The sequence below is a fragment of the Hyla sarda genome, chromosome 2, assembly GCF_029499605.1.
Source record: "Hyla sarda isolate aHylSar1 chromosome 2, aHylSar1.hap1, whole genome shotgun sequence".
In the NCBI taxonomy this organism is placed as follows: domain Eukaryota; kingdom Metazoa; phylum Chordata; class Amphibia; order Anura; family Hylidae; genus Hyla; species Hyla sarda.
This window is the reverse complement of record NC_079190.1, coordinates 330,564,295-330,708,473: the sequence shown is the minus strand read 5'-3', so window position 1 is coordinate 330,708,473 and position 144,179 is coordinate 330,564,295. Positions and strand designations below refer to the sequence as shown.

At 44.5% G+C, this 144,179-nt stretch overlaps 1 protein-coding gene across 2 annotated transcripts; it reads right to left on the bottom strand.

Moving 5' to 3' along the window:
* Positions 1 to 28,125: 28,125 nt before the first annotated feature.
* Positions 28,126 to 95,072, bottom strand: LOC130356420 (keratinocyte differentiation factor 1-like). Of its 2 annotated transcripts, none has more exons than XM_056557952.1 (5): positions 94,939 to 95,072; positions 57,468 to 57,559; positions 49,841 to 50,797; positions 48,862 to 48,936; positions 28,126 to 30,354 (listed from the first exon to the last, which is right to left on the bottom strand). In XM_056557952.1, the coding sequence occupies exons 3-5, from the start codon at positions 50,778 to 50,780 to the stop codon at positions 30,272 to 30,274; spliced, it is 1,098 nt and encodes a 365-aa protein (XP_056413927.1). In that variant the 5' UTR covers positions 50,781 to 50,797; positions 57,468 to 57,559; positions 94,939 to 95,072; the 3' UTR covers positions 28,126 to 30,271. The 2 variants fall into 2 exon arrangements, with proteins under 2 accessions (XP_056413927.1, XP_056413928.1); XM_056557953.1 differs by having other exon boundaries at positions 94,988 to 95,046.
* Between the last annotated feature and the right edge of the window lie 49,107 nt (positions 95,073 to 144,179).

Here is a 144,179-nt window from a genome sequence, read left to right as displayed (position 1 = left end):
GGAAAATACTGACTAAGGAGGTGTTTTCAAAACAGTGTCTCTCCAGGTGGTCCAAAACTACAACTCCCAGCATTCCCGGACAGTCTAGTGAATAGTGAGTACAGCTCTGGAGTATAATACAGGATATAAATCAGTACATAAGTAATGTAAAGTGACCCTACATTCACCGCAATAGTAACATCTTGTCCAACGGGTGGCACCCATTGTGCAAAATCTAACTATTGGAATAAATGAAGGCTCACTTTACATTACTTATGGTGGAAGCAGCAGGTCACTCACCTAGTCTCCTAAGGAAACTGAGATTCGACTGTTGTGATGCTCCTCAGGTTCTGTTATATGAATGGCGGCTCTGGAGTATAATACAGGATATAAATTAGGATCAGTACAGGATAAGTAATGTAATGTATGTACACAGTGATCTCACCAGCAGAATAGTGAGTACAGCTCTGGATATAATACAGGATATAACTCAGGATTAGTACAAGATAAGTAATGTAATGTATGTACACAGTGACCTCACCAGCAGAATAGTGAGTACAGCTCTGGAGTTTAATACAGGATATAATTCAGGATCAGTACAGGATAAGTAATGTAATGTATGTACACAGTGACCTCACCAGCAGAATAGTGAGTACAGCTCTGGAGTATAATACAGGATATAACTCAGGATCAGTACAGGATAGGTAATGTAATGTATGTACACAGTGACCCCACCAGCAGAATAGCGAGTACAGCTCTGGAGTATAATACTGGATATAACTCAGGATCAGTACAGGATAAGTAATGTAATGTATGTACACAGTGACCTCACTAGGAGAATAGTGAGTACAGCTCTGGAGTATAATACAGGATATAACTCGGGATCAGTACAGGATACGTAATGTAATGTATGTACACAGTGACCTCACCAGCAGAATCGTGAGTACAGCTCTGGAATATAATACAGGATATAAACTATTATAATTACTAGGTTCACACTGAAAAATCTCCAGACGGCAATGCATGTCTGAGCGGATCTGCAAAAAGATCTGCACCCGTCCTAGCGCTGCCCAAAGGGATCGCTTCTGGAGATTCATCAATGTGAACCAAGCCTTATACATGTGAGAAGGGGATTATAAATGTGAGCATGGAAATATTATAATCCTCCACTCACATATATGTAACATCTCCCCATCACATGTATAATCTAATAATCTCCTCCTCACATTTATAATCGCAAAATCAGATTATACATGTGAGGAGGGGATTATACATGTGAGGAGTGGATTATACATGTGAGGAGGGGATTATACATGTGAGGAGGGATTATACGTGTGAGGAGGGGATTATACATGTGAGGAGGGGATTATACATGTGAGGATGGGATTACACATGTGAGGAGGAGATTATACATGTGAGGAGGGGAATTACACATGTGAGGAGGGGATTACACATGTGAGGAGGGGATTACACGTGAGGAGGGGATTACACATGTGAGGAGGGGATTACACATGTGAGGAGGGGATTACACATGTGAGGAGGGGTTTATACACAGAGGATTATTATAATCCTCCCCTCACATATATTTATCATATCTCCCTCACATGTATAATCTGATAATCCCCTCCTCACATTGATAATCCCCTCACATATATAATATCATAATCAGATTATATGTGAGGGGATTATACATGTGAGGAGGGGATTATTATAATCCTCCCCTCACATATATGTATTATCTCCCCCTTACATGTATAGTCTGATAATCCCCTCCTCACATTTACAGTCCCCTCACAAGTATAATCTCCTAATAAGATCAGACTATACATGTGAGGGGGAGATTATACATGCATGTGAGGGGAGGATTATAATAATCATTATTATCCTCCACTCTCATGCACAATTTCTCCCCCCCCCCCCACACAATCGCAACCCTGCACCACCCTCCTCCAATCCTCACCCCCCCCCCTGCCAAACAACCCCCTACCCCTCAACTCACATGTAATCCAGATGATATACCGGTCCATCTGGCGGTGAGTGACGCTGCAGCCTGGAGGTCGTGTGGGGGCTGTAAATCACTGATAGAGAGGAGCGGAGGACTCCTCTCTGCTCCGCTCCTCTCATCTCTATGATGCTCGCGGCCCGCCGTGACGTCACACATCACGTCAGTGGGCGTGACTATTTCCCAGGCAGCCACAGCAGTCCTGAGATAGTGGCTGCCTGTGGAAGATTGACGGTGGAGGCGGCGGCAATGAGTTAAAAAAAAAATTTGAAAAAGGCTCGCTCCCTCCCAAAAAAGGTAGCGGGCGGCGGCGGTGGTGTGCCCCCTCCCTCCCTCCGTCTAAATTTTGACGCCTTGGCCGCCTGTTTTCCAGCCTGCCTGTCATGATCAGGGCCCCGCATGGGGCAAAGGGGGCTAGCTGCTTTTGGGCCCCCAGGAATGAGAGGGCCCGGGGCAACTGCCCCTTTTGCCCCACGTTAAAGACGGGCCTGGCCCCAGCGGTCAGTGAGTGACTGTCACTCACTGACTCGCTAACAGTTTCAGTTCCGGCTGGGCCCCCCTGGGTCCCTGTGCAGCTGAACAGGCTGCACATATGGTATGTCCGCCCCTGAATCCAGTCCCCAGTACTTAAGGGGCTTGGAAATGCCTGTACAAGAAGATAAATAAAAAATTCTATATTATTGAAGCACAGACAGATATAGGATTAGGTGCCATGTGTCTCCTTGCCCTAACAACTATCTAACAGTGTCAGGAGATACATTTCCCTTAAAGGGTTTTTCCTATCTGATAAAGTGATGGCATATCATGATATCCCACTCATTTACATTTTATATTGTCTTAGTCCTACCATTATTTGTATTTTACACAAAGTAACAGATATTGAAGTACTGTATTTATCATTGTGCAGTTTGAATAGCATATCTGCACCTCTGTGTCACCAAAGCAGTAAGTAGATTACATGGGGAGGAGGTTTGTTACACTGTGTCACCAAAGCAGTAAGGATATTATATGATAAAAGGGTTTGGTACAGTGTGTCACCCCAGTATTAATGATATTACACGAGGAGGGGTTTGTTACAGTGTGTCACCCCAGTAGTAAGATTACATCAGGAGGTTTGCTACAGTGTGTCACTCCAGTAGTAAGGAGGAGGTTTGTTACAGTGTGTCACCCATGTAGTAAGGAGATTACATGTGGAGGGGGTTTGTTACAGTATGTCACCCCAGTAGTAAGGAGATTACATGTGGAGGAGGTTTGTTACACTGTGTCACCCCAGTAGTAATTATAGTACATGAGGAGGAGGTTTGTTACACTATGTCACCAAAGCAGTAAGGAGAATACATAAGGAGGAAGTTTGTTACAGTGTCACCCAAGTAGTAAAGAGATTACATGAGTAAGTGGTTTGTTACAGTGTGTTACCCCAGTAGCAAGGAGATTACATGAGGAGGGGGTTTGTTACAGTGTGTCACCCTGGTAGTAAGGTGGGTGTGCCAAAGGGTGGAGTCCAGGGGGCAGCAAATTTTGCTTTTGCCTAGGATGTACACCCTCCCTCTCACTGCTTTGTGTCTGGCCACAAAAGATGTAAGGGCTGATGAACAGCATCACCTCTTAACACCTGACTTGGTAGAAGGCCTACATTGTATTATACTGGAAATCCCTTTTAAAGCAGGGATTCCTGTCAGGGCTCCTGTATAGTGAACAGCGGTGCACTGTACACCGCTGTTTACTGTACAGGCTGTGGAGTTAATAGCATCACCATTTAACTCCTTACACTCCATATTCTGAGCACTCTGCAACAAACCCATGAAGCGCAGAACCCGCACATTTAGCGGGAATTTAGTAGCATATTTGCTTAAAATTAAAGTCTATGGGGGAGATTTATCAAAACCTGTGTAGCGGAAAATTGGAGCAGTTGCCCATAGCAACCAATCAGATCGCTTCTTTCACCTTCAGAGGCTTATTTAAAAATGAAAGAAACAATCTGATTGGTTGCTATGGGCAGCTGCACCACTCTTCCTCTACACAGGTTTTGATAAAACTCCCCATATATATTGTACACTACAATGGGAAGCAGAGAAAACAGACATGGTCGCACATCTACATTTTGTATTTTGATCTAATTGCTTATCAGCATAAATTCAAAAACTAACAGGTTGTTCGTATACATTTTGATCAAAAGGTACAAGCCCACTCGCCACATCAAGGCCACCTATTTAGAGTGGGTCCCTAAAATAAGTAGTCCCTAGCATAAAATGGCATAGCACTGGGCAGCGAACACCACCGCCGCAACCCCAGTGCCCACAGGGGGAATGCCCACTGGCAGAGCGGCCCCAATGCCACTCAAACCAGTCCCTGGGCCGCACCTCCCCACAGACATGGTGCCATGGCAGCAAATGACGCCGCACAGCACCACTCCAGTGCGAACTAGGTGTAAAAGCTCACTTACCATGAGCTCCCAGTCAGACTGGGAGGCTGCCAGAAATGAAAGGCCCTGTGTAGCTACCTGCTAATCATATAGGGTAGGGTTGGGCTGAGGGGGTGGGGCAGAGTGCAGACCAAGTGAAAACAACATGTCTGTTTTCTCTACTTGAATTCACATTGTGTTTTCTATCCCCTTCTTTTTTTGTTGCTTTCACAGCCAAAAATACCATCACCTCCCTCCAAAAGGCCGCAATAACCGGACACTCCCATACTGCATGCAAAAAGGTACCAACTTCCAAGAAGCATCTAAAGCACAGGTCAGATGGAGACAGTCCAAAACGCTTAAGCTTAGCGGGGGTATAATACAACCTCAATACATATCTAGATTGGATCAGCATATCCTTGCTGCTAACCACAGTTGCATAATAGGTGCCTTCCACTGACACTCTGACAGGGATATCAGCCACCCATTTAGGAAAAGCTAGGGAGAAAGGACAAGGCCCCAGTGACTGGAGAAGGGCATAGGACTGAGAAAGAGGCTTAGAGAGATCCGTGGTGCCCAGGAGAAGCTCCACCTCAGAAAGCACCGGGGTAAACGTCAGGGAGCCAAACTGTGCCTGAACCGCATGCCGGAGCTGTCAATAGAAGGATCCCAGAGCACCACACAATGCATTAAAATACTTCCTGGTGGGGAATGACTGGGGACTAGTGAAAAAGATATAGAAAGTTAGGGAGGTAAATCATTTTAAATATATTGATCCGCCAGCTAGGGACAAAGGGAGTGCGGACCACACGAGCAGTCGCTCCACAGTGGAGTGCAGTACTGGCTCCAAGTTAAGAGGCATATAGTCTAACAGGGACGAAGTAACCTCAACTCACAAATATCGAAATCGAGGAACCACCTGCGCCCCAGCCGGAAGAGAGGGCGGGAGAGGGACCCCAGATGAAAGCGCCATCAGGGAGGATTTAGCCCAGTTAACCTGCAAGCCCGAAATTGCACCAAATCGATCAAGAAAGTTCATAAGGGACAATAGAGAACCCTCCGCATCCACCATATATACCAGAGTATCATCAGCATAAAGGGAAACCTACTCCACAATAGACCCCCTGGGAATACCGCAGATCTCCGGGTCCCTCTGAATGGCAGCCGCTAAAGGCTCAATCACCAGCGCAAATAGGAGGGGAGAGAGCGAACATCCCTGGCTCGTCCCCTTACCCAGGCAAAATGGAGCAGAAACATCTAAGTTAGCGCGGATGCGGGCCCTAGGATTATCATAGAGCAGGCGAACCCATGCACAGAATCGGGGACCAAACCTAAACATCCCCAGAACCTCCCAAAGATAAGGCCACAGAACAGAATCAAAAGGTTTATAAATATCTAGGCTAACTACCACACCTGTAGGAAAGCCCTCCTCTACCGCTGCTATATTGAGCTGCAGACGCTTCCCATTCACATCGGTAGTTCTACCTGGTATAAACCCCATGTAGTCAGGATGAATGATAGCACTGACAACCCCATACAAACGAGTAGCCAGGACTCTCGCCAGAATCATAATATCAACATTCAGAAAGGAGATAGGTCTATAAGAGCCAGGAAGCACTAGGTCCTTCCTTGCTTTAGGAAGCACAACAATGGCATCAGCAATAGCTATGGAGTGAAACAATTTACAAAGAATAGGGGCCAGTCACTCCTCATTCATCCTGTACCAATCACCTACCATCCCGTCTAAACCCGGAGTCTTCCAACTAGGAAGATCCTTTATAGCCTGAGCCACCTCCTCAACTGTAAAGGGCACATCCAATGCCTCCGCCTGAGCCTGACCAAGCGAGGGGAGAGACAAATCTTGCAAGAAGGAGCGAATCTCCCCTTGACAGGGCATATAGGGGGCAGCATATAGGGAGGAGTAGAATTCCTTGAAAACAGCATTTATCCCCAGAGGATCCATCACTACCACCCCCTCACTACCTATAATGCAAGGAATAGAGGTCAGCGGCCGAGTAGCCCTCGCTAAATATGCGAATAGTTTACCATTCTTATCTCCGAATTCAAACAGGACAGCCTCCCTATCCGCCAACTTCAATTGAACTCTATCTTTCTGGACAACTAACAAAGATCTCTGAGCCTGAGCCCATGCCATCTCATTCTCGGGGGACGGATTCCTAACATACTCAGCCTCTAAAACCCCCCACCTTCTGTAGCAGTGTAGTTTCCATGGCTGACCTAAGCCTCCGCAGACCGCTACTCCTGCTATGAAAGCACCTCTAATCGTAGCTTTATATTCATCCCACTGCACTAACTGGTCAGGATAATCAGTATTATATGAATTCGAGTAGAATACAGACATGGCGCACATCTACAATCTTGTTTAATGATCTAATTGCTTCTAAGCACACTATATCAAAAACTAACAGGTTGTTAGTATACATTTTTGATCAAAAAGTACAAGCCCACTCGCCACGTCAAGGCCACCTATTCAGAGTGGGTCCCTAACGTCCCTAGGATAAAATGGCGTAGCACTGGGCGGCGACCACCACCGCCGCGACACCAGTGCCCACGGGGGGGGGGGGGGAGCGACCCACTGGCAGAGCGGCCTCAATGCCACTCAAACCAGTCTATGGGCCGCACTTGCCCGCAGACACAGCGCCACGGCAGCAATGGACGCCGCCCCGCACCCCACCAGTGTGAACAAGTTGTAATGGCTCACTTACCTTGCTCTCCCAGTCAGACTGGGAGGCTGCTAGGAGTGAAATGGCCCTAGTGTGGCTGATTACCACCTATATAGGTTTGGGCTGAGGGGGTGGGGAAGAGTGCAGCACATGTTCAAACAAAAACAAAAAAGGAAGGATAGAAATCACAATATGAATTCGAGTAGAATACAGACATGGCGCACATCTACGATCTTGTATAATGATCTGATTGCTTCTCAGCACAATATCAAAAACTAACAGGTTGTTAGTATACATTTTTGATCAAAAAGTACAAGCCCACTCGCCACGTCAAGGCCACCTATTCAGAGTGGGTCCCTAACGTCCCTAGCATAAAATACATAATCAGTATTATGTTCCCAATAATCAGTGTGAGATACCTCTAGAGCCTCCACAACTGCCTCAGCTTGTAGCCAGCCAGGATGCATGCGCCATATGCAGGAAGGAGGGGGGAGTGGTAGGTCCAAGGTGCAGAACTACCACTACAGCAGAGTGGTCTGAGATCCCCCTAGAGGTGTAGGAAACGTCTCTTACCGCCGGAAGGAGATACTCAGATGCCAGAGCCAGGTCTATGTGAGAAAACGACCTATGGGCCGCAGAATAAAAGGAGAAGGAGGACTCAGTAGGGCGTTTCCCCCTCCAGAGGTCAGTCAGGCAAAATGCCAGGTGTTAACCGAAGAGGAGCCAGGATCAGCAGCCGTGGTGCGGTCGAGGACTGGATCAGGAACCACGTTGAAATCTCCTATGAAGAGGACAGGGTCAGAAGGAAAAGTAAGCAAGTCATTAGTAGTGAGCTCCAACACTGAGACTTGAAAAAGGTGGGGGCACATACACAGCAACAAGAACAAAAGGAGATAGACCCCAGAGAGCAGTGTAAAATAACAAACCTCCCAAATTGATCACAGGCAACCTGAGATGCAAGCAATGGCAGGGTTTTGGTAATCAGCACAGAGACCCCCCCTAGCATATGTGGAGTATGCATGGTAACCTCACGCAATCCTGACCCGTAACATGAGTCTCTTGTAAGAAGATAGTGTGAGGAGCAGGGATCGACCGATATAGATTTTTTTGGGCCGATACCGATAATCTGTGAACTTTCAGGCCCATAGCGGATAACTCCTAGCCGATATTCCGGCATAAACTAAACAACCTTCCAAATGCCCTGTCTAACACTAAACGGGACATACTAATCAGTTAATACCTAGACCCAAAACTTAAACTACTACGGGCGCCCAAGGACGCCTAGGAAGACTAGACCAATAAAACCCCCATCCCTCCCACCACCCCAGCAAGAATGTGGCCGGTAACTAAAAACTATCCCAAGAGGACCTAGGGGCACCAAAACCTATGGAGGCCCTACACAATAACCTGACTCCCTAACCACTATCTAAAAACTTTCACGAAGAACAGTAGTCAGCAGGCCAGCACAGAACAGTTCAGTCCGGCGGTCTGGCAGGGGGGGGGGGGGCAGCATCAACCCAGTGGAGAGCTTCAGTCGGAGATATTAAGAACTTAGTGGAGGTCCCATCCACCACTCATAGGCGTGCAGGATACAACATCGAATAGCGATAGCCCTCGGCCCGGACCTCGTGAACTGCACCTGCTGCTTGCAAAGTTGGACACTCTGCATCCATCACAAATAACTTTGCCTTTGATGCGCACAGCCCTGAGGATGGCATCTCTATCCTTGAAATGGAGAAGCTTGGCCAGGAATGGACGAGGAGGGCCGCAAGGGGGAGGAGGCCCAGCCAGGACTTGGTGGGCCTGTTCAACAGAGAAGTAAGAAGAAAAAGTGTCCGCTGGAAGAATCTCTTTCAGTCATGTTTCGAGAAACAGCACAGGATCCCGCCCCACCACTTTTTCAGGAAGGCCCACAAGGCAGATATTATTGCACCTCAGGCGGTTTTCCATGTCGTCCAGACAGCTCAGCACCCCGGTGACCTGTTGCTGCAGCGAGTCAACCCACTCCAGGAGCGGGTGCAGGGTAATTATCAGGAGACTGCATAAGGGTTTCCTCCTACCATTCTCCCTGCCCTCTGGCAGTGAGCACATGGTAGGTTTCACACTGGTGTGGTTCTCTGTTAAGGCCATTGTTTCTGTGATGCTTTGTCTGTGGGGTAGGGTGGCCCAGAGCCAGGGGCTTGGTCAGGCAGCAGTGGGGCTGCCTAGCCACTGGGTCACTCCCCCTGTGGGCATGGTGTCTCTGAGGCAGTGGTCGCCGCCCGGCGCTACACCAGTGTCAGGTTAGGGACCCACTCTGACTAGGTGGCCTTGACGTGACGAGTGGGCTTGTACTATTTGATCAAAATGTATACTGACAACCTGTTAGTCTTTGAAATTATGCTGAGAAGCAAGTAGATAAAAATACAAATGGTGGATGTGGAGCTGTGTTTCTCTATTTGTGTTGTAATAAATAAACATGTGTTTGCATTTTGTATCGCAGAGCACAACAAAATTGTATAAACTATTAAATACTAATGATTCTGCACGATAAACAAAGTAAATTTACAAAAAAATCTAATACTAGAATAACAGATTTTTGGTTAAAGTCCCATCTAAACAAAAATAGTACAAATAAAAAACTACAGATCATGGCACAAAAAGGGCACTCATATGGTCCTGTATACAGAAAAATTCTAGACGATAGACATACCGTATTTTTTGCTCCATAAGACGCACTTTTTGTCCCCCAAAAGTGGGAAGGAAATTTCTGTGCGTCTTATGGAGCGAATATATGTGCGAATGAGTGTGCGTGTGCGAATGAAGTGCAGGGGAGGCTGTTAAGCTTATCTGCTCCTGGGTCTGTACGGCGAAGTGCTCCGCTGCCCCTGATACACGCCGCTGCCGTGTTTTTCCATCCCCTTTACTGAAGCTGTCCCGTTCTCCTGTCCACATATTGGAGTCTTATGGAGGAGCATGTGACACACACGTCACTCCCCTGCGCCCAGCGTAACGCTACGGAGGAAGCAGAGTGACGTGTGTGTCACATGCTCCTCCATAGACTCCATTATGCGGACAGCAGAATAGGGAAGCGGTAGTGATATACCGGTAAGCAACTACAAGGGGGGTCCTGCTGGCCACAAGGGGAGTTCTGCTGGCTACAAGGGGGGTCCTGTTGGCCACAAGGGGGGTCCTGCTGGCCACAAGGGGGGTTTGTTCTCCTCCTCTAAAACCTAGGTGCGTCTTATGGTCAGGCGCATCTTATGGAGCGAAAAATACGGTATATAAATTGGGTATTGTAATTGTGTTGACATACAGAATAAAAATAACATCTCATTTGCACTGTAAAATTTACTGCATTATATGACAGTAAATAAATAAACAGTCCATCATAACCATAAGAGACATACCATAAAAAGTGTATCTGGAAGCAAAATTTCAGAAAACAACATACTGTAAGTGAATGCTACTAATGTAAAAAGCTTGATCGCTAGTAATAACTTTAAAGTGTACCTGTCAGATCCCCCCCCCCCAAAAAAAATGTTATGTTACTCAGTACTTTATCCTGATCATGTACATATATTTTTATGTCTGTATCACCAATATTTCACAAAAAAATTGTATATTATAACTGCTCAATGTCTTTTAAAGGGGTATTCCAGGATTTTTTTTATTATTTGACTATGCTACAGGGGCTGTAAAGTTAGTGTAGTTCATAATATAGTGTCTGTACCTGTGTGTGAAGGTAGTCTCACAGTTCTTCTGTGATTTTCGCCCCAATATTTATTTTTACAGCATACAAAATGACTCCAGTCTCTGGATTTCCCTGGTTGCAGTGCTTCGACACCTGACATCACTAGTCAGGTGATCAGAGGGAGTCTGTCCTTCAATGGGTGCAGCGACTGCTGGGTGGGAGAGAACATTTTGCAGCTGAAGACACCCTGGTTAGAAAACACTGGTTTATTGCATTGAAGGGATAACAGGTGTGTTTCAATGGGTAGGGTGGCTGATGTTGTGGGAGGGAGGAAAGTGACCTCTTATTTACAAACTATGGAACTATGGGATGTGTACTTTAGAGAACGAAATTCAACAGGAAATACCCAGTTCTGGCAGGTATGTACTACTAAAATCTCCTTATGGTGATAACCCCTTTAAATTGTGTCAAAGGGAGGGGGCTTGTCCTCTCTTGTTTGCACTATGATTACTTCTACCCCTCCTTCCCTCCCTCTGCTGACTTCCTGCTCCTGGGAGCCTGGCAGCCCTGCTCTGTAACCCTTCCTTTCTGGTTGTATGTTGTACAAACACACACTGATTATTGAAGATTTCCTATACTCTACCAAAGACAATTTGGGGAGTGTAACTTACATCTTCTATGTCATTCATGTGTGTCATCTTTAGGCAGTTCTGTAATGCTGGGACGGCAGTGATGCCTTCAGCTGTGTGCCTACAGCTTTTGCAAAACTACAACTCCCAGCATGCCCAGACATCCTTTGACTGTTGACAGTTGTAGTTTTGCAGCTGGAGGACATGTAAAACTCTGTGTTTCAGCAGTGTTGCTGCATGCTGTGTTCCCCCTGAAGCCTTGTCAATCAGCCTTATTGTGTCCATGACCCTTGGACACCCTCATGTTGCTGTGGGACTCAGTGTCCCAGGAGGTATGGGGACCCCTAATGGTGGGATTTTAGAGGCAGTTACTTTAATGAAATGTAACATTTTTAAAGAAGTATATTAGAAAAACTATTGTGTTTTATATCTTACAGCGCCCATTTAATGGTGACCAGTGTTATACATGTTATAACTAGAAATATAACATTTAAGATGATATCCTTCTTTGGCCTCAGCAGTGACTGAAATTTGTACTACACAAGTTATGTAATAGTGTTGTGTCCATTTACAGAACCATATATTACCATATATTATTTATACTGTACTATTCTCCTCCATATTTTTACAGGTGCTGCCTTTTCTCTTGTCTTCTAGGTCAATATATTGTCATCCACAATAAGCTATGAACAACCCTTAGAATTTTGTTTTTACAGGAGGCATAATTACATTTCTTTAATTTCAATGCTACTGGCTGAATTATTGGAGCAGCTTGTCAAATTGTCAAAATCTTAAAATTCTGAGGATTAAAGGGGTTTATCAATGGGGTGGGGGTGGGGGGGATAATTTAAAAGAATACCCATTCTACATTGTATTTAAAAAATGCTTTACTTACCTACAGAGTTATCTTCGTTGTCCTGCTCCAGTCCCTGACTGTGATCTTCTTCCTGTGTAAAAGAATGACACTTGGGCCTGGACCGATGTCGGACCCAGAGTGTGACACTGGTGTTCAGCCAATCACTGGCCGAGGCGGGAGATTGCTGAGCCAAGGGATTGGCTGACTGTCAGTATGATACTCTGGGGCCCTGCCGCCACTCATGAAGATGTTATCTATCCTATCTATGTCCCTGTGACGTGTCAAAAGTGTTGTATAATGACAGGAACACTTGAAGAATTGTATGGTAAGGAAATATATAATATTACAAGCATGGATAGAAAATGAAGGTCCAATAAACTGATGTGCAAATAAAAAAAATCCAAGAGTTGTTCCATGTAAATGTACTGGATACAGAAGTTGTGGAATAAATTACGCATTTCAGGTGAACATGGCACCCTTACTTATTTTAAATAGACATAAGCACCATTGTGCATAAATTGGAGCCATGTGAGCCACTAGTCAACGGTCAGGTGGTTTATGTTAACTCTTTACAATGTATGGTCACAGAAAATAAGGTATTGTAAGGCAGAAAAGCATTACACATCAGACATCAGTGAATTACAAGTCAGCAACACAAATAAGCAGGACAGTGACAAAATATCTGCCTATCCATGCTTCCAAACAATACCATGCAGAACACAACTCTATAATAAAAAAGGGAGAATTAATCAATGTTTGTGTAGCTGAAGTGATTTTCTACACAGTTTGCTGTTTATGTTGTTTTTATCTGCACCTTTCTAGCACCTACATGCAAAAAGGTGCTATTAAATTAATTCATGACCACTGCAAAAAAGAACCATAAAGTGCTCTACTATAGGTGAGATTTAGAAAACATCTACACCAAAAGGCACATTAATAAGGTGCAACTACTGAACTGCGCCAAAATATGTGCTCAATATATACAACAAAACCAGTGTACCCCACTATCTTTTATTCCAACTCTACAGAATTGACATGGTCACTCAGGATCTAAAAGTTTTTTTTCTGTTCGTTTTAATGATCACATGTCAACTATAATTAGTAGCGCAAAATTACATCTTGTTATATTGAGACCAGATGGCAAGTTTGATTATCTAAAACACTTCTCAGCTCAGAAGGTTTTACTGGTGATCTCCTCCCCTAAATGATCATCACCTCCACTAAACCTTTTAATACCACAAAGTAGAAAAACCTCCTGAATTATGTTCCACACAATGCCTGGGGACAGCCGATACATGTCTAGAAATAAAAATATAACATGTTGGAGTCTAGTCTTCACAGCACTTCTAGTGTGTCTGACATTTTGGCCAGATATTGTTGTGTGAATGTAGACTTCTACTTATCACCGTCCGTGTCTGCGTTTAGTCGGCCCAGGTGAGCTGGATATTTTACACTAGTGTTACAAGCCTGGATAGAACTACAGTAAAGAATAAAAAGAGTATTTAGGGCTTTTGATCTAACTTTATTTAAAGGGGTTATCCAGGAAAAAAACTTTTTTTTATATATCAACTGGCTCCAGAAAGTTAAACAGATTTGTAAATTACTTCTATTAAAAAAATCTTAATCCTTTCAGTACTTATGAGCTTCTGAAGTTAAGGTTGTTCTTTTCTGTCTAAGTGCTCTCTGATGACACGTGTCTCAGTTTAGAAGAGGTTTGCTATGGGGATTTGCTTCTAAACTGGGCGGTTCCCGAGACACGTGTCATCAGAGAGCACTTAGACAGAAAAGAACAACCTTAACTTCAGAAGCTCATAAGTACTTAAAGGATTAAAGGGGTATTCCGGGATTTTTTTTTATTTGACTATGCTACAGTAGCTGTAAAGTTAGTGTAGTTCATAATATAGTGTTTTTATCTGTGTGTGACTGTTTTCTCACAATTCTTATGTGATTTTCATCCCAATATTTATTTTTACCAGCATACAAAATGACTGTTGTCTCGGATTTTTCCCAGCTTGCAATGTGGTCGAGACCTGACTCACTAGTCAGCTGATGACAGGAAGCCTGTCTGCTTCAATGGGTGGAGCGATCAATCTGCAACTAATGCAACAGCTGTAGGCACCCTGATTGAAAACCACAGGTCTGCAGCTCATTTATGCTTCAATGGGTGGGGTAGCTGATGTGTGGGAAGGAGGAAACGGTATCATGGGATTTGTAGGCAAACAAGAAAACTGAAAACAGGAAATACAAGTTCACAGAAAGCTAGCCACAGTGTTATGGTAATCTCACAGGATAGCCATTTAGCCCAAGACAAGCACAGATCCTTCCTAAGCATGTCCATGTCTGCCAGGTACGTACTAAAGTCACCTTATGGTGGATAACCCTTTAAGATTTTTTAATAGAAGTAATTTACAAATCTGTTTAACTTTCTGGAGCCAGTTGATATATATAAAAAAGTTTTTTCCTGGATAACCCCTTTAAATACATAATAATGAAAAATGCTTCTGTTTCTCCATTCAAAGAAAAAAAAATTACATTCACTTTGAAAATGGCCAAAAATAATAACATTTTGGGATAAAGGTAAAGAGACTTATTTAAAATCTTGGGCTATTTAGTGGATATTATTATTATTATTTTTTTATCATGATGATGTGGAGAGGAATGGTATGGAAGATGGCTGAGAAATAATACTGAATATATATATTGTGCTGCAGTTAAAAAAGCAATAACAAAACTAAGAATCTTATCTGATAACCCCTAAAATTAACAACGTAGGGGAAATCCTGAAAAAGGTTATTAATAGAATCATCAGATTTTACAAATCTGTAATTAGAAATATTTCCTGCAAAAGATGCGTTTTTTCTTATGTGTTGTTATAACATGGATCCAAACATTGAGGAGGAAAGGGAATGGAAATAGAAGAGAGAAATTTAAGTGCGAATGTATATATGCAATAATACGTAATGTAATGTGTTTAACTTAAAAATATGATTTAAATATTCTTTGTGAAAATTTGATGTGAATGATGACAGAAAATAGCCTTTTAATATTTTATTGATATTCTTATCTTGAACCTTTATGATGTACTAACAAGACTGTGAAACATGCACCTGTAAAACATAGATAAGGTAGCTGCCATTCAGGGAAAAGGTCCAAAGGATAGGGGATAAGATGCCTGATCGCGGAGGTCCCACCGCTGGGGACCCCCGTGATCTTGCACGCAGCTTGCAGGCTTGCATTGAGGAGGCAAAGCGCGACGTCACACGGGGGCGGGCCGTTACGCCACAATGCTCTGGCCCCGTGATCGCAAGTAATCAGATCCGGAGCGAACATGCTCCGGAGACTGATTATAACTGGGTGCTGCGTGCAAGATCACGGGGTTCCCCAGCGGCAGCACCCACGCGATCAGGCATCTTATCCCATATCCTTTGGATAGGGGATAAGATGTCTTAGCAACGGAGTACCCCTTTAACTAGAGGGGCCCATGGGGCACCCTTGCTACACATTGGTTCTTAAGTCCAGTCCCTGTATTCAATTGTATCTGTGTCCTTAATACGCTGGTACAACTAAAAAGTTCATTGCTGGCAGGAACAAGAAAGTGCTCAGCGCTCGTTGTGTGATGCAGGCATGGTTGGCACTGCCTACTCCCACAGTAGTCAGACTTTATCAGAGGAGGCCAGAGCAGCACGGTAGCTGGGACAGGCGAATATTCCCAGGGGGACAGTTCATATATGCTCAATGTTAATCTGTGCCTTGCCGATGATGCTAAACTATAAATTAATCATATCCTGCAGTCAGGAAATGATAGGAGTTGTAGCCACCAGGAGGACAGTTCATTTGGGCTCAGTGTTTCCCAATCTGTGGCTCTCCAGATGATGCAAAACTACAACTCCTATCATGTCAGGATCCACATTTTGGGAAATAATGATTTGGGGTTAGGTGGTAGAGTGGCACAGATCATTAGGGACATGGTGGAACATATCAATAGGGGCATGCTGGAACAGATAATTAGAGTATGATGGCACAGTTCTTTAGAGTATGGTAACAGCGTTCAATGGGGGACAATGACATAATGACATAATTTAATGAATTAAAGGGGCACAGTAGCACAATTAAATACTTAAAAACGCTATACTTATCCATTTTCTCCTTGACATATCCAGTGCTGCCTCTCAGATCCTCCACTCAATGGGGGCATATGGGGAAGCTTTATGAAAAGCTGTACAGTTTAAAAGTAGTGACGTTACCCATAGCATCCATATCAGACTGCTCCTTTTTTCAAAGAACCTTTAAAAAATTAAAAAGGCAATGTAATAGCTATGGGCAACTGCACCATTTTTCCTCTGCACAGGCTTTGATCAATCTCCCCAATGTGCCTATAGAGCAAACAACTAATCACTGCCTTTAGGGATTTATTGCCATATTTGGAGTCGGGAAAAATGTTTTTATTGTCTCTCTGGATCAACTCAGTAGGTAAAATAATGTATTTTTTTTCAACTTTATGAACTGTCACTATATAACCTTGTACTGTGACATCACTGTTTATTTGTAGAAAGGGGGGGGGGGGGGGAAGAGAGAGACCAGAAGGCGGCACCTCGTGCGTTGCCCTGGTTAGAGGGAGGGGGGATTTTCCTTTGCGGGAAGGGGTTGCAGGCTCTATAAATTAGCCACTCACCTTGAGCATACAGGAAATCACCCCGTATGGGGTTATTAAAGATGGTGTGGATCTGTGCAACCCAAAGGTCCCAGGTGCAGCCAGATGGTGTTCTGTAGATAAACTGGATACAAATAAGGAAAAAAAAACGACCTTGGCAGCAGGCGCTCAGGATCCCAACGGAAGTGGTCACACTCAGGTCACAAAGTGGCAAAGTGCAGCAACTTTATTTGATGTACAGCAATAAAACAATGACGCATTTCGGGGTGAAACTGTAGTACTACAGTCAATCTGATGAATGGGTAGTTTCACCCCGAAAAGCATCATTGTTTTATTGCTGTACATCAAATAAAGTTGCTGCACTTTGCCACTTTATGACCTGAGTGTGACCACTTCCATTGGGATCCTGAGTGCCTGCTGCCAAGGTAGTTTTTTTTCTTATTTGTATCACTGTTTATTATCCTTGTACTGTGACATCACTGTGCATATTAACCCTGTACTGTGACATCACTATATATTATCTCTGTGCTGTGAAATCACTGTATATTATCCCTGTACTGCGATATCACTGTGTATTATCACTGCACTGTGACATCCCTGTGCATATTATCCCTGTACTGTACAGGAATAATATGCACAGTGACAATACAGTACAGGGTTAATACACACAGTGACATCACAGTACAGGGATAATACACACAGTGACATCACAGTACAGGGATAATACGCACAGTACAGGCATAATACGCACAGTGATGTCACAGCTTACAGGGATAATATGCATAGGGACATCACAGTACGGTATAGGGATTATACACATAGGGATGTCACAGAACAGGGATAATATCCACAGCGATGTCACAATACAAGGATAATACGCAATAATGCCACAGTACAGGGATAATACACAGTGATGTCACAGTACAGGGATAATACACAGTAATGCAATAGTACGGGGATAACACACACAGTGATGTCACAGTGAAGGAATAATACACCCAGTGATGTCACAGTACAGAAATAATACACCCAGTGATGTCACAGTACAGGGAAAATACAGTGACTTCACAGTACGGGGATGATATACACAGTTATGTCACTGTACAGGGATAATACACACAGTGAAGTGCCCTTTTTTACTTGATGTCCTGCTCTCCAAACTGTCTGTACAAGCCCCTGTAGTGCTCCAATCATCTAATAAATTCCCACCATAAAAAGGTGTGTGCTGGCCAACCGCTTACATGCAATGTTTACATATTCCAGCTCTCTGAATACAGCTAGCCATTGGAAGAATGGAAACAGACATCACTATGACTACCAAAATTAAAAACGGCTATTGTATATGTTGCTGGTGGTGATAAAGTTAAAATATAAAACATAAAATGGCTATTTATAAAAAAGAATTGTTAATGTCAATTTCAATCCATCTGTAACATGTAGCTTGATATCTTGATTCCATTCCAGTCGTTAAACAAAAATGCTCCATTATATCATTGCATTCCAGTCCACGCCTTTAAATGGCTTTTACACTATAAATTACCTATGAATTACTTATCACTGGGTGCGGATTCAGTTTGTTAAATTCCCATCTTCTACATCAAGTGCTGTGTAAATCTGCCTTACAATGAAGTAGGTGGGAGTGGTGCTAGAGGAAGTGTTACAAGTAACAGAAGTGAGTTCTGAGATGTTTCCTTATCTGCACATCCCAGAAGAATAAGCAGTTTCCTGTATATGTGAAACACTTAACTCTCCTGCAGATCAGTTCACTCAGTTCCCAGCTCCACCCAGTTGCTTTTATGAACTGAGTTCCTGGGGCTCCAATGGTGTGACTAGGAGGAAGCTTAAAATAAATACAGACTTACATACATCATGGCATTCTCAGATTTGTTTACTCCAGTTCCACAGGTTCTCTGGAAGTCATTCTTCCAGTATGCGATTGCTGACTGAGAAGTATAAGAACTATTGCTTGTAAGATCCAGGTAAAATTCACTACTGGAATTCTTTAATCTCGTAATTACGAAACTAATATCATATAGTTACTTAGTTCATGATAATAAAAAAAAAAAGATAAGAAAGTTCCATCTACTTGGATAATACTGTGTTAATCCAGAGGAAGGTAATTACCCAATACAAGGGGGAAAATACACCCGCCCCCCCCCCACCAATAATTTGACAATGCAGTTTCTACAGTTTTTTAGCAGTAGAAAATAGAATGGGATCAATCAAGACAGGGCTCCGTTTCTTCAAGGGCCTTATAACAGCTGCACTATGGTAAATGCCCTTGTTTTCACATTCAAAGCCCACCCAACAACCAGCCAGATTGGACTCTGTGGCTTGGGTGGTCCACCAGAGCGGGTGGCATGCTTTGTTTTCTATCCATTATGACTTCTAAAATGAGTTGATGCTAAAGTCAAAGTAATAAAACAATGTGAAAAAGTAGAGGAAGTAGAGGCTTAAAGGGGTACTCCACAGGCCAGCGTTCCGAAAATTTAGTACGCTGTGTGCATGCTGCGTGGGTCGGCCACGCCCTCTCAATGCAATTCTATGGGAGGGGGAGTGGTCTGACATTACTTGGGGGCATGGCCGACCCCCGCAGCGCACACACAGCATTCGGAACTAAATGGTCCGGCCAGTGGGGAACCCCTTTAATAGCTAACCAACCCACAACCCTGCATTTATGGCAATGGATACCGCTATATTTCAGTGGTGTCCAGATAAATGTAATTTTTTTTTAATCAATACAAAAATCCATTTTAGTATACCAAAAAAATTACAAAAATATATATTGATCTTACCCTCCGCAAGGCCTGAGGAGAGGAAATCGTTTTTTTTCCATATTATCAGTGTACTCTTTCCACATTGTGAAAGCGAGAGGATAGGGTGAAATCTATCCACCTATTCTGTTAAAGAATCTAACCTGTTGAACATTTGCAATAAAATTTTGGCTATGCTGCACTAAAAGAACAAACAACTACAGGGTGACTTCATATTAGGGTATGATAACATTTGTCATGTCCTATACCTTTGCTGTATACGTCGGCACACCCTAATGAACTAGTGTCTGCACCGAGCCATAGGCCTCTATGGACTTTGTTCGGTCCATATTGAGATTGTACTGTAATTTTGAAGGACTACAAAGCTCAGTCTGTTATTTAAGTCCCACAATATAATACTATAAGCTCCGAAATGGACGACTGTGGTCACTAGTAGAATATGTTTGGTCCATTAAAAATGAATGGGCACAGCTCAAGTACACTGCAGTATACATCAACACACCATTCTGCTGGTATGCCGACATAGACAGTGAAACTTTTAATATAGTGTTCCTTGTGTAATTAACAGACACTTTCCCATTCACTTGCTTTTAAAATTAAACAACATAAATATGTTTAAAATGTAATCTAAAAAAAACGGCCACTAGGTGGCGCTATACTGTTCCCTGCCACAATTAATACAGTGAGTTTGGTTTCCTCCCAGCCTGGCAGGAGACCAAACTCAGGAAGTGTTTCTGGCTGCATGGAGCTTGATTGACAGCTGCACAGAAAGTGAAAGCTCCCCACAGAAAGCCACACAGACTGAAAACTGCATGAGAGCCTCACCGATAACAACACAGACTGAAACATGCACAGAGCCTGAGGTCTTCTAGTCATCACAGCACTGCAACCATGTGAGGGCTGAAGAGATCCCCCAACAGGCTTCAGTGATGTCATTCCTGCTGGGAAATGCCCACTTTCACCTGCTGTGAGATTACACTATGTGAGCAAGAAGAAAGGTAAGATACAGGGCTTTTTAAAGCTCTGAAATTTATTTTAAGGGTGGAAGGGGTGTTAGGAGTAGTTAGGGAACAGGAGTTAGTTTAGAACAGTTTATTTGGTGACAGGTACTTTTTAAAGGGGTTCTCTGGTGGAAAACTATTTTTTTTTTCAATCAACTGGTGCCAGAAAGTTAAGACCGATTTGTAAATTACTTCTATTTAAAAATCTTAATCCTTCCAGTACTTAGCTGCTGTACACTACAGTTATTTTTAATTTTTTTTCCATTCTTTTCTGTCTGACCACAGTGCTCTCTGCTGACACCTCTGTCCAGGAACTGTCCAGAGCAGTACAGGTTTGCTTTGGAAAGTTCCTAAAACGGACAGAGGTTAGCAGAGAGCACTGGGGTCAGACAGACAAATTTAAAAACATTAAAAAAACTTCCTCTGTAGTATACAGAAGCTGATAAGTACTGGAAGGATTAAGATTTTTAAATAGAAGTAATTTACAAATCTGTTTAACTTTCTGGCACCAGTTGATTTTAAACAGACTGTTTTCCACCGGAGTACCCCTTTCACCCCTTAACGACACCGGACGTAAATGTACGTCCTGGTGAGCTGGTACTTAACGCACCAGGACGTACATTTACGTCCTATGCATAACCACGAGCATTGGAGCGATGCTCGGGTCATGCGCAGCAGGTCCCGGCTGCTCATAGCAGCCAGGGATCGCGCGGATGTCCGCCATTAACCCCTCAGAAGCCGAGATCACGGCATATGCAGCATCACGGTCACTAAAATTGATGATTAGATCGCCCGCAGCGCTGCCCCGGTGATCCGATCCTCCATAACGACAGACGGAGGTCTCCTCACCTGCCTCTGCTGCCTTCCACGGGTCTTCTGCTCTGGGTTCGAGCAAACCAGAGCAGAAGATGACCGATAACACTGATCAGTGCTATGTCCCATGCATACCACTGAACAGTATTAGAAATCGAATGATTGCTATAAATAGTCCCCTATATAAAAGTAAAAAAAAAAAAAAGGAAAAAAAATTTGAAAAACCCCTTCCCCAATAAAAACGAAATTTGTCCCATTTTCCCTATTTCACCCCCAAAAAGTGTAAAAAAATATTTTATATACACATTTGGTATTGCCGTGTGCGTAAATATCCGAACTATTAAAATAAAATGTTAACAATACAGTATGGTGAACGGCGTGAACTTAAAACAAAGTCCAAAATAACTTTTTTATAACAATTCAAATTTTTTTAAATAAAAAAATGGATTATAAGTTTTATATAAGCAAATATTGTATCAATAAAAAGTACAGATCACAACGCAAAAAATGAGCCCTCATACCGCTGCTTATACGGAAAAATTTAAAAGTTATAGGTCTTCAAAAAAGGGGGATTTTAAACGTACTAATTTGCTTAAAAAGTTTGCGATATTTTTTAAGCGCAACAGTAATAGAAAAGTATGTTATCATGGGTATAATTTTAATCGTATTGACCCAAAGAATAAAGAACACATGTCATTTTTACCGTAAATTGTATGGTGTGAAAACTAAACCTTCCAAAATTTGCTAAATTGCTGTTTTCTTTTCGATTTCCCCACACAAATAGTATTTTTTTGTTGCGCCATACATTTTATGGTAAAGTGAGTGATGGCATTACAACGGACAACTGGTCGCACAAAAAACAAGCCCTCATACTAGTCTGTGGATGAAATTATAAAAAAAGAGTTATGATTTTTTGAAGGCGAGGAGGAAAAAACTAAAAATGTAAAAATAAAATTGTCTGAGTCCTTAAGGCCCAAATGGGCTGCATCCTTAAAGGGTTAAAGTGAACCTGTCAGCAGGAAAACAGGATATTTATAAGCAAATTGCTAGATAAAGCTAGTCATCCTGATTTATACATACCATTTTTTTGATCTTCATAATCTTTTCCAGTGCCGCAATATAAGCCTTTTTGGTATAATGCAAATAAGTCTGAAGTGCTCAGGGAGTGTTCCCCAGCATAGCACAGCTCATGTCCTCTTTATCTTGGTTGGACTTTCCTGGGCTCTCTCTGTGCTGGGAAACTCCCCCTGGGCACTTGAGCCTTCTTTGCATAATAACAAAAAAGCTTGTGTCTCACTAGAAAGGACTATGGAGATTTAAAAAAATAAAAATAAAAACAATGATATGACTGGAAATCCTGATGTAACCATTGGCTTATTTACTCCCATGTCTTCCTGCTGACAGGTCAACTTTAGTCTTTCCATACCCTTAAAGGGGTTATCCACCATAAGGTAATTTTAGCACATACCTGCCAGCACTGGGTATTTCCTGTTACATTTCGTTCTCTAAACTACACATCCAGCAGTTCCTTGCTTGTAAGTATGAGGTCACTTTCTTCCTCCCACACATCATCCACCCCACCCATTAAACACAGTGTTTTCTAATCAGGGTGCCTACAGCTGTTGGAAGCCTGAAGCAGGACAGGCTCCCTCTGATCACCTGATTAATGATGTCAGGTCTTGACACACTGCAACCTGGGAAATCTCGAGACATGAGTAATTTAGTATGCTGTTAAAAATAAATATTGGGGCTATAATCACATAAGCATTATGAGACCACAGTCACACAGGTACAGACACTATATTATGAACTACATTAACTTTACAGCCCCTGTAGCATAGTCAAAAAATAATAATCCTGGAATACCCCTTTAAGTGATCAGTGGCATAGCTTGAGCGGGACCTGAGCTGCCTCATTCGTGGACAGCAGCTCTATACATCAATATTTTGCACAATGACATACTAAAATGATGTGATATTTTACACAATGTAGTCATTGCTGGTGGTAGCTGGGGATATAGATCTTGCATTGGAGACAGTAGCTTAACTCCCTAACTTCACACCTCTGGCACAATTCCGTATATACCACATATATGATTATACTTTGTTTTAATTTTTCAACTGGCAAGGCTGTAAAGAGCAGCTACTAGTGACACCATGTGGTCATGCTGCAAGTTACAGACTGCTTTGTTTATAACTTAGTTTAGAATCACAGGGGGATATTTACTAAAACCTGTGCAGAGGAAAAATGGGACAGTTGTCAATAGAAACCAAATAGATTGCTTCTATATAAGGCTTCTGAAAAATTAAATGGGCACTGTAAGGTATAAAAACTTTTTATATGTTGTACATCTTGGCAAACAATAGTTTTTGTAATATATGTCTATAAAAAAAAAAATACACTTTTTTATTAAAGAAAACTGCCTATGAAAATCCCACCATTAGGAGTCCCCATACCTCCTGGGACACTGATTCCCACAGCAACATGAGGGTGTCCAAGGGTCATGGACACAAGATGGCTGATTGGCAAGGCTGCAGGAGGAACACAGCTCACAGCAACACTGTTGAAACACAGTTTTACCAAACATGTGCTTCCAGTTGTTGCAAAACTACAACTCCAAGCATGCCTGGACAGTCAAAGGATGTCTGGGAAAGATGGGAGTTGAAGATTTGCAAAAGCTGTAGGCACACAGCTGAAGGCAACACTGCTGCAAAAGAGAGTTATCCAAACACTGTACCTCCAACTATTCCAAAACTTCAACTCCCAGCATTACAGGACTGCTTAAGGATGACTCACATGAATGACATAGGAAGATGTAACCATATTGTCTTTGGTAGAGTACAGGCAATCTCCAATAATGATTGTTTGTGTACAACATAAAACCAGAGAGGAAAGGGTTACAGAGCAGGGCTGCCATGCTCTCCCCCCCCCCCCCCCCCAAAGAGCAGTGAGTCAGCAGAGTGAGGGAGGGGAGGAGTCACACACATCCCCTCCTTTTGAGATAATTGAAAAAGACAGCCGTAATTGGCTATTTTTTAAGTGAAATATGGGTGACCAAGACATAAAAATTACATGTACATGATCATTGAGGTACTGAATAAAAATTTATTTTTTTGTTGGTGGGATCAGACAGGTACGCTTTAAAGAAGCAATCTGATCCACTTTTTCTTTGCACAGGTTTTAATAAATCTCTCCAATAAAGTGTAATGTTCCGCCCTAGAAAGTGTAAACTCATTTGGGGACATTTATCAAAACCTGCGGAGAGGAAAAGCTCACCAATTGTCCAAGCTGAAGCACAGGCACAGTAAGTGAGGGTGGACTAGCACAGGAGAGAGCACAGAGGAGTCCTATCAGACAGGAGAGAGGACAGAGGAGTCCTATCAGACAGGAGAGAGCACAGAGGAGCCCTATCAAACAGGAGAGAGCACAGAGGAGTGCTAGCCCACCCTTACTTACTGGACTATGTCCATGCCTGTGCTTCATCTTGGATAAAAGCCATGATTAGCCATGATTTCTATGAAAAGGAAATATAATGTTCTTATGTAGTATATTATGACAGTGTCCATTTAAGAAGCTCCAGGTGTAACTGGATTTTAGATTAACCTCTTCAGGACGCAGGGCGTATCCATACGCCCTGCATCCCGAGTCCTTAAGGACGCAGGGAGTATGGATACACCCGTGGGAAATCATTCAGCAGGCACCCCGGCACATCGCCAGGATCCCCCCCCCCCCCCCACATGTCTGTGATCAGAGAAAATCGCATGTCAATTCAGACATGCGATTTTCTCCAATTCCGGGCTGATCGGGTCTCTGGTGACCCGATCACCCGGAAAATAGGGCTGATCGGAGTTGTCAGCGACAGCCCCGATCAGCCTAAGGGATAGGAGTGAGGTCGCAGAGCTGCGATCTCCTCCTATCCCCTGCCATTAGTCAGAACCGAGTTCTGACCAATGGCAGCGCAGGACAGGGGGTTGCCAAGGCAACCCCCGTTCTGCCCGCCCCTGGATGTCGAGGGGATCGTGGGAAGAAGATGGAGGCCGTACCTGCAGGAGAAGATGCCTGGGGACCCGGGATCTTCACTGGAGCCTGCTGGATACTGGATCAGGTAGATAATCTACGGTGGGGGGGGGGGGGGGATTGAAAGTGAAAGTAAAACGATCTTTACTGTGGCAACCACTAGGAAGGCCAGACTGCAACTCCCAGCATGCCCATACAGCCAAAGGCTGTCTGGGCATGCAGGGAGTTGTAGTTTTGCAACATCTGGAGGGTCACAGTTTGGAGACCACTGTTACAGGGGTGCCCAAACGGTAGCCCTCCAGATGTTGCCAAACTACAACTCTCAGCATGCCTGGACTGCCCAGGCATGCTGGGAGTTGTAGTTCTGTAACATCTGTCCCTTCAGATTTAGCAATTTTCATGGATTTTTTTGAAAATTGCTGATCTACTTTGAAGCCCTCAAATTTTTTCAAAAAGCAAAAATATGTCCATTTTATGATGCCAACATAAAGTGGACATATTGTATTTGTGAAGAAAAATAAAATTTATTGTGAATATCCATTTTCCTTATAAGTAGAGAGCTTCAAAGTTAGAAAAATGCAACATTTTCAAAATTTTCTTGAAATTTTGGGACTTTTCAACAAAAAAGGATGCAAGTAACGCCGAAAATTTACCACCAAAATAAAGTAGAATAGGTCACGAAAAAATCTCAGAATCAGAATATTCGGTAAAAGCGTTTTCGCGTTATTAATTCGTAAAGTGACGGTGGTCAGAATTGCGAAAAAGGGCTCTGTCCTTAAGGTGAAAAAGGGCTGCGTACTTAAGGGGTTAAAGCAGTAGAGAAGGTGATCGAGCTTCTATATTTAACATCACAGATTGATGGATGTAATGTAGAGTGGCATTGTGATGCACTTTAAATAAAAGTGTATGCATTTCATTATTCAGTGTCTTGTTTTCTTTCTGCAGAAGTATTGGAGGAAAAAAGCTGCGTTGGCGCTCCCAAGGAAGTAACCCAAGTCGTGGGTATTGATGCAAAATAATTTATTCTTACAGCATAATAAATATAAAGCAAGACACGTTTCGGGAGTCACAGCTGCCTTTTTCAATTGCAGGTGGTTGCGGTATGGCAAGGTAACGGGTATATGTGTTTAAATACATAGGAAATGGCGCCAAAACCAGGTGAGCTGGTGACGTCGTGTGGCGTGGATGCCGGGGCCAGGTAGGGGCCGGGCATTAAAGACCTAAATAATAAAACATATTCAAAGAAGGGGCATGAAAACCACATAAAACATGTAAAAAAATCATAGGTATTTGGAAGTTCAAACTGAACCGCGAGAATTGTCTGTGGTGGCGACCAATCAGGAAGCTGCCGGCATCCGTGGGACCAATCAGGAGGCAGTAGGAGGAGGCGGTCATCGCTGTGCAGAGTTGCTGCTGTGGGGAATGAATGGAGACGAGCCCCTTGAAACTGATTGGCCGCGTTTTTTAAATGTTTTATGTGGTTTTCCTGCCCCTTCTTTGAATATGTTTTATTATTTAGGTCTTTAATGCCCGGCCCCTAGATGGCCCCGGCATCCACCCCACATGACGTCACCAGCTCACCTGGTTTTGGCGCCATTTCCTATGTATTTAAACACATATACCCGTTACCTTGCCATACAGAAACCACCTGCAATTGAAAAAGGGAGCTGTGACTCCCGAAACGAGTCTTGCTTTATATTTATTATTATTTTCTTTGATTTCTTATGCTGTAAGAATAAATTATTTTGCATCAATACCCACGACTTGGATTACTTCCTTGGGAGCGCCAACGCCGCTTTTTTCCTCCAATACTTCTGCATTACTCTACGGACTCTCCTCTGGGCTCAGTCCTCACGCTGGTGGCCTGCATACCAAGCTACCATCACCGACAAGGAACACGATACCCCCACCTGGGTACCCACCTATACCGGATAAAGACCTACACCGCACCCGGCGCTACCTCCGCTTTTTTCCTCCATTTTATTGTTTTCTTTCTGGTTTACTGTTTGTTTGTTTAGTTTGCTGTGTAAAACAGACAGCTACAACACATAAGCCTAGGCTTGAAAATCAGGACTGGCACCACAATGGAAAAATTACCAGATGTGCATCTTTTCTGTTTAAAGGGGTAATCCAGGAAAAAAAATTTTTTATATATCAACTGGCTCCAGAAAGTTAAATATATTTGTAAATTACTTCTATTAAAAAATCTTAATCCTTTCAGTACTTTTTAGCTGCTGAAGTTGAGTTTTTCTTTTGTATCCAAGTGCTCTCTGATGACACGTGTCTCGGGAACTGTCCAAAGTAGAAGCAAATCCCCATAGCAAACCTATTCTACTCTGTAGGAGAAGCAGAGATCAATAGAGAGCACTGTTGTGACAGAAAAGAACTCAACTTCAGCAGCTGATAATTATTGGAAGGATTAAGATTTGTTTTAAATAGAAGTAATTTACAAATCTGTTTAACTTTCTGCAGCCAGTCGATATATAAAAAAAAAAGTTTTTTCCTGGAATACCCCTTTAAGTTTAAGTACTGGTTTTGGTTTACAAATGCTTATGAGTACTGATAAAAAATACCCAAGTGTGATTTAGGCTATAGCTTAGAAGGAATGCTTAGAAAGGGGACATGAAAAGGATACTGACCATGTACATGGTAATGACATTTTATTGTGTGAATTTACATAATAGTAACATTAACACACAAAGTAAAAAACAAACAAAATTTCTTAATCACGTACTTTGTGGTAGCATTTTTCAATTACTAGTCTCCAAGGCACCTTAAAATAATGTCCCGAGTTACAATACCACACAGCCGGTGACAAGAGTAGTTTCTGAAAGGAAGAAGTAGTGTTGCTCCTTTAAAAGGAGTTGTCTGTGTATGGCATCAAAATGTATGCTAATGCAACTTATTAATATAAGGTTCTTAGCTATAGTACAGAGAACTTCCACATTCTTTCACAGAAACAGCAGCTCAGTCCTCTTTCCCTACTCCTGGCGTCAGCACAGACCACAGTATTGAGAAGGTGGGTGGAGGGTTTTACAGCTCCTTGGCTTTAATGGCAAATTAGATAAGGCATCCAAGAGTCACATTTTTGTCATAGCATTGTCTTGAACTGCCATGAGGACAGGAGAGGCACAGACCAGCAGCAATAAGGCAAATGAGCTGTAAAACCCTACCGCCACCCCTTTACAATACCGTGGTCTGTGCTGACACTAGTGGAAGTAAGGGGAAAGCAGAGAATGAGCTGCTGCTTTTAGTAACAGGACGTGACAGCACAGCTAATATGAAAGTTCTCTGCAGTATGGCTAAAAACATATTAGTAAGCTGCATTATTATTCTTCATTTTGACAACAGACACAGGTTGTTTCTTTCAACTGACAAGCCCTTTAAGAGTATGTTTACATGTGCATATTTTGCTGCTCATTGAAGTCAACAGGTGGCAAAGTCAGCTGCAGAAAATCTGCATCAAAATATGCACGTGTAAACGAACCCTAAAACCTCTTTCAGCGGTCAAGGGCTAAAACTGGGGACCAATGTACTCTAATTACTACAGTTAGGCCACAATATGACCTACACCCTCGTATTTTGGCAATAGTGAGAGTATGGCTTAAACAAAATACAAAAACTTTTATTGTTCTAAGAAAATTGATGTAAAAATCCTTTCGGATTATGCATCAACTAGTTCAGCTAACATTTTATTGACCAAGAAGTAGTAGGTACCTAAAAGTCCAACCTAATGCCTCTTGTTGGACAAAATCTCCTAATTACACTTATTATACAATTATATACACATGCAGATAATTCACAGCTTCACCTTCTGATGTTTACATGTAACATTTAAGAAATATAAAGCACGCAAACAAGATGGTGTCCCATTAAATTTTAAATGAAAAATTTTCAGCAGGTCCCAGTTGGAAATTTCCCAGTTTTCATTTTAGACTCCAATGCAGACATTGCATGTCCATGGTAACAATGAACAAACACTGTATACTCTGATCATGCACTCAAATTTCCTTTTATCATACCCATCTGGCTAACCTTAGTAGAAAGTATTGGTAGTGGTAGCCTCCTTTAGGTAGTAGTAGTGGAATCCCTCTTTAGGAGGTAGGATTAGTAGTGGAAGCCCCCTTCAGATGGTAGCAGTAGTCGTCACCTTTAGGTGGTAGAAGTAGCAGCACCCCCGGCTTGAAAAAAACACCTGGCTCCCACGCAGCCCGCTGCGTGGCCTTTCTCCTCTGCTCTGTGCTCTGGTGCATGATGACGTCACTCGTGTTCCGGATGGCTAGTCCGGCCCTGCTTCAGGCTAATCTTAGTAGAGACTGCAAGCTCACACTGCACAATGGCCAATGTTTATCAATCTGCCTCAAACCAGGTTTTAGTCAAATTGATAAATCTGGGCCAATGTGTCGGCAACCTGATACCATAGATATTCTTTGTCTGCATAGGAGCTGTTGAATAAAAATAAAATGGTAGATAACCCTACTCTGATTTTCATTTATTGGGACAATCTAGAAAGTGTTTGCAAAGGTGTACATAGCCTTTTACTGAATCCTACATAGACTATTAAAAACTTCACCATATACATAAGATAGTCCAAACTTGGCCAAAACCATCCTTGTGAAACAAAAAACCCCACTTTCATCTGGGAATCCATCTTGAGCCTAGACAGGGCATGACTGGCATGTAAGTGTTGTTCACTTATCTTAAGTAAATTGTTTTATAATGATGATTCTATATTGGCCAAAAACATGCCATGACACCTGATGATCAGCTTATATAGGGATCAGTCTTCTGTCAACAGTAAACCTTCAATAGTGGAGTGCCCGAAGAGTCTGTTTCTGTGTCTGGCAAGGAATCCTCTTTTTGTAACGTAGATCCTGAGAAAAGATTTGTAAATGTATTAGTGATCAAGGAATGTTAAAGAGATATTTTACTGGATAGGTGATAATTCAGGGATGTGGAAATCGCCCGACGCCCGTGACATGTAGTTCCGGGTGCTGGGCAGGTGAATTTTTCATAAATTTAGCCTGTATAGGGCTAGCAGGGCCGAACCGACTTTATTTTTATAAGGCTGGTGTGAAGTGCAGACTGACGGGAGGAGCGGGCGCAGACTTGCATGGGACGCAAGTCTGCACCTCACACAATTCTTCACTACACCGACGCTCAGGGTGTACAGAGCGGGCTGACTCGAGCCCACACCATACTCGACGGCCCCCGGCTGATTTCAGATGCCGGGGACCGCCGCTAATAGCCCGGCATGCGGCACTCGCCGCGGCCGGCCATTAACCTTTTAGATCACCGCTGTCAAAGTTGACAGCAGAGTCTAAAAGGTTTCATATAAACATCCCTGGTGGTCTAGTGGGGTGGATCCCCCAATAAGGGGGGGGGGGGGTTGGTTTTGGCTGGTTATCCACTATGGAGGTAGCCGGAGGGCTTACCTCTGCATTCATGGCTGCCCCCATAAATCTGCATTTGATTGAGCCTGCCTTGAGCAGGCCCAACCAAATGAACACAGATCAATGGAGTTCAATAGAACTGCATTGATCTGAAGTGTATTAAAAAAAAAAAAGTTTAATAAAAGTTTTAAAAAAAAACTCCCATTAACCCCTTTCATATTAAAAGTTCATATCACCCCCCTTTTCCCATATAAAAAAAAAGATGTAAACATAATAAAAATAAACCATATTTGGTATTGGCGCGTGCATAATTGTCCGAATTATAAAAAAAAAAAAAAAAAACAACATTTAGTATCCCATACGGTCAAATGGTGTTAAATTTACATATCACAGAATTTAGTTTTTTTTTTAATCATATCCTAGAAAAAATAAAGAAAAAATAAAATAAAATAAAATATTTTGTATTGGTATAATCAGGCCGACCTAAAGTATAAAAAATAATGTGTAAGTTTGACCACAAGGTGAATAGCGGAAAAAAAAGAAAACCCCCAAATTTATGTACTATTTTGATTAAAATTATTTTGTCTACCAGGACAAGTGGATTTTTATGAGGGACAAGTAGATTGCCCTCTGTTTTAATCCCTTGGACAAGTAGTTTTATTTTGTTATTTCCACACCCCTGTAATTGCTAAATTAGTTAGGGTTGGCTGGGATCCCAAAAATCTTAATTCTGCCAGTTAGAGATGAGCGAATTTACAGTAAATTCGATTCGTCACGAACTTCTCGGCTCTGCAGTTGATGACTTATCCTGCATAAATTAGTGCAGCTTTCAGGTGCTCCCGTGGGGTGGAAAAGGTGGATACAGTCCTAGGAGACTCTTTCCTAGGACTGTATCCACCTTTTCCAGCCCACCGGAGCACCTGAAAGCAGAACTAATTCATACAGGATAAGTCATCAACTGCCGAGCCGAGAAGTTTGTGACGAATCGAATTTACTGTAAATTCGCTCATCTCTACTGCCAGTACTTCTAAGCAGCTGTATACTACAGAGGGAATTATTTTCTTTTTGGATTTCTTTTCTGTCACGACCACAGTGCTCTCTGCTGATACCTCCGTCCATTTTAAGAACTGTCCAGAGCAGGAGAAAATCCACATAGCAAACATATGCTGCTCTGGACAGTTCCTAAAATGGACAGAGGGGTCAGCAGAGAGCACTGTGGTCGTGACAGAAAAGAAATCCAAAGAGAAAGGAATTCCCTCTGTAGTATACAGCTGCTAATAAGTACTGTCAGGATTAAGTTTTTTTAATAGAAGTAATTTACAAGTCTGCTTAAAGGGGTACTTCACTGGAAAATATTTTTTTTTTTTAATCAACTGGTGCCATTAAATTAAACAGATTTGTAAATAATTCTATTAAAAAAATCTTAATCCTTCCAGTATTTATCAGCTGTTGTATAATCCACAGGAAGTTCTTTTCTTTTTTAAATTCCTTTCTATCTGACCACAGTGCTCTCTGATACCTCAGTCCATATCAGGAACTATCCAGAGTAGTAGCAAATCTCCATAGAAAACCTATCCTGCTCTGGACAGTTCCTAAAATGGACAGAGGTGTCAGCAGAGAGCACTGTGGTCAGACAGAAAGGAAATTCAATAAGAAAAGAACTTCACATGGATCGTACAACAGCCGATACGTACTGGAAGGATTAAGATTTTGAAATAGAAGCATTTTAAATATCCGTTTAACTTTCTCTGGCACCAGTTGATTTAGAAAAAAATAATAAAAAAAAAAAACAAAAAAAGTTTTCCACCGGAGCATTCATTTAACCACTTAGGGACCATGGGCATACAGGTACGCCCTGGTACTTAAGTACCAAGGGCGTACCTGTACGCCCGTGGGAATTTCGGTCCCCGCCGCGCATCGGGCAGGGACCGGGATGACTTATGATTGTCAGTGAATCCACACCGGCGATTCCGGGTCATACGGGTCTCCGGTGACCCGGAAAATAAGGGGGATCGGGGTTGTCCAAGACACCCACGAGCCCTCTGAAGGGAAAGGAGTGAGGTGGCAGGGGTGCCACCCCTAATATAGCAGATTGGGGGCGGGGGGGGGGGGGGGGTGTAAGTTTGGTTTCCCCGTTCTGCCCACCCACAGTAGTCCGGGCAGAACGGGGGAAAAGATGGTGACCGGCACCGTAGATCCACTTACCATCGGCGATCGGTGGTGGGCAGCAGAGGACGGCGATGTGGCTCCCTGGTGCAGCGATTCTTCGGAAGCCGGTAAGTAGTTGCCTAAAAATATCTGGAGGGCTACTGTTTTGAGACCACTATACAGTGGTCTCTAAACTGTAGCCCTCCAAATGTTGCAAAACTACAACTCCCAGTATGCCCAGACAGCTGCTTTCTGTTTGGGCATGCTGGGATTTGCAGTTTTGCAACAGCTGGAGGCTACAGTTTGGAGATCACTGTGCAGTGGTCTATAAACTGTGGCCCTCTAGATCTTGAAAAACTACAACTCCCAGCATGCCCACACAGCAAACAGCTGTATCGGCATGCTGGCAGTTGTAGTTGCATACCTCCAGCTGTTGCATAACTACATCTGGGAGTTGTAGGTTTGCAACAGCTGGTGGCACACTGGTTGGAAAATACTGAGTTAGGTAACAGAACCTAACTGAAGGTTTTCAAACCAGTGTGCCTCCAGCTGTTTCAAAAGTACAACTCCCAGCATGCACGGTCTGTCAGTACATGCTGGGAGTAGTAGTTTTGCAACAGCTCTAGGTTTGCTCCCCCCCATGTGAATGTACAGGGTACATTCATACAGGCGGAGTTTACAGTCAGATTCCTGCTTAAAGTTTGAGCTATGGCAAATTTTCCCCCACAGCGCAAACTCCTAGCGGGAAACTCACCGTAAACCCCCGCCAGTGCAAATGTACCCTAAAAACACTACACTACCACATAATAAAGGGTAAGACACTACATATACACCCCCTTACGCTGCCCCTCCCCCCCCAATTAAAAAGGAAAACGTATCGTATGACAGTGTTTCCAAAACGAAGCCTCCAGCTGTTGCAAAACAACAACTCCCAGCATTTCCGGACAGCCACTGACTGTCCAGGCATGCTGGGAGTTTTGCAACAGCTGGAGGCACCCTGTTTGGGAATCACTGGCGTAGAATACCCCTATGTCCACCCCTATGCAATCCCTAATGTAGTCCTTAAATGCGCATGGCGCTCTCTCACTTCGGAGCCCTGTCGTATTTCAAGGAAACAGTTTAGGGCCACATATGGGGTATTTCTGTACTTGGGAGCAATTGCTCTACAAATTTTGGGGGCTTTTTCTCCTTTTACCCCTTATGAAAAGGAAAAGTTGGGGTCTACACCAGCCTGTTGGTGTAAATTTTTTTTTATTTTGTTTACACTAACATGCTGGCGTTGCCCCATACTTTGTATTTTCACAAGAGGTAAAAGGAAAAAAAGACCCCCAAAATTTGTAACACAATTACGGAAATACCCCATATGTGGGCGTAAAATGCTCTGCGGACACACAAGGCTCAGGAGTGAGAGCGCACCATGTACATTTGAGGACTAAATTGGAATTTGCACAGGGGTGGCTGATTTTACAGCGGTTCTGACATAAATGCAAAAAAATAAATACCCACGTGTGACCCCATTTTGGAAACTACACCCCTTACGGAACGTAACAAGGGGTATAGTGAGCCTTAACACCCCACAGGTGTTTGATGAATTTTCGTTAAAGTTGGATGGGAAAATAAAAAAATTTTTAAAAAAACTAACTAAAATGCTGGTGGTACCCTAAATTTTTCATTTTCACAAGGGAAAATAGGGGGGGAAAAAAAGCCTCCCAAAATTTGTAACCCCATTTCTTCTGAATAATAACATACCCCATATGTGGATAAAAAGTGCTCTGCGGGTGCACTACAATGTTCAGAAGAGAATGAGCGTCATTGGGCTTTTGAAAAGAAAATTTGTCCGGAATTGAAGGCCATGTGTGTTTACAAAGCCCCCATAGTGCCAGAACAATGGATCCCCCCCACGTGACCCCATTTTGGAAACTACACCCCTCACGTAATGTAATAAGTGGTGCAGTGAGCATTTACTCATCACAGGTGTCTGACAGATTTTTGGAACAATGGTCCGTGAAAATGAAAAGTGTAATTTTTCATTTGCTCAGCCCACTGTTCCAAAGATTTGTCAACCGCCAGTGGGGTGTAAATGCTCACTGCACCCCTTATTAAATTCTGTGAGGGGTGTAGTTTCCAAAATGGGGTCACATGTGGGGGGGTTCTGGCACCATGGGGGGTGCTTTGTATACGCACATGGCCCCTGACTTCCATTCCTAACAATTCTCTCTCCAAAAGCTCAATAGCGCTTCTCCTCTTCTGAGCATTGTAGTGCGCCAGCAGAGGACTTTACATCCACACATGGGGTATTTCCATACTCAGAAAAAATGGGGTTACAAATTTTGGGGGGCATTTTCTCCTATTTCCCCTTGTAAAAATATAAAATTTGGGGAAAACCAGCATTTTTGTGGAAAAAAAAAAGTTTTTCATTTACACACAGACTAACAAAATGTCGTCAAACACCTGTGGGGTGTTAAGGATCCCTGTACCCCTTGTTACGTTCCTTGAGGGGTGTAATTTCCAAAATAGTATGCCATGTGTTTTTTTTTTGCCATTTTGGCAACATAGGGGCTTCCTAAATGTGACATGCCCCCCAAAAACCATTTCAGAAAAACTCACTTTCCAATATCCCATTGTCGCTCCTTCCCTTCTGAGCCCTCTACTGCGCCCGCCAAACACTTCACATACACATTTGAGGTATTTCCTTACTCGAGAGAGAGAAATTTACCCCTTTTAAAAATTCAAAAACTGGGTCTACAAGAACATGCGAGTGTAAAAAAAGGAAGATTTAGAATTTTCTCCTTCACCTTGCTGGTATTCCGGTGAAACACCTAAAGGGTTAAAACACTTTCTGAATGTCATTTTGAATACTTTGGAGGGGGGTGCAGTTTTTATAATGGTGTCATTTATGGGGTATTTCTAATATGAAGACCCTCAAATCCAGTACAAAACTAAACTGGTCCCTAAAAAATTCCAATTTTGAAAATTTTGTGAAAAAATGGAAAATTTCTGCTGAACTTTGAAGCCCTCTGATGTCTACCAAAAGTAAAAACAGGTCAACTTTATGATGCAAACATAAAGTAGACATATTGTATTTGTGAATCAATATATTATTTATTTGGTATCTTCCTTACAAGCAGAGAGTTTCAAAGATAAAAAAAAGTTTTTCCATCAAATTTTGGGATTTTTCACCAAGAAAGGATGCAAGTAACGCTGAAAATTTACCACTATGTTAAAGTAGAATATGTCACGAAAAAACTCTCTCGGAATCAGAATGAAAAGTAAAAGCATCCCAGAGTTATTATTGCTTAAAATGACAGTGGTCCGATTTGCAAAAAACACCCTGGTCTTTAAGTTGAAAAGGGGCTGGGTCCTTAAAGGGGTACTCCGGCGCTTAGACATCTTATCCCCTATCCAAAAGGATAGGGGATAAGATGCCTGATCGCGGGGGTCCAGCCGCTGGGGACCCCCGTGATCTTGCACACAGCACCCCAGTTAAAATTAGTCCCCGGAGCATGTTTGAGCGTGACAGCTTGTTTGCCCAATATACTGGGTTATAGTGTGCGTGTGAACAGCATTAAAATAAAGGATTATTCACATTTATCGATGAAGTATTCCTGGAGTTATGGCGGTTTAGTTTTATTCCTATTGCACAGCTCTGCGCAATGGAGGTAGGGAACCCATTATCTAGTGAGCACTCTGTTTTTAGTGAGGGAAGATGTTTGCATATTCAGGAAGGGGGCAGGCCGGACAGTGAATATCGATAAGGCAGGGAAGCTCGGCTCCCCACCTCCATTGCGTAAAGTTGCGCAATAAGAATAAAACAACAACAATTCAGGGAATACTTAAAGGAAATATGCAGCGAAAACAAATTCATCCCCTATCCACAGGATAGGGGATAAGTGTCTGATCGTGGGGGGGGGGTCTGAACGCTGAGGCCCACCATGATCTCTTGAACGGGGCCACGGCTCTGTCGCCCGGGGGTCACATATGATTAGCTGCCGCGCTGAAGCTGATAATTCATTAATTCTAGAGAGGGGTAGGTGCCAACCGGTATTTTGGTATAGGAAAAATTCATATCATGCAGGAAAAAAATGTTGGTATTCGGTATGAAACGGTATACCACCCAGCACTAGATTCAACATTCTGAATTTGGCAAATGTGAATCCTAGGAACATGACAATGTCCATCTATTATTGTAGGCAATCTCACATTTCAAACTGGACTAGGGTGGCATAAAAACTCAAGTCATTTATCTACCCAATCTCCTCTTCCCCTGCTGTAAGTGGCAGGGAGTGGGGCAGGTAAGTATGACTGTCTTTAATGCCACCCTGAGAAAATGTAATAGCTTTTCCTCCTGGGGCTGCTAAACCCATTTAGTTTTGAAAGAGATCAGACTTCAGCCTTTTCTTCATCTTCTGATTGATCAAAGGAACATTTTGCTGCTTATCGTGAAGCCTGGCTTCTTTATTTAGTATTGATTATATGGCTCACACTAAAGCATTAACATTTTACAAGGCAAAGCAATATTTCTACCACAACGATTAACAAAACTCTTTACTAACTGTGAAAACATATAAAGTCATATAGCAGCATCACCTCACCCAGTGCCTTAGATGTGCCACCTAACCACAAACAAACACCATGTGACAGATGTGTTTACACACTAAGGTTTAGATCACCTGCCTTTTTTCCCCAGAGAGGGATCATCACAGAGAACGTACATGGGACAGATGCCCGGTCATCTCTTGTGGGGGAGTGAAAAAACAGTTAATTTAACTAACCTAATACATAACATGCAGAGTTAAGGTAGGTTAGGATAACTTTGAAAAGTGATTTTGCTGGAAAAAAATACACAGCCAATTATATTTTTGTCACTGCCAGGGAGCACTAAAGCATAAATTTACCTCTGTCAACCATAGCATTTGCAGGGGGGGGGGGGGGAACAAACTTGAAGAGATAATTAAAAACTAGTTCTTAAGTGTAAAGCTTTAAAATAGTCAATTTACTATTTATCACAGTAGCCGATATGGTTTGTCTTAAAGGGGTACTCCGCTGCTTAGCATTTGGAACAAACTGTTCCGAACGCTGGAGAAGCCTCCCATAAACTTGCATTGAGGGGACGGGGCATGATGTCATGAGGGGGCGGGGCTATGACCTCACGAGCTCCCGACGCCAACTCCAGCGTTCAGAACAGTTTGTTCCAAACGCTGAGCAGCGGAGTACCCCTTTAACTTAGGCTACAGTGTAAAGATGTACCAGCGTTTTTTGTTTTTTTTATCTGACAATATGCACAAAAATATAAGCTTTCAGAAAGCTAATGTGTTGAAAGTTATGTAAGCCAGTTATTTGGTGCACACCGTTATTTATAACCCTTATAGTTTAGGCTTTATTTTTTTTTTTTGCAACAAAACATGCATTTCAGAAACGGCATCTCTGGATTGAAATTAACTCCCCGAAAAATTAAATTTTTTTGCAGAAACCTCATTTTGCTCAACAATGTGCAACCTTTGTGTTTTAGTAGATACTTTTGCACCTACTCTTCCGAATGGGCGTAGCTTTGATACAAAAAAGGCGTGTGGTTTAAAGTCAAAGTGTCACCAAAAAAATTACCTATTGTTTAACCTGTTAAGGACGCACGGGTAATATCACACCCTTGACATCAGGGACTTAACACACCAGGGCGTAAATGTACACCCTGTAGAGTTTTTGAACTGAGCACAGGAGCTGCACTCGCTTCAGAGTAGTGAATGTTGGCTACCATAAGTAGCCAGATGCTCCCTGTTAACGACGGGCAGTGGCGATACTTCTGTTTTGTCATCTAACTCTTTAGACGCCATGATCAATGCCGATCACAGGATCTAAAGTGAAAGTAAATGTTGCTGATCGCTCAGTGGAGTCGCGGGGAGTATGATAAATGGCGGATGAGGGTCCCCTTACCTGCCTCCTGCTGCTGATCACAGACTCACTGATGCAGCCTGGCTTAACCAGACTATATCAGTGGATCGTCAAACTCACTGCGTAATGCTATGCCACAGTGAATGCAATATAATGATTGCATATAAAAGTCCCCTGTGGGGACTTAAAGTGTAAAACCAATTAAATAAATGTTTCAAATTATATAACCCCCCCCCCCAATAAAAAAAATAAAACCACCCTTATTTTCCAATTTTACAAAAAAAATGTAATTAAAAATGTTTTACATATATGGTATGGTATACATGCATAATTGTCCAAACTATTAAAATGTTTATGATCTCACACTATAAACTGCAAAAATACCAAAAATACTGACTTTTAATCACAGATAAAAAAAAAATTAAAAAAAAGATTACTAAAAAGCCAAAAAAGTCAATGGTACCGGTAAAAATTACAGACCAAGGTGTAAAAAATTAGCCCTCACACATCCCTGTATACGAAAAAATAAAGTTATAGGGATCAGAAAGGGACAATTTTATGCATATCAATTTTGTTAAAAAAACAAACAAAAAAATAACATTTGTTCAATAGAAAAACTAAAACTGGGTATCTTTTTAATCACATTGACCCACAGAATAAAAAAAGAACATGTTACTTTTACCATAAAGTGCACTGTGTAAAAAAATAACTAAATTTGCAAAATTGCTGTTTCCTATGAATTTCATCCCACAAACAATTTTTTGGTTTCACAGTAAAATTTTATGGTAAAATGAAAGGCGTAATTTCAAAAGTATAATTGGTCACGGAAAAAAAAAAACAAGCCTCTTAAAAAGGACAGGAGGCAAAAACAAAAATGCAAAAGTGAAAATTGTCTGTGTCTTTAAGGGGTTGTATAAAGTTGTGAAACATCTTTTGACGTTTTTTTCTCATTTTTCTTTTGACTATATTACTCAGTGTTTCTCAACCAGCTGTTGCAAAATTAAAACTCCCAGCATGCCCATGTGTTCAATGTGTTGCCCATTGTGTTGGATTGTCAATGCAACCCTCTTCTCCCACTCTTCACACACTGATAGCAATACCCCAGGAGAAATGCTAGCACAGGCTTCCAGTATCCGTAATTTCAGGTGCTGCAGAATGGGCAAAACAAAAATAGGAACAGGACCCTCAGTTTACGCAGAAGATTTTGTTCAGTGATGAGGCAAACTTTTATGTGAATGGTGATGTTAACAAACAAAACCACCGCTATTGGTCTGACACTAACCCACATTGGATAGATCCGTCCAAGATTGCTGGAACACAAAAATTGATAGTATGGTGCGGTATATGGGGTACAAAGATAGTGGGGCCATTCTTCATCAATGGAAACCTCAAGGCCACTGGATATGCAAAATTGCTACATGATGATGTGTTTCCCTCTTTATGCACTGAAACTGGCACGTTCCCTGAGTTTTTCCAGCAAGATGGTGCACCACCACATTATGGGTGTCAGGTCCGAGCATTCCTAGGTGAACCGTTTCCTGGAAAGTGGATTGGTCGTTGTGGGCCAGTTGAATGGCCCCCAAGGTCTCCCGATCTGACCCCCTTAGACTTTTATCTTTGGGGTCATCTGAAGGCAATTGTCTATGTTGTGAAGATACGAGATGTGCAGCACCTGAAACTACGGATACTGGAAGCCTGTGCTAGCATTTCTCCTGCGGTGTTGCTATCAGTGTGTGAAGAGTGGGAGAAGAAGGTTGCATTGACAATCCAACACAATGGGCAACACATTGAACACATTTTATAAGTGGTCAGAAACTTGTAATTAACTCATGAAAGAATAAAGTTACGTTAAAACCAAGCACATTATTGTTTTTCTTGTGAAATTCCCAATAAGTTTGATGTGTCACATGACCCTCTTCCGATTGAAAAAACAAAAGTTGGATTCAAAATGGCCGCCATGGTCACCACCCATCTTCTAAAGTTCCCCCCCCCCCCCCCCCCCGCACATATACTAATGTGCCACAAACAGGAAGTTAATATCACCAACCATTCCCATTTTATTAAGGTGTATCCATATAAATGGCCCACCCTGTAGATTAACGAATAATCCTGAAGTCTTGTATTTTACATTGTGGCCACTAGGCCTAATAATCTGAGACTTCCTGTTCTGTCTGTAAAGATAAAGAGGAGCCTGCTGGAAAGTGATCTGCACAGCATTACAGTGGAAGGCAACATTGGCAGCTCAGCCTACCTAGCCTTGTAGAAAAACCTACGCACAACCACAAAGCATGCTTGCAAGCCTGCCCCATACAAAATATATATATATGTGATCTGAAGATGTTCACTGTGTTCATGGAGATTGCAGTAAATCATATCACTAAATGCTGTTGGCACCTTAAATGTACACCCTATTTGCGGTTTGGGTGTATGAAGCACCCTCACAAGTTGAGTGAGCTGCACACCTGCTATCAGCAGCTGGGGCCCACCGCTAAGCAGCATCTAACAATACTGTACATGTGCTGGCTAGCTCAGGGGGCTGATCACAGGGCTCTCAACTGTAAACAAAAATAAACAAACCTATTTCGCATGCAGAACTAGACAATTTTAAGTATACTGATTTTCTTATGAAAAGTTATACATTTTTAAAAGTATAACCTATTACCTAAATTAGGTATCTCGGACATTTTTTTTCAATTTTGCAACAGAAATATACATTTTATTTTTTGTTTTTAACCCCTTCCCGCAGAATGTCATATATAAACGCCGGGTTGTGCAGTGCGTTCGCGCATCCCGGCGTTTATAAATGACATGCAGTTAACCCGGCGCTGCACAGCAGTGCACGGGTTAACAGGCAGAAATCCCGTGCCCAGCGGCGGGAGACAAGTTCTGCCTGACATCCCAGGACCATCTGTAATTGGTCCTGGGATTAGAGCCCTGTGATTGGTCCCTGTGGACCAATCACAGTGTATCAGCGTCTTTGTTACACTAACACCGGCTCCGAAGCTTTCAGTTCGCTCTGAACAGCGATCGGAGCCGGTGTTAGTGTTAGGACAGAAGACAGAAGAGTGTTAAAAAGCTTTTCTAAAAGCTAAAAATTTAAGTGAAAGTAAAAGAACCCCCCCTGTAGTGCCCCTTACCCTGCTGCTGCTGCCGCCGTCTGAAGTCTGCAGCCTGTCCGATCTGACAGGCTGCAGTGAAGATCCTAGTGACTGTCACTGTATATAACAGTGACAGTCTTGTATAAATCTGTGCCCCAGTAGTGCCCCTCAGTGCCCACCTGCTGCCTCCTAAGTCTGCAGCCTGTGCGATCTGACAGGCTGCAGTGAAGATCCTAGTGACTGTAACTGAATATAACAGTGACAGTCTAGTGCCCATCAGTGTCCAGTAGTGCCCAGTCTCCAGTAGTGCCCAGCAGTGCCCCTTCCAATTGCTGTCCTCCCTGTCAGAAGTCTGCAGCCTGTGTGATCTGACAGGCTGCATTGAAGATTGTAACTTGTAACTGAATATAGTTACAATCTACAGTACAGTACAGTAATAAAGTTTCAGTGCCCATCAGTGCCCCTTATCCTGCTGCTGATTCATTCATTCGTTCATCAGCTGTAATCTGTGAAGAAATTGAAGTCTGTCACTGACCATAGCAGTGACAGTGAAGAATAATATAAAATACTGTCAGTGCCCCTGAAGTGACTGTCACCCTTTCATCCCATCACCACCTCGCACACCTCCATACTACCCTGTTACGTTTTTTCCTGGTGCGTCACTGATTAGTGACAGCAGTGACAGTTCGCCGCTGTTTTTTTTTTTACTTCTAGTGGCGCTTTTTGTTTCAGTTTTTCCGTTGTTATAAAAAAAGTAAAAAAAAATATAATTATATATATTAGTATTTGTGATATAGTACTATAGCTATCTTATAGTACTAGTGGTGCTGTTACAGTTTCAGTTTTTTTTATCCATACTCTCCTAACTGCGAGTTTAGTTCTAGGGATTTAGGACAGCGGTGACATTTTTTCCACCGTTTTGTTGTTCGTAGTGCGGTTACATTTTGGTTATTTGCTTCTGTAAAAAAAGTTAAAAAAAAATATAAAAATACAAAAAAAATATTGTTCTAGTGTTGTACATCAGAGACACTTCGCCTCTAATAGTGTCATCCAATATGTCAAGGCGTCGCATGTACAGCACTGAGGAGGCATATGCCTTCTTGGCATCTTCCTCTGGTTCAGATAGTGGTGAAGAGTTGTTATATTTGCCCTCTTCTTCTTACTCTTCCCCTGATTCTGACGAGGAACCTCCCCGCCACCGCCCTAGGCCAGGTCCTAGTACCAGTCCTAGTACCAATATTCAGCCAGGTCCTAGTGCCATCTCTGAGTGGGCTCCAGCTTCAAACTTTTTACCCAATTTGCCTGAGTTTGTGGCCACTGCAGGCATTCGTGTTGACACCGTGGGGTTGAAAGAAGCTGATTTTTTTCAGCTCTTCTTTTCAGAAGAGCTGATTAATTTGATAGTGGAGGAAACCAACCGGTATGCTGAGCAATTCATTGCGGCCAATCCACAGGCATATCATGCTAGGCCTTATCAATGGACGCCAACCAATGCACTAGAGCTCTAAAATTTTTTTGCCCTTTTGTTTAACATGGGCATAGTTAAAAAGCCCACAATTCGCTCCTATTGAAGTAATGATATGCTTTACCATACTCCACTGTACCGGTCGGTCATGCCAAGGGCTCGGTTTGAAGCCCTCCTCAAATTTCTACATTACGCTAATAATGAAAATTGTCCACCTCCCAGTGATCCAAATTTTGATCGCATATATAAAATTCGGCCCCTTGTTAATTATTTAAATCAAAAATTTTCAGAAGTTTACAGCCCAGAAAAAGATTGCAGTGGACGAATCTCTTGTGCACTTCAAAGGAAGGTTGCACTTTAGGCAATACCTGCCTAACAAACGGGCCAGGTATGGGGTAAAACTTTATAAGTTGTGCGAGAGCGCAACCGGCTATACGCACAAATTCAGAGTCTATGAGGGGAAAGACTCTAAAATAGAGCCCCCAGAGTGTCCCCCAGTACTAAAAACAACGGGAAAAATAGTATGGGATCTAGTTTACCCCCTGCTAGATCAAGGGTATAACATCTACCTTGATAATTTTTACACTAGCGTCCCATTACTACAATGCCTGTTTGCCAAGGGGACTGTGGCCTGTGGTACCATCAGTCGAAATCAAAGGGATCTGCCTAAAATTTTTGTACGGCAAAAGTTGAAGGGGGAAAGCAAGGCTGTGTGCAAGGACAACATGATGCTTGTGAAGTACCAGGACAAGCGTGATGTTCTTGTACTAACCACCTTACACCCAGACAGATCCACCCCTGTCCAAGTCCGTGGTACCACAGAGAGTGCCCCTAAACCTGTGTGTATCCAGGACTATAATAAGTTCATGGGAGGGATGGATCTGTCAGATCAGGCCTTGCAGCCGTACACTGCCCTACGCAAAACTAAGACCTGGTGTAAAAAATTGGCACTGCACCTCTTACAAATTACCATGTACAATTCATTTGTGGTGTACAAACATGCAGGAAATACATGCACATACCTGCAATTCCAGGAAAATGTTATTAAGGACTTTCTGTTTGGGGATCCGGAAGGGGAGGAAAGCAGAGCCACAGGATCGGAGAACAGAATAGTTCCAGGGCAACATTTTCCTGCGGTAGTTCCCCGTAGAGAATCGGGGAGTAGGCAACAGAAGCGGTGTCGGGTGTGCTCCAAGCGTGGCATTAGAAAATGCACTATATACCACTGTGAGACATGTCCCCACAAACCCGGTCTGTGCATTGAAGACTGTTTTAAAATCTATCACACAACATGATATCTAAATTTGTCCCCTTTAATTATTTTTAGAATGACTTTGGATAACTCTACCCAATGCACCCTTGGAATGACATGTGAGCAATTCATTTATTTTCCCCTTTTTCTCCACTACACCATTTAAAAAAATCTAATTGGCAAACCCCTAATAAAACTAAAAATTCCCATTATACCCCTAGATGAATACCTTGGTAGGTATAGTTTAATATTTTCAACATTTTGCTAAACCCTTAACAAAAAAAATAAATTCCATTATACCCCTAGATGAATACCTCAGCATGTTCCCGGGGTTCTGGCTCCATAGGGGCTTCCTAAATCCGACATGCCCCCAAAAAATTCTCTCTCCAAATTTTGCTCCTTCCCTTCTGAGACCTGTAGTTCACCAGCAAAGCATTTTACGTCCTTTTATTGGTTATTTCCTTGCTCAAGGGAAATGGGGCTACAAATTTTGGGGTAATTTTTCAGCTATAACCCCTTGTAAAAATGAAAAATTTGGGGAAAAACAAGCATTTTAGTGTTTTTTTTATTTTATTTTTTACATATGCAAAAGTCGCGAAACACCTGTGGGGTATTAAGGTTCATTTTACCCCTTGCTACGTTCCCCAAGGGGACTAGTTTCCAAAATGGTATGCCATGTGTTTTTTTTTTTTTGCTGTCCTGGCACCATAGGGTCTTCCTAAATGCGGCATGCCCCCAGAGCACTTCCAAAAAGCCAAAATGTGACTCCTTCTCTTCTGAGACCTGTAGTGCGCCAGCAGAGCACTTTTCACCCCCATATGGGGTGTTTTCTGAATCAGGAGAAATTGGGCTTCAAATTTTGGGGGGTATTTTCTTCTTTAACTCTTTGTAAAAATGTAAAATTTTTGGGAAACCAAGCATTTTAGGTAAAATTATATATATATATTATTTTTACATATGCCAAAGTCGTGAAACCCCTGTGGGGTATTAAGCTTCACTTTACCCCTTGTTACATTCCCCAAGGGGTCTAGTTTCCAAAATGTGATGCCATGTGTTTTTTTTTTGCTGTCCTGGCACCATAGGGGCTTCCTAAATGCGGCATGCCCCCAGAGCAAAATTTGCTTCCAAATAGCCAAATGTGACTCCTCTTCTGAGACCTGTAGTGCACCAGCAGAGCACTTTTCACCCCCATATGGGGTGTTTTCTGAATTGGGAGAAATTGTGCTTCAAATTTTGGGGGGCATGGTAATTTCTGCTTTAACCCTTTGTAAAAATGTAAAATTTTTGAGAAACCAAGCATTTTAGGTAAAAAATATATATATTTTTTTACATATGCAAAAGTCGTGAAACCCCTGTGGGGTATTAAGGTTCAGATGCGCCAGCAGATCACTTTGCAACCCCATATGGGGTGTTTTCTGAATTGGGAGAAATTTGGCTTTAAATTTTGGGGGGTATTTTTTGCTATTACCGTTTTTAAAAATTAAAAATTTTTGGGAAACCAAGCATTTTAGGTAAAAATAAATAAATAAATTTTACATATGCAAAAGTCGTAAAACACCTGTGGGGTATTAAGGCTCACTTTATTCCTTGTTACGTTCCCCGAGGGGTCTAGTTTCCAAAATGGTATGCCATGTGTTTTTTTTTTGCTTTTCTGGCACCATAGGGGCTTCCCAAAGGTGATATGCCCCCCAAAAACCATTTCAGAAAAATGTTCTCTCCAAAATTCCCTTGTCGCTCCTTCGCTTCTGAGCCCTCTACTGCGCCTGCCGAACACTTTACATAGACATGAGGTATGTGCTTACTCGAGAGAAATTGGGCTACAAATACAAGTAAACATTTTCTCCTTTTACCCCTTGTAAAATTTCAAAAATTGGGTCTAAATGAACATGCGAGTGTAAAAAATGAAGATTTTGAATTTTCTCCTTCACTTTGCTGCTATTCCTGTGAAACACCTAAAGGGTTAAAACACTGACTGACTGTCATTTTGAATACTTTGGGGGGTGCAGTTTTTATAATGGGGTCATTTATGGGGTATTTCTAATATGAAGACCCTTCAAATCCACTTCAAAACTGAACTGGTCCCTGAAAAATAGTGAGTTTGAAAATGTTGTGAAAAATTGGAAAATTGCTGCTGAACTTTGAAGCCCTCTGGTGTCTTCCAAAAGTAAAAACTCATCAATTTTATGATGCAAACATAAAGTAGACATATTGTATATGTGAATAATATAAAAAAAAATTGGAATATCCATTTTCCTTACAAGCAGAGAGCTTCAAAGTTTGAAAAATGCAAAAATTTTAAATTTTTTTGTGAAATTTTGGGATTTTTCACCAAGAAAGGATGCAAGTTACCACAAAATTTTACCACTATGTTAAAGTAGAATATGTCACGAAAAAACAATCTCGGAATCAGAATGATAGATAAAAGCATTCCAGAGTTATTCATGTTTAAAGTGACAGTGGTCAGATGTTCAAAAAACGCTCTGGTCCTTAAGGCCAAAATGGGCTTGGTCCTGAAGGGGTTAAATTTTGTGCTAAAAAAAATCAACAATGCCAATACAAAGTACAACTGGTCCTGATAAAATAACCCCTCATATGATGAAACATTTTAAGATTTATGGCTATTAAAAAGGAAAGGAGGGAAAAAAAATAAAAAGAGAAAAAAGGAAAATCGCTCCGTCCTCAAGGGGTTGAAAATGGCTCAGGCAAGATTAACCCATTCTGGCACGAATTTGTAAAAAAATAAAAATAAATAAAAAAAAAGGGTCGTACTGTGTCTATATATTCATATGGTGAAGTTAATAATAGTACTGCATAGAATCCCAACCAGACAGCACTTCATGTGTGCTATCCCAGGTAGTAGTACACTGATTTAGAAGGTATTCATATAGGGGGCCAAGTCTGAATTTAGGTTTTCTAATGCTCTCCCTGTCATATATATTTGACAGCTCCAGATTTCAATCCTGAAATGATCGATGGGAGCAGAAGCACAGTCTTCAAAAGGAGACAAGCAGGCCCTTGTGGACCATGGTATAGGATAGGAGACAGCTGGGAGATAAGTATGGCTACACTTGTGTCTCATTTGGCCTCCGAATCTTGTTAGAGAAGAGGGGGATTGAAGTGGCTGTCAGCACTGCCTGCCAAGCTGGACAGAGAACAACTGTAATAGGGTTTGCACTGGAGGACTGTGGTAGCTGCAAAAAGGCATGCATGCTCAGGGTCAGCCACCTACCAGACATCACCACATCCCAGAAAAGCATGCTGCTGCCTCATCCCTAAACATGAACGTGATACTCCAAGGCCTCTCTGCCCATACTCCAGTTTAGCTGCTGTCGGCCTTAACAGGCGGTCTGGGTCATAGATAGAGATTAATGAATTCTAACTTTTATTCATACCAGCAGAGCCCTTAGACCAGGGGGTCTCAAACTCCCGGCCCGCGGGCCATTTGCAGCCCGCATAACAAAATTTTGGATTTGATCAGGCAGATAGCATAAGCAGCGCTAAATGCTGGAAGACTTCGCACACTGCTACTGTACCGATATCTCCTTGCTGCAGCCTATAACGAGCCCTCCTGGAGGGATGCGCACGATTGGTGACATCATTGCATCTGCAACGCAGGACGCCGAGACGCTGATGTAATGCGCGCCGCATGTGATGACGTCACCTAACGCGCGCATCCCTGCAAAGAAAGCTCGTTTTAGGCTGCAGAAGGGAGATTTAAGTATTGTAGCTGTGAAACTTAACTTGCCTAATAAGAGAGGACCTGCTATCTTCTTAGGGGGCATAATTGTTTAAATAGATATTACACCCGGCAGGTAGGGCTCCTATACACCTATTGGGAACCCCTAGCTGATCATCAGATAAGGCTCCCCAGTAGGTAGACAGACCCCCAGATAGATATTACCATATCTATCTGGGGGCCTGTGTACCTACTGGGGAGCCCTACTAGATGGGGGTAATATCTATCTGGGGGCATTATATGTGAGGGGCGCATGCGTCCCAGCTTCTACCTCCAGTGGCCCCCAGATAATTTGAGCTTAAGACCCCTGCCTTCTGGTGTGATAGGACAAAAGAAAAAATTTTAAAAAAATCTACCAGCCACAAGACAAGTTACATGGTCATTCTATTAAACATTTACATACCTGGTGCACTGTATCGCCTCATGTTTCGTGCTATGAGATCTGCAGTTGTCATTTGTGAAATCTTTACATCCAGATCTGGTGAGAGAAAAGAAAATTAGAGATAAAAAACAAAAAGAAAAAACATACTAAATCAAAGAAATGAAAAGGGGTTGTGTAGAAAACTCTGGCTGCTATAACAGCACCAGACCTGTCAGTCCAGATGTGCTGCAAAACCAAACAACTCATGAAAAGGCATGGTGCCGTTTTCAGAAGAAAGCAGCCATATGTAATCCTGAACAACCTCTACCCTTTTTGTCTCCTCCTGTATGCCGAAACTACAGTAAGAAGTAATGTGCCAGGTGGCCATCTGGCTGCTATACTGCACTGAGCTAGTTTTGTTATGAATAGTGTTATATGAACCACTTAATAGCAGAAATCTACCTATGGCTGGGAGCACACAATTCGTTCTCGTGCCAAGCCAGGAGTGGATCCAGCAGGATGAAGTCATCACTTTTTATTTTTTCTGTTCCTTATAAATATATATACTTCTGATAAAAAATACATGTGATTGCAGCTTAAAAATGATCACATTGCACACCTTTAAAAAATGTTGGAAGCTTACAATGGTGGAGTATGTGAGGGACCATCACTAAATCCTAAATAGCGGAGCATTGAAATACACCAAGTATAATGGGGTCCAGTTACTCCCCAGAATGGCACAGGATTCTGCGCTGTCAGTGTCGATCACTGTGAGCTTTATCTTTAAGTGATTGGGGCACTATGATATGGTGTATTTCAGTTCTATGCTTTAACCAAAGATTCCTTTCCATAAACAGGCACATTTTCCTTCTTACTTACTGGGAGTTTTTTTTTTTTGGGGGGGGGGGGGGGGGTAAGTATTATGCAGATGAAAATAAGCAAGTACGAATGGAACAAGATGGATCTATTCATTCTTTACACACTCAAAGACACATCCCACCCTTATCTGAATGATTCGCACCATCTTGGCTGGTCAGTCCGGATTCCTTCATGCTTTCATTGCCACTGTCTGGAGTTTTGCCACCATTCTGGCTTTGATGCTGTTGCCCACTGCTTCCTTTATCTCCACCACGGCTGAGAGGTCCACGTTTGCGTTCTTTGCGGGTGCTGATGCGTATAATACCCCGCACCAGCCGACACTCTGCATCTTGCTCTTCCAGCTGGTAGTCCTGTGTCAGGCTACTGATTAGTTCGGTAATTTTGCTGCTCTTTTCTAGAAAAACTGTCTCAGAGGTGCATCTTGCTAGTTCATCAATCTGGTGGAGGCTAAACAACTCTGTTAGCTTTTGCCAGATAAGTTCATCAATCTCCGCACTGGACATGGAGCCACTCAACCGGGGCAACTCTGGATCCGACTCCCGCAATGAGTAGTAGTCCTTGGTAGAACTGCGGGACAATGGTGGTTGCAATTGAGCAGGGGGCTCTCTAATGGGTTCTATGTCTATGGCACCGGTCGGCCTATTATACACAGGCACACCCATTAATTTAAGGTCTGGATAACTAAAACTATTTCCAAGAGCTGTTTTTTTGCCTCTGTCAGCAACACGGGGAGGATGGGGGCTACTGGCAGGATGACCATTTGAAGAGGGACCAGCTGAGCTCTCTACAGGACAGGGAAGGTATATTTCAGGATCTTTCTGTGGACGGCAACTGCAGGACACCACATAACACAGTACAGCTTTGTAAGCTGCCCAAGCCCGAGAGAGCGATGGACAACAAGGCTGGTCCTCTGGTGGGGTCTCAGCAGACCCTGAAATAAAAGTAATGTCTTCTGCAGGACTCCTACGCTGGGAATTTGAATGACTTAATGTTTCATGTGGTGAATTGCGACGTGGGAAAGGAAGCGGAGCAGGGGGGGATTCCTGGCCATGAGGAACAGCCACAGGATGGGGCCGGGGCATTGCTTCATGAACAAGTCCTGAGGAAAGACGAAAATAATCAGTTCTACAATCTCAAGCAAAAAACTTTATACACACTTTCATACAAGATACAAGTGATTGTTTAAAATACTATATGAAGTGGTATACTAATGCTCCAATGTACGTCTCTGTATGTATACTCCAGAACCCCCCCCTAGTACGTAGGCCGTATGTGCAAATAGAAGGATGAACAAATAAAAATCAAGTGGTCTTACGTGTACACTGCACTCCAGGATAGGGAGAACAAATATAGGACAAGCAGGAACTCTGTACCATGCATTGAAGATTCAGGGGGGAAATTTATCAAAACCTGTGCAGATGAAAAGTTGCCCAGTTGCCCATAGCAACAAATCAGATCGCTTCTTTCATTTTTCACAGGCCCCTTTAACCCCTTCCCACTTTGAAGATTTTTCATTTTTGCTTTTTACTCTTCACCTTCTAAAAATCATAACACTTAAAATTTTCCACTTACAGACCCACATGAGGGCTTGTTCTTTGTGGCAACAATTTTACTTTGTAATACCATTAATAATTATTTCACCACAAAATCTATGGCAAAATCATAAAAATAAATTTTGTGGGTCTAAATTGAAGGAAAAAAAAAAAACATTTTGTAATTTTTAGCAGCTTCCGTTTCTACGCAGTACAGTTTTGGTAAATCTGACACCGTAAATTTATTCTGTAGGTCCATACGGTCGCAAGGATACCCAATTTATATTGGTTTGATTTTATTTTACTACAAAAAAAAATAAAATTATAACTACATGCACAAAAATTAAATATTTTTAAAAATGTCCTATTCTGACCCCTATAAAAAAGATTTTTTTTCCGCATATGGGGATGTATGAGGGCTCATTTTTTGCGCCATGATTCAAAGTTTTTATCAATATTATTTTTGTTTTGCTCAGACTTTTTGATCACTTAATTCATTTTTAATGGTATATAAAAAGTAACCAAAATACGCTATTTTGGACTTTGGAATTTTTTTTTTCTTATGTGTATGCCATTGACCGTGTGGTTTAATTAACTATATATTTTTATAGTTCGGATATTTCCGCACGCGACGATACAAAATATGTATATATTTTTATTTACAGTTTAGTTTTTTTTTAAATGGGAAAAGGGGGTGATTCAAACTTATTACTACTTAGTTATTATTATTTATTTATTACACTTTTTATTGCATTGTTATAGCCCCCATAGGGGCTATAACATGCAATATCTTGATTGGCAGCACTGATCAATGCTATGCCATAGCATTGCATTGATCAGTTATTGGCGCTCCACTTCTCCTGTCTGGATCTCAGGCACGGAGCAGTGAATCGGCGATCGGACGGAAAGAAAGAAGGTGAGGGAGCTTCCTCCGTCCTCTCAGCTGATCGAGATGCCACGGTTTGGCTGTGGCAGTCCCGATCAGCCCACTGAGCTAGCCGGGAGTTAAATTAATCTCTTTCAGATGTCACGATCAACTGATGGCAGCCTCTAAAGGGTTAATGCCGGACTTCAGCCCGATCGGAGATATCCGGCATTAGCCGTGGGTCCTGGTTGCTTATAGCAACCCACCGGGTGTGATGCGCGTTCACCTGCTGAGCGTGCGTCATACCTTGGGAGTGCATGTACGTGAAGGACGTACATTCACGTCCATTTGCGGCAAGGGGTTAAAAATGAAAGAAGCAATCTGATTGGTTGCTATGGGCAACTTTTCCTCTGTATAGGTTTAGATAATTCTCCCCCAATGGTTCTTTTACACATGAAATAATTTACCACACAAATCCTGTGTGAGCCTGGTCAATACAGTCTTGATCATGGTTCTCTAATGCATTTTTACATTCAGTGTTTTAAATCAGTATTAAAATCTACTATAGTTTTGTGTGTTAAAAATAATCCTGATTAGCAGTAAGATTACTAAGTGTGCACCCACATAAAATAAACAGAAGGCAGCAAAGGCCACAACGTGGCTACTACTACATGTAGCTGTAGGTAAGGCAGTGTCTCACGTCAACTTCTGGAAGCGGGGAGGTGTAGCACCAGCACCGGAGTTTACTGAGCAAGTACTGGCTTATCAGCTGTGCCCTCATCCTTTTGGAGAAAGACATTGTTGGGTTGCCTAGGCAAACAGTAAACCAAACCTGTGGCTGCTGGAGTAATAAAATTGTCTTTGCACGAACAAGACAAGAAAGTACCCACTTGCTACACCTGTATGAAGGGAGTTCTTAGCTGCCAGGAGACCATAGTTCTGGGGATAAGGTGGTCACATCACTGAGGAAGCTTGCATTTTGACTAAGACCTTTCTCCCTGAATTCCTTAGCCCTTCTGTTTCTTGTCTTTAGAGCAATTAAGTGCTTTATGGACTGTGGAGAGGGTGTTCAACCATCCAAGGTCTTTCAAAGAGCCTCAGACCAAAACAAATCTGTGCCTCCTGAAGGGCTTTCCTTCTGGTAGTCATCTAGTGGCCCCAGGGCTTTCCTTCTGGTAGTCCTCTAGTGGCCCCAGCGTTTTTCTGCAAAGGCTCTCCTCTGCTGTCCCAAAGCTGTCGGCCTCAGCCCCGTGGTATCTGTAATGTACCTTTACAGCCTTCTGCTTACATGAGCAGCGATCCTTCTCCTAAACAGTCATCTTCAAAAAGAGAGGTTTGCACACCTGAGAAAGCAGTCAGTGTGAGTCCCACACATCTTTACTGTGGTCTCAGGTAACTGAAGGGTACTGGGTTTCAATGCCAAGTCCCTCCAGCATGCAGGGTCTAGCCACTAGCCTCTTCAAAAGGTGAACATTTCATTTTCCTCTCTTCTCCTAGTCCTCTTGTCTCAGATCCTTCTGTAGAAAAAGCCTAATCTGCTGGTGACCCCTTTATGAACCTAGAAGATACCTACCCAACTGTTTCTGATTTGGAAGCAATGTTTTACCTAAAATCACTACCTCCACATTTGCATCCCCCACCCCCCACAAAAGCAGTAAAAGCCAACCTGCTAATCCAGCATCTAATCATTATTTTTGTTATACAGGCATCAGTTTGCCTCCTTACAAAATATAATCACTAAAATGTTATGGATCTCACACTAGCCCCCGTAAACATTCATCACTGGGCTTCTGGAATAAGTCTCCTACTCAGTCCCCTAAAAAACTCCTCCATCGCCTGTATCTCAAAGAGCCTCTACTCAAGGTGAACCTCTTCCAGTTGCCCCAATCCCACCATGGTCAGAACTAATAAAGGCTTGGCGCAGGTTGCAATGAGAAACTTTGGCAAGACTAGTAGAGGCTGCTGGTTGGTCAGATGTGCAGCCAGCAGTTCATGGCCGAAAATTTGAATTAGTCCTTTGGAACCAGAGAAAAGGGAACATTCAATATGAGGGGCAAAGCACAGGGGGCATTATATGTGAAGAGCACATAACAGGTAGAGCCCCCTGTGCTGTGCCCCTCACATATAATGCCCCCTGAGGGGAGCGGTATGGGGGCATTACATGTGAGGGGCGCGTGATGGGGGCATTACATGTGAGGGGCGCGTAATGGGGGCATTACATGTGAGGGGCGCGTGATGGGGGCATTACATGTGAGGGGCGCGTGATGGGGGCATTACATGTGAGGGGCGCGTGATGGGGGCATTACATGTGAGGGGCGCGTGATGGGGGCATTACATGTGAGGGGCGCATTACATGTGAGGGGCGCGTGATAGGGGGCGCATTACATGTGAGGGGCGCGTGATGGGGGCATTACATGTGAGGGGCGCGTGATGGGGGCATTACATGTGAGGGGCGCGTGATGGGGGCATTACATGTGAGGGGCGCATGAGGCCCAGCCTCACCCAGCCTCTACCTCCAGTGGGTTTGAGACCGCTGACAGACACAATCGTCTGATCCAAAGCCAATTCACATGAATGTACAGAGGCAATTCTACGGAAAGGCTGATCTTTGAGCTTCAGCCATTGTCTTATTTATCTACAGGTGTCGCTTTTAACTGTAATCCTGGTAATGAAGAAGAAAGACGTGGCACTCACCATACTGGTTCCCATTTTTACTTTAACACGGCCTATAGGTGGTACAACAAACAGGCAGGGGAGAGTACGGTGGATCTGTACTTGGGTATAGTGATCTAAGGTGCATATCACTACACCAGGTCCACCATATCTGTCTATGTGAACATACCTTTAGGTAGAGTTTGAAATGTAAAGTTCTAGATCAAACTTCTTGTTATCCACTAATGGATGGTGATTAAATGATGTGACACATTGGATTACATTTCACAGGGGAGGATCAAAGGGGGGGGGGGGAGGGATAGATGTGGCACGGGAGGGGGGGGTAACAGCCACATTTGTAATGCTGATACTGGTATCACATTGTGTTTTGTCAGCCCGCAATGTGATACGTGACATTGGTGGTTCAGCGAGGAGTGTGTCACAAAACTATGCATGTCTAAAAAGGGTGTAACCAACATGAGAAGTTAAAGGGGTACTAACGTTGAAAACCTTTTTTTTATTTATTTTTTAAATCAACTGGTGCCAGAAAGTTAAACAGATTTGTAAATTACTTCTATTAAAAAATCTTAATCCTTCCAATACATTTTATGGGATGTATACTACCAGGGCTGTGGAGTCGGTAGATAAATGTTCGACTCCGACTCCGCAGTTTTTTTTGTACTTCCGACACAGACTGCCCGACTACGACTCCTCTGTATTAATATGCGAATGTATTTATAAACACTTACAGTTGAATCCAAGAAGCTGTTCCACCAAGTTCTTCTAAGCTCTTCTAGCAGAGAGAGGTAGTTGGGCAGAAGCTGCTGCCTTCTTTTTGTGTGCTGATCTGCTGCTGAAGATAGGGCAGTGGGAGGATCCAGGAAGGGGCATTTATTATAAAACATGATTTCCCTAGTAGAATACCATACTATAAAGTTTAAACTAACAATCGGAGTTTACATGTTTTTATAGGCTTAGCTGAATGGCAGCAGTTTTTCCAATGGTTTACAGCTTCAGTCTTGAACTATTGACCCTCCATTCCCTTCACAATTGTCTCTAGTCCTGCAAAAAACGTTTATTTAATCCCTTATCAGCGAGAGGCTAGGTTAATCACGGGTTCCCTGTAACAGCAGAACACAACACTATGGAAAGTATAAGTATTGCCACTCCTAATTGTGCGTTGCGTGCCATATAGTGAAGCACATGAAAAGCATGCTTCTTCACGGTAACTTAACGTGTTCGTTTTGTGGTTACGAGAGGCACTGCCTGCATTGGTCTTTATTCTTACAGTAGAGAAGTCATTAATTATAACTTTTTGTGAATTGGGACATTTAAACTTGCTTTTTTTTATTCCAATTTAAATTTAGTAGGAGTCTGTGCATTGTTTGCCGACTCCAGGTACCCAAAATTTCATTCGACTCTGACTCCTCGACTTCGACAGCACTGTATACTACAGAGGAAATGCTTTTTCTTTTTGGATTTCTCTGATGTCACAACCACAGTGCTCTCTGCTGTCCATTTTAGGAACTTTCCAGAGCAGCATATGATTGCTATGGGGATTTTCTCCTGCACTGGACAGTTCCAAAAATGGACAGCAGAGAGCACTGGGGCTGTGACATCAGAGAAATCCAAAAAGAAAAGAATTTCTTCTGTAGTATATAGCCCCTAAAAATTACTGGAAGGATTAAGATTGTTTAATAGAATAATTTACAAATCTGTTTAACTTTCTGGCACCAGTTGAGTTGATTTAAAAAAAAAAAAAATAAAAAAAAAAAAAAGTTTTTCACGGGGGTACCCCTTTATGAAAAAAAAAAACCTCTGCACTAATGCCTGCATGCATACGTTTCCTCTTTACATTGTCTTGACCTATGCATGTGTATTCTGCCTCTGAAGGAAAATCAAAACCGAATGACCATGGATTCAGGAGTTCGTCCGGCGCAGAGAGGAACCATCAGGAAGCCAAGTAAAATCAATGGATTTATTAAATGCAACGCGTTTCGCTGCGCATGCGCAGCTTCATCAGGCATAACAAGAGAAGGCTGGTAACAGATATATATACCTCCAGAAATTAACCATTAGAGTGCTTTTTGAAAGGGTTGTTGCATAAAATTACATATCCACATATGAATGTGACAATATATAAAAAAAAATATATAGTAAAATATAAATTAATATAAATACACAAACGACAATCACAAAAATAAAACAATAATGCAGAAGTACAATGAAATCACATAAACATATAATTATCGCATGTGGTGTGAATATACCCCACAAGCGACTTAGGCAATCACACCGCTTGGTCACCGGTGCGGCATTCAACAACGCAAGTTGAATACTATTTCAAAATATATAGTATAGAAAAATATGGACCTGTAAGATACCATATGTGTTAGTTCAGAAAGCACAAAATTGAATTATATATCTAAATGGGCAATGACAGTACAAATAAAGTAGAATGAACAGTGCGATATTACAAATCGCAACTGACTCGATGGTGACATGTGAACACTACTTAGAAAAGAAGGAGGGGAAATGAACTAGAATAACAAGTGCGGTATTGAATACAGCACCCGGCCAAGACGCAAGGTGTGAATACTCGTAGAAGGATAACAACATATTTATAAAGGAGGAAGGAAGGAAGGTAAACAAACTGTGTGGCAGAAAAGACAGCTAACTTACTCCACGGTACTTTTGAAAAAGTAATTGTACATTTTTACCTGTTACGATACTGGTAAAACACTGCTGGAAGGAAATAAGCAGAGCTTAGTGAAGAACAGCTTGAAGGATGGACATAATACAGACGGTAATCCTGTAAAGGAAGAGAAAAAAAAACAGAGAGAGAGTTGGCGCACGTCACTATACTCAAATGTTGTTTGGGATTTAATGTGGTAGAGTAGGCCCAAACGGAAAGCAAGATTGTTTCTGTTAGCAAACATATTGGCACATTTAAAGGCAGCCTCCAGTAGTTAAGGTTAAAGGGATATTCCGGGGAATCAGATAGTTTTATTATAATAAAACTAACACCTTAGGGTATATAACTTAATATAGGTTACAATACAAATTGTATTTGTTTCGGTATGTTTTTGCTTAAAATACCCATGACTGGAAGTTGCGCCATTTTCAATGTGGTATTGTCTTAGCAGCTCCCTGGCTCCTCCCTCTGTTCCCCAGCTCCCTTGCTCCACGCTCTGCTGTCTTAGGTGGCTTGGCTAGAACTTGTCCCTTAAAAGAGCTCAAGTCACATTCCCCGAGTGATGTCACCACCTTTGACCGGCCCCTCTCCAGCTTACATCACCATTTCCATGTCATATACATATGTACATCTTTAATAGGACATTTAGGGAAGAACAAGGAGTGTTTTACAGCATGCTGCCTTGTGCTGAACAACACCACAAGCAGAGGAGCAGACAGGGAGTAAATGTAGCAGCTTCTGCAGATTCACTTACTGCAATAATATTCTACGGTGTACCGAAATGTTCTACAACAGCTCAGGGTGGAGAACTGGCACTAGTGCTGTGTGAAAGCTGTGATGAAAAGCAAAGCATTCTAGGAATAGTAATGAGGAACCAGGAATAGGTTATTTTCAGTCTGACCACAGTGCTCTCTGCTGCCACCTCTGTCTGTGTCAGGAACTGTCCAGAGCAGGAGCAAATCCCCATATCAAACCTCTCCTGCTCCAGACTGTTCCCGCCATGGACAGAGGTGGTAGCAAAGAGAACTGTAGTCAGATTGTAAAGAACTACACAACTTCCTCTGGAGCATAAAGCAGCCTATAATTACTAGAAAGGATTTTTTTTTTTTTAAATATAATTATTTACAAATCTGTATAACTTTCTGGCACCAGTTGATCTGAATTTTTTTTTTTTATCCTATGGAGTACCCCTTTAAGCTTTTTTCACCACATATAGTGTCCAGCCTCCCAAAAGGTAGTTGTAGCACTCTGTAAGCAGTAGCAGTGCCCCCTCTGTAGGCAGTAGCCCTTCACTAAGATTTAAAATAAATAAATAAAAACACCCCATATTTACCTTCAGACTCCACACAGTCCATAGGATGGCCTCCACTTTGTGCTCTGGCACATGAGGAGGTCATTTATCTGTGCAAGAGCGCAGAGGAAGAGATGTGCGGGCAGCCATAAGAGTGATTGACAGGGCGAGTATCCGAGGCCTCTTCCGTTAACTATAAATACCGTATATACTCGAGTATAAGCCGACCCGAGTATAAGCCGAGACCCCTAATTTCAACCCAAAATCCCAGGAAAAGTTATTGACTCGAGTATAAGCCTAGGGTGGGAAATACCTCATCCCCCCCTGTCATCATCCAGACCCGTCATTAACATCCTCATCATCATCCCCTTGTCATCATCCCACACATCCCCCCCCTTCATCATCCCCTTATCATCCCACACATCCCCCCTTCATCATCCCCTTATCATCCCCTTATCATCCCGCACATCCCCCCTTCATCATCCCCTTATCATCCCGCACATCCCCCCTTCATCATCCCCTTATCATCCCGCACATCCCCCCTTCATCATCCCCTTATCATCCCGCACATCCCCCCTTCATCATCCCCTTATCATCCCACACATCCCCCCTTCATCATCCCCTTATCAGCCCACACATCCCCCCTTCATCATCCCCTTGTAATCATCCCACACTCCCCCTTCATCATCCCCTTGTCATCCCACACATCCCCCCTTCATCATCCCCTTGTCATCATCCCACACATCCCCCCTTCATCATCCCCTTGTAATCATCCCACACCCCCCCTTCATCATCCCCTTGTCATCATCCCCACACCCCCCCTTCATCATCCCCACACCCCCCCTTCATCATCCTCTTCTCATCATTCGCCCTCAGTGGTCTTCAACCTGCGGACCTCCAGAGGTTTCAAAACTACAACTCCCAGCAAGCCCGGGCAGCCATCGGCTGTACGGGCTTGCTGGGAGTTGTAGTTTTGAAACCTCCGGAGGTCCGCAGGTTGAAGACCACTGCGGCCTTCAACATCATCCAGCCCCCTCTCACCCCCTTTAGTTCTGAGTACTCACCTCCGTTCGGCGCTGGTCCGGTCCTGCAGGGCTGTCCGGTGAGGAGGTGGTCCGGTGGGATAGTGGTTCCGGGCTGCTATCTTCACCGGGGGCGCCTCTTCTCCGCGCTTCCGGCCCGGAATAGAGGCATTGCCTTGACAACGACGCAGAAGTACGTTGGCAATGAACGCACCTCTGCGTCGTTGTCAAGGCAACGTGACTATTCTGAGGCCGGGCCCGAAGCGCTTAGAAAAGGCCTCCCCGGTGAAGATAGCAGCCCGGAACCACTATCCCACCGGACCACCTCCTCTCCGGACAGTCCTGCAGCACCGGACCAGCGCCGAGCGGAGGTGAGTACTCAGAACTAAAGGGGGTGAGAGGGGGCTGGATGATTTTGAAGGCCGCAGTGGTCTTCAACCTGCGGACCACCGGAGGTTTCAAAACTACAACTCCCAGCAAGCCCGGACAGCCGATGGCTGCCCGGGCTTGCTGGGAGTTGTAGTTTTGAAACCTCTGGAAGTCCGCAGGTTGAAGACCACTGCGGGTGGGGGAGTTCACTCGAGTATAAGCCGAGGGGGGTGTTTTCAGCACGAAAAATCGTGCTGAAAAACTCTGCTTATACTCTAGTATATACGGTACATCTTTAGGGTACATTCACACGTGCAGGATTTGTAACTGCCGATTAGAAGCTGTGCTCAGTCATTCAGTTTACGTTGACATCTGCAGCAGAAAACTCTGCGCATCAAATCTGCGTACGTGTGAACATACCCCAAGACACATTTATAGTTAAATACGTCCTGGTACGGACAGCCTGGCCCACCGGGCAAATGCCTGGTGTGCCTGATGGCCCGTCCGGGTCCGCTTCCATGCTGTTGCTGCTTATAAGGGTTTGCTATAGAGAGCAGGTTTTTTCTGTTTCCTGTGTGATATGTCTATGGAAAAATTCTTATAGGTTAGTTTGCACCCAATCTGGAGATGAGCTTAGAGAAAGATGAAGCCTAGAGAAAAGTAAAAAACTGTTAAAGGGAACCAATCAGAAGATTTTAGAATATGTAACTCTTGACAACGTGTTACAGATGCTAAAATCTTTATCCTCACCATCCCCGGAGGACGTTTTTGACCCCAGGGATGTTAAAGATATGAAGTTATTAAGTAGCCCCTGGCCTCCCGGTAAGTAGTCCTCTGGGCGGGGGGCTTATACTTAATGGGCAGCTGTGCTTCCGCCTCCTCGTCTTGATTGATGGCTCGTGTCGTCACTCTGCTCCCTAAGCAGACGGAGCAAAGCGGTGACGTGAGCCGTCCATCAAGAAGAGGGGGTGGAACCACGGCCGCTGCGACGGGACCCAGCAAATATAAGCCACCTGCCCAGGGAACTACTTATGGGGAGGTCAAGAGCGAATTTATAAATTCATATGGTCATCATCCCTGCGGGCAAAAATGAGGTGCAAAACTGTGGTGGGGATAAAGATTTTAGCATCTATAACAGATTAAGTGTTGTGTATGATAAAGTATGCTGATTTGTTCCCTTTAAAGAATATGCTAGATAAAAGTTATACAGTGACTAGAATTTGTGTATTCCTATTGCACACACAAAAAAAGCTTATCCTGAAAAGTCAATTAAAGCACAGGTATAGGGGTATTGTAAGTTACAACACGATTTTGTGGATAGGGGAGACAGTTTTGAATTTAGTGGAAAAGCGTACAATTACCGCTCCATTTATCATCTACAGAGCTGCAGGAGATAGCTGAGCACTGTACTTTGTTATGTCCTTTAGCTCCATATGGGGTTAAGTTCACTCAGAATTCCCTTTTAAAATGTTTCAAACATATTGTAATCTTATGTAAAAATATCCTATATGTGACCCGAATTTACTACTAACTCAAGCACACGCATCAGCAGTGATGAATCTTGTGGCTTTAACTGCTTCTATTATAGGTCTGCAGATGGTGCCAGGTGGCAAGACATAAACACCCTGAAACACCACATTTAAAAATAGACACCCCTTAACACCTTAACCCCTTAAGGACCCAGCCCATTTTCACCTTAAAGACCCGGCCATTTTTTTGCACATCTGATCACTGTCACTTTAAGCATAAATAACTCTGGGATGCTTTTACTTTTCATTCTGATTCCAAGACAGTTTTTTCGTGACATATTCTACTTGTTAGTAGTAAAATTTCGTCAATACTTGCATAATTTCTTGATGAAAAATTAAAAAATTTGATGTAAAACTTAGCATTTTTTTAACTTTGAAACTCTCTGCTTATAAGGAAAATGGATATTCAAAATAAATTATATATTGATTCACATATACAATATGTCTACTTTTTGCATCATAAAGTTGACATGTTTTTACTTTTGGAAGACACCAGAGGGCTTCAAAGTTCAGCAGTAATTTTCCACAAAATTTTCAAAATCTGAATTTTTCAGGGACCAGTTCAGTTTTGAAGTGGATTTGAGGGGTCTTCCATATTAGAAATACCCCATAAATGACCCCATTATAAAAACTGCACCCCTCAAAGTATTCAAAATGACATTCCGAATTTTCACTAAAATGCTGGTTTTTCCCCAAATTTTACAATTTTTACAAGGGGTAATAGGAGAAAATGCCCCCCAAAATTTGTAACCATTTCTTCTGAGTATGGAAATACCCCATGTGTGGACGTCAAGTGCTCTGCTGGCGCACTACAATGCTCAGAAGGGAAGGAGCGCCATATATCTTTTGGAGAGAGAATTTGGTTGGAATAGAAGTCGGGGGCCTTGTGCGTTTACAAAGCCCTCCGTGGTGCCAGAACAGCGGACCCCCCCCCCACCGACCCCATTTTGGAAACTACATCCCTCACAGAATTTAACCCCTTAAGGACCGGAGGTTTTTTCCGTTTTTTGCTCCTTGCCTTTAAAAATCATAACTCTTTCAAATTTACACCTAAATATGATGGCTTATTTTTTGCGCCACCAATTCTACTTTGTAATGACGTCAGTCATTTTGCCCAAAAATCTATGGTGAAGCGGGAAAAAAAATCATTGTGCGACAAAATTGAAAAAAAAAAACGCTGTTTTGTAAGTTTTGGGGGCTTCCGTTTCTACGTAGTACATTTTTCGGTAAAAATGACACCTGATATGTATTCTGTAGGTCCATTCGATTAAAATGATACCCTACTTATATAGGTTTGATTTTGTCGGACTTCTGGAAAAAATCATAACTACATGCAGGAAAATTAATACGTTTAAAATTGTCATCTTCTGACCCCTATAACTTTTTTATTTTTCCGTGTATGGGGCGGTATGAGCGCTCATTTTTTGCGCCGTGATCTGAAGTTTTTAACGGTACCATTTTTGCATTGATAGGACTTATTGATCACTTTTTATTCATTTTTAAATGATATAAAAAGTGACCAAAAATGCACTATTTTGGACTTTGGAATTTTTTTGCGCGCACGCCATTGACCGAGCGGTTTAATTAATGATATATTTTTATAATTCGGACATTTCCGCACGCGGTGATACCACATATGTTTATTTTTATTTTTATTTACACTGTGTTTTTTTTTTATTGGAAAAGGGGGGTGATTCAAACTTTTAATAGGGGAGGAGTTAAATGATCTTTATTCACTTTTTTTTTTCACTTTTTTTTTTGCAGTGTTATAGGTCCCATAGGGACCTATAACACTGCACACACTGATCTTCTATGTTGATCACTGGTTTCTCATAAGAAACCAGTGATCAACTATTCTGCCACATGACTGCTCATGCCTGGATCTCAGGCACTGAGCAGTCATTCGGCGATCGGACAGCGAGGAGGCAGGAAGGGGCCCTCCCGCTGTCCTGTCAGCTGTTCGGGATGCCGCGATTAGCCGCGGCTATCCCGAACAGCCCGACTGAGCTAGCCGGGAACTTTCACTTTCACTTTTAGCCGCGCGGCTCAGCTTTGAGCGCGCGGCTAAAGGGTTAATAGCGCGCGGCGCCGCAATCGGCGCTGCGCGCTATTAGAGGCGGGTCCCGGCTTCACTATGACGCCGGGCCCGCCATGATATGACGCGGGGTTACTGTGTAACCCCGCGTTATATCAGAAGAGCAGGACCAAGGACGTACCGGTACGTCCTTGGTCCTTAAGGGGTTAATAAGGGGTGCAGTGAGCATTTACACCCCACTGGCGTTTAACAGGTCTTTGGAACAGTGGGCTGAGGAAAGGAAAAATTAAATTTTCAGGGACCACTGTTCCAAAAATCTGTTAGACACCTGTGGGGCGTAAATGCTCACTGTACCCCTTATTACATTACATGAGGATTGTAGTTTCCAAAATGGGGTCACATGTGGGGGTCCATTGTTCTGGCACTATGGGGGCTTTGTAAACATACGTGGCCTTCAAATCCGGACAAATTTTCTCGCCAAAAGCCCAATGGCGCTCCCTTCCGGGCATTGTAGTGCGCCAGCAGAGCACTTTACATCCACATATGGGCTATGCTCTTACTCAGAAGAAATGGAGTTACAAATTCTGGGAGGCTTTTTTTTCCTATTTTCCCTTGTGAAAATTAAAAATTTAGGGTAACACCAGCATTTTAGTTAAAAAAAATATTTTTTTCGTTTCCCATCCAACTTTAATGAAAATTCGTCGAACACTTGTGGAGTGTTAAGGCTCACTATACCCCTTGTCACGTTCCGTGATGGGTGTAGTTTCCAAAATGGGGGTCACACAGTGAGGTTTCCGCTTCAGCTCAAACTTGAAGCAGCCCGTGTTAATGTACCCTGTACATTCACATGGGAGAAAAACCTCCAGCTGTTGCAAAACCACAACTCCTAACATGCACTGACAGACCGTGCATGCTGGGAGTTGTACTTTCGCAACAGCTGGAGGCACACTGGTTGGGAAACCTTCAGTTAAGTTCTGTTATTTAACTCCGTATTTTTCAACCAGTTTGCCTCCAGCTGTTGCAAAACTACAACTCCCAGAATGTACTTATCGCCAAAGGGCACACTGGGAGATTTAGTTATGCAACAGCTGGAGGTACGCAACTACAACTCCCAGCATGGAGAGAAAGCAGTTTGCTGTTGTAGTTTTGCAAGATTTAGAGGGCCATGGTTTAGAAACCAACGCACAGTGATCTCCAAACTGTAGCCCTCCAGCTGTTGCAAAACTACAAATCCCAGCATGCCCAAAAAGCAATCAGCTGTCTGGAAATGCTGAGTTGTAGTTCTGCAACATCTGGAGGGTTACAGTCTCCAAACTGTAGCCCTCCAGATGTTGTTAGGCAACTCACCGGCTTCCGTAGTCTCCAGCACGCCGCACCAGGGAGCCAGCCGCATGTCATTGCCACCCGCCGACCACACCGCCACCGATGGTAAGTGGACCTCCGGCACGGTCACCGACGGTTTCCCCGTTCTGCCCGCACTACTGTGGGTGGGCAGAACGGGGGAACCAAACTTTAACCCCCCCCGATCTGCTATTGGTCGGTCGCTTCTGACGACCAATAGCAAGGAAAGGAGAGGTGGCACCCCTGCCACCTCCCTCCTATCCATTCAGGGAGATGGTGGGTGTCTTGGACAAGCCCGATCACCCTTATTTTCCGGGTCACCGGAGGCCCGTATGACCCGGAATCGCCAGAGTGAATTCACCAGCGATTTGGGGGGGCTCAGGACCCCCCTGGGCATTTGCATGGGATGCCTGGTGATAGATATCAGCAGTCAGTCATACCGGTCCAGTCCCCGCCCCGTGGGAACAGAAATTTCCACGGGCGTACAGGTACGCCATGGGTCCTTAAGTACGAGAGAGCAAAGGCGTACCTGTACGCTCTGGGTCCCTAAGTGGTTAAGTACACAGGGCGTACAGGTATGCCCCGACGTCCTGGTACTTAACCCCTTAAGGACCAGGCCATTTTACACCTCAGGACAAGAGCGTATTTTACACATCTGACCACTGTCACTTTAACCCCTTAAGGACATAGGGCGTATCCATACGCCCCCGTTTCCAATTCTTTAAGGACTGAGGGAGTATGGATACGCCCTGAGCATTTTCGGCCCCCGCCGGGGCCGGATGCCTGCTGAAATCGTTAAGCAGGCATCCCGGCATATCGCCCAGGGGGGTCATTATGTCCCCCCATGTCGGCGATTGCCGCAGATCGCTGGACAATTCAGTCCAGCGATCTGCGGCGGATTCCGGGTCAATCCGGTCTCCAGTGACCCGATGATCCGGAATTACTGGCTGATCGGCCAGTAACAGCCAGTATCTGAACAGCCAGAGCCAGCAGGGGTGAGGTGGCACTGGTGCCACCTCACGATCGCCCTGATTCGTTGGCCGGTTTCCCAGCCGACCAGTCAGGGCGCCTGCTGCGGGTGTCACTCCCGCAACCCGCTCCGCCCCTCTTCCGGAGGACGTGAGCGGGTGCGGGCAGAAGACCCCTGGTGCTGGGGACCCCGATCCCCGGCGTCCCTGTTGGGATCGGGGCCCCAGGAGCGACGACGGCGGCGAGGGACCGACCTGTGCGACGGCATCGTGGAGGAGCAGCAGGAGGTGAGTGACAGCCTCCTGCTGTTGCTCAGCAACAGCTCCCAGCATGCAAAAAGGGCATGCTGGGAGCTGTAGTTATGCAACAGCAGGAGGCAGACCACCACAACTCCCAGCATGCCCTTATGGGCATGCTGGGACTTGTAGTTTTGCAACAGCTGGAGGCACATTCTTTCTATGGAAAAGTGTACCTTCAGCTGTTTTATAACTACAACTCCTAGCTTGCACAATCAGCTAAAGTGCATGCTGGGAGTTGTAGTGGTGCATCTGGTGGTTGCATAACTACAACTCCCAGCATGCCCGTTGGCTGTCGGTGACTGCTGAGAGTTGTAGTTTTGCAACAGCTGAAGGCACACTGAGTTAAGTAGCAAACCAGTGTGTCTCCAGCTGTTGCATAACTACAATCCCCAGCATCCCCAGCCAAAGTAGTATGCCTCCGGCTGTTGCATAACTACAAGACCCAGCATGCCCTTCCGCTGTCCGTACATGCTGGGGGTTGTAGCTTTTGCAACAGCTGAAAGCACACTGGTTGCAAAACACTGAGTTTGTTACCAAACTCGGTGTTTCACAACCTGTGTGTCTCCAGCTGTTGCAAAACTACAACTCCCAGCATGCACTGATAGACCGTACATGCTGGGAGTTGTAGTTTTGCAACAGCTGGATGTTTCCCCCCCCCCCCCCAATGTGAATGTACAGGGTACACTCACATGGGCGGAGGATTACAGTAAGTATCCGTCTGCAAGTTTGAGCTGCGGCAAATTTTCTGCTGCAGCTCAAACTGCCAGCGAGAAACTACTGTGAACCCCCGCCCGTGTGACTGTACCCTAAAACACTACACTACACTAACACAAAATAAAAAGTAAAAAACACTACATATGCACATACCCCAACACAGCCCCCCTTCCCTCCCCAATAAAAATGAAAAACGTCTGGTACGTCACGGTTTCCAAAACGGAGCCTCTAGCGATTGCAAAACTACAACTCCCAGCATGCACTGATAGACCGTACATGCTGGGATTTGTAGTTTTGCAACAGCTGGATGTTTCTTTCCCCCCCCCCAATGTGAATGTACAGGGTACATTCACATGGGCGGAGGATTACAGTAAGTATCCGGCTGCAAGTTTGAGCTGCGGCAAATTTTCTGCTGCAGCTCAAGCTGCCAGCGAGAAACTACTGTGAACCCCCGCCCATGTGACTGTACCCTAAAAACACTACACTAACACAATAAAATAAAAAGTAAAAAACACTACATATACACATATCCCTACACAGCCCCCCTCCCCTCCCCAATAAAAATGAAAAACGTCTGGTACGCCACTGTTTCCAGAACGGAGCCTCCAGCTGTTGCAAAACAACTACTCCCAGTATTGCCAGATAGCCACTGACTGTCTAGGCATTCTGGGAGTTTTACAACAGCTGGAGGCACCCTGTTTGGGAATCACTGGCGTAGAATACCCCTATGCAAGTCCCTAGTTTAGGCCTCAAATGCGCATGGCGCTCTCACTTTGGAGCCCTGTCGTATTTCAAGGCAACAGTTTAGGGTCACATATGGGGTATCGCCGTACTCGAGAAATTGTGTTACAAATTTTGGGGGGTATTTTCTGCTATTACCCTTTTTAAAAATGTAAAATTTTTGGGAAACCTAGCATATTAGGTAAAAAAAAAAAAATTTTTTTTTTACATATGCAAAAGTCGTGAAACACCTGTAGGGTTTTTAAGGTTCACATTACCCCTTGTTACGTTCCCCGAGGGGTCTAGTTTCCAAAATGGTATGCCATGTGTTTTTTTTTGCTGTCCTGGCACCATAGGGGCTTCCTAAATGCGGCATGCCCCCAGAGCAAAATTTGCTTTCAAAAAGCCAAATGCGACTCCTTCTCTTCCGAGACCTGTAGTGCGCCAGCAGAGCAATTTTCACCCACATATGGGGTGTTTTCTGAATCGGGAGAAATTGGGTTTCAAATTTTGGGGGGTATTTTCTGCTATTACCCTTTTTAAAAATGTAATTTTTGGGGGGAAACCAAGCATTTTAGGTAAAAAAAAAAAAATTCTTTTTACATATGCAAAAGTCGGCAAACACCTGTAGGGTATTAAGGTTCACATTACCCCTTGTTACGTTCCCCGAGGGGTCTAGTTTCCAAAATGGTATGCCATGTGTTTTTTTTTTTTTGCTGTCCTGGCACCATAGGGGCTTCCTAAAGGTGACATGCCCCCCAAAAACCATTTGTCGCTTCTTCCCTTCTGAGCCCTCTACTGCGCCCGCTGAACAATTAACAGACATATGAGGTATGTGCTTACTCGAGAAAAATTGGGTTTCAAATACAAGTAAAAATTTTCTCGTTTTTACCCCTGCAAAAATTCAAAAATTGGGTCTACAAGAACATGCGAGTGTAAAAAATGAAGATTTTGAATTTTCTCCTTCACTTGGCTGCTATTCCTGTGAAACACCTAAAGGGTTAATACACTTACTGAATATCATTTTGAATACTTTGGGGGTGCAGTTTTTATAATGAGGTCATTTATGGGGTATTTCTAATATGAAGACCCTTCAAATTCACTTCAAAACTGAACTGGTCCCTGAAAAATAGTGAGTTTGAAAATTTTGTGAATAATTTCAAAATTGCTGCTGAACTTTGAAGCCCTCTGGTGTCTTCCAAAAGTAAAAACTCATACATTTTATGATGCAAACATAAAGTAGACATATTGTATATGTGAACCCAAAAAAAAAAATATTTTGAATATCCATTTTCCTTACAAGCAGAGAGCTTCAAAGTTAGAAAAATGCAAAATTTTCATTTTTTTCATCAAATTTGGGGATTTTTCACCAAAAAAGGATGCACGTTACCATAAAATTTTACCACTAAGTTAAAGTAGAATATGTCACGAAAAAACAAATCTCAGAATCAGAATAATAACTAAAAGCATCCCAGAGTTATTAATGTTTAAAGTGACAGTGGTCAGATGTTCAAAAAATGCTCTGGTCCTTAAGGTGAAAAAGGGCTTGGTCCTTAAAGGGGTTAAACATTAATAACTCTGGAATGCTTTTAGTTATCATTCTGATTCAGAGAGTTTTTTCGTGACATTCTACTTTAACATGGTGGTAAATTTTAGTGGTAACTTGCATCCTTTCTTGGTGAAAAATCTCAAAATTTGATGAAAAAATTGAAAATTTTAAATTTTTCTAACTTTGAAGCTCTCTGCTTGTAAGGAAAATGGATATTCCAAATAAAAAAAATTTTTATTCACATTTCCAATATGTCTACTTTATGTTTGCATCATAAAATTTACATGTTTTTACTTTTGGAAGACACCAGAGGGCTTCAAAGTTCAGCAGCAATTTTCCAATTTTTCACAACATTTTCAAACTCACTATTTTTCAGGGACCAGTTCAGGTTTGAAGTGGATTTGAAGGGTCTTCATATTAGAAATACCCCATAAAAGACCCCATTATAAAAACTGCACCCCCCAAAGTATTCAAAATGACATTCAGTAAGTGTTTTAACCCTTTAGGTGTTTCACAGGAATAGCAGCAAAATGAAGGAGAAAATTCACAATCTTCATTTTTTACACTTGCATGTTCTTGTAGACCCAATTTTTGAATTTTTACAAGGGGTAAAAGGAGAAAATTTATACTTATATTTGTAGACCAATTTCTCTTGAGTAAGCACATACCTCATATGTCTATGTAAAGTGTTCGGCGGGCGCAGTAAAGGGCTCAGAATCGACAAGGGGATTTTGGAGAGTACGTTTTTCTGAAATGGTTTTTTGGGGGGGCATGTCGCATTTAGGAAGCCCCTATGGTGCCAGAACAGCAAAAAAAACCACATGGCATACCATTTTGGAAACTAGACCCCTTGAGGAACGTAACAAGGCATAAAGTGAGCCTTAATACCCCACAGGGGTTTCACGACTTTTGCATATGTAAAAAAAAATTCTCTCATTAAAATGTGTGTTTCCCCCCAAATTTCCCATTTTTGCAAGGGTTAATAGCAGAAGATACCCCCAAAATGTGTAACCCCATCTCTTCTGAGTATGGAGGTACCCCATAAGTTGACCTGAAGTGCACTACGGGCAAACTACAATGCTCAGAAGAGAAGGAGTCATATTTGGCTTTTTGAGAGCAAGTTTTGGTCGGGGGGGGGCATGTCGCATTTAGGAAGCCCCCTATGGTGCCAGAACAGCAAAAAAAAAACAAAAAAAACACATGGCATACCATTTTGGAAACTAGACCCCTCACAGAATTTAATAAGGGGTGCAGTGAGTATTTACACCCCACTGGCATTTGACAGATCTTTGGAACAGTGGGCTGAGCAAATGAAAAATTAAATTTTTCATTTTCACGGACCACTGTTCCAAAAATCTGTCAGACACCTGTGGGGTGTAAATGCTCACTGTATCCCTTATTACATTATGTGAGGGGTGTAGTTTCCAAAATGGGGTCACATGTTGGGGGGGTCCAGTGTTCTGGCACTATGGGGGCTTTGTAAACACACATGGCCTTCAATTCCGGACACATTTTCTCTTCAAAATCCCAATGGCGCTCCCTCTCTTCTGAGCATTGTAGTTCGCCCACCGAGCACTTTACATCCACATATGCCCTATTTTCTTACTCAGAAGAAATGGGGTTGCAAATTTTGGGGGGCTTTTTTCCCATTTTTCCTTGTGAAAATGAAAAATTTAGGGTAACACCAGCATTTTAATGAAAAAATTTTTTTTTTCTCATTTTCCCATCCAACTTTAACAAAAATTTGTCAAACACCTGTGGGGTGTTAAGGCTCACTATACCCCTTGTTACATTCCGTGAGGGGTGTAGTTTCCAAAATGGAATCACGTCGGTATTTATTTTTTTGCGTTTATGTCAGAACCGCTGTAAAATTAGCCACCTCTGTGCAAATCACCAATTTAGGCTTCAAATGTACATGGTGCGCATGTACATGGTGCGCTCTCACTCCAGAGCCTTGTAATGCGCCCGCAGAGCATTTTGGGACCACATCTGGGGTATCTGCGTACTCAGGAGAAATTGCGTTACAATTTTACCTCTTGTGAAAATAAAAAGTATGGGGCGACACCAGCATGTTAGTGTAAAAAAAATTTTTTATTACACTTACAGGCTGGTGTAGACCCCAACTTTTCCTTTTCATAAGGGGTAAAAGGAGAAAAAGCCCCCCAAAATTTGTAGTGTAATTTCTCCCAAGTACGGAGATACCCCATATGTGGCCCTAAACTGTTTCCTTGAAATACGACAGGGCTCCGAAGCGAGAGAGCGCCATGCTAATTTGAGGACTAAATTAGGGATTGCATAGGGGTGGACATAGGGGTATTCTATGCCAGTGATTTCCAAACAGGGTGCCTCCAGCTGTTGCTAAACTCCCAGCATGCCTGGACAGTCAGTGGCTGTCCAGAAATGCTGGGAGTTGTTGTTTTGCAACAGCTGGAGACTGTTTTGGAAACACTGCCGTACAATAAGTTTTCAATTTTTATTGGGGGGACAGTGTAAGGGGGTGCATATGTAGTGCTTTACCCTTTATTTTTTGTACATTCACACTGGCGGAGGTTTACAGCGAGTTCCCTGCTAGGAGTTTGCGCTGCGTTGAAAAATTTGCCGCAGCTCATACTTGAAGCAGAAAACTTACTGTAAGCCTGCCCGTGTGAATGTACCCTGTACGTTCACATGGGGGGGGGGGGGGGGGGACAAACCTCCAGCTGTTGTAAAACTCCCAACATGTACTGATCACTGAAGGGCATGCTGGGAAATGTAGTTATGCAACAGCTGGAGGGATCGCAACTACAACTCCTAGCATGCTGAGGCAGCTGTTTGCAACATCTGGAGAGCTACAGTATAGAGACCACTGCAAACTGTGGCCCTCCAGATGCTGTAAAACTACAAATCCCAGCATGCCCTGACAGCAAACAGTTGTGTGGACATGCTAGGAGTTGTAGTTTTGCAACATCTGGAGTGCTACAGTATAAAGACCACTATATAGTGGTCTCGGACTGCAGCCCTCCAGATGTTGCTCGGCAACTTACCGGCTTCCGTCGGATCCATGGAGCCTGCTGCACGATTCCGATCGTCGCCCGCAGCCTCCACAGATCAGTAAGTGGACTCAGGCGCCGGTCCTCTTTCGTTTCCCCGTTCTGCCCCGCCTATTGTGGGTGGGCAGGACGGGGAAAATGAAAGTTAACCCCCCCGATCTGCTATTGGTGGTCGCGTCTAGACCACCAATAGCAGGTATAGGAGGGGTGGCACCCCTGCCACCTCACTCCTATCTCTTCAGGGGGATTGTGGGTGTCTTAGACACCCGCGATCCCCCTTATATTCCAGGTCACCATAGACCCGTAATGACCCGGAATCGCAAGTGTGAATTCACTTGCGATTTGCGCCGATCGCTGACATGGGGGGGTCTAATGACCCCCCCTGTGCATTTGCACAGGATGACTGCTGATCGATATCAGCAGTCACCCCCGGTCCGGTCTCCCCGCCGGTGCGGCAGGGACCGAAATTCTCAAGGACGTATGAGTACGTGCCTGGTCCTTAAGACCCAGGGTGAAAGAACGTACTCATACATGCTTGGTCCTTAAGAGGTTAAAGGGGTACTCTGATGGAAAACTTTTTTTACATTTTTTTTAAAATCAATTGCTGCCAGCAAGTTAACCAGATGTGTTAATCACTTCTATTCAAAAATCTTTACCCTTCCAGCACTATGAAGCAGCTGTATGCTACAGAGGAAATTCTTTTCTTTTTTATTTATTTTTTGTGTTGTTCACAGTGCTCTCTGATGACACCTGATGCCTGTATCAGGAACTGTCAAGGGCAGGAGACAATCCCCATAGCAAACCTATGCTGCTCTGGACAGGTGTCAGCAGAGAGCACTGTGGACAAAACAAAAAAATAAATTCAAAAAGAAAAATAAATTTCCTCTGTAGCATAAAGCTGCTAAAAAGTACTGGAAGGGTAAAGATTTTTTAATAGAAGTAATTTACAAATATGTTTCACTTTCGGCACATTTGATTTAAAAAACAACAAAAAAAAAGCCCATTATAACCCTAAGGACGGGAGCATTTTTTGCAATTCTGACCACTGTCACTTTAAGCATTAATAACTCTGAGATGCTTTTACTTTTCATTCTGATTCAGAGATAGTTTTTTCGTGACACATTCTACTTTATGTTAGTGGTAAATTTTCGGCGATACATCATTTCTTGGTGAAAAATTCCCAAATTTCATAAAAATTTAGAAAATGAATCATTTTTTTAACTTTGAAACTCTCTGCTTGTAAAGGAAAATAGACATTCCAAATAAATTATATCTTGATTCACATATACAGTAGGTCTACTTTATGTTTGCATAATGTTTTTACTTTTTGAAGACATTAGAGGGCTGCAATAAAGCAGCAATTTTCCAATTTTTCATGAAAAATTAAAAATATTTTTTCAGGCATGAGTTAAGTTTGAAGTGGATTTGAGGGGCCTTTCTGTAAGAACCCCCCCCCCCATTATGAAAAGTGCACCCCTCAAAGTATTCAAAATGACATTCAGAAACTTAACCCTTTAGGTGTATCACAGGAATAGCAGCAAAGTGGAAGAAAAAAAAATCAAAATCAAATTTTTTTTTACACTTACATGTTAGGGTAAAAGGAGAAAAAGACTCCTAAAATGTGTAGCCCAATTTCTCTCGAGTATGGCAATACCTCATATGTGGATGTTAAGTGCTCTGCAGACGCACAACATGGCTCAGAAGGGAAGGAGCAGCTTTGCGATTTTGGAGAGAGAATTTTGTTGGAATGTTTTTTGGGGGGGCATGTCGCATTTAGGAAGCCCCCATGGTGCCCCAACAGCAAAAAAAAAAAATACACATGGCATACTATTTTGGAAACTACACCCCTTAAGGAACATAAGGGGTATAGTGAGCCTTAACACCTCACGGGTGATTAACGACTTTGCGTTGAAGATGGACGTGAAAATGGAAAATTAGATTTTTAACACTAAAATAATGGTGTTACCCTAAATTTTTCTTTTTCACAAGGGGTAATAGGAGAAAATGGACCCCAAAATTTAAAGCTCAATTTCTCCCGATTAAGAAAACACCCCATATATGGAGGTTAAGTGCTCTACTGGCGCACCACAATGCTCAGAAGACAAGGAGCAAAATTTAGCTTTTTGGAAGAGAATTTTGCTGAAATGGTTTTTGGGGGGCATGTTGCATTTCGGAAGCCCCCATGGTGCCAGAACAGCAAAAAAAAAAAAAAAAAAAAAAAAATGGCATACTATTTTGTAAACTACACCCCTCAAGGAACGTAATAAACATTACAGTAAGAACGTATACCTCACAGGTTTATTGAACAGTGGGTTGTAAAAGTGAAAAATTAGATTTTTACCATTAAAATTTTTGTGTTAACCCAAATTTTTCATTTTAGCAAGGTGTAATTGAACAAAAATCCTCCCAAAATGTGTAGCCCAATTTCTCATGAATAAGTAAATACCTCCTATGTGGATGTAAATTTCTCGGCGAGCGCACTACAGGTCTCAGAAAAGAAGGAGCGCTGTTTGGATGTAGGAGAGAGAATTTTGCTGTAATTGAAGTTGGGGGCCATGTGCATTTGCAAAGCCCCCATGGTGCCAGAACAGCGGAAACCCCCCACATGTGACCCCATTTTGGAAACTACACCCCTCAAAGAACGTAACAAGGGGTACAGTGAGTATTTACAACTCAGGTTTTTTGAACAGTGGGCCGTAATAATTAAAAATCAGATTTTTAGCAGTGAATTGCTACTGTTACACAAAATTTTTCATTTTAGCTGGGATTATAGGAGAAAAAGACCCCCAAAGTTGTGAGCCCAATTTGTCCCGAGTCAGGAAATACCACATATGTAGATGTAACGTGCTGTGTGGGTGCACAACTGGGCTAATGAGTGAGAGAGCACCGATCACCTTTGAGGCCTAAGGTGGGGATTTGCCCTGCAATGGCAGAGGTTCTGACCTAAAATAAAAATCATGGCAAGTGACCTGAATTTTGAATGACACCCCTCAAGGAACATAACAAGGGGTACAGTGAGTATTTACACCTCATAAGTTTTTGGATCAGTGGGCTGTAAAACTGAAAAGTGTGTAATTTTTCACTAAAATGCTGTTGTTACCAAAAATGTTGCTAATTTACAAGGGTTAATCGGAGAAAAATCCCCCAAAATTTTTTTAACCCAATTTCTCCTGAGTAAAAAAATACACCATATGTGGACGTAACATGCTGTGCAGGCACATAACAGGGATCAAGACTCGCAGAGATATGTTCACATTTGAGGCCTATGGCATATCAGTAGCTGTCGGTTACATACATTCAGAGGAAAATAAAAGAAAGGAACACCCACATGTGACACCATTACAGAAAGTACAATCCCTGAGGAATGGGTATAGGGGTAAAGTGGACATTTGGAATGGGTGTTTATTAAATTTATTTTCCAGGTAAGGATGAAATGTATTTTTGGAAAAATGAAAATTGCAATTTTCCAACTGAAATGCTATCTGTGTATGGAGTATGATGACCTAGAGCAAAGGCAAAAGTAAAACGTGTGTCCGTCACAAACCCTAAGCTCTGCTTCATTTAGGGATGGCCACTCAAAAAAAAAACATTCCCATAATGATGGTTACCTGAAAATGTGCACACCGCTCAGGGGAGGAGAGAGAACTGCGCATTTGAGGCCTGGCGGTTACATACATTCAGAGGAGAATAAAAAAAAGAAAAAAACCACATGTGACCATATTTTGAATGGACAGGTGTTTCCTAGATTTATTTTCAATCTAGATAGAGGGAGGAAGGTGCCTCATGTGCGGGATCAGTAGATCTTGTTGGTGGGGGTAGGGGACGGTAATTCCCAAGCCGCTTACCAAAGTTGGTTGTGCGCCCACACACAACAAGGTAAAGTGCAGAAGAGCTATAGAAGAAGGTCCACTGCAGCCCTCCTGGGTAAGAGTAAAATCAAAACCGAATGAGCAGGGAGTCAGGAGTTTGTCTGGCGCAGAGAGGAACCATCAGGCAGCCAAGTAAAATCAATGGATTTATTAGATGCAGCGCGTTTCGCTGCGCATGCGCAGCTTCATCAGGCATGATGAAGCTGCGCATGCGCAGCGAAACACGTTGCATCTAATAAATCCATTGATTTTACTTGGCTGCCTGATGGTTCCTCTCTGCGCCAGACAAACTCCTGACTCCCTGCTCATTCGGTTTTGATTTTAGATTTATTTTCAAGGAAAGGATGAAGGGTAGTTTTAAAAAAAAAAAATGAAAATTTCAATTTTCATAATTAGCAAATTGGGTACTCAGAATGATGCCCCAGAGTATAGTCAATAGTAAAAATTATGCCCTCCCCAAACCCTATACTCTGATTCATCATTCTGGGAATGTGATGTGTGTGGCCATCCCTATTCTCTTACCCCAAATGCACACCCCGCTCAGGTGTAGAGAGCGAGCGCTGCGCATTTGAGGCAACCTGAAAACCCCCGATGCAAATGACTGACACATGACCCAATACCACCAGAGGTCTTATGTTATTGGGTTTGGTTTTAAAATTTGGAGGACAATGTACTTTGGACAGGTACATTGAGGTTAAATCGAGGGGAATTAAAATGGGGAAAGATAATGTAGTACTCCATGGAGGTGTGATACTCCCTGAAGCAGTTTTTAACCTATAAAAGGACCCATGACGTACCGGTACGTCATGAGTCCGCTCCCGTTCTATAACAATTGTTAGAGGCCGGGACCCGTGGCTAATTGCGCGCAGCACTGATCGCGGTGCCGCACGCTATTAACCCTTTAGACGCGGCGTTCAAAGTTGAACGCCGCATCTAAAGTGAAAGTAAAACAATGCCGGTTAGCTCAGGGGGCTGTTCGGGATGTTCACAGCTAAATCGCGGCATCCCGAACAGCTTACATGACAGCCGGAGGGTCCCTACCTGCCTCCATGCTGTCTGATCACCGAATGACTGCTCAGTGCCCGAGATCCAGGCATGAGCAGTCAAGCGGCAGAATCATTGATCAGTGGTTTCTTATGAGAAACCAGTGATCAATGTAAAAGATCAATGTGTGCAGTGTTATAGGGCCCTATGGGAGCTATAACACTGCAAAAGAAAAGTGAAAAAAAAAAAAAGTTAATAAAGATCATTTAACACCTCCCCTAATAAACGTTTGAATCACCCCCCTTTTCCCATTTAAAAAAAAACCCAGTGTAAATAAAAATAAACATATGTGGTTTCGCTGCATGTGGAAATGTGAGAATTATAAAAAATATATCATTAATTAAACCGCACGGTCAATGGCGTATGCGCCAAAAAAATTCCAAAGTCCAAAATAGTAAATGAAAAGTCCAATCAATACAAATATGGTACCGCTAAAAACTTCAGTTCACGGCGGAAAAATAAAAAAGTTATAGGGGTCAGAAGATGACAATTTTAAACATATACATTTTCCTGCATGTAGTTACAATTTTTTCCAGAAGTACGACAAAATCAAACCTACATAAGTAGGGTATCATTTTAACCGTATGGACCTACAGAATAAAGATAAGGTGTCATTTTAACTGAAAAATGTACTGTGTAGAAACGGAAGCCTCCAAAATATACAAAATGGCTTTTTTTTCAATTTTGTCTTACACTGATTTTTTTTTCCGTTTCGCGGTAGATTTTTGGGTAAAATGACTGACATCATTACAAAGTAGAATTGGTGGCGCAAAAAATAAGCCATCATATGGATTTGTAGGTGCAAAATTGAAAGAGCTATGATTTTTTAAAGGTAAGGAAAAAACGAAAATGCAAAAATGGAAAAACCCTGGGTCCTTAAGGGGTTAATGCAGAGGCCGGATGATCGGGGCAAGTGTCGCACTGAGTGGTGGTGTCCTTCCGAAGCCCCCTCCTGCGACACACTCTGCATTTTTTATGGGATCGCCCCTTCTTTCCAGTGTGGGGGACATCACCTGGAAAGTATTTGCCTGGGACGATCCTGGCACCTCCAGTTCCGGAAGTGTTCGGGCCACTCCCCCCTGACCGCCAAAGATCAGGGCCTTTATGAGCACCTCCTGGAATTTGAGAAATCTCTGTGTTGCCAGCGCTCCAGTATAGTACATGGAAACCTGGACCATGTAGATTGCAACCTTTTTGTAACATGCCCGAGTTTTGCGCATGGCATTATATGGCTTGAGGACTTGATCAGAAAGATCAACTCCCCCATATACTGATTGTAGTCCAGAATACAATCAGGCTTGAGGACCGATGCCGCAGTACCTCGCACAGAGACAGGTGAGCTGCCGTTCCCATGAATTGTGGTGAGCATAAGGACATGCCTTTTGTCCTTATACCTGACCAGCAACAGGTTTTCATGGGAAAAGGCACGAGACTCACCCCTGGGGATTGGTGCCTGGAGGGGATAGGTCGGGAGGCCTCTCAGATTTTTCTGGACGGTCCCACAAGCGGAAGTAGATCTGGCGGCGAGGGATACTAGAATAAAAAAAAAGTTATCCATGTAAAGGCGGTAACCATTATCTAGTAGCGAGTGCAAAAGGTCCCGCACGATTTTCCTGCTGACATCCAGAATGGGGGGACATTCTGGGGGTTCAATACGGGAATCTCGACCCTCGTATATTCTAAATTTGTAAGTGTACCCGGAGGTACTCTCACAGAGTTTATACATCTTCACGCCATATCTCGCCCGCTTGGATGGGATGTATTGGCGGAACAGGAGTCTCCCCTTAAAACTGATCAGAAACTCATCAATTGAGACCTCCCTTTTGGGAACGTAGGCCTCCAAAAGCTTGGCCCCAAAGTGATCTATGACCCGCCGTATCTTGTACAGGCGGTCATAGGCACAATCACCTTGGGGAGGACATGCTGCATTGTCATTGAAATGCAAACATTTCTTTATTGCCTCAAAACATTCCTGTGCCATGGCCATACTGTAGAGCGGGGTCTGGTAGAGGACGTCCCAGCTCCAGTACTGCCTGACACTAGGCTTTTTGACCAGGCCCATATGCAGCACGAGGCCCCCAAAAGGTCCTGTTGGGCGTACAGATTTGTCTGTGTCACCATCATGTTGACAAAGTAGTCACTGAAATATTGACTAAAAAAAAAATTCTATTTCAGTGAACCCGGCGATGTCAATTTGGATTCCTGGGTTGCCAACAAACCCAGGAATCACGGGCTCAAAGTTCTCTGGGGAAGTCCAGACAGGTTCACAGGTAGAGGGTATGGTGGACTTGACTGGTGGGCTGCCATACTAGTACTGGCGACAGGATCGCTAGTACTACAGTGATCCCTCAACTTACAATGGCCTCAACATACAATGGTCTTTTCTGGACCATTGTAAGTTGAAAACCAGACTCAACATACAATACTGTGGACAAGTCCAGATCTGTTAAACGTGTCAGTGGCTGGAAGAACTGACCAATAAGAATGACATTTCACTGGTAAAAAAACCTGTATTACTGAAGTGCATGCACTGACTGGTGTCTGGTAGCGCCCCCTACAGTACAGAGAGGTATTACATGTTCTGTACACTTTACCCGTATCAGGGCTGCCCCTTTGGACACCAGGTGAGGGCAACTCCATGTTACTTTTTTAGGGACATTGTGTGTTTTATACAGGACCCAGAAGAAGCTCCAGTCCTCTACATAGACCAGAGTTTCCCAAGCAAGGTGCCTCCAGCTGTTGCAAAACTACAACTCAGCATGCTGGAGTTGTAGTTTTGCAACAGCTAGAGGCTCCCTGCTTGGAAACACCGACATAGACCGTGATTACAGCTCCCAGCAGATCTTTCTTACTTTTATATGTAAGGATTTGCTTTATCTGTATTAGTTATCTACATATTTTTCTTTAACTCTCACTTTTTCCTATTTTTGGATGACATTTTGGTGCCAATTACCAGGTTTCCATAGAGTTCTGGTCTCAACATACAATGGTCGTCTCAGAACCAATTAATATTGTAACTTGAGGGACCACTGTAGTATGGGGCACAGGGTCAGTTGCATGGGGGGGGGGGGGTTGTGGTCTCGCACAGCGGTGGCTCTGCCGCCTTGGGGGCTCATCATCAGAACTTGATGATGAGGAGAGCGAGGAAGAGACCAGGAAAGCGGGGTCTTCCTCGCCCTCACTGACGCTTTCAAGGCATATGCCTCCTGCGCTGAAAACGCCTGAGAGAGATTGCCTAACACTTATGGGAAGGGGGGGGGGGGGGGAGTGTATATGTGTTTGAGTGTTTTACTTTGTACATATCCCCCCCCCCAAAAAAAAAAAAAAAATAATAATAATTTTACTTAAAGAAAACGAAAAAAAAATATAAAAAAAATAAAAACACCTCTTATTAACCCAAATAGAGCTGCACCCCAAAAAACGCAGTGGGGTGGGTGATTTCCTAACAGTGGCCGGACGCTCTTTATAGGGAAGAGGGTCCGGCCAAAGTTAGCGAATAAGGGGGGAATAATAAAAAAAAAAAAAAAAAAAGCTTACACCCCAGAAAATATATATTTGGGGGGGGGGGAAGCCGCAGCGCCCCTGGGGCACTACATGGGTGCAACTTGGGCACAGTATGGGGGGACGGGAGATTTCACAATTTATTTTACTTTCAACTATCTATAAGAGCTGTCCCTGCCTATAGGGGGGCTTCTAGGGCACAGTATGGGGGGGATTTTAGAAGATCACCTTACAGTCTCTTCTCACCAACTACAAGCTTTTGGTGGGCAGAGCAGGACTTTGAGGTGATTTGGGGGCATCTGGAGGGCAAGGTGCTCCCCTCCCGCCAATACATTTGATTGGACGGTCGTACCGACCATCCAATCAAAGGGCTGAGGGAGGATCATCACTCATTCCTCTCACAGCTAACCTTGAGGCCAGCTAGGTCACATGTGCTACGCCACACGTGACCCTTTACATCCGGGTCATGGAGACCCTGAATGCCTGGAAACTTTGCAAATCACCGGTCTGTATTGGCCGGCGATTTGCAGCGATCGCCGTTATCGGGGGGGGGGGGGGGCCCCAGCGATGTCACGGAATGCCTGCTGAATGATTTCAGCAGGCATCCCGTTCCGATCACCGCATGGCGAGTGGCGGTGATCGTAATCGCTGCATATCACCAGTCTGAAATGACTGGCGATTTGCAGCGATCGCCGATATGGGGTGGTCTCATGACCCCCCTGGGTGATGTCACGGGATGCCTGCTGAATGATTTCAGCAGGCATCCCATTCCGATCACCGCCCAGCGAGCTGCGGTGATCGGAAATGCGGGGGACGGGTGACACAAAAAACAAGCCCTTATATGGGTCTGTAGGTGCAAAATATGATTTTTTAGAAGATGAGGAGGAAAAAACAAACTAAAATTGTTTTGAGTCCTTAAGGGGTTAAAGAATACTTTAAAGAATGTAAACAATTGTTCCCATCTGCCATTTATGTCTGAATAGATGTGTAAATCCAGCTTTCTGTACCATACCTTTTGTTTGACACTGTATGGCTCTAGACATCAACCTCTCCCTAGTACCTATTTAACCCCTTAAGGACCGTTTTTTTTTTCCATTTTTGCATTTTCGTTTTTTGCTCCTTGCCTTTAAAAAATCATAACTCTTAAAATTTTGCACCTAAAAATCCATATGATTGTTTATTTTTTGCGCCACCAATTCTACTTTGTAATGACGTCAGTCATTTTGCCCAAAAATCTACGGTGAAACGGAAAAAAATAATTGTGCGACAAAATTGGAAAAAAAAACGCCATTTTGTAACTTTTGGGGGCTTCCGTTTCTACGTAGTACATTTTTCGGTAAAAATGACACCTTATCTTTATTCTGTAGGTCCATGCGATTAAAATGATACCCTACTTATATAGGTTTGATTTTGTCGGACTTCTGGAAAAAATCATAACTACATGCAGGAAAATTAATACGTTTAAAATTGTCATTTTCTGACCCCTATAACTTTTTTATTTTTCCGTGTATGGGGCAGTATGAGGGCTCATTTTTTGCGCCGTGATCTGAAGTTTTTAACGGTACCATTTTTGCATTGATAGGACTTTTTATTCATCGCTTTTTATTAATTTTTAAATGATATGAAAGTGACCAAAAATGCACTATTTTGGACGCTGAAATTTTTTTGCGCGTACGCCATTGACCGAGCGGTTTAATTAACGATTTTTATAATCGGACATTTCCGCACGCGGTGATACCATATATGTTTATTTTTATTTACACAGTTTTTTTTTTTTTTTTTTTTTTTTTTAATGGGAAAAGGGGGGTGATTCAAACTTTTTTCGGCGCTGCGCGCTATTAGCGGCGGGTCCCGGCATCACTATGACGCCGGGCCCGCCGTGACCCCACGTTATATCACGGGAGCAGGACCAAGGATGTACCTGTAGGTCCTTGGTCCTTAAGGGGTTAAAAGAGGTACTCCGCTGGAGAATTATAATTTTTTTTTTTTTTTTTTTTTTTTTTTTTTTTTTTTTATCAACTGGTGCCAGAAAGTTAAACAGATTTATAAATTACTTCCATTTAAAAATCTTAATCCTTCCAGTATTTATCAGCTGCTATATGCTCCACAGGAAGTTCTTTTCTAATTTCCTTTCTGTCTGACCACAGTGCTCTCTGCTGACACCTCTGTCCAATTTAGGAATTGTCCAGAGTAGGAGCAAATCCTCATAGAAAACCTCTCCTGCTCTGTACAGTTCCTAAAATGGACAGATGTTTCAGCAGAGAGCACTGTGGTCAGACAGAAAGGAAATATAAAAAGAAAATAATTTCCTGTGGAGCATACACAGCTGATAAGTACTGGAAGGATAAAGATTTTTAAATAGAAGTAATTTATAAATATGTTTCACTTTCTGGGACCAGTTGATTTAAAAAGAATAAAAATAAATGTTTTCCAGTGGAGTCCAGGACTGCTTTTATCATAGTATCCCATGTAAACTTCAACATACATGTTTATAAGTTTAAAAGGGAGTCTGTTAGCTCAATTCCACAAAAGTTGCAGAAAACATCATAGAGAATGCAAATTAAACAACATTGGCCCTCATTTACTTAGAAAATCGGGTTGTAAGTCTATCTTGCTTTCTTACCCGACTGCTTTTTTCCCCTGGTATTTATTATTATGTCTCATCCTGTTTGTCCCACGTGGGTTTTGTTGGTTTTGGTTTCAGACTCCTCTGAGTTGTCCGGAAAAAATCCACAACAATACAACAAATTCGGGTTGGAAACCTTTATAAATACGTGGGAAAGCTCAGAAATGTCGGGTTACGCCCCTTTTTCGGGTTTGGGAGAATCCACATCGGGTCCGTCGGGAAAAAATGTCGCAGACTGGCGCACGATGTCTGCGACATGTTGCAGACAAAGATGTGCCAAAAAAACACGACAAAACAAGTCGGGTTTAGAATAGTAAATGAGGGCCATTGTTTCAAATAATGGGCATCTATAACTTATAAAACCTTGTTTTCCAGTCTGAAGTGCCACAGCATTACTCCCTTCCTTAGGGCTGGTTAAAGGGATACACGTGGTGTTCAGTCTCTTTCCTGGCCCCAGCGTGCGCTAGCCCCCACCAGCCGAGTCAAGCATGAGTGCAGGGCAGCTGAGCAGATTATGGCAACCCGTCTCACACCCGTCTTACATCCTGGTACTTAAGGACGGAGGGCGTACCTGTATGCTCATGGGAATTTCGGTCCCGCCGGGCAGTGATCGGACCGGGATGACTGCTGATATCTATCAGCAGGCATCCCGTGGCAATGCCTAGGCGGTCCTGTGACACCCCCCCCCCCCCACCCCCCGTGACAAGTGCAACAGGGGGAATGCCAGCTTACTGGAGCGGCGGCATCAGAGCAGCGGTGGTGGTGGGAAAGACCATCGGGCGGCGGCGGAGACATCAGGAGGTGTGCAGTTGGAAAGTGCGGCGGTGGAGGAGGCTGCAGTGAAGATCGCTGGTAAGTGATCTTCACTGTGGCCTTCTAAAAGTTGCAAAACTACAACTCCCAGCATGCCCAGACATTCAGGGATGCTGGGCAGTGTAGTTCTGCAATATTTGGCCCTTCAGATGTTGCAGAGCTACAACTCCCAGCATGCCTGGAGTTGTAGTTTTGCAACATCTGAAGGGCTAGAGTTTGGAGACCCCTACTTAGCGGCCTCAAAACTGTTCTTCCCCAGTTGTTGCATAACTACAACTCCTAGCATGCCTTTTGGCTGTCAGTGCATGCTGGGAGTTGTAATTTTGCAACAGCTTAAGTTTTGGGGCGCCCCTACCCCCGCCATGTGAATGTACAGGGTACATTCACATGGGCGGGATTACAGTTGGTTTCAGCCATTGACTATCCTGACAAGCGCCATCCTTGTATCCGGGTCCGCCCCTATTGCAAATTCCTAATTCAGGCCTCAAATGCGCATGGCGCTCTCTCACTTTGGAGCCCTGTCGTATTTGAAGGCAACAGTTTAAGGCCACATATGGGGTATTTCCGTACTGAGGAGAAATTGTGTTACAAATTTTGGGGAGATTTTTCTCTTTTTACCCCTTATGAAAAGGAAAGTTAGGGGCTACACCATTATGTTAGTGTAAAAAAAATAAAACATTTTATACTAACATGCTGGTGTTGCCCCATACTTTTCATTTTCACAAGAGGTAAAAGGAAATTTGTAACGCAATTTCTCCTGAATACGGAAAGACCCCATATGTGGGCATAAAATGTTCTGCGGACGCACAACAAGGCTCAGGAGTGAGAGCGCACTATGTACATTTGAGTATACCAAAAGAAACCAGAAAAAATGGTTAACAGCCACAGCTGGTCCACATTACATATAACCACCAACAAATTAGAACCAGACTGTGTTAAATATATAAATTCAATTTATTAACATACCGTATATACTCGAGTATAAGCCGACCCGAGTATAAGCCGAGACCCCTAATTTCAACCCAAAATCCCAGGAAAAGTTATTGACTCGAGTATAAGCCTAGGGTGGGAAATACCTCATCCCCCCCTGTCATCATCCAGACCCGTCATTAACATCCTCATCATCATCCCCTTGTCATCATCCCACACATCCCCCCTTCATCATCCCCTTATCATCCCACACATCCCCCCTTGTCATCATCCCACACATCCCCCTTCATCATCCCCTTATCATCCCACACATCCCCCCTTCATCATCCCCTTGTCATCATCCCACACATCCCCCCTTCATCATCCCCTTATCATCCCGCACATCCCCCCTTCATCATCCCCTTATCATCCCACACATCCCCCCTTCATCATCCCCTTGTAATCATCCCACACCCCCCCTTCATCATCCCCACACCCCCCCTTCATCATCCTCTTCTCATCATTCGCCCTCAGTGGTCTTCAACCTGCGGACCTCCAGAGGTTTCAAAACTACAACTCCCAGCAAGCCCGGGCAGCCATCGGCTGTCCGGGCTTGCTGGGAGTTGTAGTTTTGAAACCTCCGGAGGTCCGCAGGTTGAAGACCACTGCGGCCTTCGACATCATCCAGCCCCCTCTCACCCCCTTTAGTTCTGAGTACTCACCTCCGCTCGGCGCTGGTCCGGTCCTGCAGGGCTGTCCGGAGAGGAGGTGGTCCGGTGAGGAGGTGGTCCGGGCTGCTATCTTCACTGGGGGCGCCTCTTCTCCGCACTTCCGGCCCGGAATAGAGGCGTTGCCTTGACAACGACGCAGAAGTACGTTGGCAATGAACGCACCTCTGCGTCGTTGTCAAGGCAACGTGACTATTCTGAGGCCGGGCCCGAAGCGCTTAGAAGAGGCCTCCCCGGTGAAGATAGCAGCCCGGAACCACTATCCCACCGGACCACCTCCTCTCCGGACAGTCCTGCAGGACCGGACCAGCGCCGAGCGGAGGTGAGTACTCAGAACTAAAGGGGGTGAGAGGGGGCTGGATGATGTTGAAGGCCGCAGTGGTCTTCAACCTGCGGACCTCCGGAGGTTTCAAAACTACAACTCCCAGCAAGCCCGGACAGCCGATGGCTGCCCGGGCTTGCTGGGAGATGTAGTTTTGAAACCTCTGGAAGTCCGCAGGTTAAAGACCACTGCGGGTGGGGGAGTTCACTCGAGTATAAGCCGAGGGGGGTGTTTTCAGCACGAAAAATCGTGCTGAAAAACTCGGCTTATACTCGAGTATATACGGTATATGCAAAAAATATATGACATACATTTAAAAATGGAAAGGATAAAATACGGCACTAGGGTCACAACCACAGAAGATTGGAGAAAACAGGATGGAGGTCAATACATGGAATACATAGAATGCCGGGAATATGAGCACAGTGTCTTAATATTCCAAAACATGTGGGACTGGTTACTAAAAGAAGTCAAAGAATAAATAATATTACATCTTCAAGAAGTGAAACCAATATACCACAACAGCAATGATATAACCTGTGCACAGAAACAGAAATGCTAACAATGTTAGACAAACCACATAAAAGGTCCTCCTGCCATGCAGACACACACCTGCCAGCTCCTACCCCAACGTACGTTTCGCCTGTGCTTCATCAGGGGACGTGTCTAATGCCACTTCCTGATGGCTATATATGAGCTCTCATCCAATGAAATGCCTGATGTGGCTAGACTGATGCCTCCATTAGCCAATCCTAGCTGTGGACCGCCCACCTATTTAGATGTTCACACACAAATTAGTCCTACCTTAAGTGAACACCACCTGTGTAGTGATAGTGACATCACAGGATGCATCACTAGGTCATCACTGTGTGCCCTAATACCACCTAGTTAGAGCTGGCTGACTCCGCCCAATCATGTGGCTAGGAATCACATGATCGCACTAGTCACATATCAAATTGTGCTATAGCAGGGAGGAGGCATATAGTGCCGCCCCCTGTGATGACTACCTTGGCCCAGTCATGTGACTGGGGCGGCGGTCATGTGATCCCGCGTCATGCTCAGGCAGTCACATGATCAGAGTTAGTTACGTGTCACTCAGTGACATCGCAAAGAGGGGGCTAAAGCTACCGCCCCCTGCAATGTCTAGGAGTGCGCACGCGTATAAGACATAATAGGGTGAGTGGTACATAGCAGGACAGGGAGGCATTAACCTCCAAGTACCTGGGATGGCGCATTCGCACACAGCGATAACCTGGAGGGCGGCTGTAAATGCCGAACCTCCCCAGGCTATCACTGAGTGCCGGCTGAACTCGCGCAGCGATGATGACATCTGCTACACGGAGTAAGGTAACACCCATGGTGGTCGGCTGACACGGACATACATGACAGACAACATAGAAGATCAAGTGCCCAAAATGTGTGCAAACCAAACGCAAAATTAATGATTATGTGTGAGTGAGTAAATAGAGAAGAAGGAAAATAGGAAAAATGTGAAAAGTGATGGAAGAATGAGAGAAATGTTGTGATGAGTGAAAAGGGTGCAAGAGAAGGGGTGCACACGCAAAGTAGTTAAGTATAAAACCAATTAATAGCAGAATACCCCATGTACCTGGAGAAAGATTGCACAACAAGAAAACGTGAAATGATCATGTTGGAAAAACTATATTGGTGTATGGGTAATCCAATAAAAAATTAACTAGGTGAATGGATAAATAACAAAAAATGAAAAAAGCGGGGAAGGGGAAAGGTGGAGGGCCACTATAAGCCAATACTAGTGGCAAAAGAACCCAAATGTAAAAATATAGATAAAAAGATATATAAATATAGATAATATTAAAAATTTATATTAATAATGAATTCATTTATTGGCAAATCACTGATCATACATTCAATAAGGATACAGGTGATAAATGTGCAAACAAATGCAGAAAAGCACCACCATAAATGATAGCAGATAAACTGTGACAATAGAAGGACAAATATCAAGGGGCAAAAAGTGCCTCTCTATGTACATTTGAGGCCTAAATTGGGGATTTGCACAGGGGTGGCTGATTTTACAGTGTTTCTGACAAAAGCAAAAAAATAAATACCCACGTTTGACCCCATTTTGGAAACTACACCCCTCACGGAATGTAACAAGGGGTATTGTGAGCCTTAACACCCCACAGGTGTTCGACGAATTTTTGTTAAATTTGGAAGGGAAAATGAAAAAAAAAAAAAAATTACTAAAATGCTGGGGTTACCCTAAATTTTTCATTTTCATGAGAAAATAGAAGAAATGGGGTTACAAATTTTAGGGGGCTTTTTTCCTGAGTAAGAAAATACCCCATATGTGGATGTAAAGTGCTCTTCGGGCGAACTACAATGCTCAGAAGAGAAGGAGCGCCATTGGGCTTTTGGAGAGATGATTTGTCCGGAATTGAATGCCACACTCTCCAAAAGCTCAATGGTGCTCCTTCTCTTCTGAGCATTGTAGTGCAAACCAGAAGAGCACTTGATGTCCACATATGGGGTATTTCCATATTCAGAAGAAATGGGGTTACAAATTTTAGGGCGCATTTTCTCCTATTACCCCATGTAAAAGTGTAAAACTTGGGGAAAGACCAGTATTTAAAATTTTCATTTACACATCCGACTTTAAGGAAAAGTTGTCAAACACCTGTGGAGTGTTAAGGCTAACTGGACCCCTTGTTACTTTCCTTGAGGGGTGTAGATTCCAAAATAGTATGCCATGTTTTTTTTTTTTGTTTTTTTTTGCGCTGTTCTGGCACCATAGGTCCTAAATGTGACATGCCCCACAAAAACCATTTCAGAAAAACTCACTCTCCAAAATTCCATTGTTGCTCCTTCCCTTCTGAGCCCTCTAGTCTAGTGCACCCACAGAGCACTTGATATACACATGAGATATTTCCTTACTCTAGAGAAATTGGGTTACAAATTTTAGGGCAATTTCTCTCCTTTTACCCCTTGTAAAAATTCAAAAACTGGGTCTACGAGAACATGAGAGTGTAAAAAATGAAGATTTTGAATTTTCTCCTTCACTTTGCTGCTATTCCTGTGAAACTCCTGAAGGGTTAACACACTTACTGAATGTCATTTTGAATATTTTGAGGGGTGCAGTTTTTATAATGGGGTATTTCTAATATGATGGCCCCTCAAATCCACTTCAAAACTGAACTGGTCCCTGAAAAATTCCGATTTTGAAAAATTTTGTGAAAAATTGGAAAATTGAAACTGAACTTTGAAGCCCTCTGATGTCTTCCAAAAGTAAAAACATGTCAACTTTATGATGCCAACATAAAGTAGACATATTGTATTTGTGAATCAAAATATAATTCATTTGGAATGTCTATTTTCCTTACAAGCAGAGAGCTTCAAAGTTAGAAAAATGCTAAATTTTAAATTTTTTCATCAAATTTTTGAATTTTTCACCAAGAAATGATGCAAGTATCGACAAAATTTTACCACTAACAAAGTAATATATGTCACGAAAAAACAATCTCAGAATGAAAAGTATAAGCATCCCAGAGTTATTAATGCTTAAAGTGACAGTGGTTCGATTTGCAAAAAAAGGCTGAGTCCTTAAAGGGGTACTCCAGCGCTTAGACAGCTTATCCCCTATGCAAAGGATAGGGGATAAAATGCCTGATCACGGGGGTTCCGCCATTGGGGACCCCTGTGATCTTGTACGCCGCACGCCGTTAAAATCAGGGTCGCTCCGGGTCTGATTACTGTTGATCACGGGGCCGGAGCATTGTGATGTCACGGCTCTGCCCCTGTGTGATATCACGGCTCCGCCCCCGTGTGATGTCACGCTCCGCCCACGTCAATGCAAGCCTATGGGAGGGGGTGTGACAGCTGCCATGCCCCCTCCCATAGACTTGCATTGAGGGGGTGGGGCATGACATCACATAGGGGCGGAGTCGTGACATCACGATCTTCCATTCCAGTGGTCGGGAGGCAGAACCTCCAGCGCTGCCGGAAGCAGATACAGGTGGGTGCTGCATGCTATATTGCGGGGGTCCCCAGCAATCAGACATCTTATCCCGTATCCTTTGGATAGGGGATAAGATGTCTAGGGGTGGAGTACCCCTTTAAGGTGAAAGAGAGATGAGTCCTTAAGGTGAAAAAGGGCTGAGTCTTTAAGGGGTTAAGCAGACAGACTACTCAATTTTGCAGCATACTGGATACCTGCCATACAGTGTGTTGGTATCTAGTATAGCAGATCACCATTGCACCACTACAGCCTACAACTGTTTCTAAACTACAACTCCCATGATGGGAGTTGTAGTTTTACAACAGCTGGGGGTACAATCTTTGTAAAACTCTGTTAGAGCTATTCTTCAATTCTGTGCCTCCGGCTCTTGCAAAACTACAGACAAAGGATGTGTGGGCATGCTGGGAGTTGTAGTTTTGCAACAGCTGAAGGCAACACAGTGCTTTACAAACACTGTAGCTCCAGCTGTTGCAATACAAAACTACAAGTCCAAGTTTGCTTTAACAGACAAAGCTTTCTTTGACTCCAGAATGACAAAAAAGCTGGTCATTCAGGAGTCTGTGAAAGTAGAATGACACACAGTGACAGCTATGTTGATTAGCATCCAGCTTTACTAGGAATAGATAGAAAATGTATGCATAAAAACTACTGTGCAGTGATTTGCAGACTGCCAGGCTGCTCCCAGACTCAGAGCAGATGAATCATCCACATTGAGGGAGAGAGATGGACACACCCCCTCAGAAGGCAGGTACACAAAGCCAATGAGCAACATATAAATATTTGTTAGGAATATATAGGTTCTAGACACAAAAATATGTAGATAATCAGGATTAGGTACTGAGTAATGTATCCCGTTATTTATTTATTATTATTTTTAAGTTTTAGTTGTCCCTGAGCTAGTGGTGGTTGTTGCTATGCGCTGCGAGGCGCAATGACGAGTGACGTCTTCAACGTGATGTCACTCGTCATTGTGCAGTGCAGCGCACAGCAACGAAGCAGGAGATGCCACAACGGAGCCAGAAGCAGCGTGGCCCCGACCCCGGCAACAGGTAGTTATAAAACCGGGGATGGGGGAGGCAATGGGGCAGCGGCGCCGGCAATGGGGCAGCGGCACTGGCAATGGGGCAGCGGCGTCGGCAACGGGGAGAGAAGCGGCGGCAGCAGGGCTCTAGACCCCAGGAAAGGCAGGGGGAGAGAAGCGGGCAGCGTCAGCCTCTCTCCCCCTGCCTTTCTTGGGGGCTTCTGCGGGGTCAGAAAAACCGGGGATGGGGGAGGCAATGGGGCAATGGCGTCGGCAGTCTCTGGACCCCAGGATAGGCAGGGGCAGAGAATCGGGCAGCGACGGCAGGTCTCTGGACCTGCAAAAGCCGCTGCAGTTCATTGATTTAAAGCGCCCGCTTTAAATCATTGAACTGCAGCGGCTTATCAGCGGCCTATCAGCGTAAAGATAGACTTTAGGCTAAAAATTTTAGCCTAAAAAATGTGTGTTATACGCCGATAAATACGGTATATAAATTGGGTATCGTTTTAATCGCATTGACCTACAGAATAAAGATAATGTATCATTCTTACCATAAAGTGCACTGTGTAAAAACCAAACCCCCCAAAAGTTGTAAACTTGCTATTTTCTTTTGGTTTCATGGTACATCTTATGGTAAAATGAAAGATGCCATTACAAAGTACAAATGGTAACGCAAAAAAAAGCCCTGATATGGGTCTGTAGGTGAAGAAATAAAAGTTGTGGATTTTAAAAGGAGAGGAGGAAAAAACCAAAACTGCAAAAAAGAAAATTGGCCTGGTCCTAAGGTCAAAATGGGCCATGTCCTTAAAGCTCCCACCATGTAAAAAAAAAAAAAAAAAAAAAAAAAAATTGCCCATCTATCCCTTACCCCATTCCTGCCTTTAAAAATATTTTTACCACCTTATAAATATCTTTTTGTCTACCTGGTAGTGTGCTCACTTACCAGGCAGACTTCCCCAGCAGGCACAACGTCACTGATGCCTGCTGGGGGGCCCAACTTCCGCCCTTAGCTCATCTATGCTGCGCTCCGGTCGGAAGCGAGCATAGATGAGCGGCCAATAGCACGGCAGGCTGCTCCAGGGTCTCCTCCTCCCTGTTTAGCAGTGTAGTGTTATCCACAAAGGAGGAGTATAGGAGCATCGCCCCCCCTGCCGTGCTATTCTACACCGCTGAGACATGGGACCGAAACGAAGTACAGCCAAGTGAATTAAAACCTCACTTACCCGTGAGAATCAGTGCCGCGCTGCCTCCAGACTGTAAATGCAGGGGTGGGAACAGCCAGCGCGTGAGGCCTGGCAGCCAATGCGCGCAGCCCAGGTGTTCACAGCGCTCGCTCACGCCTGTCTGACAGGCAGGGTGCCAAGCGCAGGCTGACTGAATTCGGACCGACCCTAGTGGCCGGATTTCAAGTGAAAAATAAAATTTAATGCACAAAATAAATAATAGAAGTATATTAGAGATATGTTGTAGTACATAAGCATGACAGTGCCCATTTAAGCTGTTTAGGACGATGTCTAGTGGTCAGACCCCCCGCTATCTCCCATACTAGGGGCTCTGCCCCGACTCTATGCTGCTACCCAACACATCAGCTGGTCGAAACACACCCCTCTTTATTCATTTCAATTGGAGATGCAGAGACACAGGAATCCTGTGTCTCCGCCACTCCCATAGAGATGAATAGAGAGGGCGTGTTTAGCAGCTGACCTGCGTTCAAAACGTCACACACGGCATCTCGGCCGGGGCCCCAGCGGTCGGACCCCCCTATGAGACATTTATCCCCTATCCTGCAGACAGGGTATAATATATCTTTTTTTTAACACACGCGTGTGATAAATGCCATACCGTAGCATCTCTCAAACATGCTTCCATGTGCAATATATGTGTTTTGTTTTTTTGATTCCAGTGGATATAACAGAATAGTAAAGTTTTTGTGAAGATCTTTAATCGCTTACATTTCTCGGTAACCTGTTAAAAAACGTTAGTTACCCTTTAAAGCGTTACTGTCATTAACACCTTAAGGACGCAAGGCGTACCTGTATGTCCTGAGTACCGTTACCGGGGTTTAAACTGTTCTCACGAGCAGAAAAAGCTTTGAACCCCGCAGTCAGGACCCAGGGTTAATACCAGGCACCGCCGATCGGGGCGATGCCCGGCATTAACCCTTTAGACGCCGCAATCAAAAGTTGATCGCTGTGTCTAAAATGAAAGTAAAATCGTGATGTCCCGATGTGGACAACAGGAGGGTGCTCAACTGCCTCCTCCTCGTCCGATTGGCGATTTACTGCTCCAAGTGTAAAAAAAAAAAAAAATGTTTAAAGTTAATAAATGTGAATAAGCCCCTCCCCTAATAAAAGTTTGAATCCCCCCCCTTTTCCTATTTTTTTTTATTATAATGTAATAAAAAATAAAAATACTCATGTGGTATCGCCGTGTGAATAAATAAAAATATACGGTTAACTAAACTGCACAGTCGATGTCGTACACATAAAAAAAAAAAAAAAAATGTCTAAAATTGTGCATTTTTGGTCACACTATATACCATAAAAATATTAATAAAAAGCAATCAAAAAATCCCATCAAAACAGAAATGGTACCAATAAAAACTGCAGATCACGGTGCAAAAAATGAGCCCTCATATAGTCCCATATGTGGAAAAATAAAAAAGTTATAGGGGTCAGAATATGACAATTTTAAAAACACAAGTTTTGGTGCTTGTAGTTATAATTTTTTTAAAGTAGTAAAATAAAAGCTACATAAGTTTGGTATCCTTGTAACCGTATGGACCTACAGAATGAAGATAAGTCACAAGCTCCTGGCGCCGGCTCTAAGCGTTCAGAACATTTTGTTCCACACGCTGAGCAGCAGAGTACCCCTATAAATTTCACCCCACAAGTTTTTTTTTTTTGTTTCGCTGCAGATTAAGTTATAAAATCAGTGATGTCATTACAAAGTACTATTGGTGACGTAAAAAACAAGCCCTTATATGGGTCTGTAGGTGCAAAATTGAACGAGTTATGATTTTTAGAAGGGTAAGAAGAAAAAAAGAAAGTGCAAAAACGAAAGTTGTCCTCAGGGGGTTTAAACTAAAGTTTGACATTAGCTCAGACATGTGAAAACTTTAGATTGGTGAGGGTCTCGTGCTGAAACCCCCTCTAATTTTTGGCTAAAGCAGGGTGAAGTGAGCGGCAGAATGCTTTACCCCCCGACTTGACAAGTAGTCTGACTAATGCACTCCATTGTTATCTACAGAGCTTATCAATCGGGAAACTACCTTTCCCCACATTAGGGCTGAAGTCAGTCCCTCTCCCCCCCAATTATGTCCATTTTTCTGCAAAATCACAACCCCCATCAGGTAGTCACTCCTTTTTAAGTAGCTGCTCCATTAAGTGGATAGCCCCTCCTTTAGATAGGTAGCCCAATCTATTTAGGTATATAGCATCCCCCTGGTTAGATAAGTGAATAGTTAGTTAGACCCCCCCTACCCCGTCGTAACCGGGCACAGCATGACGTCATCACGCTACTGCGCGGTGACGCTAACGTGCACTCTCAGTCTCTCATAGACCTCAGACCAGTGGGGGACTGTAGCCTTGAAGCGTAAGCGGCCGGGTAGGGAGGCCATTGCTCTCTGCTCCACAGCTCTTTAGGTGCGTGCGGCACCGGCCCCAGTCAACCACTGTAAAACGCTATTATTATCCGGGAATAGAAACAGTTTAACCATGTACTGAAAGACTATGCAAACTTGCCCAAGAAGGCTGCTAAATTCTAAAGTTTGTAGCACATAAAACTTGTCTATTGTTACCTTTTTCTGTGTCGTTCAAACCTGCCTCACCCGTACTGATGTCACACACCTGTAGAAGAACGTGCCGTGCGTGGTGACGTCACCTCATGAATAATCTATATGTCTGGAAGTTGCTAAGTGACGCTTTGCCCAGAGCCGAACAAAAAAAAAAAAAAAAAACACCTGGGCGTCAGGTGACTAAGGAGGCGGAAAGTGAACACAGCGCTCCAAACGTCATTGTTCGGTCCCGGCCACAGGAGCCATTTTCTTGAAGAATCTCCACGTAATATAACGCTGTCAGTCTACAGGAACATGGCGGTTCTCCAACACAGGCCTAATGCACATGGAGACCTATTGAGACTCCTAGGTGGGTGGTCGTCTCTCGTTACGTGCCGGTGTGAGGTGCACATTTGCGCCCCCATGCAGACTTGCGTCCGCTCCTCCCCCAGCTCTCCGAAGATTTCCGAAGCTAGAGCTGGGGGAGGGCAGAGCAAGGGGAGAGAGGAGGTACATGCCCCCTCCCTGAGCTCGGGAGGACGCAGGTCTGCACGGGGAGAAAGAAGCCAAAGTAGTGCTCCTCATCTCCCCTGCCTGAGCTCTGTGTGTGTTTACTGAACAGAAGGTTGACAAAGTGCACGGGCTGGGGATTTATAGACTGCAGGGACTTGGGAATAAATCTCGCACTGGGGATGAATTCTATGTGTGAAAGGGGGAGGGGTTTCACAACCAGGGAATGCTTGGAGTTGTAGTCCCTGTTCTGTGGGTGTATGCCAGGAGTTGTAGTCCCTGTTATGTGTGTGTGTGCTAGTGGTTCCCAACCAGGGAATGCTGGGAGTTGTAGTCCCTGTTCTGTGTGTGTATGCCAGGAGTTGTAGTCCCTGTTGTGTGTGTGTGCTAGTGGTTCCCAACCAGGGAATGCTGGGAGTTGTAGTCCCTGTTCTGTGTGTGTATGCCAGGAGTTGTAGTCCCTGTTATGTGTGTGTGTGTGCTAGTGGTTCCCAACCAGGGAATGCTGGGAGTTGTAGTCCCTGTTCTGTGTGTGTGTGTGTGTGTGTGTGTGTGCCAGGAGTTGTAGTCCCGGTTATGTGTGTGTATGCCAGTGTATCCCAACCAGAGCTGAGTTATATTAGTTTGCTGTGTATAAGGGTGCATGCACACTACGTTTCTTAAGATAAGGGACCATATACGGCTGGAGAGAGGGGGGCGGAGAGTCGGGGGAAGGGCAACCGCACGCTGTCGTATGCGGTCCCATATATAATGTATTTCAGTGAGCGACCGAAGGCCCCGTTTTGCCCCGTATACGGTTTCCCCACTGGACCTACGAACGTAGTCAACAGCGTTTTTAGGTCCGATCGGGAAACCGTATACGGGGCAAAACGGATGCAGCGCTTCACTCCGGTCGCTCATTGAAATACATTAGATACGGGACCGCATACGGCAGCGTGCGGTTGCCCCGCCCCCGACTCCGCCCCCCTCTCCCCAGCCATATACGGTCCTGTATCTTAAGAAACGTAGTGTGCATGCACCCTAAGACAGGTTTCCTGGGGCTGCAAGGGGGACGACGAACTGCGCGGGCTGGTTTCTGCTTTTTCATGGGGTGTTCATTAGCCTCATAGAGAGGACATAGAAATGCATGGGGTTTGTACAGGAGATGAACATCACTGTATGAATCCTGTGCATTTCTATGTCAGAGTTTATACAGGGACGTAGAGATGCACGGAGTCTATACAAGGAAACAGATGAACAGGGTTCATACAGGGAAACAGAGAAGCACTGAGTTTTTTTGGTAAAGGTGTTTCTTTCCTGTCTGGGGGAGTGTCTGGTGCACAGGTGTATCTACTCAGGATGCACCTGGACATGTGACACCTCCCCTATATAGGATCTCCAACATCCAGATAGACGTATCAGTATGATTAAGATCGCCTAGCCGATCGAAACGCGGCACTGCTATCTTCCTGTATGGCGTTTTGTCTGAAATAAAGCACTAAGTATTCGAGCATTTGGCTGCGCTGGACATCGTTTCTTATTTCTCTGGATTTACATCAGCAGTATCCGGGCTGAGTCCGTGCCGCGGCCGGCGGACACAGGAGGGGTAAGCCGGATTTACTCTTTGTGGTACATACTACAGTGTTATTTCTCCTGTACGTCCCTCCTGACATGATTTTCTCTCAAAGCTGCTGTGCAATGAACGCTGACATGAAGGCCTTTGTAAAAACCCTGTGCATCTCTGCTTCCCTGTATGAACCCCATGCTTCTCTGTATGGACCCCGTGCATCTCTGCTTACATATATGAACTCCATGCATTTCTGCTTCCCTGTATGAACCCCGTGCATTTCTGCTTCCCTGTATGAACCCCGTGCATTTCTGCTTCCCTGTATGAACCCCCGTGCATTTCTGCTTCCCTGTATGAACATCGTGCATTTCTGCTTCCCTGTATGAACATCGTGCATTTCTGCTTCCCTGTATGAACCCCGTGCATTTCTGCTTCCCTGTATGAACCCCGTGCATTTCGGCTTCCCTGTATGAACCCTGTGCATTTCGGCTTCCCTGTATGAACCCCGTGCATTTCTGCTTCCCTGTATGAACCCTGTGCATTTCTGCTTCCCTGTATGAACCCCGTGCATTTCTGCTTCCCTGTATGAACCCCGTGCATTTCTGCTTCCCTGTATGAACCCCGTGCATTTCTGCTTCCCTGTATGAACCCCGTGCATTTCTGCTTCCCTGTATGAACCCCGGGCATTTCTGCTTCCCTGTATGAACCCCGGGCATTTCTGCTTCCCTGTATGAACCCCGGGCATTTCTGCTTCCCTGTATGAACCCCGGGCATTTCTGCTTCCCTGTATGAACCCCGGGCATTTCTGCTTCCCTGTATGAACCCCGGGCATTTCTGCTTCCCTGTATGAACCCCGGGCATTTCTGCTTCCCTGTATGAACCCCGGGCATTTCTGCTTCCCTGTATGAACCCCGGGCATCTCTGCTTCCCTGTATGAACCCCGGGCATCTCTGCTTCCCTGTACGGACCCTGGGCATCTCTGCTTCCCTGTACGGACCCCGGGCATCTCTGCTTCCCTGTATGGAACCCGGGCATCTCTGCTTCCCTGTATGAACCCCGTGCATTTCTGCTTCCCTGTATGAACCCAGTGCATTTCTACTTCTCTGTACGCTAACATAGAAATGCACAGGGTTCATACAGTGATGTTCATGTCCTGTACAAACCCCATGCATTTTTATGCCCTCTCTATGGTGCTAATGAACACCCCATGAAAAAGCAGGGATACACTGGCATACACACACAAACTACAACTCTCAGCATGTGTCATTCAGGAGTCCTATATATATAGTGTTATACACAGCACACTAATATAACTCAGAAATAATAACTTAGAAATCATCCCCAGTCTGTGATTTTTTTCCCCCACCCCTTTTTCCCCAGCCCGTGCAGTATGTCCCCCTTCACACACACAAATTATCCCCAGTCTGTAATGTCCCCCCCTTATCCCCAGCCCGTGCAGTATGTCCCCCTTCACACACAGAAATCATCCACAGTCTGTGATGCCCCCCCTTATCCCCAGCCCGTGCAGTATGTCCCCCCTTCAGACATAGAAATCATCCCCAGTCTGTGATGTCCCCCACCCCCTTTTCCCCAACCTGTGCAGTATGTCCCCTTCACACATAGAAATCATCCCCAGTCTGTGATGTCCCCCACCCCCTTTTCCCCAGCCCGTGCAGTATGTCCCCCTTTACACACAGAAATCATCCCCTGTCTGTGATGCCCCCCCTTATCCCCAGCGCATGCAGTATGTCCCCCTTCACACACAGAAATCATCCCCAGTCTGTGATGCCCCCCCTCCCTTATCCCCAGCCCATGCAGTATTTCCCCCCCCCCTTCACACATAGAAATCATCTCCAGTCTGTGATGTCCCCCCTTATCCCCAGCGCATGCAGTATGTCCCCCTTTACACATAGAAATCATTAGGCAGGGGAGATGAGGAGCCGTGTACGTCCTCTATCCCCTGCTCTGGCCTCTTTTCCCCGTGAAACTTTCGTCCTCTGAAGGCAGAGCAGGGGAGGGGAGAGAAGCTGTGTACATCCTCTCTCCCCTGCTCTGCCTTCTTTCTGCCATGCAGACCTGCGTCCTCCGGGAGGGGGAGATGAGGGGAGCGTGGCTTGGGGAGTGGCTTATTTATCCTGTGCAGACCTGCATCCTCTGCTCTGCCTTCCCTCCCCCCCCCCCAGCTCTAGCTTCGGAAACCCTCGGAGAGCTAAGGGGAGGAGCGGTCGCAAGTCCGCACGGGTTGCAAGTTTCCACCTCACACCAGGGTGATCTGCCCCTCCCCCTCCTTTCTGTCCAGACTTAAAGAGCTCCATACAGGTCAGAAGACTGAGGCTGGAATTCCACTTGTTTTTTTTCCCAGCGTTTTTTTCACTGAAAAAAAACGCCAGTGCAATTTCCTGCGTTCTGGCGTTTTACCACTTGAGTTGAAATTGCATTTTTGGCCCCTTTGGCGTTTTTTTCAAAATTTGTTGGGTACCAAAAAAAAAAAAGATGCAGTAGGGATGGGAAAAAGTATTTAAGGAAATTTTGAATAGAACATCATTCATTCATATTTTCCGCCCAGAGTGGGGATTGGCCGGATGGTTGCAGCCAATGACCGCTCTCAGAGGGAAATATGAATGAGTGATGTTCTATTCATATCACTGGCCAGAGTATAGTGCAGAGATGCGAGTGCTGTATAGAACCGCTCCACTTCTCTGCAACAGATTGGACGATCAAAGCGAATGTCAGGAGTGATACCCGCTGTGATCTGTCCTTAAAGGGGTAGCCCAGTGGTGAAAAACTTATCCCCTATCCTTTCAGATCGCGGGGGGTCTGACCGCTGGGGCCCCCCGTGATCTCCTGTACGGGGCGCCAGCTTACTGGCCAGATAGCGCGTGTTGACCATCGCACGAAGCGGTGGCCGACATGCCCCCTCAATACAACTCTATGGCAGAGCCGGAGATTGCCGAAGGCAGCGCTCCAGCTCTGCTATAGAGTTGTATTGAGAGGGCATGTCAGCTGCCGCTTCGTGCGATTCTCAACACGCCCCCTTTCCGCGGGCTGTCGGGGCCCCGTACATGAGATCGCAGGGGACCCCAGCCGTGGGACCCATCTAAAACTTAGGATAGGGGATACGTTTTTCACCACTAGATATCTCCTTTAACTGCAGGTACTACTACTCCCAACATGGAGCACACTCTGTTCCATGTTGGGAGTAGTAGTACCTGCAGCTAACGAAAGATCACAGCGGATGTCACTCCTGACACCCGCTGTGATCCTCCTGTATAATGTATAGATGCGGGCGGCCGCTCTTCTATGGTCCCCTGCACTGATGTGTATATATACACCTATTCATGTTTCCCGCAGAGTTGTGATTGGCTGGAACAATCTGGCCAATCACAGCTCTCTGTGGGAAATATGAATAGGTGTATATACATGTCAGTGCAGGGGACCATAGAAGAGCGGCTGCCCGCATCTATACATTATACAGGAGGCTTGCAATGGAACCCGGGGCGATCTGTTAATTAGTACAGGTACTACTACCCCCATCATGGAACAGTGTGTGTGTTCCATGCTGGGAGTAGTAGTACCACAAAAAAAAAAAAAAAGTGAAAAACACACACACTACATTTTTATTATTGTCGGCTATATTTTTAGTGCCCTGCCCGCCCACACAAATTGATCCCTGTTTAAAAATGTATTAAAAAAATTTCCATCACTACTGTATCTTTTTTTATTATTATTTTTTTTTTAATGGTACCCTACAAAATGTTATTAAAAAAGGTATCTCCATAACTTTTTTGGATCACTAAAGTCCAAAGGAGAATAAAAACAACCTGAAAAAATGCCAAAGTTAAAACCCACATGGCGTTTTTCTTGGCGTTTTTTTAACTCCCATAGAAAAACACCACGATTTCAGGGGAAAAAACACCATAGGCTCAACATGCAATTTTGCAAAACCGCTAAGGAGCTGGAAAACACCAAAAAAGAGTGAAAAAATGCCAAAAGGATAAAAAAAAAAACACCAAACGAATTTTGCAATTTCTCATTGATTTACAGCTAAATCTGTCCGCAACGTTTTTTGGCTGATAAAACGCCATGCGGCAGAATTGGCAATTGGATTGGGTGAAATTCCAGCCAGAAGGTGCACGGTATAAAAGTGTCGGTAAGAAACGCTGTGGACTTACAGTCTGTAATCAGCTGTGTCACTGTGTGACTGCCCGGCCCCAGACTGCAGCTGCCCAGTGAGTGATAGGGATGGTATGGACGCACAGGGTCTCGGTGTCACCCAAATGAAAGAGTGTTACTCGGTGCGGTCCACCCCCCACCCCCCATGGCAACGCCACTGATAAGGGCTTGTTTTTTGCGTCACCAATTGTACTTTGTAATGACATCACTTATTTTATATTATTATCTACGGTGAAACAATAAAAAACAACCTTATTTGTTGGGTGAAATAAATAACAAAAAACATTTTTTTTTTTGGGGGGGGGGGGGGGCGCTCCCGTTTCTACGCAGTGCACTTCTCGGTAAAAATGACACCTTATCTTTATTCTGTAGGTCCATAAGGTTGCAAGGATACCCAATTTATGTAGGTTTTATTTTATTTTACTTCTTTAAAAAAATTATAACTACATGCACCAAAATTAGTATGCTTAACCCCTTCCCGACCTATGACATACCTGTACGTCATGGGTGGCAAGGTGTTCCCGACCCATGACATACAGGTACGTCATGGACATTACTGCCGCTACTCGCGGCATCCCGCAGCGCCCGGAAAGATGGTGGCTATCACTGATAGCCAGCCATCTTACCGTGCGACCACGGGGGGTTTCGTCCCCCACCCCCCCCAGCGATCGCTGCTATCAGCTGGTCAAATCTGACTAGCTGATAGCAGCGTTTCCCTATGAAAATACTTAGCAGCGCGGTGTGTGAGTCCAGATCACGGGGATCGGGACACACACCGCTCTGCTAAGTGTCCCTGACCCGTCCCCCGGCGTCACTTACCCGTCCGAGCGGTGTCCCGAGCGGTCCCGGCGTCCTCCATGCGGTCCCGGCGGCGCTGCGTCCCGGCGGTGAGTTTCCGGCAGCAGTGCGGCATCTTCATTGGCAGCAGTGAAATCGCCGTAAAGCGATCTCACTGCTGCCTCTGAGAGTTTCAAAACTGCAACTCCCAGCATGCCCAGACAGCCTTTGGCTTTCTGGGCATGCTGGGAGTTGTAGTTTTGCAACATCTGGAGGTCCACAGTTTGGAGACCACTGTATAATGGTCTCCAATCTGTGCTCTTCCAGATGTTGCAAAACTACAAATCTCAGCATGCTCAGTCTGTCCAGGCATGCTGGGAGTTGTAGTTCTCTAACATCTGGAAGAGCACAGATTGGAGACCATTATACAGTGGTCTCCAAACTGTGGACCTCCAGATGTTGCAAAACTACAACTCCCAGCATGCCCAGACTGCCCAAGCATGCTGGAAGTTGTAGTTCGGCAACATCTGATCCTTCAAATATTGCCGAACTACAACTTCCAGCATGCCTTGGCAGTCTGGGCATGCTGGGAGTTGTAGTTTTGCAACAACTGGAGTCACACTAGTTGGGAAACATTGTCCATTTCCTACCTCAGTGCCTCCAGCTGTTGCAATTGTTGCAAAACTATAACTCTCAGCATGCACTGACAGACCATGCATGCTGGGAGTTGTAGTTTTGCAACAGCTGGAGGCACACTGGTTTGGAAACACTAAGTTTGGTTGCAAAACACTTGAAAGTTTATTACTTAACTTAGTGTTTCCAAACGAGTGTCCCTCCAGCTGTTGCAAAACTATAACTCCCAGCATGCACGGACAGCCAAAGGGCATGCTCGGAGTTTGCAACAGCTGGATGTTTGCCCCCTCCACCCAATGTGAATGTACAGGGTACACTCACATGGGCGGAGGTTTACAGTGAGTGCTGCAAGTTTGAGATGGCGCAAATTTTGCGCTGCAGCTCACACTTCCAGCGGCAAACTTGCTGTGAACCTCTGCCCATGTAACTGTACCCTAAAAACACTACACTACACTGACACTAACCTAAAATAAAAAGTAAAAAACACTACATATACACATACCCCTACACAGCCTCCCCTCCCCAAAAAATGAAAAACGTCTGGTACGCTACTGTTTCCAAAACGGAGCCTCCAGCTGTTGCAAAATAATAACTCCCAGTATTGCCGGACAGCCATTGACTGTCCAGGCATGCTGGGAGTTTTGCAACAGCTGGAGGAACCCTGTTTGGGAATCACTGGCATAGAATACCCCTATGTCCACCCTTATGCAAATCCCTAATTCAGGCCTCAAATGCGCATGGTGCTCTCTCACTTTGGAGCCCTGTCGTATTTCAGGGCAACAGTTTTGGGACACATATGGGGTATCGCCGTACCCGGGAGAAATTGCCTTACAAATTTTGGGGGGCTTTTTCTTCTTTAACCCCTTATGAAAAGGTGAAGTTGGGGTCTACACCAGCATGTTAGTGTAAAAAAATAAATTTTTTACACTGACATGCTGGTGTTGCCCTATACTTTTCATTTTCACAAGAGGTAAAAGGGGAAAAAAGACCCTCTAAATTTGTAACGCAATTTCTCGTGAGTACGGAGATACCCCATATGTGGGCGCAAAGTACTCTGGGGGCGCACAACAAGGCCCAGAAGGGAGAGTGCACCATGTACATTTGAGGCGATTTGCACAGGGGTGGCTGATTGTTACAGCAGTTCTGACAAACGCAAAACAATAAATATCCACATGTGACCCCATTTTGGAAACTACACCCCTCACGGAATGTAATAAGGGGTGCAGTGAGCATTTACACCCCACTGGTGTATGACAGATTTTTGGAACAGTGGTCTGTGAAAATGAAAAATAAAATTTTTGATTTGCACAGTCCACTGTTTCAAATATCTGTCAAACGCCAGTGGGGTGTAAATGCTCACTGCACCCCTTATTAAATTCCATGAGGGGTATAGTTTCCAAAATGGGGTCACATGTGGGGGGGGTCCACTGTTCTGGCACCATAGGGGCTTCCTAAATGGGACATGCCCCCCAAAAACCCTTTCAGAAAAACTCACTCTCCAAAATCCCCTTGTCGCTCCTTCCCTTCTGAGCCCTCTACTGCGCCCGCCGAACACTTTACATAGACATATGAGGTATGTGCTTACTCGAGAGAAATTGGGTTACAAGTTTTAGGGTGATTTCTCTCCTTTTACCCCTTGTAAAAATTCAAAAATTGGGTCTACAAGAAAATGCGAGTGTAAAAAATGAAGATTTAGAATTTTCTCCTTCACTTTGCTGCTATTCCTGTGAAACACCTAAAGGGTTAAAACACTTACTGAATGTCATTTTGAATACTTTGGGGGGTGAAGTTTTTATAATGGGGTCATTTATGGGGTATTTCTAATATGAAGATCCTTAAAATCCACTTCCAACCTGAACTGGGCCCTGAAAAATTACGATTTTGAAAATCTTGAGAAAAATTGGAAAATTGCTGCGGAACTTTGAAGCCCTCTGGTGTCTTCCAAAAGTAAAAACTTGTCAATTTTTTTATGCAAACACAAAGTAGACATATTGTATATGTGAATCAATATGTAATTTATTTGGAATATCCATTTTCCTTTCAAGCAGAGACTTTCAAAGTTAGAAAAATGCTAAATTTTCATGACATTTTTAGATTTTTTACCAAGAAAGGATACAAATATCAGTGAAATTTTTCCGATAACATAAAGTAGAATATGTCACGAAAAAACAATCTCGGAATCAGAATGATAAGTAAAAGCATTCCAAAGTTATTAATGTTTAAAGTGACAGTGGTCAGATTTTCAAAAAATGCCCAGGTCATGAAGGTGAAAATGGGCTGGGTCATGAAGGGGTTAAAATTGTCATCTTCTGACCCCTATAACTTTTTTATTTTTCTGCATACAGGGCTATATATACAACAGCTGAAGGTACACTTTTCCATAGAAAAAATGTGCCTCCAGCTGTTGCAAAACTATAAGTCCCAGCATGCCCATAAGGGAATTCTGGGAGTTGTGGTGGTCTGCCTCCTGCTGTTGCATAACTACAGCTCCCAGCATGCCCTTTTTGCATGCTGGGAGCTGTTGCTAAGCAACAGCAGGAGGCTGTCACTCACCTCCAACTGCAGATCCACACCGCCGCTGCGCAGGTCAGTCCCTCGCCGCCGTCGTCGCTCCTGGGGCCCCGATCCCAACAGGGACGCCGGGGATCGGGGTCCCCAGCTCCCGGGGTCTTCTTCCCGTACCCGCTCACGTCCTCCGGAAGAGGGGCGGAGCGGGTTGCGGGAGTGACACCCGCAGCAGGCGCCTTGATTGGTCGGCCGAGAAACCGGCCGACGAATCAGGGCGATCGTGAGGTGGCACCAGTGCCACCTCACCCCTGCTGGCTATGGCTGTTCGGGGCCATCTCTGACGGCCCCAATCAGCCACTAATTCCGGGTCACTGGAGACCCGATTGACCCGGAATCCGCCGCAGATCGCTGGACTGAATTGTCCAGCGATCTGCGGCCATCGCCGACATGGGGGGGTCATAATGACCCCCCTGGGCTATATGCTGGGATGCCTGCTGAACGATTTCAGCAGGCATCCGGCACCCGCTCCAGCTAGCGGCTGGGGCCGGAAATGCGCAGGGCGTATACATACGCCCTGTGTCCTTAAGGACTTGGAAACGGGGGCGTATGGATACGCCCTGTGTCCTTAAGGGGTTAATAATACAGTGGAATTTATAGGGAAAATTATAGAAGGTAGGGTAAGTAGAAAAATAATGTCCAGCGTGTACACAACACTGATTAATATGCCGAAACAAAATTTGAAACACATTAGCACTCAAGCATGGGAAGAGGATTTGGGAATAATAGATGATAGACAGTGGGAGGGTATATATAAAAAGATGAATCAGGTTCCGCTGAATAATAATCACAAAATAGTCCCGTTCAATATAGTGTATAGATTATACCCCTTTTTTCTGTGTAAAATAGCCAAGAGAATAGATAGTAGTTGCTCTAAATGAGGTAGAGAAGGAGCAGGCTTTTTACATATGTTGTGGGTGTGTGACAGAATTCAGGAATATTGGCTCAAAGTATATACTGAAATAGAAAAATAATTGGAGGTTAGTCTTATCCCCTACCCCCTAGTGGGATTACTATGGGACAAACCGGAGATAGAATTAAGTAGAGATAAGAGGGAGCAACTACATAGAATGTTGTTTTGTGCGAGATTTATGATTGTTAAAAGATGGATCGATCCACATCCTCCTAGTAAAATTGAATGGGTAGAAATGATTAAAAGGGATTATAGAAAGTAATTAGTTTAGTCTTGAATTAGAGGAGGAGGGAGAGAGGAGTGGGTTTCCTTTTTTTTTTGGGGGGGGGGGGTAAAAAAAAAAAAAAGACTACTTTGTAATGTACCGTATAATGTTTATTGTGACTCTAAAATATTGGTTTCCAACACAGTCTGAGTGAGACTGGATATCTGACCTACTTGGGATCACAATGGAGAATCTAGACTGCCTTGCTGACTGTTTCCCTGTGTGTCACTATTCATAGTAGTGGAGACTAAAGACTGTCCTGCTGACTGTCTCCCTATATATGATGTAATGTGGATTGTTTTGCTTATCTGCAATGATGATGGACCTTCCTTTTTGGCCTCTATTGTGGAAGAATATCTAGGAAAATACAATTATAGATGTGGACAGTGTGGTCTGTCCTCATGTATAAAAATAGTTTTGTGTGTATATATATATATATATATATATGTATATGTATATATATATAATGTATGTATATTCTGGACATATCTGGGGAAGAATTCTGAGTAAATCTAATTAGTGTATATATTTATTTGTGGTGTTAGAGGCATTACTATTTATATTATGGGTTGCCCTGCAGTCCGGAAGGGATCACATTGTGGACGCCAGCAGACCTGCAATTGTAGGGTAAATTTCTTGGTATTCTTGTTTAATTATGAGTAGTAGTGGGAACAATATATTGTTCATGGTTGGAATATTGATTCAGTATGGCAGTGGTCTGGGGGCTAGGTCTTTGTGCTTTCACCGCTGCGGCACGGGTTTGATTCCCGGTTAGGGAACCAACTTCTTTGGCTATAAACAGCACTTGAGCACTGTTATTATTTGTAGTGGTCATTTTAAGTATGGTTTACTTATTTACTGTAATATGTACTGTTATACTGGGGTAAGGAAAGGGTGTGTTTCCCTGGCTCACCCTAGAGAGGCCTCCACCTGTGGCCTAGTTAATGAGGAGGCAGAAAGGGGAAGTGTCTTTAAAAAGAACACAGACACAATAGTTGTGGCTCTCCCTAGGAGACAGAGGCCAGTTTCTCTGCTGAGGAACACACAGCCCGAGCTGTGAGTGGCCCCAAAGTGTGGTATGAACAGTGACTAGAAGGTTGCAGGAGGCATAAGTTTAACTGGCCGAGAGAAGCTCATCAGTTGTTAGTCAGAGCATGCTGATTTGTTTAGTTAGAGACTAGAAAGTCTAGGGTTTTCTTTGTTCCTATTTTATGTTTATTTTTCCTGCAACCTGTCTAATAAAGCTGTCGAGGTGCCAGACTTACATAAAGAACTGTTGTTGCCGGTTTATTGAGAGGAAATGTGCCCTGTGGCTGAGTCAAGGACGATCCCAGAGCTATCCCCAGGAAGGAATCCTTATAGTATATATGAATAAATGCGGGATTTCAGGTGTATAGTGAATATCTAATAAATGTAGTATATAGATATATTAGTAAATGGGCATTAGAGGGGGCACAGGAGTAATAAATTATATGCTATAGTAATAATTATGCATCTGATTCATCTTTAGGATTTGTATATGTGAATCACTCATTTGGCATACTGTTTACATTTTGGACTTTAACAAAGAATATAGGGGGGCATTTACTAAGGGGTTTAGTCATTTTTTTCTGACTATTTTTGGCGCAAAATTGTCGCAATTGCGCCTACCCTATAAATTGTGCGACTTTCCCTAGCAAGAGCTAGAAAGTCAAAAAAAAATTTCCCGCTTAATTTACGCAAGTTTTCAGTTTTTACTTGCAGTGGTCAGGAATTTATTAACTGAGACAGTCGCAGTTGCGCAATAAACTGTCGCAACGGCCATAAAAATTGACTAAATTTACTCCAGCTCCAACATGGAGCAGGAAAAGCTACTGCCGCCCGGGCTCCGACATACTTTCTCCCCGCTACCCTCACTGCGCTACCGGGACACTACAGTGATTTACATCCCCCCCCTCTCACCTGCCAGCGCCACACAACTCCCATCTGTCTGCTGTTGCAAGACTACAAGTCCCAGCATGGCCTTACAGTGAGGACACGCTGGGAGTTGTAGTCTTGTAGCAGCGGGAGCTGAGCGGCGCGGGCGGGAGACAAGGGGAGGGGGGGGGAGACCGTATGAGGAGCCCGGGCGGCTGCACTGTAATGTCAGCCCGGGCTCCTGCCCTGAGAGCCATAGGCTTTGGCTGTCAGGGCATGCTGGGTGTTGTAGTTTTGCAACAGCTGGAGGGCCACAGTTTGCAGACCACTGGTGTGTGGTCTGTAATTTGTAGTCCTCCAGCTGTTGCAAAACTAAACAGCTGAAGGGGACCGGCGAAGAAGTTCACTTACCCTTCCGAGGCTCCAGCGACGATCGCTGACGGAGATCGTCGCGCGGCAGTGTCGCGCAGCAGTGTCGTGCAGCGCTGGATCCTACGGAAGCCGGTAAGTTGCGCAAGCTTCCCAACCAGGGTGCCTCCAAATGTTGCAAGACTACAACTCCCAGCATGCCTGGACACCCTTTGGCTGTCCGGGCATGCTGGGAGTTGTAGTTTTGCAACAGCTGGAGGCACCCTTGTTGGGAAACACTGGCCTAAAACAGTGTTTCCCAACCAGGGTGCCTCCAGATGTTGCAAGACTACAGCTCCCAGCATGCCTGGACAGCCATTGGCTGTCCAGGCATGCTGGGAGTTGTAGTTTTGCAACAGCTGGAGGGCCACAGTTTGCAGACCACTGGTTTGTGGTCTGTAAACTGTAGTCCTCCAGCTGTTGCAAAACTAAACAGCTGAAGGGGACCGGCGAAGAAGTTCACTTACCCTTCCGAGGCTCCAGCGACGATCGCTGACGGAGATCATCGCGCGGCAGTGTCGCGCGGCAGTGTCGTGCAGCGCTGGATCCTACGGAAGCCGGTAAGTTGCGCAGGCTTCCCAACCAGGGTGCCTCCAGTTGTTGCAAGACTACAACTCCCAGCATGCCTGGACAGCCTTTGGCTGTCCGGGCATGCTGGGAGTTGTAGTTTAGCAACAGCTGGAGGCACCCTGGTTGGGAAACACTGGCCTAAAACAGTTGGGAAACACTGGCCTAAAACAGTGTTTCCCAACCAGGGTGCCTCCAGATGTTGCAAGACTACAACTCCCAGCATGCCTGGACAGCCAAAGGCTGTCTAGGCATGCTGGGAGTTGTAGTCTTGCAACATCTGGAGGCACCCTGGTTGGGAAACACTGTTTTAGGCCAGTGTTTCCCAACCAGGGTGCCTCCAGATGTTGCAAGACTACAACTCCCAGCATGCCTAGACAGCCTTTGACTGTCCAGGCATGCTGGAGCTTGTAGTTTTGCAACATCTGGAGGCACCCTGGTTGGGAAACAGTTTTAGGCCAGTGTTTCCCAGCCAGGTTGCCTCCAGATGTTGCAAAACTACAACTCCCAGCATGCCTAGACAGCCTTTGACTGTCCAGGCATGCTGGGGCTTGTAGTTTTGCAACATCTGGAGGCACCCTGGTTGGGAAACACTGTTTTAGGCCAGTGTTTCCCAGCCAGGTTGCCTCCAGATGTTGCAAAACTACAACTCCCAGCATGCCTAGACAGCCTTTGACTGTCCAGGCATGCTGGGGCTTGTAGTTTTGCAACATCTGGAGGCACCCTGGTTGGGAAACACTGTTTTAGGCCAGTGTTTCCCAGCCAGGTTGCCTCCAGATGTTGCAAAACTACAACTCCCAGCATGCCTAGACAGCCTTTGACTGTCCAGGCATGCTGGGGCTTGTAGTTTTGCAACATCTGGAGGCACCCTGGTTGGGAAACACTGGCCTAAAACAGTGTTTCCCAACCAGGGTGCCTCCAGATGTTGCAAAACTACAAGTCCCAGGTTGGGAAACACTGTGCCCGGCCTCCGCCCCACCTTACTGTAAGGGCATGCTGGGAGTTGTAGTCCTGCAGCTGGGGGCAGGGGACAAGCTTGTCACTTGCCCACACATCTCCTGCACCACACAACTACAACTCCCAGCATGTCCTTACTGTAAGGGCATGCTGGCAGTTGTAGTCGTGCGGGGCGGGAGATGTGTGAGCAGGTGATAATAAATGTACTAACCCATTTTTTTTGTTTTCTTCTCATTTCAGATCCGTGTATCCTGTGGACTCCTTCGGATTCGGTGGACTACTTCGATGACCAGCGTTTTTCTTTGTTTGATTTTAATAAAATGGTTAACGAGGGCTTGTGGGGGAGTGTTTTTTGTAATAAAAATTTTTAAAAACCTGTTGTGTTTTTTTCTTTTACTAGACAGGCTTAGTAGTGGAAGCTGTCTTATAGACAGAGTCCATTACTAACCTGGGCTTAGCGCTAGCCACAAAAACAGCTAGCGCTAACCCCCTATTATTACCCCGGTACCCAACGCCACAGGGGTGCCGGGAAGAGCCGGTACCAACAGGCCCGGAGTGTCAAAAATGGCGCTCCTGGGCCTAAGCGGTAACAGGCTGGCGTTATTTAGGCTGGGGAGGGCCAGTAACAATGGTCCTCGCCCACCCTGGGAACGTCAGGCTGTTACTGTTTGGTTGGTTTTTGGCTGAGAATGAAAATAGGGGGGACCCTATGCGTTTTTTTTTTTTTAAATAAATAATTAAATATATTAAAAAAAAACACATAGGGTCCCCCTATTTTTATTCTCAACCAAATACCAACCAAACAGTAACAGCCTGACGTTCCCAGGGTGGGCGAGGACCATTGTTACTGGCCCTCCCTAACCTAAATAACGCCAGCCTGTTACCGCCTAGGCCCAGGAGCGCCATTTTTGACGCTCCGGGCCTGTTGGTACCGGCTCTTCCCGGCACCCCTGTGGTGTTGGGTACCGGGGTAATAATTGGGGGTTAGCGCTAGCTGTTTTTGTGTCTAACGCTAAGCCCGGCTTAGTAATGGACTCAGTCTATAAGACAGCTTCCACTACTAAGCCTGTCTAGTAAAGTTAAATAAAAATAAAACACAACAGGTTTAAAAAAAAATGTATTACAAAAAACACTCCCCCACAAGCCCTCGTTAACCATTTTATTAACATCAAGCAAAGAAAAACGCTGGTCATCGAAGTAGTCCACCGAATCCGAAGGAGTCCACAGGATACACAGATCTGTAGAAGTAACCAAAAAAAAAAAAGTGTAAGTACATTTAGGGAGAAAAAAACTGTGTTAAAAAAATGTAATAAACACACACACTAAACGCCGTTTACCACTTCTGAGCCATAACTACAATTTACAGTGATCCCTCAACTTACAATGGCCTCAACATACAATAGTTTCAACATACAATGGTCTTTTCTGGACCATCGTAAGTTGAAACCAGACTCAACATACAATGCTACAGACAGTCCAGATCTGTAAAACGTGTCAATGGCTGGAAGAACCAACCAATCAAAATGGGCATTCACTGGTAAAACCCCTGTATTACTGAAGTGTATGCACTGACTGGTGTCTGGTATTACATGTTCTGTACACTTTACCTGTATCAGGGTTAGCTGCTCTTTTGGACACCAGGTGAGGGCGACTCCATTACTTGTTTGGGACATTGCCTGTACTGTACAGGACCCCTGAAGAAGCTCCTGTCCTCTACATAGACAGTGTTTCCCAAGCAGGGTGGCCCCATCTTTTGCAAAACTACAACTCCCAGCATGCCCGGACAGCCTTTGGCTGTCCAGGCATGCTGGGAGTTATAGTTTTGCAACAGCTGGAGGCTCCCTGCTTGGGAAACACTGACATAGACAGTAATTTACAGCTCCCAGCAGATCTTTATTACTTTTATATGTAAGAATTTGCTTTATCTATATCAGTTATCTACTTATTTTTCTTTGTCACTTTTTCCTATTTTGGATGACATTTTGGTGCCTTTAGAACCAATTACCACGTTTCCATAGAGTTATGGTCTCAACATACAATGGTTTCAACTTACAATGGTTTTCCTGGAACCAATTAATATTGTAACTTGAGGGACCACTGTAGTTATTGAATTATTTAGATGTGGTGAAAAAGCTAAAAAAAAAAATCAAAAACAAAAGATCCAGAAGGAAACCAGCAGCCAAACCTATTCAGACAGCTGGAAAAAGGAACAGACTATTTTTTCTACTACATGAAGTAAATTTCCCACTTTTGCCTATGTGTGCCAAATTTATTAATGCCGTGCAACAATTTAGTAAATTTGTCGCACATAGTCAAAAATGAAGTAGAAAAAAACAGGGTAAAAACCAGACTACATAGTAAAAGATTAGTAAATGCCCCCCATAATACTTAAGGTGTAGTATATGTATATAAGCAACATCTATGGATGGATAGTAGTTTTTTAAGAAAGAAGAAAAAAAATTATGCCTGGTTTATGGAGGTTTTTACATATAAATACATGTATTTTTTGCACTTTATTAGTTTTCCTTTTTTATATAGGGTGTTTTATATAGGGTGATTATTGTATATCAAGGGATAACATGACTTAGTATTGGCTATAGCCAACATGGGAACTGCGACTGTAATCATGCAATTCACGCATTATGCGGTAGGTTTGTTATTTATTTTATGTGGTAGAATAGTTGTTCATCATTTCATGCAGTATGTACTTTATATTGAATAAAGCAGCAGAGCTTGTGAATAATCTAGATCATGTGACGATCATGTGGTATGTATCAGGTGACTAACTGGGCTGATCTGGAGTTTGCAATCATGTGACTGAGCTGGGAATCTTGTGGCTGATATAAGTTGTCTTAGGATGAGAGAACATGTGGAGGTTTCAGCTGGGTGCTCACCTACTAGTGCATTTTCTGAACTCCCCTTATTGCTCTGATGTGTACTATTTTGGGACCCCCTGCAATTATGAGGTTGTATATCATTAGAATGAATCTGCAGATACATTGGTCCCTCAACATACGATGGAAATCCGTTCCAAATGGACCATCGTTTGTCAAAACCATCGTATGTTGAGGGATCGTTGCAATGTAAAGTATAGGACAGTGGTCTACAACCTGCGGACCTCCAGATGTTGCAAAACTACAACACCCAGCATGCCCGGACAGCCAATGGCTGTCCGGGCATGCTGGGAGTTGTAGTTTTGCAACATCTAGAGGCCCGCAGGTTGAAGACCACTTGTATTGGAGGTTATACTCACGTGTCCCCACCGCTCCGGACCGTCACCGCTGCCCTGGATGTCACTTTCCATCGCTGTGGCCGCGTCCCCGGGGTGTCCCCGACGCTGGAGAGCGCCGACGATGCAGGGGATCCCGAAGAGGACGCACCGGAGCCCCGAGGACAGGTAAATGATCGTCAGCGGACCACATGGGGCATCGTAAACGGCTATCCGGTGGCAGCTGAAGCAGTCTGCGCTGCCGGATAGCCATTTATGCGATGGCCCCGACATACAAAAGCATTGTATGTTGATGCTGCCTTCAACATGCGATGGCCTCTGAGAGGCCATCGTATGTTGAAATGATCGTATGTCGGGGCCATCATAGGTCGGGGGATCACTGTATATCTTATTTAACTGTGACTGGGTGCTACCAGGCACGAGTTGGATTTACATAGGACTGCATACTAAACAGCCAGTTTATTGAGAACAGTTGCACACAGTATTGGGGTTTGAGCTCCCAGGGTGTGGGATCCATGGCCCCCACCCCATGTGGAGGTTTTTTGGCCTTTCATGGACATATTTTTATTGATTTAAGAGGGTTTTCCATGTATTGTGTCCCATGTCTAAATAATAAAGTATTGTATTTTTCATTATTTTGTGTGCACCATCTTGGATGTTTTTTTTTCTTTTTTTAATCTTTTTTGAATTGTGGAAAAAAAATGTGTCTAGAATTCTGATGTAGCCATAGGCTTATTTACACCCATGTTTTTCTGCCGACAGGTCTATTTTAATCTTTCCATACATTTAAGTGATCAGTGGCTTAGCTATAGAGGGACCTGAGCTGCCTCATTCGTGGACAGCAGCTCTATAAATCAATATTTTGCACAATGACATACTAAAATGATTTGATATTTTACACAATACAAATGAATGTATCTCTATGTAGTCATTGCTGGTGGTGGCTGGGGATATAGATCTTGCATTGGAGACAGTAGCTTAACTCCCTAACTTCACACCTCTAACAATATTCTTATATGCCTCAAAAATAATACCCTATAACATGATTTCACTTTTTTTTAACATTGTTCTGGAGCTCATAAATCAGTTTTTTTTTTTTTGTGCATTCACACACATAGGATCCACTGCAGATTTGAAGTTGTAAAATCCTAAATTGTGTATCCAGTGTGTATCCAATGTGTATGTGTGAATACGTCCTTAGTTACCATTTCCCTCCTCCCTCTCCCCAATGGGCAAGGCTGTAAAGAGCAGCTACTAGAGACACCATGTAGCCATTGCTGCAAGTTACAGTATGCTTTTTTTATAACTTAGTTTAGAAACATAGAGAAAAAAATTATCAAAACCTGTGTAGAGGAAAGGTGAAGCAGTTGCCTATAGCAACCACACAAACTGCTTCTTTAACCCCTTGGGGACGGAGCCCATTATAACCCTAAGGACAGGAGCATTTTTTGCAATTCTGACCACTGTCACTTTAAGCATTAATAACTCTGGGATGCTTTTACTTTTCATTCTGATTGCGAGACAGTTTTTTTCGTGACATATTCTACTTTATGTTGGTGGTAAATTTTTGTCAATACTTGCATTATTTCTTGGTGAAAAATTCCAAAATTTTATGAAAAAATAGAAAATTTTGCATTTTTCTAACTTTGAAGCTCTCTGCTTGTGAGGAAAATAGACATACCAAATAAATTATATATCGATTCACATATACAGTGTGTCTACTTTATGTTTGCATCATAAGGTTAACATGTTTTTACTTTTTGAAGACATCAGAGGGCTTCAAAGTTCAGCAGCAATTTTCAAAATTTTTCACAAAATTTTCAAAATCAAAATTTTTCAGGGACCAGTTCAGTTTTGAAGTGGATTTGAAGGGCCTTCATATTAGAAATACCACATAAATGACCCTATTATAAAAACTGCACCCCTCAAAGTATTCAAAATGACATTCAGAAAGTTTGTTAACCCTTTAGGTGTTTCACAGGAATAGCAGCAAAGTGAAGGATAAAATTCAAAATCTTCATTTTTTACACTCGCATGTTCTTGTAGGCTCAGTTTTTGAATTTTTACAAGGGGTAAAAGGAGAAAAAGACCCCAAAATTTGTAACCCAATTTCTCTCGAGTAAGGAAATACCTCATGTGTATGTGAAGTGCTCGGCGAGCGCAGTAGAGGGCTCAGTAGGGAAGGAGCGACAATGGGATTTTGGAGAGTGAGTTTTCCTGAAATGGTTTTTGGGGGGCATGTCACATTTTGGAAGCCCCTATGGTGCCAGAAAAGCAAAAAAAAAAAAAAAAAAAAAAAAACACATGGCATACTATTTTGGAAACTACACCCATCAAGGCACATAACAAGGGGTCCAGTGAGCCTTAACATCCCACAGGTGTTTGACGACTTTTCGTTAAATTCGGATGTGTAAAGGAAGAAAATTTTTTTTCACTAAAGTGCAGTTTTCCCCCCCAAATTTAACATTTTTACAAAGGGTAATGGGAGAAAATGTCCCCCCAAAATTTGTAACCCGATCTCTTCTGAGTGTGGAAATACCCCATGTTAGGACATAAAATGCTCTGCAGGCGCACTACAATGCTCAGAAGAGGAGTCACATTTGGCTTTTGGAAAGCAAAATTTGCTGAAATGGTTTTTGGGGGGCATGTCGCATTTAGGAAGCCCCTATGGTGCCAGAAAAGCACAAAAAAAAACACATGGCCTACTATTTTGGAAACTACACCCCTCAAGGAACGTAACAAGGGGTACAGTGAGCCTTAACACCCCACAGGTGATTGACGATCCTTCGTTAAAGTGGGACGTGAAAATGAAAAATTTGATTTTTAACACTAAAATGCTGGTGTTACCCTAAACTTTTCATTTTCACAAGGAGTAATAGGAGAAAATGGCCCACAAAATTTGTAACCCCATTTCACTCGAGTAAGGAAATACCTCATATGTGGATGTAAAGTGATCTGTGGGTGCGCTAGAGGGTTCCGAAGGGAAGGAGCGACATTGGGCTTTTGGAGAGCGAATTTTGCTGAAATGGTTTTTGGGGGCATGTCGCATTTAGGAAGCCCCCATGATCCAGAAAAGAACAGTAAAAAATTAAAAACAACCACATGGCATACTATTTTGGAAACTACACACCTGACAGAATTTAATAAAGGGTGCATTGAGCATTTATACCCCACTGGAATTTGACAGATTTTTGGAACAGTGGGCTGTGCACATGAAAAATAGCATTTTTCATTTTTACAGATGACTGTTCAAAAAGTCTGTCAGACACCTGTGGGGTGTAAATGCTCACTGTACCCCTTATTACATTACGTGAGGGGTGTTGTTTCCAAAATGGGATCACATGTGGGGGGGTACACTGTTCTGGCACCATGGGGGCTTTGTAAACACACACAGCCTTCAATTCCAGCCTAATTCTGTCTTAAAAAGCCCAATGGCGCCCCTTCTTTTCTGAGCATTGTAGTTTGCCCGCAGAGCACTTAACATCCACATATGGGGTATTTATATACTCCATAGAAATGGGGTTACAAATATTGGGGGGCTTTTTTTCTATTACCCCTTGTGAAAATGAAAAATTTGGGGTAACACCAGCATTTCAGAGAAAAAAAAACCCACATTTTAAAATTTTCATGTCCAACTTTAACGAAAATTTGGCAAAGACCTGTGAGTTGTTAAGGCTCACTATACCCCTTGTTACATTCCGTGAGGGGTGTAGTTTCCAAAATGGGGTCACATGTGGATGTTTTTTTTTTTTTTTTGCGTTCATGTCAGAACCGCTGTAACGATCAGCCACCCCTGCAAATCACCATTTAGGCCTCAAATGTACATGGCGCTCTTTCACTTCTGAACCATGTAGTTCATCCGCAGAGCATTTTACGTACATATGGGGTATTTCCGTACTCCGTATTTCCGAAATTTTGGGTGTCTTTTTCTCCTTTTACCTCTTGTGAAAATGAAAAGTATGGGGCAACACCAGCATGTTAGTATAAAAATTGTAATTGTAGCCCCCAACTTTACCTTTTCATAAGGGGTAAAAGGAGAAAAATCCCCCCAAAATTTGTAACAGAATTTCTCATGAGTACGGAAATACCCCATATGTGGCCCTAAACTGTTGCCTTGAAATACGACAGGGCTCTGAAGTGAGAGAGTGCCATGCACATTTGAGGCCTAAATAAGGAATTTGCAATAGGGGCAGACCTGGTTACAAGGATGGGGCTTGTCTCCACCAAAAGCCTACAGCAGTGTTTCCCAAATAGGGTGCCTCCAGCTGTTGCAAGAATCCCAGCCTGCCAGGACAGTCTATGGCTATCAGGCAATACTGGGAGTTGTGGTTCTGCAACAGCTGGAGGCTCTGTTTATTGCTTATATACTGAGTGTCGTGGAGAATCAGGTGTACTTCGTTACACCCAGTTGCTAAAATACACCCAGACCCTTGTTTCTATTTGAGGCTCCATCTAGAAAACACTGCCGTATGAGACGTTTTTCATTTTTATTGGGGGGGGGGCGTGTAAGGGGGTGTATATGTAGTGTTTTACTTTTTATTTGTTAGTGTAGTGTAGTGTTTTTAGGGTACATTCACATGGGTGGGGGTTCACAGTAAGTTTTTCGCTGGGATTTTGAACTACGGCGGAACATTTGCCACAGCTCAAACTTGTAGAAGCAAACCCACTGTAAACCCGCTCGTGTGAATGTACCCTGTACATTCACATGGTGGGGGCACCCCGAACCTTCAGCTGTGGCAAAACTACAACTCCCAGAATGCACTGACAGACCGTACATGCTGGGAGTTGTAGTTTTACAACAGCTGTAGGCACACTGGTGGAGAACCACTGAGTTAGAAAACAGACTCTAGCTCAGTGATTCCAACCCATATGCCTCCAGCTGTTGCAAAACTACAACTCCCAGCATGTACGGTCTGTCAGTGCATTCTGGGAGTTGTAGTTTTGCAACAGCTTGAGGCATACGGGTTGGAATCACTGAGTTAGGAAACCGACTCTAGCTCAGTGTTTCCCAACCAGTATGCCTACAGCTGTTGCAAAACTACAATACCCAGCATGCCCAGACAGTCAGGGATGCTGGGTGTGTAGTTCTGCAATATCTGGCCCTTCAGAAGTTGCAGAACTACAACTCCCAGCATGCCTGGACAGTCTGGGCATGCTAGGAGTTGTAGTTATGCAACAACTGGGGAAGAACAGTTTGGAGACCGCTAAGTAGTGGTCTTCAAACTGTAGCTCTCCAGATATTGCAAAACTACAACTCAAAGCATGCCCAGACTGTCCAGGCATGTTGAGAGTTGTAGTTCTGCAACATCTAAAGGGCCAGATATTGCAGAACTACAGGCCCAGCATCCCTGACTGTCTGGCCATGGTGGGAATTGTACTTTTGCAACATCTGGAGGGCTACAGTTTGGAGACCACTTTACAGTGTCTCTTCACATGTTGCAAAACTGCAACTCCCAGCATGCCCAGACAGTCAGTACATGCTGAAAGTTGTAGTTTTGCAACATCTGGAGGACCACAGTTTAGAGACCACTACATAGTGGTCTCCAAACTGTGACCCTCCAGATGTTGCACAACTTCAACTCCCAGCATGCCCAGACAGCCTTTGGCCATGCTCCCCACCTCGCCAGCCGTGTTACCCCCGCTCTGCCCCGACTTCGATCGGTAGGCAGAGTGGGGGAAATGAACTCTAACCCCCCGCCCCCAACTGCCATTGGTGGTCAGCCTGACCGACCAATGGCAGGGGATAGGAGGAGGTGGCAATACTGCCACCTGGCTCCTATCCTTTAGGATGGTCGGAGCTGTTTCTGATAGCTCCGATAATTCTCATAATCCGGGTGATCGGCGGTGATCAGAAATACGGAGGGCGTATGGATACGCCCTCCGTCCTTAAGTGACGGGACGCGAGGGCGTATGCATAGGAGTTAACAGGCTTCTGAAAAACTAAAGAATTTATCGACAGGTTTAGAGCCATTTTGGTTCAGAAAAGTTGCAGTAAGGTTTCTGTTGCACAAAATTTGTGCAAATTTTTGCTAAAGTGATTTTGACTAAAAATGACTTTGGTACACACTTTTTCACATTGCAGTAATTGCTGATTTATGAAGTGTGACTATTCTCAACAGATTTGCAGATTTGTTGCATAGCCCTTAGTCATACAACAAACATACACCAGTCCAGATCCGGCTTACAAAACTGGCTGTAGACAGCATTTAAATAAAAAAATTAAAAAAAAAGTTACACAACGGCTGAAAAGTTGCAGAAAAAGAATCCTATAAAGTGGTGGTCTGAAGTGAAATTGCTAAAAAATGCTTACTAGCTCCATATTCATCACATGCCCTGCACCTTTTAACATGTACACTCCAACTCAACCATCAAAACCTGTGTATAACATCAGTGCACCTACACTGACTTTAATAAATGTCCCCCATTGAGTTTAGGTTTTTAGGAATAAATAAAGAATACTCTAGCTAAAACACATTTATAACACAGAATTTTTGTACAACACTGCCCTCTAGTGGACATATGGAGGAATTGCGTCTGTAAGAAACATTGAAGTACCTCAAAATAAAAAAAAGTCATGTGTGCAGTACTTCTTATTATATTATATTATTATATCATATTACCTTTTACTGAGGGTATTACCACTATTCCTAATTAGTATTTGGGGCCCTTTAGTTAGCACTATCATCGCAGACCTGTGGCTATCCCCTTTACCAGATTACATGTTACATGTTTTTGCAAGCATCGTGGTACATAAATGATTCCATGTCATTTCATTCTGTTTAACCAGCTAACATTAGTCATTATCCAAAGAATCATTTTCATTTGTTCTTCTTGGCGCTTCTTCTGGTATGTCCCTCTTACCTACTATGCAAAAGAAGTCTTCACAGTTAGACCATCTTTACATGGCAGATTGTCTTCACAGGAAATCTTGCTTAACCCCTTAAGGACCAGGCCATTTTACACCTTAAGGACCAGAGCGTTTTTTGCAAATCTGACCACTGTCAATTTAAACATTAATAACTCTGGAATGCTTTTAGTTATAATTCTGATTCCGAGATTGTTTTTTCGTGACATATTCTACTTTAACATAGTGGTAAAATTTTAAGGTAACTTGCATCCTTTCTTGGTGAAAAATCCCCAAATTTGATGAAAAAAATGAAAATGTAGCATTTTTCTAACTTTGAAGCTCTCTGCTTGTAAGGAAAATGGATATTCAAAATACATTTTTTTGGGTTCACATATACAATATGTCTACTTTATGTTTGCATCATAAAATTTATGAGTTTTTACTTTTGGAAGACACCAGAGGGCTTCAAACTTCAGCAGCAATTTTGAAATTTTTCACAAAATTTTCAAACTCACTATTTTTCAGGGACCAGTTGAGTTTTGAAGTGGATTTGAAGGGTCTTCATATTAGAAATACCCCATAAAAGACCCCATTTATAAAAACTAAACCCCCCAAAATATTCAAAATGACCTTCAGTAAGTGTATTAACCCTTTAGGTGTTTCACAGGAATAGCAGCAAAGTGAAGGAGAAAATTCAAAATTTTCATTTTTTACACTCGTATGTTCTTATAGACCCAATTTTTGCATTTTTGCAAGGGGTAAAAAGGAGAAAATTTTTACTTGTTTTTGAAACCCAATTTCTCTCGAGTAAGGACATACCTCATATGTCTATGTTAATTGTTCAGCGGGTGCAGTAGAGGGCTCAGAAGGGAAGGAGCGACAAATGGTTTTTGGGGGGCATGACACCTTTAGGAAGCCCCTATGGTGCCAGGACAGCAAAAAAAAAAACACATGGCATACCATTTTGGAAACTAGACCCCTCGGGGAACGTAACAAGGGGTAATGTGAACCTTAATATCCTACAGGTGTTTCACGACTTTTGCATATGTAAAAAAAAAAAATGTTTTACCTAAAATGCTTGGTTTCCCAAAAATTTTTACATTTTAAAAAAGGGTAATAGCAGAAAATATCCCCCAAAATTTGAAGCCCAATTTCTCCCGATTCAGAAAACACCCCATATGGGGGTGAAAAGTGCTCTGCTGGTGCACTACAGGTCTCAGAAGAGAAGGAGTCACATTTGGCTTTTTGAAAGCAAATTTTGCTCTTGGGGCATGCCGCATTTAGGAAGCCCCTATGGTGCCAGGACAGCAAAAAAAAAACCACATGGCATACCATTTTGGAAACTAGACCCCTCGGGGAACGTAACAAGGGGTAATGTGAACCTTTATACCCCACAGGTGTTTCACGACTTTTGTATATGTAAAAAATTTTTTTTTTGTTACCTAAAATGCTTGTTTTCCCACAATTTCTCCCGAGTACGGCGATACCCCATATGTGGCCCTAAACTGTTGCCTTATAATACGACAGGGCTCCAAAGTGAGAGCGCCATGCGCATTTGAGGCCTAAATTAGGGACTTGCATAGGGGTGGACATAGGGGTGTTCTATGCCAGTGATTCCCAAAAAGGGTTCCTTCAGCTGTTGTAAAACTCCCAGCATGCCTGGACAGTCAGTGGCTATCTGGCAATACTGGGAGTAGTTGTTTTGCAACAGCTGGAGGCTCCGTTTTGGAAACAGTGGCATACCAGACGTTTTTCATTTTTATTGGGGAGGGGAGGGGGCCTGTGTAGGGGTATGTGTATATGTAGTGTTTTTTAATTTTAATTTTATTTTTTGTTAGTGTAGTGTTTTTAGGGTACAGTCGCATGGGCGGGGGTTCACAGTAGTTTCTCGCTGGCAGTTTGAGCTGCGGCAGAAAATTTGCCGCAGCTCAAACTTGCAGCCGGATACTTACTGTAAACCTCCGCCCATGTGAGTGTACCCTGTACATTCACATTGGGGGGGGAGAAACACCCATCTGTTGCAAAACTACAACTCCCAGCATGTACGGTCTATCAGTGCATGCTGGGAGTTGTAGTTTTGCAACAGCTGGAGTCACACTGGTTGTGAAACACCGAGTTTGGTAACAAACTCAGTGTTTTGCAACCAGTGTGCCTTCAGCTGTTGCAAAAGCTACAACCCCCACCATGTACGGACAGTGGAAGGGCATGCTGGGTCTTGTAGTTATGCAACAGCCGGAGGCATACTACTTTGGCTGGGGATTGTAGTTATGCAACAGCTGGAGACACACTGGTTTGCTACTTAACTCAGTGTGCCTTCAGCTGTTGCAAAACTACAACTCTCAGCAGTCACCGACAGCCAACGGGCATGCTGGGAGTTGTAGTTATGCAACCAGCAGATGCACCACTACAACTCCCAGCATGCACTTTAGCTGATTGTGCAAGCTTGGAGTTGTAGTTATACACCCCTACCCCTTAATTCCCTGGTTGAACTTGATGGACATATGTCTTTTTTCGACCGTACTAACTATGTAACTATGTAACAGCTGAAGGTACACTTTTCCATAGAAAAAATGTGCCCCCAGCTGTTGCAAAACTATAAGTCCCAGCATGCCCATAAGGGAATGCTGGGAGTTGTGGTGGTCTGCCTCCTGCTGTTGCATAACTACAGCTCCCAGCATGCCCTTTTTGCATGCTGGGAGCTGTTGCTAAGCAACAGCAGGAGGCTGTCACTCACCTCCAACTGCAGATCCACTCCGCCGCCGCGCAGGTCAGCCCCTCGCCGCCACCGTCGCTCCTGGGGCCCCAATCCCAACAGGGACACCGGGGATCTTCTTCCCGCACCCACTCACGTCCTCCGGAAGAGGGGCAGAGCGGGTTGCGGGAGTGACACCCGCAGCAGGCGCCCTGATTGGTCGGCCGGGAAACCGGCCAACAAATCAGGGTCGATCATGAGGTGGCAGCAGTGCCACCTCACCCCTGCTGGCTATGGCTGTTCGGGGCCGTCTCTGACGGCCCCGATCAGCCAGTAATTCCGGGTCACTGGAGACCCGATTGACCCGGAATCCGCCGCAGATCGCTGGACTGAATTGTCCAGCGATCTGCGGCCATCGCCGACATGGGGGGGACATAATGACCCCCCTGGGCGATATGCTGGGATGCCTGCTGAACGATTTCAGCAGGCATCCGGCTCCGCTCCAGCTAGCGGCTGGGGTTGGAAATGCGCAGGGCGTATCCATACGCCCTGTGTCCTTAAGGACTTGGAAACAGGGGCGTATGGATACACCCTGTGTCCTTAAGGAGTTAATGGAATTGTGGCAGAATTCTGTGTTCACTAAACACAGAATTCTGCCAAAATTCAAGCCCCATTGAGTTCAATGGAATTCTGTCTGCCGGGAAAATTGTGCTGTGTAAATGGGACAACCGAATCCCATTAAACATAATGGGGGGGATTTATCAAGGGATTTACACAGGTTTTTTTCTCCATATATTTGTCGCAAAAATGTCACATGTGCAACTTTTAGTGATACGCCGGCCTGCACGATTTCTCACTGAACAGATGTTTTACATCAGATCTGCTTTTTACTTTGCAGTGGTCAGTGATTTACGACGTGCGACATTTCTAAAAATTAATTGCAGATTTGTTCAACAGCGGGCTCTGGTGTGTCCTTAATATAAGGATACACTGGCGAATGTCTCAATTTTAACATCAGTGTTGAGGGATTAGCCAATGTCATTGTATACATCTACCACAGTAGTGCACCTACATTTCTGTATTGTATTCTAATTGTTACACATCCACACCGTTTATCTGGTGTAGGATTCTATTGTGGCACTTGTAGTCCACTGCAGGCATCCTCCATTGTATGCATTTTTATGCTGGGGATCGCCCCTAGCAACGGACTACAAGGGCAGGATCTGCTCCCCCAGTATATATGCACAACTGCATTTGGGGTTGAGCACCTCCAGCCATTTGAGACCACGTTTTTTTTGTTGTTGTTTGTAAATTTATACGTGGAGGTGTGTAAACTCCATATGTTAATGCGCCTTGAACATTTTCCAGGCAGCATTAGGGTTGCACCTGTGAGGCCATGCACCTATATCAGCCAACTTGGGTGGGGCTTGTAGCCTCTCTCCCCCCTTCCATTGTATGTGTGCTTAGTCACGCTGGAGGGAACTGGGAGCAGGCTACATGTCGACCTAGTGCTGCTGTAATTGCCCACTGGCCCCTGGTTTTTGCTTATTACGCACAGGTAGGTTAGCGTTAGGTCCCGTGCCATCTGAGAAACCTTGGCGTTGGTGTGCGGGCTCTGGTGTGTCCTTAATATAAGGATACACTGGCGAATGTCTCAATTTTAACATCAGTGTTGAGGGATTAGCCAATGTCATTGTATACATCTACCACAGTAGTGCACCTACATTTCTGTATTGTATTCTAATTGTTACACATCCACACCGTTTATCTGGTGTAGGATTCTATTGTGGCACTTGTAGTCCACTGCAGGCATCCTCCATTGTATGCATTTTTATGCTGGGGATCGCCCCTAGCAACGGACTACAAGGGCAGGATCTGCTCCCCCAGTATATATGCACAACTGCATTTGGGGTTGAGCACCTCCAGCCATTTGAGACCACGTTTTTTTTGTTGTTGTTTGTAAATTTATACGTGGAGGTGTGTAAACTCCATATGTTAATGCGCCTTGAACATTTTCCAGGCAGCATTAGGGTTGCACCTGTGAGGCCATGCACCTATATCAGCCAACTTGGGTGGGGCTTGTAGCCTCTCTCCCCCCTTCCATTGTATGTGTGCTTAGTCACGCTGGAGGGAACTGGGAGCAGGCTACATGTCGACCTAGTGCTGCTGTAATTGCCCACTGGCCCCTGGTTTTTGCTTATTACGCACAGGTAGGTTAGCGTTAGGTCCCGTGCCATCTGAGAAACCTTGGCGTTGGTGTGCGGGCTCTGGTGTGTCCTTAATATAAGGATACACTGGCGAATGTCTCAATTTTAACATCAGTGTTGAGGGATTAGCCAATGTCATTGTATACATCTACCACAGTAGTGCACCTACATTTCTGTATTGTATTCTAATTGTTACACATCCACACCGTTTATCTGGTGTAGGATTCTATTGTGGCACTTGTAGTCCACTGCAGGCATCCTCCATTGTATGCATTTTTATGCTGGGGATCGCCCCTAGCAACGGACTACAAGGGCAGGATCTGCTCCCCCAGTATATATGCACAACTGCATTTGGGGTTGAGCACCTCCAGCCATTTGAGACCACGTTTTTTTTGTTGTTGTTTGTAAATTTATACGTGGAGGTGTGTAAACTCCATATGTTAATGCGCCTTGAACATTTTCCAGGCAGCATTAGGGTTGCACCTGTGAGGCCATGCACCTATATCAGCCAACTTGGGTGGGGCTTGTAGCCTCTCTCCCCCCTTCCATTGTATGTGTGCTTAGTCACGCTGGAGGGAACTGGGAGCAGGCCACATGTCGACCTAGTGCTGCTGTAATTGCCCACTGGCCCCTGGTTTTTGCTTATTACGCACAGGTAGGTTAGCGTTAGGTCCCGTGCCATCTGAGAAACCTTGGCGTTGGTGTGCGGGCTCTGGTGTGTCCTTAATATAAGGATACACTGGCGAATGTCTCAATTTTAACATCAGTGTTGAGGGATTAGCCAATGTCATTGTATACATCTACCACAGTAGTGCACCTACATTTCTGTATTGTATTCTAATTGTTACACATCCACACCGTTTATCTGGTGTAGGATTCTATTGTGGCACTTGTAGTCCACTGCAGGCATCCTCCATTGTATGCATTTTTATGCTGGGGATCGCCCCTAGCAACGGACTACAAGGGCAGGATCTGCTCCCCCAGTATATATGCACAACTGCATTTGGGGTTGAGCACCTCCAGCCATTTGAGACCACGTTTTTTTTGTTGTTGTTTGTAAATTTATACGTGGAGGTGTGTAAACTCCATATGTTAATGCGCCTTGAACATTTTCCAGGCAGCATTAGGGTTGCACCTGTGAGGCCATGCACCTATATCAGCCAACTTGGGTGGGGCTTGTAGCCTCTCTCCCCCCTTCCATTGTATGTGTGCTTAGTCACGCTGGAGGGAACTGGGAGCAGGCTACATGTCGACCTAGTGCTGCTGTAATTGCCCACTGGCCCCTGGTTTTTGCTTATTACGCACAGGTAGGTTAGCGTTAGGTCCCGTGCCATCTGAGAAACCTTGGCGTTGGTGTGCGGGCTCTGGTGTGTCCTTAATATAAGGATACACTGGCGAATGTCTCAATTTTAACATCAGTGTTGAGGGATTAGCCAATGTCATTGTATACATCTACCACAGTAGTGCACCTACATTTCTGTATTGTATTCTAATTGTTACACATCCACACCGTTTATCTGGTGTAGGATTCTATTGTGGCACTTGTAGTCCACTGCAGGCATCCTCCATTGTATGCATTTTTATGCTGGGGATCGCCCCTAGCAACGGACTACAAGGGCAGGATCTGCTCCCCCAGTATATATGCACAACTGCATTTGGGGTTGAGCACCTCCAGCCATTTGAGACCACGTTTTTTTTGTTGTTGTTTGTAAATTTATACGTGGAGGTGTGTAAACTCCATATGTTAATGCGCCTTGAACATTTTCCAGGCAGCATTAGGGTTGCACCTGTGAGGCCATGCACCTATATCAGCCAACTTGGGTGGGGCTTGTAGCCTCTCTCCCCCCTTCCATTGTATGTGTGCTTAGTCACGCTGGAGGGAACTGGGAGCAGGCTACATGTCGACCTAGTGCTGCTGTAATTGCCCACTGGCCCCTGGTTTTTGCTTATTACGCACAGGTAGGTTAGCGTTAGGTCCCGTGCCATCTGAGAAACCTTGGCGTTGGTGTGCGGGCTCTGGTGTGTCCTTAATATAAGGATACACTGGCGAATGTCTCAATTTTAACATCAGTGTTGAGGGATTAGCCAATGTCATTGTATACATCTACCACAGTAGTGCACCTACATTTCTGTATTGTATTCTAATTGTTACACATCCACACCGTTTATCTGGTGTAGGATTCTATTGTGGCACTTGTAGTCCACTGCAGGCATCCTCCATTGTATGCATTTTTATGCTGGGGATCGCCCCTAGCAACGGACTACAAGGGCAGGATCTGCTCCCCCAGTATATATGCACAACTGCATTTGGGGTTGAGCACCTCCAGCCATTTGAGACCACGTTTTTTTTGTTGTTGTTTGTAAATTTATACGTGGAGGTGTGTAAACTCCATATGTTAATGCGCCTTGAACATTTTCCAGGCAGCATTAGGGTTGCACCTGTGAGGCCATGCACCTATATCAGCCAACTTGGGTGGGGCTTGTAGCCTCTCTCCCCCCTTCCATTGTATGTGTGCTTAGTCACGCTGGAGGGAACTGGGAGCAGGCTACATGTCGACCTAGTGCTGCTGTAATTGCCCACTGGCCCCTGGTTTTTGCTTATTACGCACAGGTAGGTTAGCGTTAGGTCCCGTGCCATCTGAGAAACCTTGGCGTTGGTGTGCGGGCTCTGGTGTGTCCTTAATATAAGGATACACTGGCGAATGTCTCAATTTTAACATCAGTGTTGAGGGATTAGCCAATGTCATTGTATACATCTACCACAGTAGTGCACCTACATTTCTGTATTGTATTCTAATTGTTACACATCCACACCGTTTATCTGGTGTAGGATTCTATTGTGGCACTTGTAGTCCACTGCAGGCATCCTCCATTGTATGCATTTTTATGCTGGGGATCGCCCCTAGCAACGGACTACAAGGGCAGGATCTGCTCCCCCAGTATATATGCACAACTGCATTTGGGGTTGAGCACCTCCAGCCATTTGAGACCACGTTTTTTTTTGTTGTTATTTGTTCAACAGCCTTCAATTACACAAAAAAACTACACCAGAACAGACCTAGCTTACAAAACTGGCTTTCAAAAAAGTCGAACAAAAGTCGTAGAGAATGGGGTCATACAAGGTGGTGTACTGAAATGAAAACTGGTCAAAACATCAAAACTGGTAGGATCTGTTTCTCCCTGTGATCAGTCAACTCCAGCCGTGTCTATTAGCAGACAGATTTAATGCACATGTATACAGGTGGATGTTCTCTTACATGCAGAGAAACAGCTCCGCAGAAGAAAATCATACCCCAAAATAGATTACAGCCCTTTTATAAGGCAACACTCTGTGTGAACTGATTAAGGAACCCCAGTGGCTCATGGTGTAAAACTTTATTACCAATCACAGGGTTCCTTTTACACTTTCTTCCTTATCATAGAAAAAGCTTGTTATCCAACAAAAGGCTCATTATTTACCAAGGCCATTTGGATAGTTTTCAAGCATCACTAGGCGCTGGCCAGAACTAAGACAATGGTTAATAGAAGAGATGAACGAACTTTTCAAAAATTCGATTCGGCCGATTTGCTGAATTTTCCGATAAAGTTTGTTTTGTTCTGAATTTTTTGCACGGTGAATCTATATTAAAAAAGGCTATTTCTAGCCTACATACAGCCTCTATAGGGGTATAGAACACTTTGCTGTGTTCTAAAACGCATATGGAGTGTGCTGGGTTAGTGAAATAATACTGTTATTCAGAATAACATGCAGATTACCGGCATTGCTTTTAGAATCACTGCTGCACAGCAGCACAATTACAGAGCCTGGTGGTGGCATCAGTGTCAGGAGACCATATAGTAACTGAATGACACTGCGTGGAGGTGTTGGCAGCATGAGGAGACCATATAGTGGCTGAATGGCACAGCGTGGAGGTGTTGGCAGCATGAGGACACCATATAGTGGGTGAATAACAGCGTGGAGGTGTTGGCAGCATGAGGAGACCATATAGTGGCTGAATGGCACAGCGTGGAGCAGCATGAATAGGCACTAGGTCTTCACAATCCCTAAGATTAAAAGATGAATTAAGAAATGTAAACCGAAGATTTTGAATAGCGGGTGCTACCTATGAGAAAATTTGAAATTCCCAGACCCAGGCCCAACAGCAGCATCAGTAACCCATATACTGCCTGAATGACACAGCCTGGAGTTGGCTGATGCATGGGTACACACCAGGGCTTCACAATCCCCATAAAAAAAACAAAAAACGAAATTTTTTAAATTTTTGAAAAAGATTTTGGATAGCGGGTGTTACCTATGAGAAAATTTGAAATTATCAGATCCAGGCCCCACAGCGGCATCAGTAACCCATATATAGCCTGAATGACACAGCCTGGAGTTGGCTGATGCACGAGTACACACCAGGGCTTCACAATCCCCCCCCCCAAAAAAAAACACCACAATGTTAGAAATTTTTGAAAAAGATTTTGGATAGCGGGTGCTACCCATGAGAAAATTAGAAATTCCCAGACCCAGGCCCAGCAGCGCCATCATTTTTTGATTTGAAATTTAAAACAACCTTTGCGTGTCCCGGACCCTAGCGTGTGGGTACGAAGGACCAAATCCAACAAGCCCCCACAGGGCTCATGTGGCCGTGAGATTTAGGCGCAACGTCTCCATTGCCCTGACCGGCCATTGTTTCCAAGACTTCTCGCCAAGGCAAACCATGTGAAGAACAACGTGACACCGCCGTGACCTGCACACATGGTATGCTGAAGGGCCACTGAGACTTGTCCTGGCAGTGGAGGCTTAAGACACAGTGGGGGATGTGGAGGCAGAGTAGCACACTGTCCCAGGACCAACGGGCTGACAGAGTGTAGCAGGAAGCAGCATTGAGTACACACCAGGGCTTCAAACAAACATTTTTAAAATAATTTTAAGAATATTTAGGACAGCGGGTGCTACCTATATATTGCCTGAATGACACAGCCTGGAGTTGGCTGATGCATGAGTACACACTAGGGCTTCACAATCCCTCCAAAAAAAATACAACAATTGTAGAAATTTATGAAGAAGACTTTTGGATAGCGGGTGCTACCTATGAGAAAATTTGAAATTCCCAGACCCAGGCCCAGCAGCGCCATCAGTAAACCATATATTGCCTGAATGACACAGGCTGGAGTTGGCTGATGCATGAGTACGCACCAAAGCCAATCCCTAATAAAAAAGACAAACATTTTTGATGAAAAATGTTAACGAAAATTTAGGACAGCGAGTGCTCTCTATATATTACCAGAATGACGCAGCCTGGAGTTGGCTGCAGCATGAGGAGACCATTGAAATGTGTGATTTTTTTATTTGAAATTTAAATCAAAATTGGTGTCCCGGACCCCGCCGTGTGGGTACAAAGGACCTAATCTCACAAGCACTGCATTACACCAACAATCGTTCAATGGTGTAATGGTTATTATTGTGGAAAATTCAAGTTTATTACTGTGATAATTATCAGAAAAAAAAATTGAAAAAAACACTACCCAAGAGTTTTTAATAACCCCATACATTGCACCATAAATATTGAAATTTAAATTAAACATGTATGTATTTCAAAAATCCTAAAATTAAAGGCCCAAGTCCAGAAGCATCATGAAGTCAAGTAGTTCCTGAAAGACACAGGAGCAGTCAGGAGTAGGCATCAGCAGTACCCAAGAGGCTTTAATAACCCCTTACGTTGCACAATCACTCGCAAGATCGAGCAATAACAGGTGTGTTATGCCCTCAGATGTCCGGGACTGCACACGCGCTACACTGAACGGACCAGCGTGTGTCTATCTTTCACCGACAGGTGCGGGTAACCCGCTGAACCCCGTTCGCGATAGGGATTGCAATTATTTGGCAGGAAAAAAGAATCACAACTAAGCGTGGGTCATAAGCTCGGGTTCATTAAGTCCCTGCCCTTTGTACACACCGCATGTCTCTACTACCGATTGGATGGTTTAGTGAGGTCCTCGGATCGGCCCCGCCGTGGTAGGAGAAGGCCCTAGCAGAGCGCTGAGAATTTAAAGATCATAGTTAAAATTTGCATTAAGCATGTATTAGCTACTGCTAAACTTCCAAAAATTGAAGGCCCAAGGCCTGAGGCATCAGGGAGGCAATTATTTCCTGAAAGACACAGAATGAGTCAGGAGCAGTTAGAGCAGTACCCAAGAGGGTTTCATAACCAACCCCATACATTTAAAGTTCAATGTTGAAATTTGCATTAAGCATGTATTTAGCTACTGCAAAACATCCAAAAATTGAAGGCCCAAGGCCAGAAGCATCAGTAAGGCAAGTAGTTCCTGAAAGACACAGGATGAGCCAGGAGCAGGCAATCGCAGTACCCAAGAGGGTTTCATAACCAACCCCTTACATTTAAAGATGAATGTTGAAATTTGCATTAAGCATGTATTTAGCTACTGCTAAACATCCAAAAATTGAAGGCCCAAGGCCTGAGGGCAGAGAGGCAAGTAGTTCCTAAAAGACACAGAATGAGTATGGAGCAGGCATTCGCAGTACCCAAGAGGGTTTCATAACCCCTTACATTTAAAGATCAATGTTGACATTTGCATTAAGCATATATTTAGCTACTGCTAAACATCCAAAAATTAAAGGCCCAAGGCCAGAAGCATCAGTGAGACAAGTAGTTCCGGAAAGACACAGGATGAGCCAGGAGCAGGCAATCACAGTACCAAAGAGGGTTTCATTACCCTAATTGATAACCCAAGAGGGTTTCATAACCAACCATAATTGGGAAATGTTGGTGTAGCAGCATGGTTAATGTACTCTGAGGCATCTGGCATTGGTGGCTGGAAATCCTGGCTGATCCATCCCTGATCCATCCCTGATCCATCTTGACAAACGTCAGTCTCTCCACATTTTTGGTTTACAGACGAGTTCACTTTGGGGTGACTGTGGCCCCGGCCGCACTAAACACCCGCTCTGATGGCACACTACTGGCCGGGCAGGACAGCTTTTCCAGGGCAAACTCTGCTAGTTGTGGCCATAAATCAAGTTTGGCTGCCCAGAAGTCCAGCGGATCTTCAATGGTTGTCGGCATGGCCATGTCAAGGTATGCCACCACCTGCTGGTTCAGGTCCTGCTCCATGTCTACCTGGTGCTGATGAGTTGCTTCACTATGCGGGTGAAGAAAGCTACTCATCAGCGACTGTAGACTCAGGCTGCTGCTGATTGAGCTGGTACTGCTCCTGCCACCCCTCCCCAGAAGCCATGGCAGTGGAAGGTGAGCGCAGAGGGCCCCCCGAGTCAGACCTGCGAGTGGATGGACCATGTGGCCGATAGGCATCAGCCAACTGACTACGTAGAATCTCTCTGTAGGTCAGTTTGTCCTCCCTCTCAGTGGGTGTAAAAAAGGCCCCCATTTTGGGACGGTAGTGAGGGTCTAATAAGGTGGAGATCCAGAAGTCATCCAGCTGACGAATTTTGACAATTCGGGGGTCACTACGCAAGCAGCTGAGCATGCATCGTGCCATTTGCGCCAGTGACTCAGAGGGACTACCTGCCTCCATCTCCACTGCATACTGTCACGGTGTGTCTGGGTCCTCTGTCTCAACTTCCTCATAACCCTCCAGCTCCTCTGGCTGCTCCTGCTCCTCCTCTCCTGTCCGAAGACTATAAACACTGGTCATCACATCCAACCTAAACTGTGCTCCACTCTGCCCCTCATCATCCTCCTCCTCCAGTTCAGCCCCCACGGGGCTCATGTAGCCTTGAGATGTAGGCGCAATGTCTCCATTGCTGTGGTTTCAATCATTTGTTGTAGGAAATGTAGGAGTGGAATTACGTCGTTCATGGCGTAATCCAGGCGACTCACAAATAATGTGGCTTCCTCAAAGGGCCTCAGCAAACGGCAGGTGTCACATATGAGCTGCCACTGGTTCACATTGAAGTTACACAGGGGAGTACTCCTATCTGCTTGGATCATGAAGAAATCGGTGATGGCTTTTCTTTGTTTGTATAGTCTGTCCAACATATGGAGGGTGGAATTCCAACGTGTGGCAACGTCACAAATAAGACTATCTTGTGGGATACCGTTCTGACACTGCAGCTCAAGGAAGGTGTTCTTGGTGGTGTACGAGTGGCTGAAGTGCATGCACAGTTTCCTTGCCATTTTCAGGATGTTTTGCAAATGGGGTGAAGACTTGAGGAAGTGCTTGACAACCAGATTCAACACGTGTGCCATGCAGGGCGCATGTTTCAGACTTCCTTGTCGCAGCACGGACACAATGTTCTTCCCGTTGTCGGTCACCATGGTTCCCATTTCCAGATTTCGTGGAGTAAGCCATACTCGGATTTCTTTACGAATGAACTTTAGCAGTTCCTCCCCTGTGTGACTCCGTTCGCCAAGGCAAACCATGTGAAGAACAGCTTGACACCGCTGTGCCCTACACACATGGTACGATGAAGGGCCACCGAGATTTGGACGTGCAGTGGAGGCCGAGGACACGGTGGAGGATGAGGAGGTGGCGTTGCACGCTGTAACAGGACCAACTGCCTGGGAGCGAGAGCGTGGAGGAGGAAGCGGTGTGACCTGTCCAAGTTGCTGTTGTGGCTGTGCAGGAACCGCATTTACCCAGTGGGCCGTAAAAGACAAGTATTATCCCTGCCCGTAGTTACAGCTCCACATGTGCACTTTTGAACACACTGACAGGCCCACCTTCTCTTGTACACACTTTTGCAGGGCTGGTACTGCCTTCTTTGCAAAGAAATGACGGCTTGGGACTCTCCACCTCGGCTCGGCACAAGCCATCAATTCTCTGAAAGGTGCAGAGTCCACCACTTGAAAAGGGAAGGACTGCAACACCAGCAACTTGGACAGGAGCACATTCAACTTCTGCGCCGTTGGATGAGTGGGCGCATACTGTTGTCTCTTGGAAATGGCTTCGCCGATGAATTGTTGGCGGAATGGCTGACTAAAAGTGGGAGAAGCAGGAGCGACAGAAGGAGGGTTTGACACACAGCTCCCTTCGGCTGAGGTGGTGGAGCCTTGGCTGGATGAATGAGGGAGCGGATGGCCACTGGGTGATGCAGCAGGCTGCAACACTACATCGGAGCCACGGTTCTCCCAGGCCGCTTTATGGTGGCGAAGCATGTGTTGACGCAGGGCCGTGGTGCCGACATTGGGACCCAGGCCACGCTTCACCTTCTGCCGACAGATCTTGCATGTGGCTATGTGAACCTCCTCCGGGTGCCTTATGAAAAACTTCCACACCGCCGAGTAGCTGATTTTCCCACCCGCAGTCCACACTAATTGACTGCTACTGGTGCTGTCTCCAGTAACCCCTGTTCCACTACCTCCCGGAAAGGTAGGCTGCCACGAAGCAGGTGGTCTCCCCCGGGCACGTTTGGCTCCTGAATTTCCACTACTGCCACCACGCTGACTGCCAACCGTGCTACCGCCTTGCTGCCTCAAGGGCAACCTGCAACTCTCTTCTCCTGATGATGATGAAGCCCATTCTGCACCCGGCTCCCTATTGTGATCGGCTTCATCATCATCAACAGTTGTGTGCACGTCACTGATGTCCTCCTCAGGTTCCCCAACAGTGTCTGCTTCAGGACCCTGAATACTTGCAACACCGCCTCCCACATCGCTCTCCGCATCACTACTTGGCCGCCTAGCGGAGCAAGCGGCGCATGTCTCTTCCCCGTCTTGGCTGTCCAGTAGCTGCTGACTGTCCTCTATTAGATCGTCCTCAGTAAATAGTGGAGCTGAACCCACAGCATAAGATACTTCTCTAGGAGAGGAAACAGCATAGGACAAAGGCAATGGGAGGACACGGACTGCTCCCGGGCCAGAGTTGTGTCTGAGGAACCCACCGACTGGGGGTGTCAGATGTCACTTGTGATGATGTGGATGAGTGTGTTAACCAATCGACGACGGCAGATGGGTTGCTGGTGGAGACACGACCGCTGGCTGATAACGGGAGCTAAGGCCTCTCGCTGCGACTCCTGCTGCCATTCGCCCCAAGTCTGCTGCCAACTCTGCCTGAAGTATTTAGGCCTCTGCCACTCCTCTGTGCACGTCCTGGCACTTCTCTGCCTGACATACTTGGTGCGTTTATGAGGGTATTACAATACGCTACACTACTCTTTAAACAGTATTTGTTTAGAACAGCAGCAGGTGATTACTTACGGCTGTCCTTTGACAGTATGTAGGCCCTTGACAGATTAACAGGTAGTAAATGGTACAATACTTGGATGTACCTATGCGGTATGCACTGATGAGGGCAGTAATATGCGTAACTATACGCAGAAAAAACTCTGTATTTTTGTAAAACACCAGCCGGTGGATACTATTGTTTGGACTTTGACGGTATGGAGCACCTTGACAGCTTAACAGGTACTAAATGGTACAATACTTGGATGTACCTATGCGGTATGCACTGATGAGGGCAGTTATATATGTGTAACTATACGCAGAAAAAACTATTTAAAAGAAAAAAAACAGCCGGTGAATACTATTGTTTGGACTTGCACAGTATGTAGCCAGACCCTTTACAGATTAACAGGTACAAAATGGTGCAAATGCACTACAGTCCACTGAAAGATCACGTATTTCTGAACAGCAGCAGGACCCAACTGCAGCACCACAAAAAAAAAAAAATCCAGGGATTAAACCCTAAATTGCACTCTGTCACTCAATTTTCAATTCTGAGCAGCAGAAGATTTGTGGAGCAAATAAAAATAAACTCAATTGGGCTGAGAAATGAGGAGATAAGATGCTTCACAAAGTTCAGGCAGCTTGGAGATCTGTATGAGGCAGCTGACGGCTATCTGCCCCTCTCTGCTGCAATGCTCAATAACGTGAATAGGAGGTTTAGCTATCAATGATCCTTCTCAGTGTAACAGCACAGCACTCTGCACTCCTGTCTTTCCCTAATGCTGATGTGACTAGCAGTTGCAGTGTAACGCTGTGGTATGAGCTATTCACACACACACACACACAGTCCCGTCCTCTCCATCTGAGTGCATAGATGAAAGGAAGAGGGGCAAGATGACCGCCGATTATATAGGGCCTGTGACATCACAGGGGTCAGTGAACACTGATAGGCTGCATCTCACATGTGATTCAGGGTCAGCCCGCCTACCTTCATTCCCGCCGCTGTTTCCCGCCCTCCCATAATCCCCTGCCCCATGTACTCACATGTGGATCCGCCATCTTAGGTCTCCAATAGCCTGGGACGCTGTAAAATGGAGTTTAATGAAGCGATTCGCGCGATCAAATGGCGGCGATATTCGCATTCGTTGCAAATCAAATTTTTCATGAAATTTGTAACGAATTCGGGTTCGTCAACTTCGATTCGCTCATCTCTAGTTAATAGGAACTAGATAAAACCGGCCAACACCATCTAAAGTTAGACCATATATATATATATATATATATATATATATATATATATACTGAGAACATAGATATCAAAATATAATTTTACCAACAAAAACTCCTTTATAAAATCAGTTCACCTGCACCCTGCACTGACTTTGATAAACCTCCCCCAACAGGCTTTCAATTTCAGAGGAACTTCTTGTAAAATTCTGCATGGAAATTCTACTGTGTGAACATAGCCTAATACTGTCATAGTGCTGTAGAGGTTTTGCTCCTACTAAGCATGGCGGAAAGTAGAGCCATGCATTGGAATTGGTATCCTGCGGGTCCTATGGGCAGAAACAGGTGGTAAGGCACTATGCCTGCGGATCCCACAAATCCTGTGCACTCCTGCACCAAAGACCTGACCTCTATAACTTAGGTCCCACCCCCCTGTCCCGAGTCCTAGCAATCTCTCTGCAACATACTTTCTTCTGGCAACCAATACGCAGCCTTTCACCTCCCCCTTCTGACTGAACTCCAGTCACTGGAGGTGGTATGCTAGGCAACGTAGTACATACGACCGGATGTTCCGAAGCCTGCCTTGAAGGACCTGTGTGTCATCACCTCACCAGCTGGTATAATAAATACACATATATGGATATAGCAGAGTGACTAGGGTACAATCAATTCTCAACCTGTACCCCCATGGTTATAGAAATGTACACAGACACTAGGGTGCAATGCTCTGCAGTGCAATACATTGCACCTTAGTGTCTGTACATTCCTATATGAGGGGGAGATAGTGCAGAGCATTGCACCCTAATGTCTGTACATTCCCAGGAATGTGGAAATTGTATCGCCTGACGCTTGGGACATGCAGTTCCGAAATATAATGACACGAGGGGCATTAGAGGGGAGGGGGGAATATAATGACACGGGGCATCAGGGGGTGAGGATATAATGATTCGGGGGAGGGGGGAATATAATGGTGCAGGGGGCATCAGGGGGGGGAATATAATGGCGCAGGGAGCATCAGAGGGGGGAATATAATGGCGCAGGGGGCATCAGAGGGGGATAATATAATGGCACAGGGGGCATCAGAGGGGGGAATATAATGGTGCAGGGGGCATCACGGGAGGAGGAATATAATGACACAGTGAGCATCGGAGGGGAATATAAAGGTGCAGGGGGCATCAGAGGGGGGGAGGTAACATAATGGCGCAGGGGGGCCCTTGATCCCTACCTGATAAAGGGACATACCTGCCTGAAGGTGGACTACCTACTTAAAGGAATACTGTAGTGCAAAATAACTTATCCCCATAAGTGATAGATCGCAGGGGCCTGACCACTGGGACAACCCCCCATCTCTTGTATGAGGCCCCAGCAGACAGCATGAAGGAAATGTTCCGTCCCTGCATGACAATGCCCCTGCTGAAATGCCCCCTCTATGTATCTATGGGATACATGGGGGGGGGGGGGGGTCATGTCAGCCACTGCATCATGCGTACAAGCCCCCATGCCTGCTGGGGCCCCTTGCAAAAGATAGGGGGAGGGGTTTCCCAGCGGTCAGGATAAGTTATTTTGCACTGCGGTATTCCGTTAATGGGGCGGACTTACTTATCAGGGACCCTATCCACCTAATGGGGTGACATACTGGTCTGCCTATCAAGTTTTTATTGATAAAAGACCTTATTTACATACTATTTGGGTTAAAATTATTTTGTACCAGGACAAGTGAATTTTTATGAGGTAGATTCTGCTCCGTTTTAGTCCCTTGGACAAGTACCGTATATCCCGGTGTATAAGACGACTTTTTAACCCCGAATTTTCTTCTGAAAAGTCGGGGGTCGTCTTATATGCCTGGTATTGAGGTTCGGGATAGGAAAACTTCTGATTATCTGCCCTTATCTGTGGCTGCAGGCTGGGGCCGGCCAGAGCAAGTAAAAACTAATACTGTATACTAAAAACCAGGGTGCCTCCAGCTGATGTGAAACTACAACTCCCAGCACGGCAAAGGCTGTCTGAGCATGCTGGGAGTTGTAGTTTTCCAACAGCTGGAGGCACCCTGGTTTTTAGTATACAGTATTAGTTTGTACCTGCTCTGGCCGGCCCCCGCCTGCAACCACACACGGGAGCCGGCCCGGGCAGATAATCATAGGTATTCCTATGCTGGACATCCCTGTGTCCCAAAAAATCTTTTCGGGACATAAGGATGTCTGTCCGCCGGTCACTTACCATTCCCGGCATCCTCTTGCGATCCTCCTTCAGTCCTCCTGCGGTCCGGTCCTCCGTCTCTATGGTTGTACGCACGGGACGTGATCGGAACACTGTGGGGGCAGACCAGTACAGACATACAGCCTGCAGCCATACACTGTATATGGCTGGAAGCTGTATGTCTGTTGGGGGGAGCTGCCAATCTAATGTGGGGGGAGCTTCCTACTATTGTGGGGGAACTGCTGACCTAATGTGGGGGGAGCTGCCTACAAATGTGGGGGAAGCTGCCTACTTTTGTTGGGGGAGCTGCCTACAAATGTGGGTGGAGCTGCCTACTATTGTGGGGGAGCTGCCTACTATTGTGGGGGAACTGCTGACCTAATGTGGGGGGAGCTGCCTACAAATGTGGGGGGAGCTGCCTACAAATGTGGGGGGACCTGCCTACTATTGTGGGGGGAGCTGCCTACAAATGTGCGGGGAGCTGCCTACAAATGTGGGGAGAGCTGCCTACTATTGTGGGGGAATTGCCTACAAATGTGGGGGAGCTGCCTACTATTGTGGGGGAACTGCTGACCTAATGTGGGGGGAGCTGCCTACAAATGTGGGGGAGCTGCCTACTAATGTGGGGGAACTGCTACTAATGTGGGGGAGCTGCCTACTAATGTGGGGTAACTGCTGACCTAATGTGGGGTAACTCCCGACCTATTGTGGGGGAGCTGCCTAGTATTGTGGGGGAACTATACTGCCTACCTTATGTGGGGGAACATGGTGCCTACCTAATGTTCGGGGAACTGCAAGGTACCGTACATCGCGGTAGGAGGGGTAGTCTTATATGGCGAGTATATCCCAAACTCTATATTTTAACTGTAAAGATTGGGGGTCGTCTTATAAGCCAAGTCGTCTTATACGCCGGCATATATGGTAGTTTTTTTTTATTTTTTCACACCCCTGATTCCTATATGAGGGGGAGGTAGTGCAAAGCATTGCACAACCCTACTACTCAAATTGGAATGTACCGACACTAGAGTGCCATGCACTGCATTCTCATATAGGAATGTCTACGGACAATATGGTGCATATGAGGGTGCAGGGCATTGCACCTAGTGTGTGCACATTCCTGTATAAGGACTAGCAGGTGCAGAGCATTGAACAACCCTAACCCTCATATAGGAATGTACAGACACAACGCCAGTGCCCACGGGGGGGGGGGGGGGGGGGGGGGGAAACGATCCACTGGCAGAGCGGCCCCAATGCCACTCAAACCAGTCTATGGGCCGCACCTCCCCGCAGACACGGCGCCACGGCAGCAACAGACGCCGCACAGCACCACACCAGTGTGAACAAGGTGTAATAGCACACTTACCAAGCTCTCCCAGTCAGACTGGGAGGCTACTAGAAAAGAAATGGCCCTTGTGTAGCTAACTACTACTGATGTGGTGCTGTGTGGCGTCCGTTGCCGCCGTGGCGCCGTGTCTGTGGGTGGGGGGGGTGCGCTCTGCCAGTGGGTCGTTCCCCCCCCCCCCCCCCCCCCCCCCCCCCGTGGGCACTGGTGCCGTGGCGGTGGTGGTCGCCGCCCGGTGCTACGTCATTTTATGCTTGGGATGTTAGGGACCCACTCTAAATAGGTGGCCTTGACGTGGAGAGTGGGCTTGTACTTTATTGATCAAAAATGTATACTAACTACCTGTTAGTTTTTGATATTATGCTGAGAAGCAATTAGATCATTATACAAGATTGTAGATGTGCGACCATGCCTGTTTTTTCTACCCAAATTCACATAGGAATTTTTACTGACACTAGGATGCAATGCTCTGCATCTCCCTACCCCTTATATAGGAATGTACAGACACAAGAGTGCAATGCTCTGCACTCTCATATAGGAATGTGTACATACACTAGGGTGCACTGCACTGCACTCCCCTATCCCACACATAGGAATGTACAAACACTAGGGTGCAATCAGGGCTCGAGTCCTGCAGGAACGCACAGGAAAAGTGTTCTTTGCTTTTTCCAGAGGAGGAACGCCGTCCCTGTTACACTAGTCCTGCAGGACCAACCTCTGAATTATTCTTACCCTCCCTCCCTCTCCTCCCCTGGCCCTGACTGCTAGATGCTGGAGATGTAGGACATGTGATGTGAGGAGGTTTGTTACAGTGTGTCACCACAGTAGTTAGGAGATTACATGAGGAGGAGGTTTGTTACAGTGTGTCATCCCAGTAGTAAGGAGATTACATGAGGATGAGGTTTGTTACAGTGTGTCACCTCAGTAGTAAGGAGATTACATGAGGAGGAGGTTTGTTACAGTATGTCATCCCAGTAGTAAGGTGATTACATGAGGAGGAGGTTTGTTACAGTGTGTCACCACAGTAGTAAGGAGATTACATGAGGAGGAGGTTTGTTACAGTGTGTCACCCTAGTAGTAAGGAGTTTTCATGAGGAGGAGGTTTGTTACAGTGTGTCACCCCAGTATTAAGGAGATTACATGAGGAGGAGGGTTTGTTATAGTGTGTCACTCCAGAAGTAAGGAGATTATATGAGGAGGAGGTTTGTTACAGTGTGTCACCCCAGTAGTAAGGAGTTTTCATGAGGAGGAAGTTTGTTACAGTGTGTCACCCCAGTATTAAGGAGATTACATGAGGAGGAGGGTTTGTTATAGTGTGTCACTCCAGAAGTAAGGAGATTATATGAGGAGGAGGTTTGTTACAGTGTGTCAGCCCAGTAGTAAGGTGATTACATGAAGAGGAGGTTTGTTACAGTGTGTCACCCCAGTAGTAATTAGATTACATGAGGAGGAGGTTTGTTACAGTGTGTCACCACAGTAGTAAGGAGATTACATGAGGAGGAGGGTTTGTTACAGTGTGTCACCCCAGAAGTAAGGAGATTATATGAAGAGGAGGTTTGTTACAGTGTGTCACCCCAGTAGCAAGGAGATTACATGAGGAGTAGGTTTGTTACAGTGTGTCACCCCAGTAGTAAGGAGATTACATGAGGAGTAGGTTTGTTACAGTGTGTCACTCTCATACTCGGTAGGCAGCTGTATGCCTGTGGCCTGTAAGAATCCTAGAACCGTGCAGGATGTCAAGTTTTATCTTGGACATTTTTTTTTTTTGGGGGGGGGGGGGGATGTATTAGAAATCTTAGGTGAGTTCCCACACTTTTCTTTCCAGGACTTGACCCCTGGGTGCATCACTCATATGAGGATGCAGGGCATTGCACCTAGTGTGTGCACATGCCTATATTATTGGTAGGGGAGTGTAGAGTTTTGCACCCCCTACCCCTATAGAAGTGTACAGACACTAGAGAAGCAACCTGATTGTGTTACGCCGAGCGCTCCGGGTCCCCGCTCCTCCCCGCGGCAGCGCTCCGGTCACGTCCTCTGACCCGGGGCGCTGCGATTCCGCTGCCAGCCGGGATGCGATTCGCGATGCGGGTAGCGCCCGCTCGCGATGCGCACCCCGGCTCCCCTACCTGACTCGCTCTCCGTCTGTTCTGTCCCGGCGCGCGCGGCCCCGCTCCCTAGGGCGCGCGCGCGCCGGGTCTCTGCGATTTAAAGGGCCACTGCGCCGCTGATTGGCGCAGTGGTTCCAATTAGTGTGTTCACCTGTGCACTTCCCTATATCACCTCACTTCCCCTGCACTCCCTTGCCGGATCTTGTTGCCTTAGTGCCAGTGAAAGCGTTCCTTGTGTGTTCCTTGCCTGTGTTTCCAGACCTTCTGCCGTTGCCCCTGACTACGATCCTTGCTGCCTGCCCCGACCTTCTGCTACGTCCGACCTTGCTTTTGCCTACTCCCTTGTACCGCGCCTATCTTCAGCAGCCAGAGAGGTGAGCCGTTGCTAGTGGATACGACCTGGTCACTACCGCCGCAGCAAGACCATCCCGCTTTGCGGCGGGCTCTGGTGAAAACCAGTAGTGGCTTAGAACCGGTCCACTAGCACGGTCCACGCCAATCCCTCTCTGGCACAGAGGATCCACTACCTGCCAGCCGGCATCGTGACAGTAGATCCGGCCATGGATCCCGCTGAAGTTCCTCTGCCAGTTGTCGCTGACCTCACCACGGTGGTCGCCCAGCAGTCACAACAGATAGCGCAACAAGGCCAACAGCTGTCTCAACTGACCGTTATGCTACAACAGTTACTACCACAGCTTCAGCAGTCATCTCCTCCGCCAGCTCCTGCACCTCCTCCGCAGCGAGTGGCCGCTCCTGGGATACGCTTATCCTTGCCGGATAAATTTGATGGGGACTCTAAGTTTTGCCGTGGCTTTCTTTCCCAATGTTCCCTGCATCTGGAGATGATGTCGGACCTGTTTCCCACTGAAAGGTCTAAGGTGGCTTTCGTAGTCAGCCTTCTGTCCGGAAAAGCCCTGTCATGGGCCACACCGCTCTGGGACCGCAATGACCCCGTCACTGCCTCTGTACACTCCTTCTTCTCGGAAATCCGAAGTGTCTTTGAGGAACCTGCCCGAGCCTCTTCTGCTGAGACTGCCCTGTTGAACCTGGTCCAGGGTAATTCTTCCGTTGGCGAGTATGCCGTACAATTCCATACTCTTGCTTCAGAATTGTCCTGGAATAATGAGGCCCTCTGCGCGACCTTCAAAAAGGCCTATCCAGCAACATTAAAGATGTTCTGGCCGCACGAGAAATTCCTGCTAATCTACATGAACTTATTCACCTAGCCACTCGCATTGACATGCGTTTTTCCGAAAGGCGTCAGGAACTCCGCCAAGATATGGACTCTGTTCGCACGAGGCGTTTCTTCTCCTCGGCTCCTCTCTCCTCTGGTCCCCTGCAATCTGTTCCTGTGCCTCCCGCCGTGGAGGCTATGCAGGTCGACCGGTCTCGCCTGACACCTCAAGAGAGGACACGACGCCGTATGGAGAACCTCTGCCTGTACTGTGCTAGTACCGAACACTTCCTGAGAGATTGTCCTATCCGTCCTCCCCGCCTGGAAAGACGTACGCTGACTCCGCACAAAGGTGAGACAGTCCTTGATGTCTACTCTGCTTCTCCACGTCTTACTGTGCCTGTGCGGATGTCTGCCTCTGCCTTCTCCTTCTCTACAGTGGCCTTCTTGGACTCTGGATCTGCAGGAAATTTTATTTTGGCCTCTCTCGTCAACAGGTTCAACATCCCGGTGACCAGTCTCGCCAGACCCCTCTACATCAATTGTGTAAATAATGAAAGATTGGACTGTACCATACGTTTCCGCACGGAGCCCCTTCTTATGAGCATCGGATCTCATCATGAGAGGATTGAACTTTTGGTCCTCCCCAATTGCACCTCGGAAATTCTCCTTGGACTTCCCTGGCTTCAACTTCATTCCCCTACCCTGGATTGGTCCACTGGGGAGATCAAGAGTTGGGGGTCCTCTTGTTCCAAGAACTGTCTAAAACCGGTTCCCAGTAACCCTTGCCGTAACTCTGTGGTTCCTCCAGTAACCGGTCTCCCTAAGGCCTATATGGACTTCGCGGATGTTTTCTGCAAAAAACAAGCTGAGACTCTACCTCCTCACAGGCCTTATGATTGC

Coding starts and splice junctions, on each gene's coding strand:
- LOC130356420 (XM_056557952.1), bottom strand. CDS start 50,780: ATGCCCCGGCCCCATCCTGTGGCTGTTCCTCATGGCCAGGAATCCCCC. Junction 48,937..49,840: donor CGGACTGACCAGCCAAGATG/GTGCGAATCATT, acceptor TTCTCTCACCAG/ATCTGGATGTAAAGATTTCA. Junction 30,355..48,861: donor GAGGCGATACAGTGCACCAG/GTATGTAAATGT, acceptor ATCTTTTCTCAG/GATCTACGTTACAAAAAGAG.